Consider the following 144,179-nt stretch of genomic DNA (forward strand, 5'->3'; position numbering starts at 1 on the left):
TTTGTGAATAAGGAATGCATTATTTACAGATATCAACTGTAACAGTGGAGCACACAAACAGGATAGTATTCAAAGAGTTGAAGACTCAACCTTGTATGACATCCCAACAGTTGAGTGGTCTTTAACTTCTTGTTTCTAACTGGAAGTGAATTAGTATAATAATTAAAGCACATTCCTGATTTTAACCCTTTGTATCACCATTATTTTGGCCTTGTGTAGAATTCTTGAGCAAAGAAATTTAGTGCTATGATGGGATCTCTTGCATGTTTTATATATATATATATATATATATATATATATATATATATATATATATATATATATACACACACACACACACACACACACACACACACACACACACACACACACATACACACACACACACACACACACACACACACACACACACACACACACACACACACACACACACATACTGGGGGGTTCTCCCCACACAAGGGTGAGTAGGGCAAACTTTCATTACTGTTAACTGAAAGCTTTCACTGAATATTTCTCAAGCCTTTGTCAGTCAGGTAAATATCATTTGGCAAATTATTATGAATCCAATCTGTTTAACTTTACTGTCTATGAAGCATATAATGGCAGTTTCAAAATGCTTTTTCTTTTATTCCTTTATTGTTGTTTTTCTATTTTGCATAGTACTTATATATTGTGCATACTGGGTGTATGAATCCCACACAGAGTTTAACAACACATATAGCCTAAAGGACATCTTTTTAAAGTAATCAGTCAGCATTACAGCTAATCCATCCCAGAAAATTATCTGATTTTTTTTTATTTAATAAAGTCTGAAGTTGCACACCTTCTTCACTATTCAGTACTAACGGCCAAATCAATGCCATGCATTTGCTCTTGTCTAGTCTCTCTTTTTTATCCCTCCTAAACTCACTCAATCTCTTCTGTTGAGCAGGACAATTCAGTAATTCTCTATTACCACACATAATACTTCCTAAGCATTTTTCTACAGTCTATAGCATATAAATGTTCACTGACTCAAAGTCAAATAACAGAATGTAAAAAAAAAAAAAAAAAAATTAGACCACACCAGCTGACTCAATAAGGCTGTACCCACAAAACTGAAAGTGTTTTCTATTTATCACTTTTGGACCCCATATCTCATTCCACTGTAAGTTTCTTTTTAAACACTCTCCAACCCAAGTGAAATAACTGAAGGTATGTCATCTTGAGTACATGTTGCAGTTCCTAACCATTTCTGCAACAAATAACATCATGATCAACAAAAAACAAAAATTAAAAATAAGGGTATTGTCTACAGCACATAAAAGTGTTTGGACATAACTGATGTCTTAATAACTGAACATCTGGTTAAATCTAAAGCTTTATCAGAATTCTCATTTTTTAAAATGATGTCAACCACAAAATGCTATAAAAATGTCCCTTTACAGAGTATATGGGCATTTATTAGTTGTAGTACGGTGCATAAGAATTTGTGTATGATGTTGCACAGCTGCTAAAATTAATCCTTTAAGCTGATTTAAGAAAGTTTTATTGTGTTTATATTTTGTAGTGGTGGTAGAGAAAAGAAAAGATCAATACTTTTAGAGCTCATGAAAAAAAAACATATTTCCAGATATATGATAATTGAAGGAATACATAGAAAGACTTAAGCTTATAAAATACTTCAGTTTTCTGTTTACTGAAGATCTGACAGAAAAAAAAACAGAAAGAAAGAAAGAAATGAGTCCTATGCAGAAAGATTGCTATGCTGTAAATGCACTTTGCAGCAGAGTAAAGCAATAACGGCTTGGATGGTTTGCAGGTATGGAACACTTCAATGTGCATGTATTTAGCACATATTTTTCCACATCTTATGGCATCTGCTCTGTATATTTTTTGTACAAGCATTAGTTAAAAGAAGCCCTTGGCTAAGGAAACTCTAAAGCAAGTTAGTTACAATATCCCTTGCCTATTACACTTTCTGATGAATTACTATTTTTTTTTTTACAAATTTATATAATGAACTTATTTATTTATTTGATTCAGAGACTGTCTGTAGAAACAGTCTTTGATTGCAGAGAAGAGCCTTAAAGTTATTGATAAAAACATGAGACTAGAATACTCTGAGTGATAATTAGGAGAAAGAAAAGACAAGATGCCTTCATTTATGGGGATTAGTTTCAGTTAACCTTTTCCCAGCGTGTTAAGAACAGTTATTGTAGGTACGTAGAACACTTGGGAAAATGTTGAAGATAGATTTTAATAAAACACACTATGTGTAAAGAGTTAGACATTGGTATAACTATTTCAAGAAACATGAGTCACAAGTTCAGATGTTAATGATGTTGACTCCAAAATACAAAATACCACCATCAGGCAGGATCACTACAAAAATACACAAGGCACCTCCCTCCCCCATGCTGCCCTATTCATTGCAAACAATACAATAAGCCAGGATAGTAAAGTCAAGGAAGCACCTCTGCAGCTGTTTAGGATTACATCTTCCTTCAGTTTTGACTCTTACAGGTGCACTTTTTAATGTCCTGAGACTGTTTCAGTAATGCTCTACTGCCCACAGCAGAGAATTCTACAGAAGAATCTAAAGTTATTTTGGACCTTATGTATAATAGCTGAAGTAAATGAGTTACCATCATGTAAATAAATACTATCACAAGACAAGCATTAATATTTTTGTGTTTAGTTTTAGGATAAGGGGTTTTGTATTCCATTGCTGTCAGAATACCAGCTATATACTACCTTCAAAGTTCTACTAAAGACATCTGTAGATAAATCTGAATCTTTCCAAGAGAACTCATTTCTGTATAATTAATTTATCTGAATAAGTATATATATAAGAATAAACAAAAGGGCAAGACAATAAACTTCTGATACATTAAAATATAATATTTTCAGTGATAGCAAGCATACTTTTAAAATTACACATCAAATTATAAAGTTACACAACTGTTTCATTTTAGTCTTGATAAAGGAAATCAGATTTCAAACTGCATTACATTTAAAGCAGCTTTATTCATAACCAATACAAATATTTATACAAAGATCACTTCTGGGACAGAATTATGTGGAACTTTGGCATACAATATCATGAATGTTATGATGTGTGGTATTCTTTCTTAGGTGACTTGAAAGTTAGGATTGCTGACTGGGGGTGGCACAAGTGTCACTTTCTAGGTATAAGGTCAAGAAAGATTTGGAAAATAAACTGATAAAATTTATGAAATAATTACATTTTACTCATTAAATTGTTGTGCTCTCAACACTGTTATTTTGTAATATTATGTCATTTGTACAGAGGTATTTAATTATCTGCAATGGCTCTGTTCTTAACTTCGTATTTTTCTTATCTTGTATGACATATACATAATTTGAGTGTCTACAATTTCTTTTTATTGTAAAAACTGTATTCCACTTATTTTATGTGATTGCATTCAGCCAGAGATTAGTGTACTACGATGGTAAACAAACAAGCCTAACTAACTAAATGAATGAATGAATACATACATACATAAATACATGCATACATACATAAAAGGATAAATAAGCAAATAAATAAATAAATGTAGTGGCTGTATGAGGTAAGAAGGATCTGTCAGATCAGTTTTAGATCTTACCTTCTAAAATATTGGCATTTGGGTTAATGGGACCATAAAGCTGAAGTAAGACAGTGATTACCTGGCAGTCTGCTTTTAGCAAAAAAAGTTAGAAAGACAGATGAAGACAACCAGTGAGGAAAAGGTCCAGCAGCAAGCCACTGATGTAGATGGAATTTGGAGAACTTATAATTTCCAGAAGAAGTTAGAAAACTGTAGGCTGAAGAAATGACTGTAATGTTGGGATACTGACTTACAGTGAGCTCTGGACGACCAGGAGAAGATGAAAGATAAAATATATGAACTAGGAGATTTCTTCAGTATTAAGTGGGTCACAGAGTCTATCGGATATGATTGTTTCTTTCAGCATCTGAGTGTAAAATTATGTATTACGTATTAGTATTGACAAAGGGTTCTACCCGAAAGCTTTGCTCTATAAAGTGGATTTCTCAACCAAGTGTTTTTCTCTTTTGTGCTCTGCAGCTAGTGTTTTTCATGTAAAATTATGTTAAACATGGCTTTAAGGACATTTCACAGGAGTTACAACTGGTCTCTAGATAAGAGTCTGAGGATTTGGTACAAGTCTTTAGTCAAAATCCACAAAAGAGGCTTAGAAGAACTCTTTAGTGAAATGGAATTTGCATTACAGAACAGCAATTCTAAAATGTGTTTTGCCCTGGCTAATACAGGTGAAATGCATTTTTTAACTAATTCACCCAATAGAATTTCTCAAGAAAATGGAAATAAATATTTTGAGACAATTTATTTCAAACTAGAAGACCTAAAATGTGGTTTAGCGCCATTCTTTTAATTAAGAATTGCAAGAACATAGCACTATAACCAAAATTTGATAAAATGGCTGTGATGATATGCTGGTAGAGGTTTATAAAGCATAAGACAAAGACTGGGCACATATTTGGCATGGTTTTATAACCTCCAGGAAAAAAAAAGTTTCTAGAAACGTGGCTTGGGTGAATGAGGTATCAGTCTTATAACACACAGGCAGATCACCTTTTGGTGGTGTGAGAAACATTTTACTATTTAATACTGTCCCTATTTGATCTCTCAGCTGCATTGGATGTGGTAGATCATGCAACCTTAATAACATTACATGCCCATTCTTTTTGTCTTCCATAGGCCTAAGATGATTTGCTTCCTATCTCTGTATAAATTACTTCCTTTGGAAATACAATATTATGTGTAAAACTGTGTTTTTATCATAAGTTTTTTTGCTATGCAGTAGGACCTTAGATTAGAGTCATGTGATCATAGGTTACTACTAGGCTAACTGCCCTTGCGAGCCATTGTAATCCTAGCTAGTTATCCCTTGTGAGACTCAAACACTGCACCTTGTGTTTGTAAAGCAAACACCTTAACCATTAGGCCACCCTCACCACCTGTTTTGTTATATAAAATGGAAATTTCACTTCATTGTTTTATCATTCTGATAAAGTCTTATATTTTGAAGATGAAAATGCTTAATGTAAATTTGGATTAAACCCTTTTATTTGGAGTTTTTGAGTCTGGTTTCTACAGAGAATTTATTTGTTATGTGTTTGATTATCTATGTTGTCATTTCAGTTTTTGGATCTGTTTCTGTCCACCAAAGCCATTTGGATTAACATGCATTATTAAGGTATTGCAGGAGGGACTCGCTTCCTTTGCTACCTTAATAATACATGCTAACTATAACCCTGCCACTGACACTGACCATACACCTTACCTTAAAAATTGTCCCATAATACTACCACTACACAAGACAAATTCAGACATACAAACATGCACCAACACGAACTGCTAAAATGACATCTATCTCCTTACCTAACCCTGACCCACCCCTAAAATACATACACACACACAAACACTTAACATCTATCCCCTTACCTAACCATAACCTAACCCTAAAATACACTCAGTCATGTAGATCATTGTGTACACTGAACCAAATCAGCCACTGTAGCTAGACAGCAAGTGCATTTAAGTTACTGAGCACACGTGGGATCAGTACCATTTTGTGTAGTCAGCTAGTATGAATGTAAGCTTGAATGGAGATGCACATGTGAGTGTGTTAGAAGTAATGAGTCAGTTAGTAAGCACATGAAGTATAAGTACAAGTTACAGCTCCTGAAGTATGTTTGTATAATAAACGACTTGAACACATCCTGTGCCTCAGTGTTTCATTTGAATACACGAGACATGAGACCTGGTGTCAGAATGGAATCCAAAGTTGAAGCAGCTCACAAACCATGAGGCATGCAGTTAAAAGTGGAGTAATATCCAGGAGGGAACTCACAAGGAAGTCAGTGGTTATTTGAAATTCAAAATTCATTTCAAATGATTTTCAGTCTCCAAACATGTGGCATAGCATTCAGAGTGTTCAAAATAATTACTGAGATATTTGAAATGTCCAAAATAGAAACATAATGATTAAAGTGTTTGAAGTAATCTCCAAAGTGTTTAAAATGTTTGAAAAGGCTAAAATATCTAAATTGTTTCACAATGTATGACTTTTTCACAGTAACTAAGACTTTTTGAAGTGTCCAAAAGTGTCCGGAGTATTTGAGATATTGCAGTGGTAAAATAAGCAGTTTTGGAGAGATTGTTGTGCAATTGAGCAAAATTACAAGTACCAGATCTATACTTATGTTTAAAGCAGTTTGTTGTTATGGAAGAGGGATTTTGTAGACCTGAACCGCTGGTGTTTGATAATAATATTGCTGAGAATTGGCGAGTATTTGAGCAAGAATATGATATTTTCATACAGGCTGCATTTTCTGATAAAGACACAAGCATTTATACTTCTTAATTTAGCTGGCTCAGAAGCTATTGAGCAAAAATGTTTTTTTGTGTATGCACCTACTTTGTATGCAAGGGGGGGAGAACCACCATATTGTGATACAGGTTGAAATGCTAGAAGACCCTGAGAGCTTAAAATGTAAATTTAGAGAAATGTATAACCGTCAAATGAATACTGCAATGGAAAGGCACATATTTTACACAATAAATCAAAAGCAGCATGAAACTTTTGCAGCATATATTATTGACTTAAATAAAGCAAAAACATGCAGATATGGTGATCTAAGAGATGAGCTGATAAAGGGCAGTCTTGTATGGGTTTTAATAATGATGCAGTGAGAAAGATTTTGCTTCAAGATAGTGAATTAACATTGAGCAAAGGCATTGAGATTTGCCAAATATATGAGATTACAGAAAACCATATGAATGTGCTTATGAATGAGAAAAGCATGTTTGTAGTATCTGCTAGTGTGAATGTTGATAGTGTACAGAAGACAGTTAAGATGAAAAAGACATATAAACTGAAGGGTGTGCCAGCCAGCCTCATTGTTAACTGCCGCAATTGTGGAGGCAGTCATACACCTAAATGGGAAAAATGCTTAGCTTTTGTAGTACTTGAACTCAGGACCCTGTACACTATAGTCAGAGCAGTTAACCACTAAACCATCACAGATATAATAATCGCCCCACCAAGTCTTAAACCCAGGGCCCTGTACACCATATTCAGAGCAATGTACCACTACACCATTTGAGCTGTTTTGGTCAGCAATGTCACAAATGTAAAAAGTGGAATCATTTCAAAAGGTTTTGCAAGTCTAAAGTGTCACAGACTTATGTTAAAGGAGAGTATGCAAAGAAACAAATAGATCAGATAGAGACTGTAGCAAACTCTGAGAGCTATGAGCAAACGTTCTGTGTTGATTGTGTCTCTGTGATCGATGAAGCAATTGATACAGTACACTATCAGTTGTCAGCAATGAGTGAAATATTTTGAACTGTACAAATGAATGGGAAACCTGTGGAGCTTAAAGTAGACGCTGGATCTAAGTGCAATGTTATGTCAGCACAAATGTTTTCTAGAGTAAAAGCTGGTGGGAAACGTGATTCAGCAAAGTGTGCAAAACTAGTTGCTTATGGTGGTGAAGAGATTCAAAGTCCTTGCATGCCATTCTGCTGGAAACAGCTATGACTTGCAGTTTTACATAGGCAAAAGACACATGCAGTCACCGTTAGGCCTCAAAGACAGTCTGATAATAGAACTGATTTCATTTAATAAAGAGGATCTCCATGTAAGTATGAGCAACAACAATAGTTTTACACAGAATATTTTTAGTGAATATGCTGATATTTTCAAGGAGGAGCTCGGTAAACTTCCAGTCACATATTCCATGAAGTTAAACCATGAAGTAAGTCCAGTTTTCAGTCCAGCATGAAAGATTCCAGTAGCAATGCAGAGTAAAGTAAAAGCAGAACTAGACAAAATGGTGAATTTAGGTGTCCTTACTCGAGTACAAGAACCAACTGAATGGGTATCTTCCACAGTCATAGCTCATAAGAAAAGCTCAGATGATATTTGAATATGTATTGATCCAAGACACATGAACAAAGCACTCAAGCTTCCTCATCATCCAATGCATACAGTAGAAGAGGTAGCTGTTCTCATGCAAAATTCTACTGTTTTTTCAGTCTTAGATGCAAAAAGCTCCTTTTGGCAAATTTTCCTGGATCGCAGATCTTCATTGTTAACTACATTCAGTACACCATTTGATAGATACAGATTTTTGAAAGTGCCATTTGGAATCAGTTCTGCTTTTGAAGTCTTTCAACTGCCATGGAACAATTTTTTCTGGTTGTCCATGTGCTATTATAGTAGACAACATTATTGCTGGAGGCAGTGGTGAAGACAAACACGATAGAAATCTCAGGAAAGTTCCAGACCATGCATGTGAAGTAAATCTCAAACTTAATTCTCAGAAATGTAAATTCAAACTGCAAGAAGTTAGTTATGTGGGACATTTGTTCATCAGTTCTGGCTTACAACCAGATCCATTTAAGCAAACAGCAGTTGTAGAAATCTTAGTTCCAGAGAATGTCACATCTTTACAACATTTTGTAGATATGGTCAACTATTTAGGAAAGTTCATCCTAGATTTGTGTAAGCTTTCTGCACTGTTACATGAGATGACATACAAAAATGTACAGTGGTCCTGGTTGGGACAACACCAAAAAGTATTTCATATTTTGAAGCAAAAAATTGCCAGTCCATCCACTTTGAGATATTATGATGTTCATAAACCTGTAATTCTTTCTGTGATGCTTCAAAGAACGGCCTTGGTGCAGCTTGTCTTCAAGAAGGCATACCAGTAGTTTATACATCAAGAACTTTAACTCAAACAGAAATGCATTATGCACAAATAGAGAAAGAACTGTTGGCAGTAGTGTTGTCATACTCAAAGTTCTGTAATTATATTTATGGCAGACCTATCCAAATAGAGATTGATCACCAACCACTAGTGACAACTTTGAAACAGCCAATACATACAGCCCCAGCTCAATTGCAATGCATGATGTTAAAATTGCAAACACTTGTATGTTGCTGATGCTTTGTCATGCACACCCAGACAAAAATGACAGAGCAGCATGAAGATAAAACAGCAGACTTCGAAGTCATAGAAGTCATAAATTTTTTGTCATTACAACTTGATGAACTAAGAAATCACACAGCTTCAGACCCAGTTCTCCAGAAGCTAAAAAACTTTTTCAGTCAAGGATGGCCAACATGACAAGCCAGTTTACCACTAGACATTCAGCAGTATTTTCCTTACAAAGACGAGCTTATCGTGATGGAAGATGAAATCATCATGAAAGGTCCAAAAGTAGGAATTCCTAAAGCATTACAACAGGAATATATCACAATCTTGCATCATGGTAACCCACGTACTGATTCAACCAAAAGAAGAGCAAGAGGCATACTATTTTTGCCTTCTATGTCCAAATATATAAAGAAGGAAACTCTAGCATGTTCAATTTGCAACCGCACCAAACCACATCAACAAAAAGAATTGCTTCAGCTACACAAATTCCTAAATTTCCATGGTTGATGGTTGCCACAGATATTTTCGAATGGAATGATTGACATTACTTGGTTTTAGTAGACTCTTACTCAAACTGGTTTTGAATTTTTACCTACTTCCTAACTTTACATCCAGCACAATAATTACAAAATTAAAGAGACATTTTTCTGTCCATGGTAGTTTGCGCAAAGTCATGTCTGACAGTACTAGTCAGCAGTTCAAGAGGTTTTCTGAGACATGGGACTTTGTTCATGTTACCAGTAGTCCTGAGTATCTACAAGCCAATGCTTTAGCTGAACATGCAGTTCCGAGTGCAAAGCCTTGTTTGGAGAAATCCAAGAGAGATGGTAAAAATGTTTTCTTTAACTTAATTAATCTCTGAAACCTTCCTCGGCTGAACTTGCTGGTTCACCTACTCAGATATTGATGTCCAGACAGACACGAGCAACTCAGAACAACACAGAGGTCAATGCTCAACTTTCAAGAAAACACCAGTCACAAAAGTTGTACTATGATAAGGCCAGTAACCCCCCCTTAGATCAATCTGAAGGGATGGATTTCAGAAGGAATCGTAGACATGTGTTACCTGTCTCCGAACCAGTGATACAGCAAATAGCCTGTGCTGATGACTCTAATTCCCAGAATGACTCGTCAACTGTTCAAATTCAAAAGGACAATGTGCTTTCTTCAAACAACTTTGATATAAATCCTGATGTTCCAGTTCTGAAAGAAACCAGAGACTGTCCCTGTTACTAAACCCAGTCAAAATTTCTATGTAACTAGATCGGGTAGAATTTGCAAACAGAATACTAAATACACAGAGACTTGGTCTTGAAGTCAGTTTTGTTTTGTTGAAATGTTGACAATAATGTCTAGTTCTTAAATATGTTTTTGTTCTCATATTTGCAATGTCGAAGAAAATTAAAGAGGGAGGATGTAGATCAGTGTGTATATTGAACCTAGTCAGCCACTGTAGCAAGATAACACATGCATATAAGTTAATGAGCATGTGTGGGATCAGTGACATTTTGTATAGTCAGCCAGTGTGAAAGTAAGCTTGAATGGAAATGCACATGTGAGTGTGTTAGAAATAATGAGTCAGTCAGTAAGCATATGAAATTCGAAGTATATGTACAAGTTACAGCTCCAGATGTGTGTTTGTATAATATGTATAATAAATGACTTGAATGCATTCCATGTCTCAGTGTCTCATCAAATCACACGCAAACACATAACATCTATTCCCTTACCTAATCCTGACCCTAGCCCTAACACTCAGACATATGCATATATTTTTGTCTTAAATATGGCTAATAACATTTTCAGATAATATTTCTTTCTTTTGTAACTTTGTCTTACAGTTTTGCTGCCAAGGATTTCAATGAGCATAATATATAAAGCATTTACTTCGGCCACGTTGTTAAAGGACACAAATTCCAAACCAAATTTTAGACACAAAAACCACAGATAGAAATGTTTTATGCTATTAGATCCTCAGTAAAGAATGCTTTCTGTAGATGGAAGTTTTTATATTTCAAAAAATACCCATATCTGAGTTGGCAGGTAAAGATGCAAAAACAACCAATGGTTTATAACCAAAGTCATTGATGAATACAGATAAATTCCACAGCATACTGTAAATTGTTTAGGGAATTATATTTTTATTTAAGCAATTGGTTATGTCAAGGCTATGCTTATGGTATAGTAAGGTATGTAATTGTTGTATTTTTCATTGAAATCGTGTTATTTCCTTATCTGACATTTTTAGATTTGATCAAAACATCTGCCTCATCACATACAGAGGAAGGAAATGTGTTTACTGTAGACTGAAGATAATCATCTAGCATATAAACCAAAAGTTCATGAAATGATTCAGTGACTAAGATAACAACCCAAAATAATTATATGTATTTTATGTTGAAATAAAGACAGCTGAAAAAAGTGGTTATTTGTTAAAAGTGAGTTTCCCCTCAGTATCAGATAGCAAACCATACTTAAGGCATGGTCTAGAAAATTTCTATAGCTCTTAATGAAATTTTGTGTTGTTTGTAATTAGAAAAAAGAATGTTATCTATAAGCATGTCTGAATATTTAAAAATCAATATACCTTCACCCAAAATAACTGTTTCTACCATAATTGATTCTGTACAATTATTTAGTTTCACATTATTACTCATTTACCTGTTTGTCCAGCAATTCGTATATCCTTAAACCAAGCATAACAAATGTGCAGCAATGAAATAGTCCTAAATATTTCAGGAGAAAGTTTAGTTCTAGAGAATACACAAGGATGAGGGTGTAAGCTCGGAAGCTCAGTTCTGTAAGGATTGGGAGCAGTATATGGGTGAAGGCAACATATGAGTGCTTTGGATAGTACACTATATATGTGTATGTATGTATGCATATAACAGCAGGAATAACAGTTCATAGGAGAACCACATAATAAAGGATAAAGCACAGAACTAGGGTATGCCATGCAGACAGTGCAACCACAGGACCAGACCAATTGTTTTCAGTTATTGGTGCCAGTGTTTGGACATATAGCCATACGGGTCCCATTCTAAAGACCGAAACGCCGATTCCCCAATGCGGAAATCACCGACGCCAGATGACCGACAGGTACGTATACCGACAGGGTGATTCACCGACAGTGGAAAGACCAACAAGGGTAATGTGTGATCGCGACCCGGTAAGTGTGCGACAGTGACAGAGGTAGGAGTGGTCAGGTAAGTGAGTTAGGGTTAGGGTGCAGGTAGGTGATGTGTGCGTTAGTGTCGGAGCTTGGGCTAGGGGTGTGTAAGTGAGTTAGGGTTAGGGTACAGGTAGGTGATGTGTGCGTTAGTGTCAGAGCTTGGGCTAGGGGTGTGTAAGTGAGTTAGGGTTAGGGTGCAGGTAGGTGATGTGTGCGTTAGTGTCGGAGCTTGGGCTAGGGGTGTGTAAGTGAGTTAGGGTTAGGGTGCAGGTAGGTGAAGTGTGCGATAGTGTCGGACCTTAGGGTTAGGGTTTGGGTCAGGGCTAGTGTGTATAATATGTAGTGTCGCGTGTTGTTTACGTTCCGTGTGTCGGTGTTTTGATGTTCGGTGGTTTGCGTTGTCGGGTTTGTGTCGGGTTTGTGTGTTGTCGGTTATTTGGCGTCGGTGAGTTTTGTGTCGGGGAATCGTCGTGTCGGTGTTTAGAAGTAGACCCAGCCATACACATTATGGCCACAGAATTCTAATAAGAGTAGCAAGCTTTCCCACTGGCATTTCAATGTAATCATCCATACAAGAATTTAGCAATCTGAGGATCTGGTTTGTTTAGAAGGAAACAAAAAAAAGAAAGAAAGGAAGAAGTTCTCAACAAATAACAAGGAAGAAAAAGAAACTGACTAATGACTGTAAAGGAAAGAGAATACGTAGTAGAAAGGACACCGCTTTGTTATGTACCACACAGGTTACATTGGATGATGACATTTTTCTATCAGAAAACCTTCAGTCTACAGAAAAACACACCATTGTTCCAAAAGAGAAGGTAGAAAAAAGAGGCAAGGGCAGTTGAAAAGGAAGAAATCAAAATTGAATGTGAAAGGATTGAGGAATATTACCGTAAGAAAAAAGAAGAGAAAGGCAGATATTGACTACATGGCTCAAACTGTGGAATTCCAATACCAGCTGGATGAGAATTTAATATACATTGAAAAGAGTGGGATTAATAAGACTAATGGTGCTGAAGATCTATCCTTTATAACAATTGATAGAGCAGATATTACTGTATTACAAGCTAACGATTCTGCAGAGCTGGCCAGCAAAGGTATTCTTGTAATTAGAGATTCAATTATTAGAGGAATTAGAGGAACTGATACATATGGGGCGGCCATGGTGGTGCAGCGGTTAGCATTGCCACCTCACAGCTGAGGTGCCTTCTGTGTGGAGTCTGCATGTCCTCTCTGTGGTCATGTGAGTTTCCTCTGGGTGCTCTGGTTTCCTCCCACATTCCAAAGACATGCTGTAGGTGGATTGGACACTCCAAGTTGGCCCTAGGTGTGAATGGGTCCATGTGTGTGCCGTGTGTGCCTTCTGTGGAAGGTTGGGTGCCAAGCTGGCAACTCAACACTAAAAAACTCCACTGCCAATCATGAGCAGACAGGAGATCCACTGTGGCAACCCCTAACCAGGAAAAGATGAAGAGGAACTGATACTTATATTTGCAGAGAAGATAATGAACATTGAATAGTGTTATGCTTGCCAAGAGAAAAAATAGAAGATGTGAGACAAGCCTTGGAATGCCTTAATGGAAGGAAGTACGGATCCGTTTTCATTCATGTCAGTACAAATTATGTCATCTGCAAGGATTCTCTAACTGTTAGTAGGGAACTGACAGCCCTCTTAGATAGCATAGATTGTACTGGTGTTAGGACATATTTTTCATAAATCACCTATACAAAGGATAGTCAGATCACTGTGAATGAAAATATTTTTTTGGGTAAATACCTACATGGAAAAAATGTCCTGTTTTAAAAAATGGAAATGTGTAGGGCATCCAATCCTAGTTTGGGCACACGTGTTCAGACAGGAATGGCGAGCATTTATTAACACCAGGGATGACAATTTTTGCAGCAGATATTTTGCAATATTTGTCAAACAATAGGCAGTTTTTTTGCCAGGTCGAAAATTTTGCATTTCACTGATAGCAACATTTGATGCATCTCTGATGGTTGTTAATGCTAAGAAGCATTAATAATAAAGTTTATTTCTTGGAAAATGTGCTATGTTCCCCCAAGATCGATGTTGTTATTGTTTGTGAAACATGGTTAAAGAACAATGACTGGAAACCAGTTCTGTCAGGGTATATATTTTTTTACTGTAACAGACATTCTAACAAAAAACAGGTGGAGGTGTTATGATAGGGATTAAATATAGTTATGAGACCTGTGATTAGTACATGTTCAGTGATAACACCAATACTATAGACTATGTAACTGTGACAATAAAGACAACCTTGGGACATATAACAATTATTGGAGTGTATAGACCACCAAAGTCAAGTGCAGTTGACCTAGAGGAATTCATACATTTCTTGTATGAAACACACAAGGGAAGAATACTATTAGCTGGGGACTTAAATTTACTAGGAACAGACTGGAATGATATTGATTCAACAATAGTAATGAAATTATTCACAACATATATTATGGAACAACAGTTGCCAGGGGATGGAACATACTAGGCATTGTTTGTGTTCATAAAGAAATTACTGTTACTTCAAGTCAAGTTTTACCACCGTTGATGTACAGTGATCATTGGGTTATAAAGGTTAATTTGTTGCTAGATAATTCTGCCAAATTGAAATCTAAACCAATGCACAGAAGTTTAATTACAGATTGTATGGAAGCAAAACAGTCACTATGTAAAACTAACTGGAGTGAGGTGTTCAGTGGAAAAACTGCAGATGGAATGTTGAAAGTTTTGAAAGAGAAATTGTTTGAGTGCAAAAAAAAATGTTTAACATCAGGATCTAGGCATACAACATCAGGGGGATATAGATATCTGATTAAGGTAAGAGACAAAAAATATAAGAAATGGAAGGGAGGTCGAACTACAACTTTGAAAACTGAAATAAACAAGATGGACAAATAGATTAAGCATAGAGTAAGACAAGATCAAGAAACATTTGAAGAAAATTTATATAAAGATATTGAGTATAATAGGAAACATTTTTATAGATGCATAAGATGTGGAAGGAGTAAAGACACAGAAACTGATAAACTGTGTGCAGATTCTAAAATTTATTCTCAGACACAACAAATTATAGATATATTTACAAAATCTTATGCAAAACAGTTTGGCTCCACAAAAGGGGTGATACGTTGTCCTAGAGACATCCAAGTAACCCCAGATACAGGAATTAAATTAGATTATATTGAAAATGAAGTGTGCAAAATGGACCCAAACAAAGCACAGGGAGGAGATGGAATTAATAACAATGACCTGAGAATACTTCAGCAAGAACTTGTGGTGCCATTATATCTATTATTCACTACTTCATATAAATATGGGGAGATTCCCCAAGATTGGACACATGCACTTATTAAACCTGTCTTTAATGGAAAGGGGAGTAGGACAAACTCAGAGTCATATAGACCCTTAAGTCTACTTTCATGTTGTAGAAAAATAATGGAGAAAGTAGTATTGGGTAAGTTATTGTCATAACTGGATAAGCTGGGACTTGAAACCATATATCAGCATGCATATGTTGAAAACAGATCTATTACCACCTGTAACATGACGTTCTATAACAATATAATAATAGCTATAAATGACAGTTTGTGCTATGATTTCATTTATTTAGATTTAACTTCAGCATTTGACAGTCATACACAAAACACTGATCAATAAATTAGTACAACTAGGTATTGATGTACTCTTGATAGGATGGATAGCTGCATGGCTTACAAATAGGAAATGGCAAGTATCATACAGCAACTGGACAGGTGAAATACTTGGTTACAGTCAGGGTGTCCCACATGGCTCTGTCCTTGGGCCTTACTTGTTTAGACTGTATCTTTCAGACCTAACATTTTCATCTGAGGAGTTCTACAGTCTATACGCAGATTACCTTAAATTGGGTAAACTGATTACGTGTGTTACAGGTAAGGCATGTCTACAAAAAAACTTGACTAAATTGGCCATTTGAGCACCAGAGAATACTATGATGATAAATACATCAAAAATTAAGTATATGAGATTTGGGACACATAAATTGAAAGGTGAGTATTTAACAAGGCACACAGTGATTGAAACTGTAGACCCATTTAAGGTCCTGGGAATATGGGTGGCTTTTGTTATGGAGACTCCAAATCCGACTTCAGACCAGTGACAAGTGGAGTACCACAGTTTTCAGTCCTGGGTCCTCTCCTGTTTGGTATCTACTTCTCTGAAGTACAGGCTAACACAGAAGGTCTTTGGCTAACGAAGTTCGCAGATGACTGCAAACTAGGAGCCATAATTGAAACTCCTAACGATGTGGACATCCTACAAAAGGTCAAAGCCATGGCCTCAAGCTCAATGCCAAAAAGTGCATTGTCATCCCCTTTGGTAAAAACTCTGTACCCATGAACTACAACATAGGCGATAGTATACTTAACACTGAAAGTGTGATACGAGGCCTTGGGACACAGGTGGACAGTAGTCTCTCCTTTGATAATCAAGTCACCACAGTAGTCAGGAAATCCTTCTACGTGGCACACCTCATCACAAAAGGTTTCTCATCCAGAAAAAAAGAGGTCATTGTTCCCCTCTACTCATCACTCATTAGACACATAATAGAGTACAAAGCCTCTTTTGGTATGTACCTCACAAGGCATCTACAACAACTGGAAAGGCTGCAGAAATACCTCACAAAGAGGATTACCGACATCAAACAGATGCCCTATGCAGACCATCTCAAAAAACTCCAGCTTTACTCCGTCGCATATCGCCTGCTCAGAGGTGATCTCTGCCTAACATACAAAGCAATGTCAAACCCAGAGCTGTTGGACATGCTCCACATAAATAAATCCCAATCCCTCTGAGCTACACACTCTAGGACCTAAACCTTGTCATCACAGTAAACAGAACATGTCGGAGGGATAGATTCCTGTCCCAGAGACTTCCCATACTCTGGAATAAACTACCTATCTATAGCAAACAAAGCTCCTCATTAGCACTCTTCAAGAAAAATCTTGATGATTGGATGGGAAATAGGAAATTCACCCCGGGGATCACCTCTGTGGCTCTGCTTGACAGTGGCACAGGAAAATAATTTTCTTGGGTGGCAAAAGCCAGGGTACCTTTTTGGCTGGGCTTGTATAGGCCCCAGGGCCAATAGCCTAGTACCTACCTATGAACCTATGATTTTTCTAATCATTTCAATCAATTAGTTAATGATAGTTATAGAATTATAGGTTGTATAAAAAGATTTATAAAGTCTAGGAAATCAAAAATGATGAAGTTATTGTTAGTTACATTAGACCCAAACTTGAGTATGAAATAACAATATGAAAACCCCATAAGAAAATAAGCATGAGTAAACTGGAAAGAGTGCAAAGGAATATACCAAGAGCATCCAGGGATGTGGAAATTTAAGTTATTATTATAGACTAAAATATCTGAACATGTACAGTGCCTCTTATAGATATCGAAAAGGAGATCCTATTTAGGTATATAGGGCATTTAGAGACAACTACCTCTGGGAATGCCTAGGGTTATCAAAGAGTACTAGAGAATCATCAGATAACCTATGTAAAGATTCTATAGGAATGAGAAGTGTACTAATTGTCTCTCTGACAGAGTAGCTGATGCATGGAACAGACCACAAAATTACATTAAAGCGAGTTCTCGTTTAGATATTTTTAAGAACAGCCTGGACACTTACTGTCGGAACAAATGTTTGGTATATTAGCAAGATAGAAGGACATTAATGCCTGTGCTTGAAATATGTATGCATGTATGTATGTATCCATATACATCGTTTCTATTTCCTTAACGATTTGTTGGCACTCACATGGTGGAAAGCATACACTATTACATACATCACCCAGAAATGTACTTGGGCACAGACTTATAACATTAAAGATGATTTCAGATATTAGAATGGAGTGAGAGCTCTATTAAATATTTCTGATGGACTGTATAATGTGCAGTATGTAATTATGTAACATTGTGAACATGGAGGATTAGAGACACAATCTGGTATGACAATATGACGTATCTCCACTGAAAGAAGAACCAGGGGAGCCCATACACATTGAAGATGTAAACAATCTAATGTCTGTAGTGCAATATTACAGCTGTATTACAGCACAAACACATACATAGGCACATAATAGATCATCCAGAGATATGTAAACCATGCAGTACAGAAGCATAACTATGGCAAAAACTTTACCTGACTACAATGATTCAGTGCTGTCATAACACAAACAACATTGTGAATCAGAGATGCTATATGAAATAACTGCTATGCTATGTTATTTTAAACCTCAAAGACATATCTAGGAAAAAGACATGCTCACATGTGAATGCATGCACAGGCAAACAGCCAGGCAGACAGACAGACCCACACACAGACTCACGCACACACACATACACACACATGCATACAGACAGACAGATACAGGCACACAAACACACACACACACACACACACACACACACACACACACACACACACACACACACACACACGCGCACACACACACACACACACACACACACACACACACACACACACACACACACACGCACACACACACACACACACACACACACACACACACACACACACACACACACACACACACACACACACACACACACAGTCATTCTTGTGAGGGATATGAGGGATTGGCCAGACCAATAAAGTATGCAGTCAATGTCTGTGCCAGCATATGATGCATCATATCCAAATTGCAGTCCTGATGTGCAGTGGTCCCAATGTGCAGTGGTACGGTCTGATAGAAATGGCCTATCACACACAGTACAAAATTAATGGTGCAGGTACTTATGCTCAGACTAGCTGTGTCCCAGCACCTGGTATACTGAAACAAACACAAATGTTTGAAGTTCATTTGCTTTGGAAGCTAGGAAAAAGGAAAAAAGTGAAATCAGGGAAAACTAAGATATTTTAATACAGGAAATAACTAGTGGAATTAAGGAAAAATGAGAGATGTTTCAATAGATATGACAGGGAAAGGAGAGTGAGACAGACATTTATTATTGCTGAAGGTTAGGTGACATAAAGAGATGGAAACCATATGCATTTCAAGTAAGTTATTTGCTTCCATTATCACGAGGAAAGAGAAATCAATGCTTTTATGGGAAGGGAAGAGGGAAAGAAAGGGTAGAATTTGATAGATATGGAAACAGACTGATTCACACTAGAAAAGAAAAAGCTCTTAGCAAATAAGGGGGTATAAATCCATTCACAGAATGGATTATTCCTATATCTTCAAAATGGCTGATGTGAACATTAACACCTGATGTCACAGAGCTGTTCAACAAGGACCAAGCTGAAGACAAGACATCCACTGACTGAAACTGTTTCACTTTTATAAAACTTTACAAGCAAGAGCAGGAAATAACCCTGAGAATTTCAGACCCATATGTCTGGGCTCTGTCACAGAAAATGATCATGAAAAAGATAACAAGGGAAAGGCTAGAAAAAATTTTGGTGAAGCAATCAATACATCAGCCAACATGTATTTATAGGCAAAATATTCTGCCAGGTGACCTTAATACAATCTTACAAATGGGTAACTGAGGACGTGTCAAGAAAGAATAGGTTAGTGTTACATAACTAGATGTTAATAAAGCCTTTGATGCTGTACCACGTGCGAGGCTCCTAGGTAAACCAAAAGGTAAAGAGGAAATTAGGCAAAAGTGATAACACAGGTTGATGAATGGTTAGAGGAAAGATCTCAGTGAGTTATTACTGGTGAGTCACTGATCTCAGTGAGTTATTACTTTAGATTTATTAGTCTCAGTGAGTTACTGCTTGAGAGTTACAGCCACAGAAGGGCTAAAGGACAGGTCTCACTGAGTTACTACTGGAGAGTTGCTAGTCTCACTTAGTTATTACTGGTGAGTCATTGATCTCAGTGAGTTACTACTGATGAGTTACAGCTAGAGAAAGGCTAAAGAACAGGTCTCACCAAGTTACTGCTGGAGAGTTATTGTTACAAAATGGCTAGGGGGACAGGACTCAGTAAGAATGGATGGACTGCAGATCTCAATAGGTTACTACTGGAAAATTACTGTCACAGAATGGATGGAGTACAGATCTCATTTAATTTTATTTTTTTATTTTTATTTTACATTTGTTGACCGGGATAGTCCGACTGGATGCATGTCCATTTTCAGTGGAGGCCCGGGGAGAAAGGGTAAGCAGATACAGCATTACATAATACCAGCATTACATATTACAAACAGAATATTTACAGAGATTACATAAGTAAGCAAGTTAAACAAGTTCCACAGGTTAAAGTTAGTCCTGAGCACAAGTCAGGATTAAATTAAATTACACAGTAAACTGGTTAACAGATTTTTACACATTCAAGTTAGCGAGGCTTGATACATTGACATAGCCAGTTAAGTGACAAATGTTGTTTGAGTCTAGTTTTAAATTGACCTAAGGGGAAAAGTAAGGTAATATCAGCTGGAAGTGAGTTCCAGGATCTACTTACAGAGTTTGCAAAGAGAGAATCACTGGCTGTGTTATTAATTTTGCTAGTCTGAATTAGTAGTTTGCTAGAGGATCGAAGCGGTCTAGGATTGTTATAGGGGGTGATAATATTTTTAAGTGCAGGAGTATTGTCCGGATTATAGAGGATTTTATAGGCCATAATCAGTTGGTTATACTGGATTAGGCTAGGTAGTTCAAGCCAACCAAGCTGATTTAGATTGATGCAATGATGTGTCCTAAAAGGCAGCCCAGTGGCAAACCTGGCAATGTGGTTGTAGCAAATTGAGAGTTTGTTAAGGACAGTCTTGTTCAAATTCGAGAGTAGAGGGGATGCATACAGAAGGGTTGAAAGAAGGTGAGAGCGAGCTATGGCAATTTTAGCTGGAGGGGTTAGGAAGGCTTTTATTCTGTAAAGTGACCCTAGTTTTTTATTGATGGTTTTGATAGTTTGGTTAACATGCAGGTCAAATTTGAGATTATTGTCTATGATGACACCTAATAGTTTTGTAGATGGGTCAGGGGAGATTATTGTGCCATAATTTGATTTTATGGTAAAGGTGAAAGCGGTAGACCTATGTGCTGGTGAAAATAACAGCATTTTAGCTTTTTTGGGATTTAGGATCAGACAATGTTCAGAAGGCCAGTTTTCTATTGTATTAAAGGTGGTCTGGGTAGCTGACCATAACTCTACTGGAGATATGGCTGAGCAAATCAGAGTAGAGTCATCAGCATATTGGATACAGCTGACTTTTGGGATGACAGTATAAAGGTTGTTAATGAAGATGGAGAACAGCAAGGGCCCTAGTATAGAGCCTTGTGGTACTCCGAGGGTGTTAGGTAGAAGGTTAGAGAGTTTGTTCTGCCAGAGGACAGCCAGCTGTCGACCATTCAGGTAGGATTGAAACCATTAGAGGGCTCCAGTATCTAGACAGAATGTTTGCAGGGTGTGGATTAAAAGTTGGTGATCAACCATATCGAATGCCTTGGAAAGATAAAAAAAGAGGGCTGAGGATATATAATTATTGTTGCGATTATGGTTTATGGTGTTAGTAAAGGCTAGGAGGGCTGAAGTAGTGCTGTGATGAGGACGGAAGCCATGCTGAGTGTCTGCCATAAGGCGATTTTGGATTAGGTGGTGCATGAATTGTCTATGAATACATTTTTCCATAATCTTTGCAAGTGGAGAGAGTATAGCTATTGGCCTATAATTGGAGAATTCAGTAGAGCTGCCTCCTTTGTGAAGTGGGATTACATAGGATATTTTCCAGATGGTGGGAATTTTAGCTTCTACTATGGTTCGATTGATTAGTATTGAGACGGGGTAAGCAATAGCATCAGCTGATTTTTGTAGGTACTCGGCAGGGAGTTGATCAGCAGAAAGTGCAGTGGGTTTTAATTTTTTGATCAAGGTACGGATAAGTGAAGTGGCGACTGGTTGGAAGCTGAACGCAAGTAGGTTCTTAGTGGTGCTACTTTCAGGACCAGGGGAGCTAGGAGGTAGTTGGCTAGCTAGGGCTTGAATTGTCTCAGTAAAGAATTGGTTAAAACTATCAGAAACATCTTCAGGGGTTTTATCAGTAGTAGCAGCAGGGACTGGGGTTGAAGTTTGTCCAGGATGTAGTAGATTATTTAAACCTGCCCAAAACTTCTGAGGGTTTACCGGAGATGTACTGTCTCAGAATTCTAGAGGATAGGTGTCACTGAGTTACTACTAGGGAGGTACTGTTGCAGAATGGCTAGATGAGAGGTCTCAATGAGTTACTTTTGGAGAGTTACTTGTATCAACGATTGACTACTAGAGAGTTACTACCGCAGAATGGCTCGAGGATGTATCAATGTGAGTTAATTACTGGAGAGTTATTGTCAAAGAATGACTACAGGACAGGACTCATTGAGAGCTATTGTCAAACAGTGGCTACAGAACAGGTCTCAGTGAGAGTTACTGTCAACGAATGACTACAGGACAGGTCTCAGTGAGAGTTATTGTCAACGAATAGCTACAGGACAGGTTTTAGTGAGAGTTATTGTCAAACAATGGCTACAGGACAGGTCTCAGTGGGAGTTATTGTCAAACAATGGCTACAGAACAGGTCTCAGTTCATAGGTTCATAGGTTCATAGGTAGGTACTAGGCTATCGGCCCAAGGGCCTACACAAGCCTAGCCAACAAGGTTCCCTGGCTTACGCCACCCAAGAAAGTTATTTTCCTGTGCCACTGACAAGCAGAGACACAGAAGTGATCCCAAGGGTGTATTTCCTATTTCCCATCCACTCATCAAGATTTTTCTTGAAAAGTGATAATGAAGAACTTTGCTTGACATAGATGGGTAGCCTGTTTCAGAGTATGGGAAGTCTCTGGGATAGGAATCTATCCCTCCAGCATGTCCTGTTTATTGTGGTGACAAGGTTTAGGTCCCTAGAGTGTGTAGCTCGGAGGATTGGGATTTCTTTAGGTGTAGCATGTCCAACAGCTCTGGGTTTGACATAGCTTTATATGTTAGGCAGAGATCACCTCTGAGTAGGTGATATGCTATGGAGTAAAGCTGGAGTTTTTTGAAGCGGTCAGTGTAGAGCATTTGTTTGAGTCCAGTAATCCTCTTTGTGAGGTACTTCTGTGGCATTTCCAGCTGCTGCAGATGTCTTGAGAGATACATTCCAAAAGGGGCGTTATACTCTATAAGGGGTCTAATGAGTGATGAGTAGAGGGTAATGATGACCTCTTTTTTCCTGGATGAGAACCCTTTTATGATGAGGTGTGCCACGTAGAAGGACTTCCTGACTACTGTGGTGATGTGACTATCAAAGGAGAGACTACTGTCCACCTGGGTCCCAAGGTCTCTTATCATGCATTCAGTGTTAAGTAGATTGCTGCCTATGTGGTAATTCATGGGTACAGAGTTTTTACCAAAGGGGATGACACTGCACTTTTTGGCATTGAGCTTGAGGCCATGGCTGTGACACCAGGCATCTGTCTCAGAGAGGCCCTTCTGTAGGATGTTCACATCATTTGGGGACTTGACTATGGCTCCTAGTTTGCAGTCATCTGCGAACTTCATTAGCCAGAGGCCTTCTGTGTTAGCCTGTACTTCAGAGAAGTAGATACCAAACAGGAGCGGTCCCAGGACGGAACCCTATGGTACTCCACTTGTCACTGGTTTGAGGTCAGATTTGGAGTCTGCAACTTTTACAGTGTGGGTTCTGTCAGTGAGCCAGTTGGCAACCCATCTTGTGATGTAGTGATTTATGCCTAGTTTATTGAGTTTAGCTAAAATTCCAGAATGGGGGATGGTGTGGGGGATGGTGTTGAAAGCCTTGGAGAGGTCAAGATAGGCTGTGTGAACCACTTTACCCTCATCTATGGCTTTGGTGACTGCCTCAAAGAAGTTGGTCAGGTTCAGGAGGCATGATCTAACTTTCACAAACCCGAACTGGGTGGGATCCAGAGTTTGGAGGTTACCAATGTCTTTGTTTATGAGTTCCATGACGATACGTTCCATGGCTTTGCAGACCAGGCTAGTCAGGCTAATAGGTCTATAGTTCCCCGGATCAGTGGTGGCTCCCCCTTTGTGGAGTGGGATAACTGTTGCTGTGTGCCATTCAGTGGGAACAAAGCCTGATGCGAGGCTATTATTGAACATAGTGCTTAAGTGGGGAGCCAGTTCATTCTGAAGTTCGTGTAAAACGCAGCCTGGGATGTTGTCCGGTCCCATGGATGCTGTGTTTTTGGCTTTAGAGAGTGCAGCTTTCACCTGCGTAGTTGTGATTACAAGGACTCTGCATTCTTCCTGTATAGATATGGGCCCTTTAGGGGGTGAGGGGGGGTAAAGTTAGCACTGAACCTATCTTCCAGGATGTTGGCAATGTCAGTTGGTTCTGTAATTTTCATGCCGTTGTGCTGTAACTCAGAGCAGATCTGGGTGTTGCCATTGAGATTCTTGACATAGCTATAGAATGCTTTGTGGTTGTCTTTGGAATTAGTGGCAATTTTATTTTCGTAGCTAGCTTTGGAGGATCGTATAAGGGATCTCAGCTTCTTACTGAGGCTGACCAGGGAGCTCCTCCACTCATGGGATTTTACTCTCTTTTGCAACAGTTTCTTCCCTCTGTTGTACAGTTTGTTTATGGCAGGGGACCACCAGATTGGCTTCCTTTTTTTGGAGGATAGTGTCTTGGATCTGTTTGGGATAGCACGATCCATGCACTCATGTAGGTGCTTATAGAGCGCATTTGTGTAGGATTCAGCAGTTGTACCTGTATTGTACATCTACATGGGTGTCAAGAAGTTCACAACTTCTGTCTTAAGAAGCATGAAGTTGGCTTTAGAGAAATTTCTTACTGTGGTTTCCTTAATGGGGGGTGGGGGTGGGATGTCGATATCAAGGGTGATTAGCTTATGGTCGGATCGGACCAACGAGGAGTTGACTTCAGGTGTGGAACACCAGTCACTCATATTGGTAATGACTTGGTCTAGGATATTGTTGCCCCTGGTGGGGGTGTGGATAAGTTGATCTAGGGCATTGGAATATATGAATTCCAGAAAACGTTGTGCTAAGGAGTTAGTACATGAGTAGTTTTCCCAGTTAATGGTGGGGTAGTTGAAGTCACCCATTATTAGGGTGTTTGGTTGAACCCTAATATTTTCCAGTACATCAAGAAAAGAGGAGTGGGAATCCTGGGGCATGGTGGGGGATCTGTAACAAGCTACAATTTGGACTGCAGTTTTGCCAAGAGTTAGTTGCACTTGGATAACCTCGGATGCATTATGCTGAGCAACTAGCCAGGAGGTGTGGATATCCTTAATGAATATGGACACACCCCCACCTTTGGTGTTTCAGTCCAGGTTAGATGGCTGAAAAGTGTGGTATGAGTTATAGCCTGGTAGTGCAGGGGTGCTCTCTGGAGCCTTGAACCAGGTCTCAGTCACTGCACATATATCGATGTTCTCCATTTTAAGGAGTGCCTCAAGTGAGTGCATTTTGAAATTTAGACTTCTAGCATTGAGTAGCATTACCCTCAGTTTTTGCTTACCTGTTCCTGTTATGGTGAGAGCTATTGTCAAACAATGGCTACAGAACAGGTCTCAGTGAGAGTTACTGTTAACAAATGACTACAGGACAGGTCTCAGTGAAAGTTATTGTCAATGAATAGCTACAGGACAGGTTTCAGTGGGAGTTATTGTCAAACAATGGCTACAGGACAGTTCTCAATGAGGGTTATTGTCAAACAATGGCTAAAGGAGAGGTCTCAGTGAGAGTTATTGTCAAACAATGGCTACAGGACAGGTTTCAGTGAGAGTTATTGTCAAACAATGGCTACAGGACAGGTCTTACTGACAGTTATTGTCAAACAATGGCTACAGAACAGGTCTCAGTGAGAGTTACTGTCAACGAATGACTACAGGACAGGTCTCAGTGAGAGTCATTATCAAACAATGGCTACAGAACAGGTCTCAGTGAGAGTTATTGTCAAACAATGGCTACAGAACAGGTCTCAGTGAGAGTTACTGTCAACAAATGACTACAGGACAGGTCTCAGTGAGAGTCATTGTCAAACAATGGCTACAGAACAGGTCTCAGTGAGCTGGAGAGTTACCAACATGTTAAAAGCACCAAGAAAGGAAGTGCTGTAGGTATCAGTCCTCTGTCTGGTGCTCTTCACTGCATACATATCAGACACAACACATGAGCTTGATTAACCACTTCATATATGACACCAGGGTAGGGGCAATGAGTGATGAGGGAGCAAGCCTAATGAGGCACATGAAAAGTAAAGCAATATGGGCCAATAGATTATAACTGTCATTGACACTTAGAAATACAAGGTTATGCACCTGGGATAAAACAACCCAGGAGTGCTGTGTAATTCTGGGGGATATTGCTCACTTTAAAACATGTACAATAAAAAAAAATAAGTTTTGGTGATCAGCTCCAGTAGGATCAATTGCCAAGGACAGAGTAAGAAAGCAGAAGACAAGGCTGAGACAATGCCAGACTGTACCTCGAGGGGCATTTACTCAAAGGACAAAAAGGTAATCACAGCTACATAAAATAAAGCATCATCCAGAGTATTGTATTCATTTCTGTAGGCCATATAGGGAGACAGAAACAAAATTATTAGATGAAAAAGATAAAGACCAGTAGGATGACCAAAAGAATGAAAGAGAAAATGTCTGAAGGGATATTGGATCAGCTGGTGCTGTGGTATGAGTTCTCAAAGCAATTTGAAGAGCCTTTGAATGAAATTGAAAAGGAAGTAGAAAGTAGACAGGAGATGCTACAAATTCAAAACTGAGGTATTGAATTCAGAGGGTGGTGGCTACAGGAACTAGAATAAGAGACAAGGACATGATGATCATTATCATTAACATCAACCCATTTTTTCCCATTTTTTGCTACTTTGAGCCAGGGTGTTGGGTCAACTGCTGCCACTTCTCTTGATTCAGTACTGCTCTCCTACCTTATTTGACAGTCATACCTGCCTGTTGCAGTTCTTATCTTAAGCAATCCATGCATCTCTTGGCTGGAAGTCCTTGTTTCTCCACTAAATCTTCTTCACCATATTGTGTTCTGCTTTCCTGCACATGTGACTAAACTACCACAGTCTGCTCTTTTTGACCTCTGCAATTGGAGCTGCTCTGATATTGTAATTTCTTCATCTGTCCTACAATGTGCATCCTACCACCCTTCTCAGACACCTTATCTCCATCACCTCAGGCTTCCTCAACTGCTTTTCCATCACCTCCCAGGTTTCTGTAGCATACAGAAAAACTGGCTACATCACTGTTTTGCACACCTCACTTTTCTGCTTCTTTGGCATTCTGTATTACACACTTGCTCTGGCACTCTGTGTTAGTTGGCTACAGCCCCTCTGATTCTAGCTTTGACCTCCTCATTCAGACTTCTCTTCAACTCGCCTCCCAGTTACTTGAAGCTGTTAACCTGCATAACTATTTCATCTTCTATTTCAATTATCAGTTTCTTATCAATTGAATTAAGTTAATGACTGACTTCTTTTGATGGGAAGTAGGGAGCCTCTTTCATAATATTGGAAGATATTGTGTAATGCAAGTGCATTACATTTTTTATTATTAATATTTATTGCTTATAATTATGTTTCTGTTCTCCATTTTTGTATGTGCATTCCAAGCACATAATTTTATACAGAACTCAGTCATGCATTGCCTTGTATACCAGGCAAATGCTGCAGTAATTAAACAATAAAAACAAACACCGAGATTCATGAAGCTTGCGCCATGCGCCAGAGTAGCGTCGACGATCTAGCACCAAATATGGCGGTCGAGCGATTCAGGTAAGAGCTGTTTCCACATGCACTACCAGCATATGCCAGAGCTGCATAGCTCCCGGCACATGTATGCTAATTACCCCATGTGCAGCAGTGTAACATGTAAATGAAGGTATATAGCGATTCATGAAGTTGTGCAGGTGTAGTGTAAGCATGTACAAATTAAACCAAAAAAAAAAAAACGGCTTACAGTTTGTCAAATATAAAATCGGAGCCATGAAAGCAGACCAAACTTACGTATTATAATGTTAATATGCCAATGGCATAAAAAACATGCACAACATATAAAAAATAACATTTAATGTCATGGCCACACCAACGCAAAGTAAAACCGCAGTGCATCGGTGTGCAAATGGGATCACAAGGAGAATATATTTAGATGTCATAAAACTGTAATGTAACGCAATTCATGATATCCCCATAATAGTCAATGGCATGCATGCTACACCACAACCATGGCGCAAGGGTTGCTAAGGGTCTGTGACAGTGTTCAGTGCGGTAACTAGGAATTAGCAGTCAATGCCATGCAAATGAGTCAAGTAATATTGAATCACAAATGCTCCACCAGTGTAAGGATGTACCACACGGCATAGCGTTACAACACCGAGGAGTGGCCTGGAGGTAAACATGACATCAAGAGAGGGGCGCGCCACCATAGCTGTAAGCACATTGGATCATTGCTAATCCATGTTGCATGTTGCTAAGCAAAGTCACAGGATAGGGGTGTGGAAGTAGCCATAGCTTTGCTTAGCTGAGAGCACACAAGATAACCGAAAGTTAATGTGAACGTGGATGAAAACGCGCACAAAACCCGGTAAACGGTTGTGTGCGGCACGCACCACACCTGAAACAGGATTGATACGGGAAGACAATAAGGAAATGCTGCAGCATGGTAATTGGAGTACAAATGAGTAATTAACACCTAGAAACTCACAGTGAGCCATAGACAACAGCTAACAAGGCTGCTAGCAGCTACCTGCAGAACAGGAAAGGGGAGGTGTTGTACAGCAAAGAAAAGAGAACCATCACAGCGGAACAAAGCAAACTTGCAGTAGATCAGCTACATAACACATTTCCTGACACAATCCTGGGTTGTGGAAGCACAAAACAAGAAAGGCGGCATCTGGATGCATGCCTGACAATGGGAGATGAATCGGGTTGAAAATAGAAGTAAAGGGCAATAGATGAATCACGGCAGACAAGTGTAAGTCAACACCAAAGGCCCCACAATAGCAGTACCTGCTGTAAAACCAATAATTAAGATACCCTGCAGCTGGAATAGCACAAAAACACCCAATTACACCAGCATCATCCATTGCACAATAGTATAAGGTGTGAAAGCCCCACACACACACTTGTGTATTCCCAGACACACTGCACCATTGGTGTATACAGATGGGGAATTTTTAATATGTATATGTTAGGGGCTGCCATAGCTTTGATTCACCAGCATGTGTTGGAGACTGACGGTGGTGTGGAGGATGATGCTGACAACCATCTCAGGCACCAGAGGAGGAGATGAGTGTTCAGACCCAGGGTAACCTACCAGGGGCTACATGATCTGGATATAGTAGAGTGTTACAGGGTGGACAGGGACATCATACAGCAACTTGTTGAGCTGTACTGGCCATGCCTCAGAGCCAGAAGTAACAGAGGGGAACCCATCCCAGTGGACACGAAGGTATGTGTAAGCTTGAGAATACTAGCCACAGGTACCTTCCAAAGGCCAACTGGGGATATCATGGGGATCTCACAGGCATCAGCATCCAGGGTACTCCAGCAGTTCCTGAATGCTATGTTACCACATGCCAATGAGCACATATACTTCCCCTGAATGCAGTAGGAGTTGGCCAGCAATGTGAGTCTCTTCCACCATGTGGCAGACTACCTGGAGGTACTGGGTGCAATAGACTGCATGCACATACACATCAAGTCACCACCCGGTGAGCAGGGTAAGCACTACATAAACCACAAGGGATTCCCCTCCATCAACTGTCAGGTCATGTGCAATGCCCAGGGCATTATCATGGATGTATGTGCTGGCAGCCCTGGAAGCTATCACAACTCCCACATCTGGCATGCCTCACAGCTGTATCATGTATTTGACAGGGGGGACATTCCATATGGCTACCTGGTGGGGGATGCTGGCTATGCACTGGAACCGTGGATGATGATTCCCATCAGAAATGCACACACAGCCATGCAAGAATGCCATAATGAGGCACACGCAGAAACCAGAATCATCATAGAGCACATGTTTGGGATGCTGAAATCACAGTTCCGTTGCTTGGACATATCTGGTGGAGTCTTGCAGTACTCTACAGGAACATGTGCCCACATCTTCATAGTATGTGCCATGCTACTCAATATGATCCGGCGGAAACAGCTGCAGTAGAGGGAAGAATTTTGAAGGCTCTCACAGCCCACCACCATTGCCAAGGGACCCACAGGCACAGGGGGACTCAGACCATGAACACACTGTGCTAGCCCCAGTAGGCAGATGGAGAGGTGCCCAGTATGCCGATGCCTTGGCAAAGAGGGAAGATATAGCACACACACTCTGACAGTGTAGGCACTCAGGAACTGACACCCTTCTCCACCTGCACACACAGCAAACATGGATGGCACACACACATGACCACCTGTAAATTGTCATGTATAGGTGGTCTACTGTGTGCATCCTACATAGTTAGCCCTCAGTTATTGTACACACAACCGCCATTGGCACAAGGTAAGTCAATACCTGAACAGTAAATTAAGCTATCAGCATGTGTCCATGCTCTATGTACAGGTTCATAGATACATACGTAGGTACATGCCCAACCGCCAAGGCTACTCATAAGCATAGGCAAAACATGTCTACTGTTGCCACCTCATCGATCAACTAACTGTCCCTCTGTGGAGCAAAGCCACTTGTGGGATTCCTGGGGTGTAGCTACAGTTCACCACACACATTGCAAGGATTCCCCGGAGTATCAGTGAGGGGTTTTGTATAATGTAATCAGGGATGTAGTTTCAAATAATCGGGAGTATCCCTGACAGGAATCTTCACAGATGTGTACATGTTACATAGTATACCTTAAACACAGCTTGCATATATAGGTAGTTCTCCACAGAATAATAAACATGTGGAACTCACAACCGCTGAAATGTGTGTTAATCATCCTTGCACTACTAGTGCCTGCTCTGAGAGCTAAGATATCACTGCCTGGATTAGAACACGCAACCATGTACACATTCATCACAATAACATACCACTAAGCGACCTGAAATGTACCAATGGCAGTTGTGTATACTGACAGGATAAAACACAAAAGGTAGGAAGGTGTTGAAATAGGAAAAACCGGCATGTACCCAATGAAAGGTGTATGTTTTATATATATATATATATATATATATATATAAAAAAAAAATATATATATATATATATATATATATATATATATATATATATATATATATGTATATATATATATGTAGATATATAGATAGGTTAACAACATCTACATAACCATGGAGGTACATATAAATGGGATACCTACCACATACCGACTGCTTTACATACTGACTCACGTAATTCCAAGGCTTAAGGTCCGAAAGAACACAGTACCGAAACACCAGATGTGCGAGGTGTAATCTCACGATGTTAATGGACAGTTAGTCAGTGCCTCTCGTGTTGCAGTTTGGGTAGGTTACTGTGTGTACGTGTGTTTCGTAGGGCTGCAGTGTGTGTAAGTGTGTGTTCTGTGTGTGGTGTGTGTTCTTGGGGGACTGTAATGTGTGGTTGTGGGTTAGCTTTGTGCGTCTGTTTGTGCGACCTAGGATGTAGAATATTAAAGTAGGGGGTGGTGTGGGGGGCGCAGACACCTACATGGGGGGTGTAGGGGGGCTTGGCCACCTGCTCATATGTAGTGTAGGATGATTTGCTTGGATGAGTTGGGTAGCAGTGTGTCTGTGTGTGCATGTGTGTGTTCCATGTTCGTGTTACCTTCGTGAGTTACTGTCGATGTCGGTAATGTGGGGTATGGGAGACTGGTCCCGATACTGTGTGCATCAGAACACTGTGGTTTCGGGATTCCGTAGGTCTCCCATATACAGCAGTTGAAGTGTTCATATATGTGTATAACATAGACCATAGCAATCACACATTCCGCCACTACCAACCTTTATGAACAAAGGATATGGAGAGTATATGCCTATACATTATTACAAATATGTGCTATGGACATGAGCCAATCCAGGGACGTCGGGAGGCATACGCACTGTACTGATTTCAGTACAACTTATTTAGAAGGGGGGTAGCTTTTTAAATGTTTGTTTTTCGTGCTTTACTGCACGATGACGTCAGCCAATCGGAATGGAGCTCACCGCGCATGTATTTCCGGCCGTTACACGAGCGGGAGAGGATTCAAGTGTTTTGGATGTAGGATTCAAGCGTTATGGACTATTTAGCCGTTACACGAGTGGGTTGGTGAGTTTTGGATGTAGGATTCAAGTGTTATGTTTTGGATGTAGGATTCACGCATTATGGAAGACCCGAGAGGGGGTTGGTGAGTAATATAGTGTGTGTGTGTGTGTGTGTGTGTGTGTGTGTGTGTGTGTGTGTGTGTGTGTGTGTGTGTGTGTTAATTTAACAAAATTCCAGAATTTCTTAAGTTGGGATTAGAGTAAGAATAAGCTGAATGTTTGACCTGCATTACACTGAAACACGCTGCACCTTTTGCACCCATGTATTTAAGACGTTACACATTTTGTTCATAATTTCATTATCATATTGCATTTTGGAATTATAAAGTTTATCTGGTACTAAGCATATTTTGTAATCCTTCAGAATGTGTATCACTAGTTTAAGTAGTATTAGTCATGCGATCTGTATAACGGCAAGTAATCATTCACTTCTGGCTGGACACAGTCAACTGCAAGACATTTGGCATGAGGGGCAGATGTTACATTTGACAGAGGTGAAGGCTATTTGTCTAAAAGTCAAATGGCTGGCAATAGCTGTGCTTGGGTGTGCTGACACCATTCAGCCCTGAGAAACAAGCAACACTTATTGAATTAAAAAGACAAGCAATATATTTTTGTATAACAAAATTAATTGGTCTGTGTTAAATGTATGTAAATACAAGTAATGATACAGTATTTCCTCTGAACTGTTGGTCAGCTGCATGCTCATTAAAGATAACAATGTAATAAGGATTTACTGAGTCCCCTATTTGTATAATAACCATTCTACAGTAACATTCCTTTCTAAAGACATATCTGGTACATATTTCATATTAACAGCTATTGGCTGTAATGCACACTATATAAACCTTCATCAACAGATAAAAGAGGTAGCATATGTTCCATAGTGTTGGCAAATGTAGGAAATAAAAGCAGACAAAGAACGTTAATACAATTATGAATGCATGTGGAATATAAAGACAGATGGATTATGTAGACTTCTGGGAGACGGAAATAATGACAACTGGTCTTGTTATTCTAAAAGAAATCAAAATAATCCTTGAATCACTGCTGTTAAGCTAAGGGAGGGATGGGCCAAGAAAATCAGAAGACACATGTTTGGCAACCAGGAATCTACTCCCGGGTATGTTCCAAGGGAAGTACGCCACATAGAGCCCACTGGGAAAAGGCCTGGGCACAGACTAAGGACATGCATATCTCAGGTTGCCTTGGAACGTCTGGGGATGATATGAAAACCTGCTCTACTGTACTCATCTTTCTACCACCACGATTTTCACTAGGACAGACAGTTTAGAAAAATGGATGGATGAGGCTTTAGATTGTTTTTCTGGTATTACATAGTTAACATATTTTCACTTAAGATTTTTATTTCCTTTTAAACTTGACAGCTTATTGTTTAGTATTTGTCTTTTTGAAAGGAACATAGAGCACTAGATTTACTGTCAAAACAAGCATATAGTATGTCCTTTATTTCTGCCTTATACGGACAAAAAATTTATAAATTGCATTATATTTAAGTCTTGGATCTTGGAGGGGAAGCAGCAGCATCCTTGAATATTTAGTGCAACAATTAGGATGTTTAGTTTTCTCTTGCACTACAATATGTCACAAAAAATAAATCTGGTTGATCCACCACTCGGCCACTAATCAACAACTTAGCCAATATCAACTGCCGGCCTAATCCATCATATAAAGATGGATCACATCATCACTTTCTGACTCAGGGTATTTGTAGTTAAAACATTTTCTTGATTTGGGGTCCTTGGCCATGATTGTGTTTAGTTCTGATCATTAATACTGAGATAAAAATTGAGAAACTAAGGTATTACATGAAAAAGTAATCACCATAGAACTGAAGAAGTAATAGTAAACGCATTTACTTATTGTAGAAGTACTATGGAAGCATAAAACTACTGTCCAGATGTAAAGACAAGTCAAGGATTACTCAAAATAGTAAAGTATCCCAGAATAACTGGGCAGACAGGCACAGAAAAGAGCTAAACAAATTAAGGATATAGTTTGTTTGTTTATTAATTTCTTTCATTTTATAACTGATTCAGTGCAGTAGGTTCACGGGACCTGGTGTCATAAACAAATATATATGTGTGTGTGTGTAAATGCCCCAGGTGGGATGTACTGGTGATTAGTCATGGTGGTGTGGTAGGGAATACCTCAGGCTTGAACTGTACCTGGTATGCAGGTGTTAAATACCTGAATTCCCTACCCACCACCATTTGTAAAAAAATTGCAGATTTTTGCCTCATATTTGATCTGATCAATATCTGTATCGTATCTGTGGTTTTTAAATATTGCAATGCTTGAAATTTGATGGTGCAGTGGTAGCAACGTAGCATTGATGTCTCACAGCTGTAGGTTCTTGGGTTTGGTTCTTGGCTGAGGTGCCTTCTTTGTGGGGGGGGTCTGTATCTTCTCCCTGTGTTTGTGTGGGTTTGCTTTTGTGTCCTCCCATGTTACAAAGACATGTCTGCATTATTTTTTCCTGGGCCTCTGCTGAGAATTGTTTTTTTTTTTTTTTGTTCCAAGTCAGACTGTCCTGATTAACAAATTGACAGGCATTTAAATTTCAGACTTCAGGTTTCTGAATGTTTACTTCCTTACATATTTGATGGTGCAGTGGCAGTATTGTTGTCTCACAGCTATAGGTTTTCTGGTTTGATTCTTGGCTGGGGTGCCTTCTGTGTTTGTGACATAGTAAAACAATGTTTTATTCTAGCAATAAATATATACTAACACAACCTTTTTTATAGCAATTTTTTTAAGTTTATGACTATTTGAAATGTGTCCTTATTTTTGGGACTGTAATACCCTATTATTGGCTTTGTCCAGGTTTTTTGTGCTAAGGTTGACAGCTATGGCAAGAACTGAATTCACTGAATATGTTTGAGGGCTGTATTCCCTCATTACTGGGTTTGTCCAGGTGTTTTGTGCTAAGAGGTTGACCGCTATCTATGGTGAGAACTGAATTCATTAAATGATAGCCATTTAAGTTTCAGTCTTCCTCTCTTTCACAAAGCAGGTGATTTGGCATAGTGGTATGTTGTTCTGACTATTTTGCACAGTGACCTTGGCAGTAAAATGTATGATGGTAACACAGTATTTTATTCTAGAAGCTTTCCAAGATTATACAAGCAATGTTTAATGTGTTCCAGTTTTTTGCCCTTTTGACCCACCCCAATAAATTTGGCTTTTTCCAGACTTCTTGTGCTGCGAAGTTGAGATGTAGTTGAGTATTGCGTAGATTTTACAAGGAGCTGAGAGCTGCAGGGGAAGAGAAGTTTAGTGCTGATTATGCTAAGTCGGCTCACATTGCTAGTAGCACAAAATGTTGTGTACTTGCTTTTAATGCAGAAGGTTGTTGGTTCTACTCCCATAAGGGGTGAATGCTGCTGTACTGAAAGTTAAGACACTAACTATGAGCCTGTTGTCAGTTTGCCATCCATTTCCTATTGCAATATTACTAGCTTATTATTAATGTAATTTAGGCAATTTATTCCTCAGGGGCATCAGACACTTTATTTTTCGGTGAAGTCATGAAATATAAAGGTGATTGCTAGCAGCAACCTCTTCATTAGTTAGATTTATTTAACGTGGAATTATTTAGATGACTTTTTACTACTTCAGAGATTGTGCATATTATTTACTGATAATGGTGGACTGTAAAAGTTTGACTAGACTTTTATGATGGAAATGTTCTGAATTGGGCAGTTTTGTTTCATTGTTTACTGGAAAAATGTTCAAAGCAATAGGAAGGTATATCAAAGAGCACATGTATGTTTCATATGCAAAGGGCCTATGATTTAAAAGCAGCCCAGAATTAATTTTTATCTGCCACGGGTAAAATGTATTTTTCTTTGAATGTGGGTTTTAATGTTGTTTCAATGAATGTGAGTTTCAAGGGCAGAGAAGTTTTAATGCCAAGTTTGTTTAGCAGATGTCTTAGTGTTTGTGCTGTAAAATGCAAAATAAAACTTTCAAATGAAGTTCAAATCATCATAGAAGTAAATCAGTATGCACATTAGTGTTTATGGTAAATGGAGTGAAATAGCAAAGTAATGGATCATTGGAATGGCTGCAGGGAGGCTCCATTCGACCATGGTTTTGTGAGGGGGAAGGGTAGCAAACTTAGACAGCCCCAGCTGAACTATACCTCCCAACTGTCCAGATTTTCAAAGAATGAATAGATTTTTTGCTTCTTATTTTTGGTTTGTTCCTCAATTTGTGGTTTTCTGGCAAATGATTTAGGAATTAAGTCACTAAATAATGACACACTAGTTTCAGACTTTATAACCTTCAGAAAAATGCATGCTAAAATAAGACCTGTTCTATCAACTGTCCCAGTTTATACAAGAGCAATTTTAGTACTGTTTATATGTTCCCTCAATATATTTGGCCTTGTCCAGATTTATTGCATTAACAGGTTGAGAGGTACATGCAAATAAATTGCTTTATAGAATTAGGCATAGCCAAACCTCAACTGTCCCTGATTTTGGCTCAAAATGTTGCTCTTCCCCTAATGATCCCTCCACAAAATAGCAATTTTGGAAGAAAACATAGAGGGTTTACTTTACTTTTATAAATAACTGTAATGATCAGAGTTATACATTACTTTTATTTCAGAAATGCATGTAGATTCTCTAATTTTGTCAGCTGCTCTAAGTTAACTGTGCTCATATTAAAATGGTGTCCCTCCTTTGACAGGTTCCCAGCTGTATTGTCTGGCAATTTTATATTTTTGCATCACATTTTTGGTCTGTTTTTCATAAAATTGCAGTTTTCTGGCAAATTAGTGGCACATTGTTAAAGACTGAAGTTAGAAAATAATGCAGACATTTCAGTTTCCGATTTCATACCTTTCAGAAATTTCGTACTGATGCAAGACCTACTACTATTCTATTATCTTTCTAAGTTTATAAGAGCAATATTTAAAAAAAATGTCCTTATTTTTGGGCCTTTGCCTCAGTTTTATTTATGAGTTTGTTGCTGTAAGAGGTTGAGAGGTGTTGTGTGTGTGTGTGTGTGTGTGTGTGTGTGTGTGTGTGTGTGTGTGTGTGTGTGTGTGTGTGTGTGGTAGGTAGCATACCTCTCAACTGTCCACATTTTGCAGAATGTCCAGATTTTTGCCCCATATTTTTTGTCTGTTCCTCATAAATTTTGTGATTTTCTAGAAAATCATTGAAGGCTGAAGTTGCTAAATAATGACAGACATTTGAGCTTCAGACTTCATGTCCTTTAGAAAAATTCATACTAGCACAGATCCTGTTATTCTAGCAACTTTCTAAGTTCACGAGAACATTATTTAATATCTGTCCCTGTTTATTTTAGGCTTTGTCCATATTTCTTGCACTAAGAGGTAGGTAGGGGTGTGTGTGTGAATGAAACATCCTAGTTAGTGGTAGCAGGTTGTTAGTAATTTACTCAAGCTCAAAACCTGTACCTTAGTTACAGAAAACAAAAGCATAAAGTCTCTACCCCAACTACCATGCTGCATTTTTCAAAGAACTGACATTTCAGGTTAATTTTCAATTCAAGGAACCGAGTTTGAGTGAATTTATATTATATTACTGAGTGAATTTATATTATATTACTGAAGAGGCATTACAGCGAATGCCTCTTCATCGGCACTAAAAGAGCGAACCGTGAATTACGAGAATGGCCGTAGTTTGGCTGGGGAGGGGGGTAGCAGTTTGAGAGCTGTCAGTACAAATTTGAAAATCCTAGCTACACCCCTGAGTGTTACCACCTGTCCCACTTTGTGAGGGACACTCCCTCTTTGGGCGGTTGTGTCCTGACCAAATATATTAAGCGTGGCAAATGTCCTGGGATTGTAGGACATAATTATATCCCATATGTACTGTAATAGTTGCCTACAATAGTTATTTCTGTATCTAAAATACCTACATGTTACAGGAAACAGGATAAGCAACTAAACTGCTACAAGAATAAGCTTATAATTAGGCAAGAAAGAAAGTTCTATCCCTTGTACTGACCGTGGGTTTGTGTCAGCCTACAAAATCAGATGTGTGTCCCAAAAAGGTCCCACTATGGCCATATGAAAAGGTGGCAACCCTAGCCAAAGAGGGTCAGTCATCAACACAGCTAAGATGACTGCAAATACCTATGAGAGAAATACATAGCTATCATGTAGCAACACGTTATTACATTCAGATGTATTACCGAAGGGATTCAAGGACTAACATCACCTGCATGCTATACAGGAACCACATAACAGTGCCTTAATGAATCATCCTGCAATTACCATTGTATTAGTCCACAAAAGGATAGGTGTTCAAATAGGGAAGGAACCCTCACGCACATAGCGATTATTTGTAAAAGCAGTTCCTACACACCTGCATCTGCTAAGCACACCAGCCAACATCACCCCCACACCCAAACATATTACAATACAAACTGTAATAACATCACAAATCATTCACACACTGTACGACATCTGCAGAAGCCTTAACATACCTTGTCAGAGACACACTAACATGGCCATATGTGAAATAGTTGCTGTTATACAATGGAACAGTTGCTGATGTAATAGGGATTGTTTGCACTAATCCCATTTCAGAGAGTTGTGCATACACTGGGATGTGTTAGCAATTAGTGAGTAACAGCAAAGTATGCTACACTTGTACACCAAATCAAGGATGTCTGGTGAGCACACTGTACACCACATAACAGTTCATGCATAGCCATATGGCCTTGAGCTGGCCAAACATCCTTGCCAGACTTAAACATCTGCAGAAGTATCAGGTACAAACAAACCCTGCATAAGTAGCACTGTTCCGAAATATAACAGCTGTACTCATGTGTAGAACTAAATCAATTAGCCATTACACACAGTCCACAGGAGTCATGAAGCTAATATATCTCTGTGTGTCTCCATATAGCTGTTGAAATATATTACAATAACACATCTAGGCAGTATCCCTCGACAGTAAGGAAAATGGACAACACCCAAAAGGAGTACTCACTTATACACCACTGTTGCCATGGTATCGGCTAATGGAGTAGCTGCACAGCTGATGTGCATCCAATTAACTACTTTGGAACAGCAATTGGTGGACAGGATACCACATGTTACCGATATGTAACTAGAAAAGGATGTGTTATCACACATTCAAACCATCCGTATAAACCAGCGGAACGTTACAAAGAACATTGAAACACAAACCGAAAAGGATTGAATCAACAGTTAACAAAACCTTGGGTTACTAATAAGCTATGTAGAACAGTCAGTATGTCTGTGTATGTAGTACTATTCTGTAATATTTAAAGTGCACGCAATCCATATAGTGGAAACAGTTATTTTGTAGTGATGTATTGTTGAGCATAGTAACGCTTGTAGTATTTGTGTGTACTGCTGTAGGTCACAAGGCAAACACCAAATACACCACAAGGGATGCTATATAAGGGCTTTGAACAGAAAAACTCCTCCTGGTCCAACAAGTATGTGCTATAACAGGGATAGTATATGTTGATATACTATAACTGTAGCCATATGTATGAGTGTATTACAGAGAATAACATGTGGAAGGTTGGGCCACTGTGCAAGTATGATTTGCATTGTGGGATACTGTGCTAATAACTGTGAAATGTACAGTATTGTAGGCAGATATGTATTACAAGCTACATAGCATTACTGTAATGTTAGGCAAACATTAGTTATATCAATTGGCATTTACAATACACAATAACAGGATACATATGTCTTTTAGTGAGCCGACAGTTTATCAGCATGATAGCAAAGTAAAATGGAAGAGCTATTTAACTATCCATGCACATAAGACATCTAATATGTGCAAAGGTAGGTACTAGGCTGTCTTGCCAAGGGTATCTGTAAGCCTAGCTAGCATGTGTTGGTTTCGCCACCCCCATAGGTTGGTTTCCTGTGCCTCTGAACGGCAGAGCCAATAGTTCCTTGTGCCTCTGTCCAGCAGAGCCACTGCAGTGATCCCCGGGGTACATGTCTGTCTCCCATCCACATGTCATGGTTTCCCTTGAAGAGTGCTCATGAGGGGCCCTGCCTGATGTACATTGGAATCATGTTCCAAAGCATAGGGAGTATCCGGGTCAGGAATCTATCCGTCCAGCACGTCCTACTAATCATTGTGTTTAGGTGTATATCCCTAGAGCATGTGGCTCTCAGGGGCTTCTGTTTAGGTGGAGCATATCCAGCATACAGGGTTGGACATGGGCCTTGTATGTCAAGCAGAGATCACCTGTGAGTATGTGGTATGCAACTGAGTACAGCTGGAGTTTCGTAGGTTGGGCTGCATAGGTCATCTGTTTGAGGTCAGTAATCCTCTTGGTGTGGTACTGGTGTGGTCTTCCAAGCTGTTGCAGTTGTCTTGTAAGGTATATCCCAAATGGGGTGCTATATCCTTTAATGGGTCTAATATGACATGTGTAGAGTCACAATGGTCCCCCTGATCTGGATGCGAACCCATTAGAGATTGGGGGGGCCAAGTAGAAGGATATTTTAACCACCTTGTCATTATGGCTATCGAAGGAGAGATTGCTATCTACTGGGGTTCCCGGATCCCATATTACCTTTTCTGTATGTAGGGGACTAGCACCTATGTGGTAGTCCGCGGGTAATTAGTTACATCCAAAGGGGATGACTATGCACTTTTAGGCATTCAGCTTGACGCCATGATATTAACACCAGGTATCTGTCTCAGTGTGACCCTTCCAGAGGGTGTCTGTAACAGCTGGGGAAACAATTATGTCCCCTAGTTTGCAGTCGTCTGCAAACCTTTTCAGCCAAAGCCCTCCTGTGCTTGTCTGTATGTCAGAGACGTATATACTGAACATGAGGGGTCCTAGGTCTGTGGCCTGGGGGATGCCAGTTGTAACTGGTATCCAGTCGGACCTAGGGTATGCAACTCTCAATGTGTGGGTTCTGTCCGTGAGCCACTTTGCAAACCATCACATGACGTAGGGGTTAATGTTCAGGTGGATGGGTATGTTGATAATACCAGAAGGAGGAATGGTGTTGAAAGCCTATGAGAGATCTAGGTAGGCTGTGTGGACCTCCTTACCCTCATCTAATGCCTTGGTAACTGTCTCTAAGAAGTCCACCAGGTTTAGGAGGCATGGTCCGGCCTTAACAATGCCAAACAGGGAGGGGTCAAAGGTTGGGAGGTACCCAATGTCTCTGTGACAGTGATCCATGATGTGCACCATAGCCTTGCAGACCAGGCTAGTCAGACCTATAGGGAAATAGGTCCCATGGTCCATTGTGGTGCCACCTTTGTGGAGTGGGATAACTGTTGCTGTGTGCCATTCAGGGGGCACTATGCCCAATGTGAGGCTATTATTGAACATGGTGCGTAGATGGGGAGACAGTACGATCTGAAGTTCATGTAAAACACAGCCTGGGATGTTGTTTGGTCCCATGCTTGCTGTAATATTGCCTTTAGAGTGTGCAGCTTTGAGAGGGATCTGGCAGGATGTGACCAATATCAATTCTTTCTGTAATGTTCATGCCTTTGTGCTGTAACTCAGAGCAAATCTGGTTGTTGACATCGAGATATGTGACATAGCTATAGAATGCTTTGTGGTTGTTGTTGGTATTAACACAGTAGAAAAGAATAAACTCCAACAAAGGAATCCACAAAAGAATTGAAATACCACCAGGTCCACCACAGAAAGAGGGTGACAATAAGGCAAAGACCACGAACAGATGTAAAGGAAGCTGTTTAATCCACACAAGCGTTGTTGGTATTAGTTGCGTTATAGTTTTTGTAGCTAGCTTTGGAGGATCATATAAGGGATCTCACCTTCTTACTGAGGCTGGCCAGGGATCTCCTCCATGCATGTTATTGTACTCTCGTTTGCAACAGTGTCTTCCTCCTGTAGTACAATATGTTTATGGCAGGGGACCACCTGATTGGTTTAGTTAATTAGGAGTATAGCATCCTGGTTCTGTTTGGGATAGCACAAGCCATGCACTCCTGTAAGTGCTTATAGAGTGCATTTGTGTAGGATTCAGCAGTTGCAACAGTACTGTCCATCTGCATGGGTGTCATGATGTCCACCACATCTGTCTTAAGAAGCATGTAGTTGGCCTTGTAGACATATTATACTGTGGTTCCCTTAATGGGGGGTAGGTGCAGGATGTGGATATCAATGGTGTTCAGCACATCGTCTGATCGGACCAACGAGGAGTTGGCTTCACGTGTGGAGCACCAGTCACTCATGTTGGTAATGACTAGGTCTAGGATATTGTTGCCCCTGGTGGGTGTGTGGATATGTTGAGTCAGGGCATTGGTGTTTATGAATTCCAGAAACCATTTAGCTAATGTGTTGGTACACAAGTAGTTTTCTCAGTTAATGGTGGGGTAGATTCAGTGAGACTTATGTGATGAGTGTGGTGTTGTGCGACTGTGTACCTTCTCCACCTGGCAGTCAGGTTCAGGCTTGGTTGGAGAGACCTTTACCTCCAGTTTGGCTAGATGAGTGCATCTCCCACAGGTTGTAGTGTTGGGTGGTAGGCAGAGAGGCTTGTCTGTGTACATGAGGCAATGTGTACATTGCCTCAAGATGTCCAGATTCATCAGATCGACAGGTGAGAACACTGGCAGGTGACTCTTGGACATGCCTGAATATAGAACTACATTCACCTAGATAAGTAAGGAAAGTGAGTACAAGAGCTACATTACTCTACGCAAGTGAGAAAAGTATGTACAAAACCTGCTCACGCTTACCTGTAGGTGATGGGGAAGACTGAGTGCTATAGTAATTATTAGCTTACTTAGTGTTTACAAGTCCTGAACAAGTGCTGAGCATGAATAAGCAATCCAGATAGGGTCTTGGATAATATAAACACATGGCCCCCTCCCCCCAACAGGTACACAAGCATATATCCATGTATACCACAGGGCCCCTGTACTCACAACTATGCAGGTACAAGCTGCACTCAGTCTGCATGGGACCAGCCCACATCATAGGTTGTATCATACACATATGGCAAAACAAGATGCTCTCCACGTACACATCATGTAAAACATAGCTCCATGTCAGGTTGTGTACACACTGAATGGTGCACACCAACAGGTATCACAACCCACAAAGGGGGAGACACCACTGATAATAGGAAGTACTTTACTACTACCCTGCTGAGTCTGGTCTGGAAGGCCATGAACCTTGATCACTTAAGTGATGTCAGCAGTACAGATGTAGATGACAGTATGGTTGATGTCACACTGCATATCATAACCTTGCCAGGTCCTAGGACATCATCACGCATGCTGTGTACCACCTACACTCGGTATACTAGATGTACATTCCTATGTCACAGGAGTGTTTTGCAACAGGACTGCTGGCAGAACCAACATTACAGAAGGTGTCTGAATAATATGTGATCATCACACCAGTGGCAGCTACAGTATGTCAGAGTTAATGAATTTTATTCCCCCTCATTGTAGTTCATACCTCACAGACAAACAGAAGGCATCTGCCTATTGAAGTATGCTAGTGACTATGACCTAGGAGAAATAGCTGTCTCGCATTGTCACCCCTATGTTAATAACCCTGTACCCATGAACTACCACCTAGGCAGCAATCAGCATAATGGACACTTGTGTGTGAGGGATGCAGCTGGGCAGTTGTCTTTCCTGTGATGGCTACGTCACCACACCTGTCAGTAGTCATGTGTGGCAACCCTAATAATGATAGGGTGCCATTCATGAATAGAGAGATCATTGTCCAGCCATACAGAACACTCAAGTGACCCATATCAGATCACATATTTCCTTTAAGGGTATTGGCCATGTGCAGATGGCCTACACCAGCCTTCCCATTCCCCATCTCCACTATGTAGCATGATGCATACCCTGAATTAATCCATGTCCAGCCCAGTGATGTTGGACATGCTACACGTACTCATCCTGATCTCGAACACATACTTCATGGACATCCACCTACCACATGCTGGACAGATCCTTGTCCCAAACACTTGACATACTCCTGCCATACTATGCATTCCTGTCCGTCAAAGTTGCACATCGCTCCCCTCTCAGACATGGTGTCATGACTGCATGGTAACACATGGTATATGTATCATTAACCCTGTGGATCAGTAATGTGGCACTACTACACCTGGCCCCACAGACCTGCCTGTTGGCTACTGCCAGGTAACCTTTCATCCTAGATTCATACATGGCCCATGGCATATAGCCCACTAGTTGACTTTGACTGTACATGCTATAGTTGATATCCATCCCTGCAAATAACATCTGGCTAGCCAGTGTCCCATGTGTATCACATGTGCAATACAGGTGATACATGGCAGGATGTTGAATCGCTGTACAGTGCCATGTATATGTATATGGCAGAACACATACATTCAAAACCTTATGTGAGTATGTCTGCAGGGTCACAGGTCATATATGTTAAGGCAGTGTAAGTCCTTATATGTGACATATACACTGCATCAAGGTCGACTGCATTAATGTGGACACATCCAGCCATGTGCTGATAGGTAGGAACACCAGTACAGGCAAACAGACATGCACACATTAAGACAGCAACCACATGGAGTATGAGCAATGTAATCAGGTGACACACACACATATATGGTGATAATATCCACTCAACATTGAGAGTCACATGTGTGTGACACAGACATGTCAGTGTCATGTAGGTTTGCAAATACAACTATTTAAACTGAATTAATGTGGTACACATGTATGTTCAGCTGTAGCTTTGTATGTCTCCATGAGTTACTGTGACCTGTCTCCATCATTATGTCTTCCAGGTATGCCACGTGCAAGGCTTCCCCATTTTACATGCTTGGAGGATGAGGCCCTCATCCCATACCTACTCAACAATCACAATATCCTGTTCAGCCATGTGCCACAGGATGCACAGCAGCAGGATGCCCTGTGGATGGAACTTCGTAGAAGGGTTAATGATATGGGTGACCACAACTGCACATACCAGCAGGTGCACAGACACTGTACAGACCTCATTAGATGGGCAAAACAGCATGCGAATGCAATTGCCAGGGAGCAAGATGCAACAGGTGGTGGACCACCAACCCAGCTCCCACTTACACGTACCGAGGAGCTACTGGCCAACCTGGGGACACCTGCAGAACCACATCCACAAGCCTTAGCCGATATTGTGGAGGTGGATGTCTCTCAACCACTGAGACTGGAGTTGCCTGGTAAGTCAGTTAATCTTCTTTCAGCTGTTCCCATTAGGGGTCACCACAGCGGATCACCTGTTTCCATTTCTTCCTGTCCTCTGCATCTTGCACTGTCACACCAACCACCTGCATGTCCTCTCTCACCACATCCATAAACCTTATCTTAGGCCTTCTTCTTTTCCTGTTACCTGGTAGCTTCATCCTTAGCATCTTTTTCCCAATATACTCAGCATCCCTCCTCAGCACATGTCAAAACCAATGTAATCTTGCCTCTCTGGCTTTGTCTCCAAACCTTCCAACCTGAGCTGACCCTCTAATATACTTATTCCTAATCCTGTCCAGCCTCGTCACACCCAGTGCAAATCTTAACATATTTAACTCTGCCACATCCAGCTCAAACTCCTGCCTTTTTGTCAATGCCACTGTCTACAACCCATATAACATAGCTGGTCTCACTACCCTCTTGTAGACCTTCCCTTTCACTCTTACTGGTACTTGTCTGCCACAAATCACTCCTGACACTCTTCTCCACCCACTCCATCCTGCCTGTACTCTCTTCTTCACCTCTCTTACACACTCACGTTACTCTGAACTTTTGACCCCAAGTATTTAAACTCATCCACCTTTGCCACCTCTACTCCTTGCATCCTCACCATTCTTCTATCCTCCCTCTCATTCACACACATATATTCTGTCTTAGTCCTGCTGACCTTCATTCCTCTTCTCTCTAGAGCATATCTCCATCTCTCCAGGGTCTCATCCACCTGTTCCCTACTCTCACTACAGATCACAATGTCATCTGCAAACATCATAGTCCACGGGGACTCCTGTCTGATCTTGTCTGTCAACCTGTCCATCACCATTGCAAATAAGAAAGGGCTCAGAGATGATCCTTGATGTAACCCCACCTCCACTTTAAACGCATCCATCACTCCCACCGCAGACCTCACTGCTGTCACACTACCCTCGTACATATCCTGTACCACTCTTACATACTTTTCTGACATTCCTGACTTCCTCATACAATACCACAACTCCTCTCTAGGCACCCTCTCATATGCTTTCTCTAAGTCTACAAAAACACAATGCAACTCCTTCTGACATTCTCTGTACTTCTCCATCAACACTCTCAGAGCAAACATCGCATCTGTAGTGCTCTTTCCTGACATGAAACCATACTGCTGATCACTAATCTTCACGTCCCTTCTTAACCTAGCTTCCACTACTCTTTCCCATAACTTCATGCTGTGACTGATCAATTTAATCCCTCTGTAGTTACTACAGCTCTGCACATCACCCTTATTCTTAAAAAATCGGTGCCAAAACACTTTTTCTCCATTCCTCAGGCATCCTCTCACTTTCCAAGATTTCAACCTGGTTAAAACCTCCACTGCCATTTCACCTAAACACCTCCATGCTTCCACAGGTATGTCATCTGGACCAACAACCTTTCCATTCTTTATTCTCTTCATAGCTATCCTTACTTCCTCCTTGCTAATCCATTGTACTTCATGATTCACTATCCCTACATCATCCAGCCTTATCGCCCTCTCATTCTCTTCATTCATCAAATCCTCAAAGTACTCTTTCCATCTCCTCAACACACCCTCCTTGCTTGTGAGTATGTTTCCCTCATTATCCCTTTATCACCTTTACCTGCTGCACATCTTTCCTAGCTTGGTCCCTCTGTCTAGCCAATCTGTACAGGTCCATTTCTCCCTCCTTAATGTCCAACCTTTCATACAACTCTTCATATGCCTTATCCTTAGCCTTTGCCACCTCTCTCTTTGCCATGCACCTCATCTCCCTATACTCCTGTCTACTTTCTTCATCTCTCTGACAATCCCACTTCTTCTTTGCCATCCTCTTTGTCTGTATACTCTCCTGTACTTCCTCATTCCAGCACCATGTCTCCTTGTTGTCCTTCCTCTGTCCAGATGTGATACCAAGCACCTTTCTAGCCATCTCTCTTACTAGCTCTGCTGTAGTTACTCAGCTATTTGGTAACTCTTCACTGCCACCCAGTGCCTGTCTTAACTCATCCCTGAACTCCACCTCACAATTACCCTATTTCAATTTCCACCATTTGATCCTTGATGCTGCCCTCACACTCCTCCTCCTCTTCTTGATCACCAACGTCATCCTACAAACCACCATCCTATGCTGCCTAACTACACTTTCTCCGGTCACCACTTTACAGTCTCCAATCTCCTTCAAACTGGCCCTCTAGATAAGATATAATCCACCTGTGTGCATCTTCCTCCACTCTTGTATGTCACCCTATGTTCCTCCCTCTTGTTAAAATATGTATTCACCAATGGCATGTCCTTCCTTTTTGCAAAATCCACTACCATCTGACCTTCTGCATGCCTTTGTTTAACACCATATCTACCCATCACTTCCTCATCCCCTCTGTTCCCTTCACCAACATGCCCATTGAAATCTGCTCCAATCACCACTCTCTCACCCTTGGGTACAGTCATCACCACTTCATCCAATTCACTCCAAAATTTTTCTTTCTCATCCATTGCACACCCAACTTGTGGAGCATATGCACAAACAGCATTCATCATTACAACGTCAATTTCCAGCTTCATAAACATCACTCTATCCGACACTCTTTTCACCTCCAAAACACTCTTAGCATACTGTTCCTTCAGAATAACTCCTACACCATTTCTCCTCCCATCTACACCATGATAAAACAATTTGAACCCACCTTCGATACACCTAGCCTTACTTCCCTTCCATCTGGTCTCTTGCACACACAATATACCAACCTTCCTTCTGTCCATCATATCAGTTATCTCTCTCCTTATACCAGTCATACTGCCAACATTCAAAGTTCTGACCCTCACTACCACAATCCTAGCCTTTCTCCTCTCTTCCTGCCTTCGGCCATGCCTTCCGCCTCTTCTCCTCCTTCGGCCAACAGTAGCCCAATTTCCACCAGCACCCTTGCCTGGTAAGTCAGTACTGCACCTATAACAACTATATTCCATATAGTTACATGTGTCAATGTACAATATGTAATGTAACATCATATGCAAAACATGTATACACACATGCCGCATACTATAGTATGCTACTCTGTGTATACACACGTGCATACACCATAGTATAGTCTAATGTACTGGTGTATGTGTTATGCACTTTTCTCCCTATAGCCTTTATATAGGGGTGGATTATGCTCATACTGCAGTGTTACTCCTATTTAGGTACCTCTGGCATTCCGCTGCGACAGCAGCCTGTTGCAGGTGAGAGTGTTATTATTTATCAGGAACCGTAATGCACAAATCTATCTGACATGTGGCCATTCACAACATGTACACATAATGTATGGTCCTGTCACAATATGCAGGTCGGACCTGCAATGCATCACAATGACTACCCATGTGCAACACTTGCAAACTATGTGAATCATCTAACTGACATGAATCCTCACAAACTTTATTGCCAGATGTGTTGACAGCTGTGCATACAATGGTGGAGGTGCTGTTCACTTTAGGGATGTACAACAGATCTGATCTATACATGTGGTGAATACAAACAGTACTACACAGTGGGCTGGAGTATGGCCAGCACACAGTTTTCACAGGTGTGGATCATAGCCCTGCTATGAAAGTCACACAATGTGATGTGCTATCTTGACATGTCCATGACATCTATTGGCCTGGCTGCTACACTGCCCACCTAAATTGAAAACATATCCCACAACCCACCCTTTATCTGCATAACCCTGTTGTCAGTGGAGCATACATGTCATATGGGACAACACAGACATGTGAAATAGATGCCCATCACAATAATTTGGACAACACATGTACACACATGGCCATGGAGGATGGCCAGAGACATGGAACAACACACACAGTAGATGTGTTGTGCTTGTGTGTACACCCTGTCGTACAATGGCTACACATGGTTCAACCATGGCCTTTGTGTAATGGTCATAATGTAAATGTGGAACACTAGACATCCTACAGGCCTGTGCACATCTTGTGTAGGCATAACATCAATCCACCACATAAGATGTGTTGAACATCTTGAGGGTGTTGCAACATGACAGCAGTCACCTGTACAGTATCCACATCAGGCCACAGATACATTAAATTCCCGTTGCTGGTGTTGGACATCAATGCCATACTAGTGCCTTGTGTGTGTGTGTGTGTGTGTGTGTGTGTGTGTGTGTGTGTGTGTGTGTGTGTGTGTGTGTGTGTTATACAGATGTCATGTGGGACATGGTGTACCGACGTGTTTGCCATGTCTGGCCATAGTTGCCAGGCTGCAGTAATATGGTTGCAGATGTGCAGGGGTGTCATCCGTATACCCATCAGTGACCTATGTCACAACTTCCACATCATGGTTTAGAGTTTATACACCTCAGTGATGTGGGTCACATTCCACAGTATATATGTATTATGTCTGAACACAGTCATGGCTATAAACCCTGTCTGTAACTCACACTGTATAGCACTAGAGATGCCTCATGATTCCCTGCAATGGCCATGCACATCAGCTAAATTTGCAGTATATCTGTAGGGCAGACAGACAACATTGAATTGGTACGCCATTGCCCCACTGTATATTTGACAGGACACCATTGTGTTAAACATGTATGCATGTCATTGCACACGTCAGCAGATCACATGTCATACTACATGTAATTATCAAGGTCATATGCCACACATCAGGCAGGTGTACTGTTAACCTGTGCTGGTCCACATGGTGTAACACAGGGATGTATGCTATCCACTATTATGATTGTGTAATCTGCATGCTATCTGCTATGACACAAGCATGCTGTTGTCTGCAACCTAGGGATGTATGATAACTACCACTATTATTGTCTGCGCTGCATGCCATCTGCTGTATCACATGCATGTTGCATGCCTTCTGTCATATCACATGCATGTGTGTGTGTCTATTGTATAGATTGTAATGTACAGTTATTGCTGCCCTCACAGGTGATGTAGGTGCATTGCTCTCCTGCAGTACATCAGATGTTAGTGTTCCCACAGACTCTAGCAGTGATGATGAATGTATGATTGGGACACAGGCAGAGTTGTCAGGGGCTGAAACTATGCCATTGTTTGCCATTCCATCTATATCCACCTCATCCGCACACACAGATCCCATACCTGCACATACCCAATCACCAGTGGCCATAGAGGAAGGACAGTTGGCACATGGTAGCTTGGAACAGGAAAGTGTGGAGGCTATGGAAGGTGTGCCTGCACACCAAGGTGTCAGCCAAACTGCTGGTGGTGCCCCACACAGGCACGTGGCCAGTGCTGCTCATAGGTGGACCTCTGGTCAACATGCGCATGCATGATAGAGCACAGCAGCTGGTGTCACCAGACACATGTTTCAGGCTGTAATGGAGGCACAGGCACATGCTGAATGGTGAAACAGAGAAGATCAGAGTCTACAAAGGGCTGCTGTCCATTCTTTAAACAACAGCATCCAGGCAATCATAAATGCTTAGCAGCAGATTGCTGACGCTTTGGATAGATGGTTGGGTAACATGGTTGGAGTCCTTGACCATGGCATGACAATCCACGAGTGTGAGCTGTCTGTGTTGGAACATCTGGTAGGAGTGAGGCATCTGGCACGTGGACGTAGGCCTGCTACATCACCTGTGTCAGGTCTACTTGTACGAGCATAGTGGTGGTAGCAGCAGCAGTGCATCTGGTGCTGTCCTGTTCACATCACAACACAGCAGGCCACATGCACATGGCCTGGGACAGTCCCAACAGGGACACAGTTCCAGTGGACAAGTGACATCAGACAGTACCCAATCTGCACCTCTGCCTGGTAGTGCCCGTGCAACCCCTGTCAGGCACAGGTCACATGTGAACTGTAAAACCTCACCTGTACAGTCTGCAGCTGTCAATAATACCCCTGTGTAGGCCAGACACATGGGAGAACTGTGTGCATACATACACGCACACACTGGACACATATGTAGGGCACCGAAACACACACATGCATAACATCCACACACGCCCAGTTAGATCAAAGGTCCAAACCACACACACAATGTCATCCAGTGGTGCAGCCTAGGCCTCTGGCAAACATTAACACCCTGTGCGTATGATGATGTCTGTGCCGCATCCCTGACATCCACACCATCAGTGCAGGGACATGCTTATATGGTCTGATGCACAGGGTGAACAGACTAGGATGATATGTGTAGTTTACAAATGTTGAGAACTGTTGACAGACAGCAGACATACCATGTAGTACAGGTGTACAATACTGTTAACAGTATGTGTCTTGTGTAACAACAGTAAATGCATGTTGGTCATGATGTTCTGCTGTCCTTCTTCAGGTCTAATTGCACATACTGGTGGATGTCAGTGTTTGCAGTTAAGTGTCCCATATGTCAATGTGGACTACTCACAGGTATGTATGAATATACCAGCATGCACCGTGTAGCTGCCACATACCAGTGAGAATGTCCCACGTTACAAACATGTCTACCATTCCAAGAGCAGGATAGTTGTGTATTAAGCTACTGTGGCCACAGACATGACATCCATAAAGGGTGACATCACAGGTACAGTTACATGGAGTGGTGAGGTAAGAGAGTGGTCTAGCTGATTACAAGGGTAGAGGCCAGTGGGAAGTGTGATGCCTCAATGGGAATCAGTAATACACATTCCCATGACAGGATGCCAACACACAACTGCACCCACACACTCAGGTATTGACACACATGTATTCAGTGACACTGTAACACACACACACACACACACACACACACACACACACACACGGCTTCGACATAGTAACACACACTCGCACACAGTTGCTACTGGTGGGATGAAGACCCCTGCCTATGTGCAAATCATCATTACAGTACTGTGCACCTACATGATGCGCCACAGAGAATACACATGTAGTCAGTACGGCCTACGATCGGGGACATCAACACAGATAGTAGAATGCATCACTTGGATGGTGGGAGGGGTCTTATCAGTTCAGTATGGTAACATACATACTCACCCCAGGGACCAATCAGCCCTACATACACACACTGTGGCATTCAGTAATTAATACACCTATGTCATGCACATACAGATACTTCACATGTATGAGATACACGTCCCTGCCTATGTCCTGCTTTCTACATTGCAGTCTGTACAGATGTGTACACTAGCGTACAGGAGAGTGAGTAACAATTGAGATGTATTCCCCACAATACTTGACATATATGGACACACACGCAACCACACATGCCAGTACTGTGAATCTCAGACTTGCCTAGCTCATGTTATGTATGTCAGACATACAGCAGTATTGCACACGTTACAAACTGTACTGATGCTTCCTGTGCCAACAGTGCTAATATATGCACTAGGGACATCATATCTATTAACAGGTGTCAAGTGATTTACCTTCGCTATCACCCTGACCACTGTCTAAGTTGTGTGTTATGTCCTTCAATTAACAAAACCATTGCTTACCGGTTACACAGGGTATTGTAGGACCACTTGTGACACACCTGTGAGCTGTCCACAGCAAACATCCATCTGCAAAGATGCCCCACCACTTAGTTATTTCAACACATCTGTCCATACCTGTGGTACATCTTTCTGTACATTCAGCATATCACCATATACAGTTGGCAATGTTGAGGCTGCATTGCAGCTGCATGATGTACTAGGATACATGCCACCTGCATACATCAGCAACTGCACACACATGTTATCTGAATGTATAACACCATGTGTACAGCTGTGTAGGTCCTACAATCCTGACATTTGGTCATGTTTGTAGTCATTGCAATTGGTGGATATGTGTAATGACATACATGACACATGGACTGTTGTATGATATGATGGGTGACCAGTACAGAGGGGATGTTACCTCTGTCAACACTGATATCACAACTTATGTACTGTTAGCATTCAACAGCCATGGAACTACATTCCATGTGCATGTGTGTAATGGCTGTAGCCACATGTTTGCACAAAGGACTGCAACAGCTATGCTATTTACAGGTATGTTGTGTGTGTGGCATGTACATACCCAGAACAGGTACATGTATGTCATATCCATACATGAGGGTGTGTGTACTGGTGTACAGCAACAGACATCTGCTAATGGTAGAAAGTACAGAGGGCCCCTGGTATGTGTACAGCTGACCTGGTCACAGACAGTGGTATCATTGCATTGCATAACACATGATGCAACTGTGTCAGTACATGTGTACTGTCTACAGTTGATGTAGAGCTTAGACAGTGCACAGGTCAAGGGTCACATGGTGGTGTACTTGTCTATGTCATACAACATGTATGGTTGCATGTTGGTGGTCCGAGGGCATAGTGGTGTCTGCTGTTTACATCCTAGAATGCAGCATGTGACACTGGGTCCTGCATATGGCTCATCTGTGATGCCTTTCATGGGGGGACCAGTCAGTACATGTGAGTGGCCTTTATGTATGTAGGTACACCACCTGGAGTGGTCCGTACCTGTGTTATGGCCCACATGTCTGGTTCTGAGGTATATGGTGGTAGCGCTAGGTTCTTACGTATATAGTGGTAGTGCTATTGTGCACTACAGAGACATCAGCCAGGTGCTCCTCACTGCACAGATGTCAGTACTCCCCATTGTTGGATCTACAGTGACCAGCTGTGAATATGGACACTACACATGTAGCACTGGTTAGCATAAGAAAACAATGCAGTTGTCCTGTAGTTGTATGGGAGTTAACCTGTGTTTAGGATATTTGCCTTGGAAAGGCACTGTGTGGGCGGATGCTACTTGGGTAACATCCACACTCCCTTGTATCATGGATGCATGTGATATGTGACAAAGGCCTGCCTACTGTTGGCCATGTCATCCCAGAATGACAGATGATGTTGTGTAAAAGGCTGGTGTCAAATATATGTAAAGCAGTGTTCCCACTAACAATGACAACTACTAACACCAGAGCCCATTACAATGTGTTCTTTATGTCTACCCATAATAGCATGGCCACTGTGGCTCTCCATGTTTAGCATCAGAGTGCATCTCAGTCAGCCCTATGCTACTAGGAGTATGAGCATGCCCAGTATATCCTTGTGTAGATGGACACATAGTGCATTCTGAACAGTCCTGTGCTACTAAGTGTGTGAGCATGCCCAGTGACACCTTGTGTCGGTTATGTGCCTCTGTGTATGGGCATGGCCATTGTAACCCTGTATAGTGGTAGTAGTCATCTATTCCACAGATGGGCATACTCCAAGTCAGGATGGATTCCTACTTTAAACACACAGGTTCACAGGTATGTACATCTTAACTGCCAGCATCCCTGTTGATGTCCGCCTTCCCATACGGTCATAATGACAACCTTGACATGTGTAGTCTGTGTGGCATGATTTGTAAGTATGTAGTATTGTAATAGTAATCTGTAAATAGGCAGGTGTTCCGTACCTACCACTGGCGTGTGTGTGTGTGTGTGTGTGTGTGTGTGTGTGTGTGTGTGTGTGTGTGTGTGTGTGTGTGTGTGTGTGTGTGTGTGTATGTCTGTCTGTCCCTGTTTGCCGGTGGAGTCTAAATTGCTTTTAGACTGCCCACACTCCATACATTTCTTATACCCATCGTTAGCAAGGCCGATGATGTCACCCATCTACAAATACACCTCCGGGGGGGGGGCTGTGTCCCAGTAATCTTGGTAGTGTGTTCTGTAACTGTGTAATGCTGTAGTATAATAAAGTAGTTAGGTCAGTGTTCTAGTCCCACAGTTGCCATGTGTGTGTGTGTGTGTGTGTGTGTGTGTGTCCATTTGCCTGAGGACTGAGTAATACCTTTATACTGCTCACACTCCATACATTTCTTATACCCACCGTTAGCAAGGCTGATGATGTCACCCATCTACAAATACACCTCTGGTAATAATATGTCCCAGTAATCTCAGTAGCGCATTCTGCAACTGCGTAATGCTGTAGTGTAATAAAGTAGTTAGGTCGGTGTTCTAGTCCCACACTTGCCGTGTGTGTCCCCGTTTGCCTGAGGACTGAGTAATACCTTTATACTGCTCACACTCCATACATTTCTTATACCCACCGTTAGCAAAGTCGATGATGTCACCCATCTACAAATACACCTCTGGGAGTGCTGTGTCCCAGTAATCTCAGTAGCGTGTTCTGTAACTGCATAATGCTGTAGTGTAATAAAGTAGTTAGGTTGGTGTTCTAGCCCCACACTTGCCATGTGTGTGTGTGTGTGTGTGTGTGTGTGTGTGTGTGTGTGTGTGTGCATGTCCCCATTTGCCTGAGGACTGAGTAATGCTTTTATATCGCTCATGCTCCATACATTTCTTATACCCACCGTTATCAAAGCCGATGATGTCACCCATCTACAAATACACCTCTGGGAGTGCTGTGTCCCAGTAAGCTCTGTAGCATGTTCTATAACTGTGTAATGCTGTAGTGTAATAAAGTAGTTAGGTCGGTGTTCTAGTCCCACACTTGCCATGTGTGTGTGTGTCCCCATTTGCCTGAAGACTGAGTAATGCTTTTATACTGCTCACGCTCCATACATTTCTTATACCCACCATTATCAAGGCCGATGATGTCCCCCATCTACAAATACACCTCTGGGAGTGCTGTGTCCCAGTAATCTCAGTAGCATGTTCTGTAACTATGCAATGCTGTAGTGTAATAAAGTAGTCAGGTCGGTGTTCTAATCCCAGACATACCAACTGTGTGTGTGCGTGTGTGTGCGTGTGTGTGTGTGTGTGTGTGTGTGTGTGTCTGCCTGAATGAGACAAGGTACAGTGCTTTGTAGTATTCGCTGTAGCCCGTGCCCTAAACACATGTTGCTGCAGTGTGATACAGTGGGGGTTTGTATACAGGACATGGCAAGTGTGTGTTTGTCTGTCAGAGCCTTTGTAGAGGTGGCTGTGATTGTCTTACCATTGGACATGTTTGGGAGCAGGTTTTGTAGTTTTCCTATATAGTATCCGTCTTATGACACATTGGCCACCTCACGAGGAGTACAGCTGTCAGTCACGTCACTGTGTTTGCAAGCCATACCCATACATCTGGCAAAAGGGCTGGTGAACTAAGTATGCAGCCCTACTAGTACCCGGTATATGTCCCGCACCCATGTGCCATGCACATACAACCTTGCCTAGGATATCCCACAATGTTGCTAGTAACATGCACATTAAGGACAGATAGTAGGCATGCTGTGACCGCAGTGGCCTGCAGAAGACATGGCACCCTGTACAGCAGTACAATAGGCACATATATGCAGACATTGTGCCTTCACTATGTTCCACACTGAATGGCTGCAACATATGTGGTGCCATCATATGTGATCCACTAAGGCCAGACAATGCTGTACACATGTGCCCTGTATGGACCCATGACACTGACACCACAGAATACCTGTCCATTCTATCCATGCAGGTGCAGGGCCAACCTGCTCACTATAAGCATGTTTCGCCACACCAGGCCAGTATTGGCATATCAGGGTATAACAGGCTGTGTACACTACATGTGTCTGCCAAACCAGGTACACCTGTACATGTCACTGTACAGTATTGTGGGACATGCACATCTCAGGCAGTGTCCATGTGAAGGACTATCAAACACAGACATGGCATGCATTGCAAAGCTATGGCCCTACACATTGGTAACCAGGATGTCAGGCCAGATAATGCAGTACCAATCTGTGTGGGACATTGCAGACACTACACCCCTGCACTACACACCATTGTCAGGTGACACAATGGCAAGGATTACCCCTCACCCAGCCTTGTACAGCCATCTTGCATAGCCAAACACTACACACCCATGGAGCAATGCATACCTGCATGACAGTATTGGCACCCTGTGTCTGCATGTAGGTTGTGATGCTCCCAACCACAGTCACTCCCAGTATAAACCTCGTTGGCATACCAACAGTTGTCAAGCACTTTCACATGTCCTAGCCCATAGAACCTCCAGATATCCCATGTGGTGCATGTGGTCCTGTGCATTACTGTGGTGTGGCAAACTAAGTAGTTACATTGTGTATTTGCCACCTTGGCAAAGGTGTCAATGCATGTCCATTAGAGTGTGGTTGTGGTGACAATGGCATCCATTCACGTGGACTGACATATGTGCCACACCTAATGTATGTCTACTATATCTGTTGCAGATGGCACTCACCTCCACACATGTTCTTACAGCACTACAACATGCCGCCTCTGTGGCACATGTAGTAATGTCATGCACATGTAATAGTAATGAGTAGCCAGGGGTTTTCCCCTGCACTATTCAGCGTGTGGCAGATGATGCTTATGGTTAAGTCTCCAAGCCCTTCCCTGGTGTACATTGCCTGTCCCGCACACACACTCTCTGGTGGATGTGAAGGTGTACACCTGCACAACAGCAGCATGAGTATTGTAACAGATGGAAATGGTCAGGTGATGGCATATGCACATATTGCAGGCCTCCTCTAGCTGATTGTATGTGGTACAGCTATGATGGTGTTCCCATAGCCATCTGCATGATAAACACAGTAGACTAGCTAGTGAAACATGTTATTATCTGGCCATGACAGTCACTGTGAGTGGTACCTGGATGTGGTGTTCTGACACAGCATCGCAGATGATATCTGGATGTACCTCAATCATTTTCCACAGTGGGAAATAGTCTAATGACAGGAGGGTGTTCTGCCACACAACTACAGCATGTAAGTGTAGCTATGCTGCATTGAGACTACTGCCTGTTTAACATGTGTGTGGTAATGGCTATTCTGCATGTTAAAATACAGACATGACAGTACTCTGTTCATGAGGGAACCCCATCTGTAGGGCCATCTGTGAACAGGTCAGTGTGTGCAACCATTTGTTTCCTGTGTTACACACTGAACACACTTCTGTGCACAGCTGAAGCATGGTGTGGGGATTGCAGACAGTACATGATGATAGGGATGTGTTACTGCCATCGCATCCCTGACTGGACATGTGTCACATGAGACAGTGGTATGACTGTCACTGTGTGGGATTCCCAGTGATATGCCAATGATGGGCAGATGTTCATAGCTGCGGTCACACGTCTACTACACATTGTACAGTTGCCATGCGGTATATATGCATGCGTTGTGCTCCCTCTGCAAATGTATACCATCTGTTGTGTTGGGTTGCTGATGATATCTATGCATACTGTCGTAGGTAATCCTGTATGCTGTTGTCTATCACTAAGCCATATGTGGGTTTAAAATGCAATCAGCTGGCCATGGCACCAAGCACTAGCACATCTGGGGCCCAGCCATTAACATCACCCTCTGTTGGCTCTGCACCACCTTTTGGTGGTACCACCACTGAGGATGGAGCATGTCCGCCTTGGGAATGGGACCAGACAGGTACATATCTGCTGCCATGCGGTCCCGGACATGTTGTGCAGGTGGCTCCCTAAGGAGTTATGAAGCCAGATGTGCCAGTTCAAGGGCAAAGTGTTATATTTACAGGGTGATGCTGCCCCTCCTGGACAGCCCCCAGCACTGCCTCCTCTGCAGCTGTGTAGGTGCAGTGGCAGTTGCCCATGGCTGGAGATCTCCATCCCACTGTTCCCATGGGCTTTTGAATGCCGAAGTCCCATCCTCATCCAGGGTGCATCCCCCCCACATGTGTCATATACCCACCATGTATGCTGTCATTTCTGTGCTCCTACCTATCCTCCACGGCCATACCTACACTCCTTCCCCAACATCTGACCCTCACCTATGGACACATAAGGCCATTTGGCACCTAGGACACCATCTGCCCTATACATAGCTGCCCATTACACACACGTGCCCACTGGATACATGAAACCCTTGTAATATGCATCATAACATACTACTATTATCCTCACCACTGTCCCTCGGGTGCATGGTCCTGGTATGCACATCACTCCTTCATGGTCCAGGTACATGTGAGAAGCATGACCCCATTGTACACAAAACACTACCAGTCCCTCTATGGTTACCCCATTTACCTTTATCATGATGATGATGTTACACACAGCACATTGTAGGAGTACTGTTCACACATGATGATTGGACAGGTACTGTAGTATTAATGTACATTACATGCACAGAGTGATGTATACGGCCAATGTACAACTATTTGCATGTATGACTGACACATGTCTGTCTGAGGGAGTCTTGTGATCACATAGAACAACACCACTACATAATATAGGCTTCGCTGGTGTTTCCCGTTTCATTCGTTTGTAATGCTTTGTTGCCACATGGTATATCCCTGATACATCTCTATATATGTATGTACCTGTATGCTGGACATAAACACTCACATGTACATCTACATGATGGGGTACATTCCTATACTGTTGAATGACTGCGCTGTATGATATCCTCTGGTTACAGCCTCTTACACTTGATTAGCCTCTACATTGCTTAACCAATGCAATACTCGCATACTGGTAGCCAAACACGCTTACACCCACTCGATCCCGCACTTGCTAATGCACAGGCATTGGTGCTTGCATCTGTCCCTCACACCCCTGGGTGTGAGCGAGGACCACAATATTACCTTGTGATGCCTATTACATCGTACTACATGACTCCAGTATTGAGATTGGCCACCCATTAGGTGACGGCATCGCGTCTGACTGTACGGAATCAGCGGCCTGTCCAATGACACAATCATATTTGTGTGTACCTCATACAATGTGCTCCCACCTTGTGATGCCTATTACATCAGAATACATGAATACAGTATCGGAAACTGCTGCCTATTAGGAGACGGCATGGCGTTTGACTGCACGGAATCAGCAGCCTGTTTGGAGAATCATTCATAGTCGTGTGTTCCTCTTAGGCATACCTTGTGATGTCTATCACATCGGACTACAGGAATACAGTCATAGCCGGCCTTAGGCATAGGCCAACTAAGTGGCCGCCTAGGGCACCGCTTTAGTGGGAGCATTTTACCAGTATTTATTTAGTGTAGGTAGACCAGGATGGGGGCACTGGGTGGTGTGGTGGGGGTGCCGTTGTGCCCTCTGCCTAGGGCAACAATTGACCTAAGGCCACTCCTGACTACAGTATCGGGAATGGCTGCCCATTAGGCGACCGCATGGCGTTCGACTGCACAGAATCAGCGGCCTGTCTGGTGAATCATTCATAATTGTGTGTTCCTCTTACAATCTGCTCCCACCTTGTAATGCCTATCACATCGGACTACATGACCACAGTATAGGGAATGGCTGCCCATTAGGTGACAGCATGGCATTCGACTGTACGGAATCAGTGGCCTGTCCAGTGAATTAATCATATTTGTGTGTTCCACATACACTCTGCTTCTGTCTGGCTGATACATGGGAACCGAGACCCTGCATTACAAACGAGTAGTTGGGTTGTCGTAGCCACATCTGTCGGACGGGTCATGTTACCGCATACCTATAATAGGTCTGCCACCTTCTCAATTGGCCAAGGTAGGACTTTAGGGTTACCACCTGTATCACTTTGTGAGGGACAGTGCAAAAATAATGAAGACATAGCACATGTCCAGATTACAGGACATTATTATATTCTACATTTCATTAATAATTGCATACAACAGTTATTTTATATATGACACTTCTATATGTTATGTAAAGTAGCATACGCAATTCAAATGCAACTAGATTAAGCTTTTATTTGTGCAAATAAGTGTAATCCTGTACTATGCATGGCTGCAGGTATGTTTATTCCTGGAATAAACCATTAGGTCATTTTGGGAGGGTGGCCTAATGGTTAAGGTGTTTGCCTTACAAACACAAAGTACGGGGTTTGAGTCTCACAAGTGACTAGGCTTAAAATGGCTCGCAAGGGCAGTTAGCTTAGTACTAACTTATGAACCTATGAACCTATGAATGTCTGACATTTCTACAGAACATGTCCCGCTCTGGCCATTTGGAAAGGTGGCAACCCTATAGGACCTGTATGTAGAGACATTAGACTTTGCAGGGCAACACACCCACAGCCAGTAGAAAGGGGTGTACTTCATTGTTTTGCCTAAATAAAAGGTAACTCTTGTAGCATTATAGTTGCTTATACTGTTACCTATAACATTCAGGTGTTTCAGAGGAACATAATTGTTTTATGCTACTACTACAGACAATATAGGTAGTGTTTGCCCTAAATCACAGGACATTTGGCTTAATTATAGTTATTATGCAGGACACAACTGCCCACAGGGGAGTGTCCCTCGCAAAGGTGGACAGGTGGTAAACCCAAACCTATTATTCTATCAACTTTCTAAGGTAGTCGGCGGAACGTGCGCTTTCTCTCAATATCAGACCTCTCATACGAATGTGGAAGAATAAAACAAATGGGGAAGAATAAACACTGAATCAGGGACACTGCATAATGACCTCAGGGACACATTTAGAAGGTTGGTGATATTAACCTGACACAGTGATGGACACAGAGCACGTATGTATTCATACACATTGTCTGAGGTGCATGCAGTTTATGACTCATGTTGTCATTATTCATTACATGTATTCTGCCACCTTTTCACCTAATATCACTAGTTCTAGGATGGTTTAGTTGGGACTGTGTTAAGATTCTGATTTATAATCATGGACGTCCCTGGTAATCTGTGTATTCCCCCAATGGTTTACGGACTGTCCAGTAGATGTGCTCTTACAGTTTGGGAGGTATGGGTGTCTGCTATACCCACATCGGATTATTATTTACACCCACGGGGCGGTCCTAATACATGTCTGCCAGCCAACACCTGCACGCCTAGCCCCATAATCGCATACCCATAGTTCTCCCGCCTGCCACTACTCTACAGCACTCATCCTTACTGTGGACGCAGGTGGATGAAGGTGGGATAAGAACACACCCCTACACACTGCCCACTCTCCCTGTGTCGGGACACATGTCGTACGTTGTGTCAATCCATGTGTTATCAGGCTTGCACAACCTACTGTTCCATGTACAGCTACATCCTGGTCATAACTATGTTACTCCCATTGGCTGAAGGCACCAAATTTTTGATGTCCTGCAAGGAACTTCGCTGTCCATGTTTAAAGTGTAGACATTGTAGATCTCTCCCACTGGTAGTTTCCTGCTGGTGGTCTGGGAAAGCAGTGTTGTATTTACCTTAATTGCGTGTCTGTATGTCTCACCGGCCTAGCTGGGGGTGGTGGTGGTAAGTAGACGTTTGTTGAGTGGACCTCCCACCAACATATGCCTGGTCTAAACATGTTACCCGTAACTGCTATAACATAACCTAGGTATATATATGTGTATATTTACTGTAACATATATATATCTATTTACATTAATATATACAGACATATCTGCATATGTATTCATGCATGTCTATTCATATCTTGCTGCTATATATATATATATATATATATATATATATATATATATATATATGTACATAAGTGTGTCAATACATTCCCCGCTCATACGCACTTACACATGCATAATGGTGTTTATATGCTTCACCAGCATACTAGTGCCTTATTCATTATAACACCGACACACTCCAGTTATCTTGTAATCGGTATGTAGCACGTTATACAGTGGACAGATGTCACTATATGTTCATGTATGGATTACCGATGGTAATTGGAATGTGATGGTGTGATTTGAACCGTCCCTCTTCTGCACAGCCTATTATTCCATGTACTGTCGATGTTTGTATGGGCACATTCCTATTATTTATGTCAACAAATGGAATGCATGTGTTACAGAATTTGTACTTCAACATATATTGTTGTGTGCATGTGAGTATGCATGTATACCTATTATGACCTAGCTGACCTCCACGGGGCGGTCCATTAGAACTGGCCTATCCAACCCTGGCACGCCTGTATCCATAATTGCATACCCATAGTTCCTCCACCCCACCCATGTTAAATTTACACACGTAACATCCATTATCCACTTGTTATCGCAGCCATGACACACCTTTACACATTTCCCTGTCCAGAGCTTTTGGGGCCCTACATACATTCTATCCCACCTCATGTATTCACAGGGTCTCCCGCCATGTATATTTGCACATACGTGCCTTTCCTGAGGTTATGGAATACGGCCATTTGCACTTTCCAGCATGGGACTACATTCCGTCTGTGTGTAAAGTAGACCTAGCATTTCAATGATGTTACTCTCACTGGTAATACTCTACCTGTGGTGTGAGTAGCAGTGCTCTGCTCACTCCTGGGCAGCTTTTTATGACATACGCTGAAAGCACTTTATAATACCAACAATGCTCTTGATTCCCTTTACATCCCTTGTGTATGCTTTACTGTTACAACGTCCATTCTTTATATATATATATATATATATATATATATATATATATATATATATATATTTCTCATGTATGTAGATATATATCTATACACACATATATATGTGTGTGTGTGTGTGTGTGTGTGAGTGTGTGTGTGTGTGTGTGTGTGTGTGTGTGTGTGTGTGTGTATGTCTGTGTGTGTGTATATATCTATATATATCTATATATATATATATATATATATATATATATATATATATATATACATATATATATTTATATATATATATATATATATGTGTGTGTGTGTGTATATATATATATATATATATATATATATATATATATATATAACATCTGTACATACAAACATACATTTCCTACGCTGGGAGCTGCTTACACCCGCGCAGACGCACTCGCCTACGCTTACTGTGCGTTACAAATGTTTACTGTCACTTATTTGTGCCTTATACATTATGACAGTACCACTTTGATTGAAAGGATCTGGTTAATAGTCCCATGCGATACACACATTCACCTTTACATGTTTAAATGTCGGCTTTACAGCAGAGCAACATTCATTCCACAAGGAAAATGATATGTGCTATTGTCGACCTTTAACCGTGAATGCCTTTTCGTTAGGCGGATGCTCTAACCACTACACTATTGGTGTTCTGCCTCATTTATATGTATACCCATGGTGCATAGCTACCCGAACACATGCCTCATTGCTTCACTTACACAGCAGGCATCCATTTACCTCTTGGGAAAAACGCACTGCTACATATGCGCCATTCCCAATTCCCTACTGCTCTGGACTTGTGCCCATGTTGACTCACTCCGAGGATATTCAGACCTTCGCAGCCTATAGTCCTGGCACATATGTGTGTTCGATTGTCAGGGTGTTCATATGGTCTTCTGGGTTTAGGCTTGTCAGACTGGGGACTGAGACTACCCCATAACTAGTTGAAAGTCAGACTTAGCAAGGGGAGATCATTCTTTCCACTTTTAGTGTCCTACCTGTGATTGGGGATGCAGAGGTGTGCTCACCCTATGGCCATCCTGATATATAACATCACTAACTATTACGGGGATTTCCTATATTGTGACCATGTTAATTCTTCATATCTACATATATTTATATATATATATATATATATATATATATATATGTGTGTGTGTGTGTGTGTGTGTGTGTGTGTGTGTGTGTGTGTGTGTGTATCGGTCTGTACATACACATGCATATCCACCTACATGCTCATTTACATTTCCCATACCGTTGAATCACCGCCGCCTACCATCATGCATACATGCTTGCATACTCGCTTACGTCTCGGGTTGCCACTTTTCATATGGCCAAAGCGGGACATTTTCAGGACACACATCAGATTTTACAGGCCAACACATACCCACGGTCAGTACAAAGGTTAGAACTTTACTTATTTGCCTAAATGAATGCTTATTCTTGTAGCAGTTTGTTTGCTTCATCTGTTTCTTGTAACTTTGAGTATTTTACATAAATAACTGTTTTATGCAACTGTTACATGAAATATGGGACATATTTCCTACAATCACAGGACATTTGCCATTGTATTATATTTGGTCTGGGCACAACTGCCCAAAACGGGACTGTCCCTCACAAGGTGGGGCAGGTGGTAACCCTACTTACGTTTGCTTTACAGCGCCTTAAGCACCCTATATCCAACTGCCACTTTGCAAATGTGTAAGGTAAATATTCCCAATAATGCACGTGGGGAGACGTGCATCACAGTCAGGTGTTTAATCCCTCGTAAGGTGGGGCAGGTGGTAACAGACATATGAACATACACCACTGTAGTTATTGTATCGGTAATTCAAATTTTGAGGTTTCCTCTTTTTTACAGACCTTTAAACTTGTAAAACATAATTTCTTTTTTTCTAATACTAACTGATTTGTTTTTTTGAAAGTACATGGTATTAGCAGCATTTTTCACCAATATCATAATTCAAACACTCAATTTTATTCCTGTTGTGTATCATCCTTGTCATCCTTTTGCATCTGTATGATGCTGTTGTAAATACAAATGCTTGTCCGAGCTGAATTTTCATATAGTAAGGTACATCTCTGCTCTTGAACACTTGTCTTGGTCCTTTGACAGTTATGACAAGAGCAATTTATCACTGAAATTTGTGCTTGTTTATCCCACAGTTATTTGCCTAAGCTAGATGAAAGTGTCTACTATTTTTATTTCCTTTCACTCTAGAACTACTGGTTGGCTAACAAAGAAACTAAGAAAGAAGTTGCAATAGCAAAGAATAGGGCACGGGAGGCACTTTACCAACTTCTGGAAAGTGACTCAGTAAGGGGCACAAAGAAATTATATCAGGTTGCAAGGCAAATACAGAAAGATAAAGAAGATAGTCAGACACACTTCATAAGGGATGCCATATAAATTAAGCAGTTATGAGGACACTATGCAGCCTCATGATACACCATTACCAATTCTAAATCATCCTGCTTCTCATTGTTCTGATTAAACTGTCCATGAGAACTTCCAGGTGTTCTGGTCCATGTGTCTTGGTGTGGCCTAGATTTTTCCATGATTTACACAGCTGTGCTGATGTTTCTTGTTCCTCACTTGTTTCTGAATACAGATTGCACTTCTGGTTATTTTCTTGGTCCTCAACCCACTTATCACCGGTAACTACCCATGCCCAATTTTGGCAACATTAGTAACATGATCAAATCACCTGGAGCCATATTTTACACCTTCAAGTGGCTAACCCTGCCACAGCGTGCAGTCTGTGATCTGTGTTCTCCTATCTTAAGGATACTGCGCACCACAGTAGATGCCCAAAGTGGTTGGTCTGTACAACTCTTCCCCCTATAACTCCATTCATTGGTGAGTTTGAGATGGAAACACTCAGCATGTTTTTTGGACATGGAGACACAGGGAGAACATGCAAATTCCAAACAGGCATTGGTCAAAGTTCAGGATCGAACCTTAACCACTAAGCCATCTGGTCTCTCTCAATCTATATATATATATATATATATATATATATATATATATATATATATATATATGTGAAGGTCTACTTTGTTTAAACCAAAGTAAGTTTAAATGAATCTGACTTACCCCAGCTGATTTCTCCAAAACGGCATTTCAATGAATGCATGGACTGCCAAATGCTTTTCCCCTGTGAAAGGTACCACTTGGCCACCATGGTGGACGGTGCCCTCTTTTCCATTTAGTGCGAACTCGGAGTTGGTATATTTAAGTAGGGTGTGTGTGGGGAGCACAGCCCCCCACTTTGGTGGGCTTACTTTTGCTCCATTTTGGTTACTTACCATGGTGGCCAAGTGGTTCCTTTGACAGGGAAAGGAATTCGGCAGTCCATGCATTTGCTGAAATGCCATTTTGTAGAAATCCGCTCGGGTAAGTCAGAGTTGTTTAAACGTGTGTATATATATATATATATATATATATATATATATATCTACATACATATTTACTTTGGAAGCTTGAACTGTCAAAACACTTCATATGGTTGAGACCATAACATCGAAGTTTGGAAAGTTCGAAACTTCAATAAAAAAATATATTTTTTTATGTTTATGTCAGAGGCAAGCCCCCCTGCACCCCTCCACAACCTCCACACCCCCTGCTAATTAAATATACCAACTCCGAGATCGCATTACAGTGAAGAGAATGGTAAATTTCCCATTCTGATCTGTATGGCGATCTCCAATTAAACTCTTCGAAGTTTCAAAACTTTGATCTTATGGTCTCTTATGGTTGTGAAACTTCAAGCTTTCAAAGTATATATATATATATATATATATATATATATATATATATATATATATATATATATACATACATATATATATATATATATATATATATATATATATATATATATAGATAGATAGATGGATAGATAGATATTTATTTTTGGGCCAGAACAATTGACCTTCTAGCCTCATCCTAGGCACACTACATACTTATTTATTCCTTTATGGGCACAGTCCCTATGGATGATTTGCTCCCTTTGATGTGCCAGGAGTGGTGCCATGATTTGTGGTGGTTTAGGATATTTGTGTTAAACCTTCAGCCACTGCTCATAGACCATAGGTGTTTCCAAAGGAGATGTTTGATGGGCATAGCATTGGACTGTCAGTCACACAAAGAGTGTAAGGCTGCAGACATTCTTCCTCCCTTAGACCAAGTGCCACGCATAAGATTCTGGTGTCTCTTCTAGAGGAATTGCTATATACTGCATGCCTCACCCAGATATGCACCTTCACCTTCCTCCTGGCAAATGTAAATAGGCACAGCCCCTTTGCTCCTTCCCCACACTGGTCAGCTCCACCACTACCAGGGCCACTAATCAAACCTTAGTTGCCTGAGTTGTAGCAGTGTGTCCTCTCTCTCTCTCTCTTTCTCTATTGCTATACCATGCAGTCAGTTTCAATATATAGAAAAATAAATTACATGGATGCATAATGCATAAAACTGATATTTGAATTATTATACCGAAAATGTATATAAGTATGCTATACAAGTCAAACAATATAAGACTTAATGATATTTCATTTTTTCTGCAATGGCATAATGAATATTCACATGTTAAGCACTACATGTTGTAAGAAAAGATCTGGTATCTGTAGGGTATTCATTCCCTTTCAAACTTATTAATACATAAGAGGTGGTATATGGAGTGATACACAGAACTGCAGTTATTAAATGCTTTATAAATGCATATATTTTTCACTTCGTCTTGGCTAAATTTACATCTTCACTGAAGTTAATAAATAAAACTGTGTACCTGAAATGAAATAAATGTTTCAATCTGTCAGTAGCAGTGGCTAATGCAATCTTACTATTGCTAGCAGCCTACAAGACAGACAATACTTCCTACCATTGTTACCATCTCATTAGGGAAGAGCGGGACCCAGATAGCTGTCCTCAATGGCCAGGACTGGTGACATTCAACCACTGCCCATACATATGGCAGAAACAGCAGCCCCACTGATAACAATGTTACCAGTAGTACTAATTGCTATCGGTTGTCTTATTTAACAAATGCTGATGACAAACAAACCATATGTGAAAAACAGATAACCACAGCTCTGGAAGATAGCACTAGGATCTCATCTCATTGGGATTTGCCAGGAGACTATTGCAATCTGAATACACACACACACACACACACACACACACACACACACACACACACACACACACACACACACACACACACACACACACACACACACACACACTCACATACATACATCCATAGTTCTGGGAAAATGTTAGTACGCCAAAAGTTAAGAAAATAAACTTAAAATATTTTAACAGTTCAGTTTATTGTTGTTTGACTGCATTTGTATTAAACATTCATTAAAACAGCATGAGTAAACACATGTGCAGTCCCAGAATGGTGTACTCCACCATGAGCTAACAATATTTTAAGTGAATTAATGTAGATTACTGTGACATACCTCTCAAGTGTACCTCATTATGAGGAATGTACCTCATTTGGGGTCTTAAAAAGTTCATGTTCCTTGAAGTTCCTTGAGTTCCACATTGAAAGACTCTGTCACACATTCAGTGTTAGGAATTTTTTTTAAGTGAAATCCATTGTAAATAGAAATTAATCATATTAATTCATTAAAAGATCTTCTTTATAAGTAAAACCAGAATATTTTAACCATCCCATGACCTTCCTAGTTGAAGTTGTTAGTAAGCCATTATTTTGCCCATTTGTTCCACATTATGAGGACTTGTTGTGTCTTTCGGCTTTTCCCGGTTAGGGGTCGCCACAGCGGAACTCCGTTCCGCTAATGATTGGTAGTTGATTTTTATGTGACGAGTTACCAGCCCTGACGCACAACCTTCAACGAAGGTACGCCCATTCACGCATGTCTCCAAGCAGAAGACGCTCTAGCTGAGAATCGAACCGGACAGCGTCTTACTGTGAGGCGACAACGCTACATATTATGAGGACTAGTGTTCCTAATTTTGGAGATGGAAGGTTGAGAGCTATGTACTGTGAACATAATAAAGTGTAAGTATTACCAGAAATTGACAATTGCAGTCTCTTCTCTACATCCCCCACTCACTCACAGGATTTCCCTTTATCATTCCCTTTATAATCCAGGATAACTATACCTGTCTGAACATAAAAATTTCCCACAAGAGCTTCAGCTCTCTTCGACATCTTCTATCTTTTATATTCTTCACCTACTCTAAGAGGTGGAAACTATTCTTTTTTTATTCTGTCACCTGATCCCTACCGTATAAAAAGTTAGAGCTTCATCCAGACCAGAGAGATTTATTTATTTATTTTACTTTATTTACTTTATTTAAATGTGTTAACTTGTGTAGAACACTGGTCTCTGTAGACTGTTTATAGATTGAGCATGGGAGCTATAAAATACACATTTGTATTGCATTAAAAACAAAAGCAATGAAGAAGCAAAATATATGTAATAAAAATGAAATATAAGAGTTAGATGACACTATACAGTGTATTCAAAAAATAATCAAATGTAAGAGTTTATGACACTATACAAAGTGCTAAGAAACCAGCAGAGACATAGCATGCATCTAATATAAATGAAATAAAACAGAAGTAATAATCATATAAAACTGAAATAGTTGTATGTACGGAGATGATTTTTAAGGAAAAGTAAATAGGTAAGGAGGTCAACAGAACTGTCACCACAAGGGAGAGAGGGGTAGCAATGGGGGGATTAGTTAAGTAAAGAGAAAAGATGTAAGTAAAACAAGGGGGAGTAATACTTTGGATATGTCTATGTTCATTGTATCTTAAGCAATAGTTAAGTGAGTCAGATAATGGTAGGTGTCTGTCAAACACTGGTGACTTTGCGTAAGTAGGATATAATATTACAGAAAAGATGGGGGGGTATTAGAGGAGTGCACCAGCTGATAAATATGTGCAATAAGCATCAATGAAGAGGAGGAGTTTGAGTTCACTTGTACATTTTGCAAGGGAAGAGTGCTTTTTAGGAGAAGGTGGAGAGATCTCCAGACTTTGTGGACCTAGGCTAGAGAAGATGTGGTGTGAGCAGTGTAGTTTTATTGTGGGTTTTTAAAGGGGGATTATGATGGGGAGGAAGGTATCTAAGACTGTAATCAGATGTGGGTGGGAATAAATGGTCAGGAATGAAAGAGAAAGGACAGAAGGTTAATAAGTTTGAAAAGAAGAGACCCTAGTAGGTGTTTTATTCTGTGTGAAACAGGGAGCCAGTGAACTTTGGTTAGGACTTCCCACTGATGCTGTGTCTTTTGTGTGAGTGCAATGAATCTGCAGATGTAGTCTGCAGAAGTGTGTAAACAGAAGAGTTGTTTTTTTCTTGAAGCACAAGGGGCAAATTGTATTTGAACTGAGCAAAGGAGCTCTCTTTTATCAAAAGACATCCTATCTTTAGGGAAGTGAAACTGGATTTTTGTTGTTCAGAAGGTATGTATGCTTATTTATGCTTTGGTTTTAAGTACATGCTGTCAGAAGTTAAGGTGCTGATTTAGCCAGATTCCTACACAGCAGAACCATTTGGTGGTTTAAAGGTGGGATAGGTTATTGAGAGATATCTGCCAGTTTTTTGGGAACCTTGGAGCGGTTGGCTTTAGTAACAAATATCATGAGATGAGTGGAGTTCCATCAAGATAGCTACTAGATTTAGGAGCTTCCACCTAATTCAAGAGGAAGACAAACAAGTTGTAGAAAAATCCCTGAAATGGCAACATAAAACAAAGGATTCAAAAGGTGCTAGGAACACCATGGGAGAGAGACTGGAGAGAATATAACTGTTGAAATGGGGAGGATACTGTTGGTAAAGGTTTTAGAAAACACAGAATTATTAAAGGAAACATTTTTATTTTTTAAATGCTTTTTATTTAATGTTATTCAAGCCTATACAAGCAGAATTTGCATCAAAACATGCAGACGATTAAACCACAACATGCCATTTCTATATGAGCATACAATGAAAAAAATAAAAAATAAGATGTAGCAGAAACCACAAAAACTATGAATATAAACAAATACAATTAAATGCTCCCACCCCACCCCACCTGAAAGTAGAGCAGACCCAAACATTTTAGTTTAATTAATTTCACCAATCTCACTGCTGCTCAGCCTTGTCCCAGTGGCTTGAATTGCACAACTTATTACACTGTGCCCACCTGAAAACTGTACACAAGATGCTATAACAACAATAAGATCATTACCATGTGTAGTTCCAAAACACATCTCATATCTCAAGACCTACATCTGATCTGTACAGTCAAAGTCAATAGTCACCATAAAATCTCAGTGTGTTTGCTGTAAATCCAGCCAAGTTATGGAAGTCTGTTTCTTTATGAATTAGAACTGAAAGCAATGCAATTATTTTTAATCAAAAATTAAAAATGCTACTCAGGTCATTGTTTAATACTGTCTGAAGATCTGCAGCCTATACTAATAGAGAACCCTCCTCCCATCTCCCACTAATATATCATTAACTCTTATCTACACCTGTCCTAATAAAGCTAAATGTCCTGCTAATGCTTGCATTAAGTACATAGTGTTTCACTAATACATAACAAAACAATATTTTAAGGAAACTGTACCATGTACCCAGCTGTCTACTTTTACATGCTGAGATAGTCATAAATGAATAAACAAGCAAATAAGTAAATAGATAGATAATAAATAAGTAAAATAGAAAACAAAGAATGTGAAAGTTGCAATTTAACAGCAGAAAAACAAAAAGGTAACATTTATGAAAGAGATCTTTAAACTGAAAGATTACTTGCATTCTCAAGAAAATGGGTCTCAGAGAGGGTAACTGTAGATTAGAGGCACTCCAGAATATCTACAGGATTGTGAGTTAAAAGACATTTTAGGAGATGTACTGTGGGTCTCTAACATCCATCTGAAACTTTGAACATGGAGCTGGACTGAATACACAGAACTAAGAGAAGGAACAAAACAGAAATCATCAAACTATGGATTATAACAAAAGCCAGGAACAAAATACTTACAGAGCTTGACAGCAGAATAATACAAATCTGCCTAAATTACTCTACAGCCTTGTTAGCCAGAAAAAAAGGATTTTGATGGAATTATGGAGGTTTTCAGAAGACTTAGAATTTCCATAAAACTAACCTATTCTGTGTGAATGAATGCACCCATTGGTAAATTGTGAGGGACATGGAATCCTTCTGACTCGTCAAAGATAGTCTCAGTGATGATAAAAACTTAGAAAACTTCCCACAGAAATTCCTTCAGTGAATATAAGAAAATAAAATAAATCATTTTTTTTTTTTGCAGAGGGGAAACCGTCCTGCACCTCTCATGTGTGGAACATTCCCACACCACTTGAACTTATATATATAAACCAACCCCAAGGTTGCACAACAATATAGGAAATAACAAACTCCACTATTGGCAAAGTTAGTTTTGGTGAACATCTTTACCACATTTTATGTTAGCCAGAGTGACACAGATGGCAGAGAAGGGCTACAAAAGGAGAGAAAAGGAATGACCAAAGGACAAATTTCCTCTAAGCAGCAATTGAGGTAAGACTCACTACCAGGAAAAGACAAGGTGCAATGTGGTCAGGAATGGACAACATACAGGATTATGTCTGGGTCTCTGATCATAACTGCATTATTATGTGTTCCAGACATAGATGACAAGAAATTCATCTCAAGACAAAGCTTGAGATGCAAATCTTGGCATCCATGTCAAGAACACATAACTAAAGGTTACAAATTGAATATGATCATAATTCTTTGTAGTACATAGAGATTTATTTGCAGAAAAAAAACATACACACAAAGAGTTTTACAGCACTGGCTGTACTTAGTGTGTAGCATGAGATGATATTAATAGCACTTAGAAAGGTGCTTAATTGTTAAGAGCCTTTCTAATCACTGTTAATGTCGGGTCTCATGCTAGAGTAGCACTTAACTAGGCTAGGGTATCTTTTATCTGATACTCAACCATAATCATGATGCTCCATGCATTACAAAGTGATCCTTCTCAGGTCACTCACAACAGTGAATTAAAGTAACAAGTGGCAGCAAAGGTAACAGAGAACAGAAAAAAAAAGACAGATTGGTCCAAATGGGCATACATACCCAGTAAGTAAGTTGGGGACCAGCACGTAAACAAGGATTGAAAGAGTAGCCATGGATTCATAATGACTTTAGCCACAAATTCATAACGATATTCCAAAGACTATTAATGAAGTTCTGAACATTTAAAATTGATTAATTACTTGTGCAGTGATTTTACAGAAAAGTGATTTAGGAGGGGAACAGTATTGTGCAGACCTAAGAGGAAGAAAATTGTCTGCAGCAATGTTAAATGTGTGTGCAGCATTAATTTATTAAAAAGCATTAAAGGGCAGCAGTATTCTAGTTGTGAAATGTTTAAAGTGCTGAATAATATTATGTGAGCCAGTGGGGAAAAATAATTAATACACTACTGAGACAAATGTCTGCCTGCATGTTTGTGTGTGTGTGTGTGTGTGTGTGTGTGTGTGTGTGTGTGTGTGTTCGTGTGTGCGTGTGTGTGTGTGTGTGTGTGTGTGTGTGTGTGTAAGGGTGAAGTTATGTGTATGTTTGCAAATGCATGGTTACACAATATCAACAAAATGGGGAATTCAGAATATAAAGAACAGCAGGGGAGGTGATAAGGATGCCCTAAAGTGTAATATGAATAATAGAAAAGCAGAGGAAAAAGGGGAGTGAAGTTAAACACAGAAGAACCCACTAGAAGAAAGGCTTGTCTGTAATACAGGGAAAGAAAAGGAGAGCTGTATTACTGTCAAGAAATGTAAGATATGGTGAAAGGAGCACAACACCTAATGAGCTCTAGGAAGAGTAGTTAGCACAGGGGTAAAAAGAACGTTGGGTCACAGAACTAGCGAGAAAAACATACAGAAAAGTAAGGGGTTTGATTCCGGTGATTCATGAGGGGTGGAAGAGAGGTGCACATGGCTCACAAGAGGAACCAGGCAACTCATTCTAAACAAGAGATAAAACTGGCAAAGCGTGGTCTACTGAACAAACAACACAAAAGAGGCAATATTTTAAAAAGCTTAGGAAACTTTCTAAACAAATATTCAGATCAGACAAAACTTAATACTTTTCCAGTCTCCAAAACAGCCACCAACAGCACCTTAAGCTTTTCTGAAATGCAACCAAATGACTTCTACACCCAGGACAAACTACAACTCCTTCACCGGCTACCAACAACTCAGGCTCTATAGCTACCAAATTCAATATACATTTCATACACTCTGTGTTCTCCCTACTTAACAACAAGTCACCACCATCCTCATTATCTCAAACAGTACTAATCACCTCCAAAATCCTTTTTTCCGTCAACCAGTATTGACCTCTTCTATTAAAAAACACCTCAAAAAACTAAGGCATTCCATACCAGCTGCTGCAGCCTGTCACCAGAATATCTCAGAATCACTGTAGATGTTATGGCATACCTTGCATCTATATTCATGAACTGACCAATTACAGAAAGCTGCATCCCTGCCATCTGAAAATAAATCCCATATCATACCTCTGTATAAAGGGGGAATATCCAACAACCTCTCTAATTACTGACCTATAGCCATTCTACATCCACTCTCTAAAATATTAGAAAAAATGCATTCTTTCCCAACTGCTTTCCCAACTTCACAATAACAATCTTCTCTCAAATACTCAACATGGCTTCCATCCTCACGACAGCACTACTTCTGTTTTGTTCAGTATTACTGAAATCATAAACACTAATAACAACACAGGCAACCTGGCATCCTTCATCTTCTTAGACATGTCAAATGCATTTGACACAGTCTCACACCAATGCCTGCTGCATGAACTCTTCTCCTTAGGACTCTCCCATTCATCCCTTAGCTGGTTCCACAGTTAACTCACCAACAGACTCCAGGCTGTACAATGGAAATAAGATCTCTCCCTTTCTGTCTGTCTCTGTTGGCATATCTCAGAGATATATTCTAGGCCCTTTACTATCCAACATATTCACTGATAATCTTCACAGAGCTACCAAAGAAGCCCCTATAGTACAAAACACAGATGATGCTGCGCTCATATGCTCTGTATCAAGACTACTTATACTCCATATGATGACCCAGGACTCCTTTTCCTCAGTTGCGGCCTAGCTAAATAACTAGCAACTACTTTTAACTTTTAACAACTTATATGTATATCCAAACCCAGCAAAAGGGCTGGACAAAACTTGTACTCCCACTCCATAGCAAAATTATGGAATAACCTACCCTCTCCATTACACTACTTGATTTTATAAAAACCTTCAAAACTGCCATAAAAAGTCACTTTCTTGACAATCAAAATTTCCTTTTGTGGCCAAATATACCACCATAGAACTAAACTTAGGACCCTGCTGAATAATCTGAATCTTTTGTTCTTAACTGACAAATTATCTATGTTCATTTACTTCTCGACATAACTAATTTGTCTTTCTTTCACTGTCTTATCTCTTACAATCAATAGTTTAAATTACTAACCTCTCTTCTATCAAAGTGCTTAAATGAACAGATTGCTAGCAATTGGTATTCTTCCTGCATACAATATTGTCATTAAAATACTGTATATGTAATACCATTAAAATACTATATATGTAATACCAACACTTTACCTGACTGTATAAAATAGTCTACTTTGCTTATTTCTAATTACTAAAAATTGTAAAAAATTTTTTCACTGTTCTATTATTGTAATAGTATGCCTTTGTAATAATCTTTGTACTGTAACTGGAACTTTTCTCCCCAGGCCTCCAATGAAAATGGGTTTCTGACCCAGTGGACTTTCTTGGTCAACAGATGTCAATAAATAAATAATACATTTTAAATGTTAAAAAAAAATAATTATGTTTTTGCACAAATGACTGTCAGCACAGTCCTTTAACATCACATCAGCAATAATACCTCAATTTAAACCGTTTTCAGTACAAAGCTTATTGGTGTCTTAATTGATGATAATTTAAAATATTATCAACACATTACTCAAGCCATCAAGAAAACTCACCAAAAGTTGGGTTTCCTCTACAGAAAGAAACCCTTTCTCACTAACTATTCTAGGAATTCTTTAGCAACATCTTATCTTCTCCTTTCACTTCTCTATGCAGCAACCACCCTAACTTTCACTCCAACTTAAAAAAATAAACTAGAGGTTTGCTACAGTAAAATACTTATGTTTGCATTCAACTTACCAAACTGTTTACACCACTGCCTAGCACTGAAGCACCTACCCTAACTCAGACTACCTAATTACCTTACCTACTCCCAACTGCTTAGTGCCCACAAAATAATACATAAACCCAACACCTCCCCTTCACTACAAAACATCATAAAGCACTACTTCCCTGCTCGGAATCTCCACTCACACAGCAAGTATCTCCTGACCCGGATCAAGTCCCATAACAGTGCAGACAACTCCCTTTACTCAACATATGTTGCTAAGCAATGGAACTCCATCCCACCCAGCATAGAACAAGACAATATTACCACACATTTCAAACACAATCTAAAACAACATCTACCTTCCTCAGGGCTATGCACACGCTCTCATCCTGACTAAACCCACCTTTCTTTCTGTTTCTTTTCCATTGTCAGTCTTTCATCAATCATCCTGACTTTTTCACATTTCTTAGTCATGTCTCTTTCTCTTTCATCCTCATTACTGCTTGTCCAACCAACCTATATCCTTAGTCCTCTCATACTAATAGCCCCCTTACCCACCTCATCATCTTACCTATCCACTGTGATCTAAACCTCTCCACTGTTAGAACTTTCTATACTGATGTTTTTCTTGATTATTTCTGCTTATACTTTTCTTCATCCTCTGTTTTCTTCTCCTGCTCTAGTGACATCCTACCTCACTAATGTTAGTATATATATATATATATATATATATATATATATATATATATATATATATATGTGTGTGTGTGTGTGTATGTATGTATAGGGGGATAATCAGAAGGTCGAAGTGAGTTTGGTTGAACCCACTTCAGTCAACATCTGGAGGCCAAACGGCGACAATGTCAAACCCAACATTGACAAAGTATGAATCTGGCCCCCATCTCGAACCATGTTAAAGCCCGTTCTGAGGTTTACTGCAAGTCGAATTTCGACAATGTCGGAATTCGACATTGTCGGTTTTGCAGAAGTGGGTCGATGATCCCATCATTCAATGGGGTCAGGTTCGACCTTCTGATGGTAAACCTATGTGTGTGTGTGTAAATATATATATATATATATATATATATATATATATATATATATATATATATATATGTGTGTGTATGTATATATACACACATGAGTCTACTTCACAAGATCGAATGGGTCTACTTCACAAGATCAAAGACCCATATAATTGACTTTCATAAGAACAAGACCACATCAGCGAAACTCTAGATAACCGAAAGCTTACAACCACAAAACCCAAAACATTGAACTCTACAAGTGAGCAAACGTCTGACCATCACTTAAAGGCACAGTTCTACAATGAAACACTGCCTACAGCAAATAACTATCACCAGTTTTGCAGGGGGGGTAATCCCCCCTGCACCCCCCCATGTGCTGTCCTCTCCTACTAATAGCCCCCTTACCCACCTCATCATCTTACCTATCCACTGTGATCTAAACCTCCCCACTATTAGAACTTTCTATACTGATGTTTTTCTTGATTATTTCTGCTTATACCTTTCCTCATCCTCTGTTTTCTTCACCTGCTCTAGTGACATCCGACCTCACTAATGTCAGTATATATATATATATATATATATATATATATATATATATATATGTGTGTGTGTGTGTGTGTGTGATATATATATATATGTGTGTGTATGTGTGTGTGTGTGTGTGTGTGTGTGTGTGTGTGTGTGTGTGTGTGTGTGTGTGTTTGTATGTATATATATATATATATATATATATATATATATATATATATCTATATATATATATATATATATATATATATATATATATATATATATATATATATATATATATATATATATTTTTTTTTTTTCTATATATACACACACACACACACACACACACACACACACACACACACACACACACACACACACACACACACACACACATGGGTCTACTTCACAAGATCGCATAACTCTAGATAACCGAAAGCTTGCAACCATGAAACCCAGAACATCGAACTTTACAAGTGAGCAGAAGTCAATCTTCACTTAAAGGCACAGTTCTACAATGAAACACTGCCTACAGCAAATAACTATCACCTTTTTTGCAGGGGGTAAGCCCCCCTGCTTCCCCCTGATCCTCACTGTGCAGCGATCTCCATTTCAAACCGGTGATTGTTATTTACTGGATCTTTGATCTTGTGAAGTAGACCCATACACACACACACACACACACACACACATATATATATATATATATATATATATATATATATATATATATAGATGATAGACCCCGGGATTCATGAACCTTGCGCCAGGCGCACGCATAGCGTAGGCGTTACAATGCCAGATATGGCCGCCGAGCGATTCAGGTACGATCCAAATCCACGTGCACTACCGGCGTGCGCCGGATTTGCGCCGCCTCCGGCGTAGGTATGTTAAACACCCCATGTGCGGTGTTGCACCATGCAAATGAAGGCATATAGTGATCCACGAAGTGGCGCAGGCGTAGCATAAGGGCACGGCAATGTAAACCAAAAAAAAAACGGTTTACATTTACCCAAACATGACATAGGAGTAATGGAATGCTGTCAACGTCAGGTATCACACAGTTGCCACATGCCAATGGCGAAAGACACAGAGAATGTCCAAAGAAAACATGCACAACACGTAAACAATGACATAAATGGTATGTCCACAGAAACACACAGCAGAACCCCAGGACATGTCCGCGGAAGGTGCGAAACAATGACATAATATGACAATGTCATAAAAGAGCAGTCTAATACACATCAGCTTCAAAGACACAATACACCATGGTATGCATGGAAAGCCACATCCACGGTGCAAGGGTTGCCAAGGAGTCGCGGCAGTGTTCGGCACGGTAAATATGAATTAGTAGTCAATGCCATGCAAATGAGGCAGATGATACTGAATCGCAAAACCCCCGCCGGCGTAAGGCTGGACCAAATGGCGCAGCGGTAATACACCGAGGAGTGGCTCAGAGGGAATATATGTCAATCGCAGAGGATTGTGCCACTGTAGGAGGAAGTACATTGGAGCCCAGCAAACATGGGCTGTACATCGCACATCACAGCATCAGGACCGGCGTGTGGGGAAATAGTTGAGCTGAGAGCACACAATGCGCGCAGAGATGCACATGCACGAGGATGACTACGTTCCCTTAACCCAGTCATGTGACGCCCGCCCCGTCAACAATAACGGATACAGGAAGGTGATGCTGATAATATGAGGAAATGTGGAAGCAGTGAAATTGGAGTAGTAATGAGCAATCAACACCAATCAACCCACGAAGGCCAATTGGCGGCAGCTGACAACTCTGCATGCAGAAACCTGCAAAACGGGATAGGGGAGGCATATGAATGTAAAGAAAGTAGGGTAGGTAGCAGAGTGCAAAGAGTGAATAACCGATACAGCAGAGCCAAGTAGACAGGCAGCATAACGGTGGCGGCAGACAAAACGCACGATATGCCGTGTCCCAGAAACCACAGATGACAGGGCTCTGCAGGATGCAAGCCAGGAAATAGTAGGCGCAATGTGCAGAAACAGTAAGGTAAGGTCGAAAGCTAATACAATGCAGGCAAGAGTAATGCAACACCAAAGGCAACAGCGATGCAGTGCCAACGGTAAAACACGGAAGATAATCCACAGATACGGCCACACAGGCACACCCTATGACATCACCGGGTGTACAGCACAACAATATAAAGTGTGAATGCACACAACACACGGCCGTGTATTCCCAAACGCCGCACTCTAGGGTGTAAACACATGGGGAACTTTTAAAATGTACATGTTGGGTGCCGCCATGGCCGTGATCCATCAGCATGTGTTAGAGACAGACGGAGATGTGGAGGAGGGTGCCGACAACTACCGTAGGCCTCAGAGGAGAAGGAGAGTGTTCAGACCAAGGGTTACCTACCAGGGGCTACAAGACCTGGAGATAGTAGAGCGTTACAGGGTGGATAGGGACACTCTACAGCAAATAGCGGAGCTGTGCCGGCCACGCCTGAGAACAAGAAACAACAGAGGGGAGCCCATCCCAGTGGACACAAAGGTATGTGTAAGCTTGCGAATAATGGCCACAGGTACCTTTCAAAGGCCAACTGGGGATATAATGGGTATCTCACAGGCATCAGCATCCAGGGTACTACACAAGTTTCTGGATGCCATGTTACCACATGCCAATGAGCATATATACTTCCCCAGATCTCAGGAGGAGTTGGCTAGCACCGTGTGGCACAATACCCGGAGGTACTGGGTGCGATAGACTGTATGCACATACAAATCAAGTCACCACCTGGGGAGCAGGGTAGACGCTACATAAACCGCAAGGGATTCCCCTCCATCAATTGCCAGGTCGTGTGCAATGCGCAGGGCATTATCATGGATGTGTGTGCTGGCAGCCCTGGAAGCTACCACGACTCCCATATCTGGCATGCCTCACAGCTGTATCAGGTATTCGCCAGTGGGGACATCACACAAGGCCACCTTGTGGGGGATGCTGGCTATGCACTGGAGCCGTGGATGATAACTCCCATCAGAAATGCACACACACACATGCAAGAACGCCATAATGAGGCACACGCACAAACCAGAATAATCATAGAGCGTGTGTTTGGGATGCTGAAATCATGGTTCTGGTGCTTGGATACATCCGGTGGAGCCCTGCAGTACTCTCCAGGCACATGTGCCCACATATTCATAGTATGTGCCATGCTACATAATATGATCCTCGGAAGCAGCTGCTGCAGGGACATAATGGTGAAGGGCCACAAAGCCCACCACAACTGCCAAGGCCAGTACAGGCACAGAGGGTTCAGGACCATGAACACACTGTGCCAGTCCCAGTAGGCAGACGGAGGCGTACCCAATATGCCTATGCCCTGGCAAAGAGGGAACGTATAGCACATACTCTGACAGCGTAGGCCCCATGGACTGACACCTCCCTACCTGCACACACAGTGAAATGGACGGCACACAAACATGGCCACCCGTAAAGTGTACCGTATGGGTGGCCCCATGTGTGACTCCAACATAGGCAACACCCAAACACTGCACACCCAACAGCTAGCGGAGCATGGAACGCCAACACCTGAACCGTACGTGGGTCCTACAGCAGACGGCGTTGCTGTATGCTGCCATGTTCACTGCAAGGTGTATACATATAGACATGTACATATGTGCAGATACAGATATGGAGATAGATATAACCACACACATAGAAATATATGTACACATATACATATAAAGTACAACAGGTAAGACAGGGAATGAGAGGGATGCAAGGTGACAGAGAAGTAACACGCGATATCTGTACATAGTAAACATAGTGAACTACAACCCGAGCATCCGGGAGGTTTAACAGAACAGGAAACCGCCAGCCATGGAAAGCTCAACATATCGAAATGCATAACCACGAGTCGGGATGAACGCCAGGCCACAGTACAGTAACAGTACATGTGCGGGTAATACTATGATGATATGAGGGTGGAGGTAGACACTTCCGCCGGTGATGCGGGCCACGCAGGTACTGTGTGCAACCATCCCTGTGACTGCCGCAGTATGTGCACGTGTGCGGTGATGGTGCTGTGTGTTCCGCTGTGCGAGTGTAATGCGTGTGCCACTGTAAAATGTGTATGTTGGTGCCATGTGACAGGCGGAGTGGAACAACATGTGTAGGCATACAGTATAGGAACCACAGGCGTATGTACACCAGTACTCCCAAAGTAGTACTGAGAGCCTCTCCCTGGCTAGGCGTGTGGCGACGTATAACGATGCAAAGTGAAAATGTCCCAGAATGTACCACAGGAATATAGCCAACGTGAAATGGAAATGACGTATGTAGAAAACCTGACCGTATGTATGACACCGATATGCTAATTGCAAAACGATACATCAGCAAAGTCACACAGCAATGGCTATGTACCGCGGAAATACGATTATGCTACCCCGGTACTGATCGTGGCCACGTATCGGCCCGTAAACACCGCTGTGTGTTCCACAAGTGTCAAACAAGCAATCGCCACCTGAAGAGGTGGCAACCACTAGCAAATAGGCCGTACAAAGTACAGGACCACAATGACTGTAAATATCCGGGACAGAATGACAATGGATAGTCGTCACGTACAAACAACCGCAGATATACCACCAATGTGACGGAGGAATACATGCAGGAAGCACACATGCAGGCGATACCAACACCACATGACAACAACACTACCTACACTCCCAGAACAACAGACAAGTAACTGCCAACTTCCCAGGCAGGGATGGAGCACACAGACAAGCATACCGTGTATGTTGAGATGCAAGGCCCACAACCCGTATCCATCACCTACAACCTCCGATATTCCCCATCGCACATATCAAAGGGATACAAGCCATAATAGCAGCACAAACATACAGGCGGTCAGTGACAGCTGCATAACCGCAACACCTCGCGTGGGAAACACTATCAACAGCGGATGCATACTTGCATCCGTTGTTTAAAGGAATACAACAGCTATGTTACACATCCGAATGCAAGACGCCATCAACATACGCCGTCAGGACAGGGACACCCACATGTCAAACAGAATACCATACCCAACACACACAATCCACGGCTAACACCAGTGCGAAATGTACCCGACGCCACACATAGTGGCTGCAGTTACACATAACATAACACAATACAGACCATCCCCACGAAGGTAGGGAAATAACCAACGCCCAGGTGAGGAATGCAACCATGCCCTAGTTACGACGCGTAATGTACGAATGGAGTAGATGCACAGGTGATATGCAGAAGTACACACTGAGGAACAGCCATTGGTGTGATGAACCCACATGTTGCAGGTAACGACGGATATAAGGATGACTCCCGGGATATTCAAACCGTATGCTCATACCGAACTACAACCTACAAACGGATATAGTGAGAAAACGCAATAGCGAGACAAGTAACGAAAACGGAAGGAAACACAGAAAGGTATGTAGAACCCACGATATGTACGGGTGTGTAACGCATGATGTGTATGACGAAGCTGCACTGTATGTGAACGGTGTTTGTAAGTAAGGATACTTGTACATAATGCAGAGAGTGGTGAAAGGTGGTTATGTAGTGCTATCCTGCTGAGCATACCAATGACTGTGGACACCGTGTGCACAGCAGTGGGACATCATGTACACAGCTGGGATAACACAAAGGCTGCCACAGGGGGGCAGAACACAGAACAATGCCACACCACACGCCGATGCTGGCAGTGGATGCCCAACAAGGACGTGCCATAGCAGGGGATAGGACATGTATGTATACTGTCACAGCACACATGTGTATGGGCATATACCGTCGATGTCATATGTAATGTGCGCACGACGTGCACATATGCCTTGCAGTAGGGGATACCATGTCAACTATGTGTAATGTAAAGCTGTCATGGTGGATATGACAGACATCATACACAGTATCACAGGCATATCATGCATAATGGAGTTATGGCCTATTGGTATGTACAATAACAGGATATGTATGGCCTGTACATATGGGACAGAGTAGTAGCATAATAGCCATCCGAAATGGAAGGAACACCAAGTAACCATGGATAAACGATCTGTAGCAGGTGCAATGTGGGCAACAATGAAGTCCGGCAGGTCCATGTGTAAACACATGTGCAGTGGACACAGTAGTGTCACCTCCCCATGGTAGTGTCCAGTGAACAGAAGAGGTGGGTGTCAACTGCATGTCTACACAGTACTGCTGCTGTGGTGGTACCATGACTACGTGTCACTCAAATAGCAAGGGAGCTATCACATGAACAGTGCCACTGTGTGTCCCTGTGGGATGTGCACAGGATCTATGTTCCTCAGCACGGTGTGTGTCGTGTCTGCGTAAGTAGCACAGAAGCCCAGCCCATGCAATGTGGCATGTGTGCACATATCCATGACTGGTGCATTCACACTGCCCACTGCAATTGCCATGTATGAGTACTACATGCATCAGTAATGTGGAGGACATGGTCCATGTCAGAGCAGAAGACACCCCTGTGTATGTGGTATGCAGATGTGTACAGATGTGTTACCCGTCAGTCAGCCGCATATGTAAACTGTCTGAGCCTGGCACACATCATGGCATGATAATGCTGTGCCATGTAAAGTCGTTGCCGTCATGGAAGGTACACCACGAATGTGGTATTGTAACCCTGCCCATGTGTAGATGTGTGTATGCCACAGGTACAATGGCTACCTATGTACCAGCAACATACACAGTACAGATAGGTGTGGCCCTGCAGATGTGTACCCATGCTACAGTGGAATATGGCAACCACAGCATCATGTGGGGCATGTGTGTGTACAGCAACCATGTACAATCTTATATGCATGTACGGGGACAGTATCCATGTGATACTCAGTGGATGAATGTTGCCATGCAAAGGTGATGTGTATGCACCATGTGTCATGCATCCTGATGCCATGACATCCACAATGTCTGCATAGCCTTCGGGAATGGGCCACCTTAGAGATGTGTACACGATGCCCATCACACACAAATGTCCATGACCCAGTCAAACATGGCCATGGGTGATACCCACAGGCATGTTTCCACACAGTACATCTGCAGTGGGTAGTCATCTTTGCACCCTGTCCACACATAGTGCGATCATAGCTGTAGTGGACCCCCTGTACATCTGATGTGGTACACCAGACAAACGAAATGCCTGTCTGCAGCCACTGGAGGTGCCACCAATGTCTACCATATACATGCTGTGGAACAGCATGACTGTGTTGCAGACATGGCAATGCAATGCGTCCATGTTACGCATCGCACAGAAACATACCTGTGTCTTGCTGCCATGCAGTGGCACAGTGCCCGTACTCCCCACTGTACAGCTATGTACACAGCTCACACCAACCACACCTGCACAGACATCCTTGTTACACATGCATTCTATCTGTAGCCTGTACACATAACACTGCACTGTGACATCCAGTTTGATGTGGTGCATGTGGTGGGACACCATTGTCACATATCCAGATGTTATCGCACATGTTTGTGGTGTACATGACAAAGTGACGCCAGCCATGTGTAGTGTTAACCCACCTGTGGCCACACGGTGTATCACGGTGATGCATGCAAACTACCATGAATGTGTGTACTGCAAGCCTACTGTAATGACACCTGCTTGATGTAGTGTGCACCCCAGGGCAGTATGCATACTACCACTATTAATGTCTGGCCTGCATTCACTGAGCTGTGGTGTGGGAATGCTGCATGCCACCTGCAATATCACATGCATGATGTGCCTGCATGTGTGTGTGTCTGCGTGTGTGTGCCAGCGTGTGTGTGTCTCTGCATATGTGTGTGTGTGTGTGTGTGTGTGTGTCTGTGTGTGTGTCTGCGTGTGTGTGTGTCTGCGTGTGTGTCTGCGTGTGTGTAATGTATCTTTCAGTATGTCTTTGTATCCACAGGTGCTGTAGGTGCGTTCCCCTCCTGCGGTCCATCTGATGCTAGTGTCCCCACAGATACTAGCGGTGATGACCATATGCATGAGGCACAGGCAGGGTCATCACGGGCAGAAGCTGCGCCATTGGTTAACATCCCACCTATGTCCCCTTCATCTCCGCACACGGTTCAGATGCCGACACATACCACATCACCGTTGCCCATAGAGGAAGGACAGTCAACGTCTGTTGGCACTGAGCAGGACTGTGTGGTGGCTGGAGAAGGTGCGGGTACACACCATGTTGCCAGTGTAATGACTGGTGATGTGCCACACAGACATGTGGCTGGTGCTGCTCGTAGGAGGAGCTCTGGTAGACATGCACCTGCCGTACAGGGTGCAGCAGCTGGTATCACCAGATGCATGTTTCAGACTGTAATGGTGGCACAGGCACGTGCCGAATGGCAGAACCAAGAAGGGCAGAGGCTGCAGAGGGCCGCAATCTGTTCCTTAAATGAGAACATCCAGTCATTGGCGAATGCTCAACAGCAGCTTGCCGATGTTCTGGATAGGAGATTAGGTGAGATGGTTGGCATCCTCGACCGAGGCATGTCAATCCGCGAGCGTGAGCTGTCTGTGCTGGAACACCTGGTATGGGTGAGGCATAGGACATGTGGCCGTAGGCCAGCAACACCACCTAGTGCAGGTCGACGTGTGCGTGCCACCTCTCATGCCCACTCACACAGTGCTGGTAGCAGCAGTAGTGCAGCTGGTGCTACACCAACCACACCAGGACACAGCAGGCCACGTGGATGTGGCCCTGGCCGGTCCCAGCGTGGACACGGTTCCAGCGGACATGTGTCATCGGAGAGTGGCCACTCCATACCTCCACCCGGTAGTGCCCGTATGACCCCAGGCAGGCATGGGTCACGTGGCCACAGGCGGACACAGTGAGCCATACAACCTGCACTGTACAGTCTGGGGCTGCCAAGTATACCCCGTGTAGGCATCACAGATGGCTGAACTGTGTACACACATACCCACACACAGCAGATACAACTGTAGGGCTCCACCACATCCACATGCATACTGCACAGTCATGCCCAGTATATGCACCGGCCCTTACACACACACATGATGTCATCCATTGGTACAGCCTATGCCCCTGGCACACATATCACCCTGTGCATATGATGAAGCCTCTGCCGCAGCACCGTGTTCCACACCATCGGTGCACGGTTATGCAAACATATTCTGATGCACAGGGTGGACAAGATAGTGAGAGGTGTATGTGATACCTGTGTCCGCATAGTGCGATGTGTATGTTGCAGTGGTTGTGTATGACAGGTGACAGGTGCGTATGTAACGTGGGTTGTGTACCGACATCATGCAGCAGACATACCATGTAGTGCAGGTGCAGCATACATTGATCTGTGTACACGGTATGCGTGGTGGTTACATGTGTAGCACCATGTTGGTTCTGTTAACCTGTATGCCAAATATGGTGTACTTGCATGTGCCTACTGGGAGCACTGTTATCAGTCCCCCACGTGTAGCTGTGGGTTACCCACAGGCACATCTGGCAATATCAGCATACCACAGGTACCCGCAACCTGCATGGACCCCTACATAGGTACATAGGCGCATAGGTACATACCAGCCTATGTGCCCTACGGCATGTGTAAGCCTAGCCAGAGTGTGTGTGGCTGTCACCAACCCTTAGGATGAGGATACTACATCCATCGGTTCACTGTCCCTCTGTCCAGCAGTGATACAGAGATGATGCCTGGCGCATACCTACGATCACACATCCACACGTCAGGATTACTCTTGGACAAAGTCAGTCAGTGGCTCTGCTTCACATGGGCTGGGAATCCTTTCCATGTTGTAGGGGGTCTCTGGGCGATGACCCTGTCCCCCCAGCACGTCCTACTGATGTCCGTGTTGAGGTGTCTGTCAGTTGCATCTGTGTGCGTGTTTGCTTGGAGCCTAGGAGGTGGAACATGTCCATGTCACCCAGGTCGGACATGGCCGTGTATGACAGGCACAGATCACCTCAGAGCAGACGGGCTGAGAAGGTATACAGCCGGAGTCCCCTCGGTCGGGCAGCGTGTGACACATGTCTCTACACCTTCATCCCTGTGTTGTGGAATGTTTGTGGGCCTTCCGAGTGCTGCAGGTGTCAGGTTAGGTACATCCCAGATGTGGCGTTGTATGCAATCATTGGTCTGATGTGTGAAGAGTACAGGGGTACAATGAACTCCCCTGATGTGGATGTGAATCCCTTCCTGAACAGGTGGCCACAGTGGAATGTCTTCACAACCATATTGGCAATGTGAGTGTCGACAGAGGTTACCGACAGGTGTGGTACCCATGTCCCTGATCACGTCCACCATGTCTAATGGATCACCACATATATGGTAAGTCGGGGTGAACATGTCTTTCACACTGGGTAGGTCAACACCTTCCCTGGCATGTAGCATCAGGCCATGGCTCTGGCACCAGTTATCCATTTCTATGAGACCCCAGGTGGATGTCCGTGTCTGATGGAGTGTTGAGTATGGTGGCCAATGTGCAGTCATCTGCATACCTTGTATGCCACAATCCCCCTATGTTTGCATGCACATTGGAAGGTTGAATGCTGAACAGGAGGTGGCCCAAGACTGAGCCCTGTGGGCCACCAGTCGAGACCAGCTTGGCGTCTGACATGGCACCAGGAGCACAAACCCTGTGTGGTGTGACCTCCATCCAGTTGGCAAACCATCATGTGACATATGTCTCCACATGTACGCTAGTGAGCCTTCCCATGCTGCCCACATGGAGTGTTGTTTGAACGCACCCGCCAGGTCATGGTAGTCTGTGCAAACCAACGTACCCCCATCAATGGCCTTAGTGACCCCTCCAGACAGGTCGAGCAGGTTTGGGAGGCAGGATCTGCCCTTGACTAAGTCGATGTGGGTATGTTCCGGTATTGGCTGTACGCCACTGTCTGTATTTATGGGCTCCAGTATGGACCTCCCCACAGCTTTGCAGACAAGGCTTGTCAAGCTGATAGGGCAGGGATGTCTACAGTCTATAAGAGCACTACCCTGGTGTAGTGGGACCACAGTTGCCGTATGCCATCCAGCGGGGACCTAGCCCGTAGTAAGCCTAAGATGACACAGCGGCCTTATGTGTGGGGCGAGGGCCTCAATGAGGTTGTGTAGCACACAGCCAGGGACACCATCTGGTCCCATTGGTGCTGTGTTCACCGCTTAACAGATATCAGATCTCTCCTGGGCATACGCGATGTTTGGGAGGCTAGACTCTGGTGGGATGGATACGTCCCCTCTTGGGGGGGGGGTAGATGTATGCATGGAACATGTCCGCTGGTTTGTTGACAATGTCTGTGGGTTTAGTGACCATTGTACCATTTTGGAGTAATTCCGGGCATGACTGTGTGCTCCCACCCATGTCCCTACCACAGCTAAGGAAGGCCCTATGGTTGTCTTATGTGTCCTCTGCAGTACCACTCCCACAAGCGGCCTTGGATGATTGTATGTGTGATCGTATGTTAACGCCGGTATTAATCAGTGATGCTTTCCCTGGTACTGATATTGCTCTGTCATGTATTAGCTCCAACTGTTGTTGTACAGTTTGTCAATGGCTGACGTCCACCAGACCATGTGCCTGCCTTCGGTGGACAAGGTCCTGATGTTATCAGGATCGCTTGGTGCAGACATCCCTGGGGGTGCTCATAGAAGGCATTTGTAAGGGTTTCAGCAGTGTGGCCTGTGTTTACCACTGGCATGGAGGCCTTGTAGGGTACCACACCGGTCGTATGATGTGTGTTGTTCGCTGTGGAGAGGTCGTCACTTTGGTCTCCCATGCCGGTGTTGGGTGCAGGATGCGGATCACCAGTGGATTCACTATACGGTCTGACATCACCATTGAGGGATGTACATCCTGTGTGGAGCATACCCTCCCCATGTGTGATGATCAGAACTGGTATACGTCCCCCCCTTGTGGGTATGGTGCATGGGTGTTCCACAGCAGTCAGGTGTATGAACACCTGGGACCTTTGGCGTAGGGTGTTGTGTCCTGGGTAATGTTCTCGGTCTATGTATGGGTGGTTGTTGTCACCCAATATGACGGTGTTGTGAGAGCATTCACACTCACCAGTGTCTTCAGGACGGCTGTGCAGGTATCCAGGGTTTGGGAGGGTGGTCTGTAGCATGCAACAAACTGTAGGGCAGTCCTAACCATGGTTAATTGCACCTGGATATTCCCCGCTGCTACGTGCATCTCTGGCAACATGGAGGTGTGTGTATCCATCATGGAAATGGAGACTCCCCCTCCTTCTGTGTTAGGTCCGGGTTATGGTCCTGAACGCGTGATATGGGGTATGACCCGATAGTGCTGGGGTGCTCTCAGCAGCCTTGACCAATGTTTCAGTCACAGCACTGACATCGATGTCCTCCATACTGAGGAGGGCATTTGAGAGTGTGCAGCTTGGCCGTAGACCACTGGCAGTGAGCAGTATTATCCTGTGTGTTCTCCAGGCCTGTAGTGTAGGGTGGTAGGTTTATCATTCCAGCCGCGCCTGCAGTGAGCACTGTGGGGGTGGCAGGTGCCTTCGCCAAACCCTTGAAGACTGGGGGCGACAGCTGCCAGCCATACCATGCGAAGGGGTGTGGCGTGCCAAGCATGTCATCCCAGGTATGAGGAATCCGGATCCCCTCAGACTGACACCGGTAACCAGGCACATTATAAAGGGTGACCACATTGAGCCAGTATAGTGGCATCATACTTGATGAGGGTGGGATACTGCCCAGGGTCAGGGACATGCCGGCCTGGGCTACACAATCTGAGTGGCCCTCTATGTCTCCTGTAATGTATCCCAGGGTGGTATGCCACCAGTCGTTGACACCAGCATGGGCAATGACCGCGTCATGCCTGCACATGCTGCGGAGTGACCTGAGTGCGTGTGGTATGTGGCGATTCCAGCGCCCGGCAGCATACTGTGATCATTCCCTTGTTCAGTGTGGTGGGTGGGACGTCGGTGTGTCTGGCAGTGGCGTCACCCATTACAGGTGTGTCTGGCATTGTGTGTGTCGCCTTTGGGGTTCGACAGTTTAGCACACAGACGTTGAGAAGTATGTGTTGCATGTCCTATGTCTTGTGGAGGCAGTAGCTTGTGTGTCTGCTTCACAGTGCTCGTTAAGTTCGTGACATGTCTTACAGTGCCTCCAGGTATGTCTTAGTGTGTTCATGTGTTTGATTGGCATTTGCGATATTCACATGTGACACTGGGTATGTGGTGAGCATGGTGTCCTTCCCCTCCCACGTGGTCTTGCCGGTCATGGTTTGAGAGAGCACAGCCCCCTGTCCAGCTATATAGTTGCGTCTGTCACATGTATTATGTTCATTGGGGGAGGTGCGGCTTGTCCGTGTCCATGAGGCACCTGTAACAGTGGCCAGGATGCCCAGATTCACCATTTGAACAGGAGAGGTCGCTAGCAATTGACCCTTCGACATGCCAGTGAATGTGAATGCATCTGCTGTGTAACCAGTTCAGAAGGCACCTATAGGGAAGTGGGCACACAAGGGGATTCTAGGCCAGTGTAGTTCTCCATTTAGTATACATGTACTTTATCTATGTAGGAATAGTATGGGAGCAGGTGCAGAGCTTTTGTGATATAGAGAACAGACAGTCGGGATTGCAAGAAGAGAGGTCATACACATAAACCTGCGGAGCACGGAGCCGGATACAGTGTAACGTTGCTTACACGGTACATGACGCACATGTCCACACATATACTGCACCTGACGCCTGTGGTCGGTGCCACAGGCTACGGTGGACAGAGACATCACATGCATGGCATGACACAGTACAGGTATGGTGACATTCTGCAGGTGTCGTACGCAGTGTGCTGGCTACTGTCTGCAGGTGTCACCTGTCAGCTGTGGTGCACAGTGTTCGACAGTCGGATGCTGTACCGGTACAGGAATATTCCCATATTCGCGGGGCGTACACCTCTATGGCACACACACCATTGTGTGCAGATGGGGACACCTGTCTGTGTGGTCGGCACCCTCACAAGACAATGCACCGACGTGCCATGTCACAGGGGGTGGTCTTGCACAAGTGGCCAGTAAGGCTCACAGGTATGGCAATGATAGGGCTGTACAATGCAGCACCACTACGGGATGGTCACCCTGTGTGGTCAGTGTCCAGTCACAACACGATATCTGCATACACCCTCTCAACAGGCAGCAGACATACACACATGTTGACACACTGACATGGTGGTGGCCACACATGTCTACACGGAGGGTTGACGTGTTGCATGTACTACACCATCCACATCGATGCACCCCACACTGAGGTAGGTACAGATCTCTACCATGGTGTACAGTGATGTGTGGCACGTGGCATATAGTCCCCCTGATCTGTGGCATACATGGGCACACATTCCTGCACACATGTTGGTGCTAGGAATGCCACACCCGCTACATGGGATTTGTGCAGGTGTGCAGCGGTATGTGGTGCGTCCTGCGTACTACCACTGTATCTAGCAGCTGTGCCAATATCTGCACGTGGGAGGTGGTAGGGGTTACAGTGGCAATGTGACATATGGTCGATCCCGCATGGCCGATGGGTATGCATCATGGCAGTGCTGTCATGTAAAGGCGACATAGCAGACTGTATGCACATGGCAGGGTAGGATGGTGTGTGACACACGTGTGACCAGCACCTGCACACATGCATGTGGACAGGTGTTTAAACAAATGGTGTACACACAGACTGCCATGCGTGCTGTTACTATGCCACCATATGACGGCCCCCATGATGGGTATGCATGTGGGAGGGGGTTGCAACTGTGTTACGGACACCAGACACCGCCCTGCGGCTGCACAGTACACGTGTCACATGTATCCTCTGTTGCCATGTGTGTATGCATTGCTAAGTTGTGACATGTGTGTCAACATACATGGATCATGGACTGTGGTTTGGTATCACAGCTGTCACAGGCAAACTGTACAAGGGTATGTGTCCCTGTGAACACCGCTACACCCTGTAGGGGGTGCATACCACAGACATGTATCTGCCTTCCCTTCATGTGTGTATTACCGCGTACGCCTGTGTCATGCATGTGGTACATCACAGGCTTCGTGTGTGTCCTGCGTGCAGTCCATGCACACAGCCAGGAAATCACATATGTCACATATCCGGACATTGTTTCACTGTGGTACAGCTGCAGTCATGTGTCATACCTGTGTCAGGCCCGTGGTATTTGTGGAGCACGCCTGTCCATGTGTACCGGTATGGGTGGACTACATCACACCTGTGGGATCATTGATAGTACATGTGTACTCTGCACGACGGACGACGCCACATAGTCTTCTGGACATATGTCACATGCAGTTTCTGGACCGTGAGGCATACTGCTGCACCGATGACATGGTGCTGGCATAGCAGCTACGGTGTACACTACGGTGTGTACATGTTCAGCCTGCACTCGTGACGCCTGTGCTGTCATCTGTGTGTGCAGTGACTGCATGTGTGTCCACCCTGCACGTGTGTACGGGTTTACCTGGACGTGACTTGTGGTGTGTGCACTCTGTCTGCATGCCAGACGGCGCGTAGCACATACTACATGTGTGAGCATGGCCGGGTCGCTGTTGTGTGGGTGGACACACACGACGGTCCACATTCTGCCTCCCATGCCGTCGCCCCATGTGTATGCCTGTCTGCACTGTGCCGATTCTAAGTGTCTGAGCATGCCCAGTTAGCAGCTGTGTAGATGGACACACAGTACAGTGCACACCGTGCCCGTCTGCATTGATACCCTGGGTGCATGCCTGTTTCCCCTCCGCAACTGCCACGTCTGTGGCATGGCCGGGTTGCTGTTGTGTGGCTGGACAGACACGATGGTCCACATTCTGCCTCCCATGCCGTCGCCCCATATGTATGCCTGTCTGCACTGTGCCGATTCTAAGTGTCTGAGCATGCCCAGTTAGCAGCTGTGTAGATGGACACACAGTACAGTGCACACCGTGCCCGTCTGCATTGATACCCCGGGTGCATGCCTGTTTCCCCTCCGCAACTGCCACGTCTGTGGCATGGCTGGGTTGCTGTTGTGTGGCTGGACACACACGACGGTCCACATTCTGCCTCCCATGCCATCGCCCCATATGTATGCCTGTCTGCACTGTGCCGATTCTAAGTGTCTGAGCATGCCCAGTAAGCAGCTGTGTAGATGGACACACAGTACAGTGCACACCGCGGCCGACTGCGTTGATTCCCTGTGAGCATGTCTGTCTCCCCTTCGCAACTGCTGGGTGTGAGAGGCATGGCCAGTACACCAGTCGGGGGTACACACGACAGTCGGCACCGATGTCTGCTACTAGGCGTGTAGCCATGGCCATTGACATCCTGCATAGCCATGGTGACCATCCAGGTGACTCATATATGGCTGTCATGCCACATTGGCTGCTTACATCCTGCACACCGGATGCCCTCTCATAGGGTATACTGTAATGTGGTGCATCCCGTATTCATGTCGTGATGTACTGCTCCGTACTTAGTTGGTATTCCCGACTGCAGCACTACCGTGTTACTGTACGGCCACCTTGGGATGGTAACAGGCTGTGTGACTGCGCACTCTGTCTTCATTCCCTATTGGCCGCATTGCCTCTGCAGATGATACCACCCACCTAGGGGTATGCCTCCTGACAGTGCTGTGCTCAGTAATCTCGGTAGTGTGTTCTGTAAATGCATCATGCTGTAGTGAGTTCATGTAGGTAGGCGTAGGTTCAGCTCCCGGCCCGTGTGTGTGTGTGTGTGTGTGTGTGTGTGTTTCCAGCTGCCTCTGCAGATGAACATGCTTTTAGATGCTTCGCAACACATACCTTTGCTATTGCCGGCTATTCCCCTACGGGTGATGTCACCCGCCTAGAAGTATGCCTCTGACAGCGCTGTGCTCAGTAATCTCAGTAGCGCATTCTGTAAATGCTTCATGCTGTAGTGAGTTTATGTAGGTAGGCGTAGGTTCGACTCTCGGCCCTTCCCTGTGTGTGTGTGTGTTTCCAGCTGCCTCTGCAGATGAACATGCTTTTAGACGCTTCGCAACACATACCTTTGCTATTGCCGGCTATTCCCCTATGGGTGATGTCACCCGCCTAGAAGTATGCCTCTGACAGCGCTGTGCTAAGTAATCTCGGTAGCGCATTCTGTAAATGCTTCATGCTGTAGTGAGTTCATGTAGGTAGGCGTAGGTTCAACTCTCGGCCCTTCCCTGTGTGTGTGTGTGTGTGTGGGTGTGTGTGGGTTTCCAGCTGCCCCTGCAGATGAACATGCTTTTAGACGCTTCGCAACACATACCTTTGCTATTGCCGGCTATTCCCCTACGGGTGATGTCACCCGCCTAGAAGTATGCCTCTGACAGCGCTGTGCTCAGTAATCTCGGTAGCGTGTTCTGTAAATGCTTCATGCTGTAGTGAGTTCATGTAAGTAGGCGTAGGTTCGACTCTCGGCCCTACCCTGTGTGTGTGTGTGTGTTTCCAGCTGCCTCTGCAAATAAACATGCTTTTAGATGCTTCGCAACACATACCTTTGCTATTGCCGGCTATTCCCCTACGGGTGATGTCACCCGCCTAGAAGTATGCCTCTGACAGCGCTGTGCTCAGTAATCTTGGTAGCGCGTTCTGTAAATGTTTCATGCTGTAGTGAGTTCATGTAAGTAGGCGTAGGTTCAATTCTCAGCCCTTCCCTGTGTGTGTGTGTGTGTGTGTGTTTCCAGCTGCCTCTGCAGATGAACATGCTTTTAGACGCTTCGCAACACATACCTTTGCTATTGCCGGCTATTCCCCTATGGGTGATGTCACCCGCCTAGAAGTATGCCTCTGACAGCACTGTGCTCAGTAATCTCGGTAGCGCGTTCTGTAAATGCTTCATGCTGTAGTGAGTTCATGTAGGTAGGCGTAGGTTCGACTCTCGGCCCTTCCCTGTGTGTGTGTTTCCAGCTGCCTCTGCAGATGAACATGCTTTTAGACGCTTCGCAACACATACCTTTGCTATTACTGGCTATTCCCCTACGGGTAATGTCACCCGCCTAGAAGTATGCCTCTGACAGCGCTGTGCTCAGTAATCTCAGTAGCGCATTCTGTAAATGCTTCATACTGTAGTGAGTTCATGTAGGTAGGCGTAGGTTCGACTCTCGGCCCTTCCCTGTGTGTGTGTGTGTGTGTGTGTGTGTGTGTGTGTGTGTTTCCAGCTGCCTCTGCAGATGAACATGCTTTTAGACGCTTCGCAACACATACCTTTGCTATTGCCGGCTATTCCCCTACGGGTGATGTCACCCACCTAGACGTATGCCTCTGACAGCACTGTGCTCAGTAATCTCGGTAGCGCGTTCTGTAAATGCTTCATGCTGTAGTGAGTTCATGTAGGTAGGCGTAGGTTCGACTCTCGGCCCTTCCCTGTGTGTGTGTGTGTGTGTGTGTGTGGGTTTTTCCAGCTGCCTCTGCAGATGAACATGCTTTTAGACGCTTCGCAACACATACCTTTGCTATTGCCGGCTATTCCCCTACGGGTGATGTCACCCGCCTAGAAGTATGCCTCTGACAGCACTGTGCTCAGTAATCTCGGTAGCGCGTTCTGTAAATGCTTCATGCTGTAGTGAGTTCATGTAGGTAGGCGTAGGTTCGACTCTCAGCCCTTCCCTGTGTGTGTGTGTTTCCAGCTGCCTCTGCAGATGAACATGCTTTTAGATGCTTCGCAACACATACCTTTGCTATTGCCGGCTATTCCCCTACGGGTGATGTCACCCACCTAGAAGTATGCCTCTGACAGCGCTGTGCTCAGTAATTTCGGTAGCGCATTCTGTAAATGCTTCATGCTGTAGTGAGTTCATGTAGGTAGGCGTAGGTTTGACTCTCGGCCCTTCCCTGTGTGTGTGTGTGTTTCCAGCTGCCTCTGCAGATGAACATGCTTTTAGATGCTTCGCAACACATACCTTTGCTATTGCCGGCTATTCCCCTATGGGTGATGTCACCCGCCTAGAAGTAGGCCTCTGACAGCACTGTGCTCAGTAATCTCAGTAGCGCATTCTGTAAATGCTTCATGCTGTAGTCAGTTCATGTAGGTAGGTGTAGGTTCGACTCTCGGCCCTTCCCTGTGTGTGTGTGGTGTGTGTGTTCACAGCTTCCCTAGTAGAGTGGAGTTATTTTAGACGCTTGGCAACACATACCTTGGCTATCGGCGGCCATTCCTTTACGGATGTTGTCACCCACCTGTACATGTGCCTCTGACGATGGTGTGTTCGGTGGTCCACGTAGCGTGTTCCATACCTGTGTCATACTGTTGTGCGGTTGGGTATGTGGGGGTGTGGTCAATCACCATGCCTGCCACATGTGTGTGTGTCCATGCTCCCAGCTGCATGGGTTCATAGGGTATGGCTTTGAGGTTTCCGCAGAACACTCATATCCTGGCGCCATCCCTGTGTTTGTGGATGGTGAGACACAGCTCGTGGACTGCTTGTGTGCCTGCTGTGGTTGGCGACCTCCGTAGCGTGTTCTCCACGTGCACCCTGCTATGGTGTGGTGGGGTGATGCTGTGTACGTTACACGCACGGGCTTGCCACATGTGTCCGTCTGTATCTCTGTCATTGTATATGTATGTACCTATGTTGTGCCCGTAGTGCTGCTCTTGCATGGACAGCTGTCTGTCCCATGTATCGCATATTTGCACGGCTGACACATAGAACTGTGGTACGATGCATATCCACTCATTGTCCATGCACCGTCCATATTCCAGAACACCCTAGAGACATCTGCTGGATATCGTGGCGAACAGCTATCCTTGCTGTACTGACACAGTACCCGTACACGCCATAAGCCTTGTGTGTAATTGCCTATTTATGGTGTGTGTATGTCTAACTGTGCTGTATGCATGGTCGTGTGTGTGTCCCGCTATAGCCATCTGTACAGGTGTCGCCACTATGGGTACCCCTTGTGGACCGCTGTTTCATGTGCACTTCTGCACATACCTGCAGACCGTACTACCCCTCCTACGGCAGCGGCCTTAGATCGACTGCTGCCCTAGGCTGTAGGGCTCCATGGCGCACACCACCACAACACATGGTGCCCCCATCCTGGTATACCTACATGACACACCTACTAGACAGGTGGCCCTACTAGTGCAGCGCCCTGGGCAGCCGCAGGACTGGTGTATGCCTACGGCCGGCTATGAGCACATCACAAGGCATACGTCTACATTCAGTGTTTTACGATGGCTAGGTTATAATACCAGAGGGGGAACCTCATCAACTATGCTTTAGAATGCGGATTTAGATGGATTGTTAGGTGGAGGGTTGACCACACACCAGGGCTGACCGGTGAAACACTGCTGAAGCCTCTTTTGAGAAGCAGGGGGCTTAAACCCCCATGACAGGGATGTAGTTTAGGTACAGATATACAGTTAACACACATTAGTCCACTCTTTCAGTTGTGTACCACTGTATTAAAATTGATATGATATGCATATCTTCTATATATATTGTTAGATCTTTGATTGATGAGTATTAGGCATAGTACAATATCATATAATACATGTGTTACTAGGATGTTTTCTGAGATGTTAATATATGTGTGTGTAGTTAACATTGCGTCTGTGCTTTCTATGCTGTGGTTACATGTTCATTGTTTGCTGAGAAATTAACCAATGAAAGTGTAAGGGGGGATATTTAAAGCCTGGATGCTTCTATGTCATGTGTAAGTCTGACGGAGCCTACGGGTGAAAGCGCTTACATGTCCATGAAGTAACCTTTGTATACCATTTGTGACCTGTCGTGGACAATGTCTACGTTGACTGTGTCATCTACCTATGTGTTTTGGATTGTGTGCCATAAGGTGCCAGCGGTTCTTTGTTGTTGATTAGGTGTATTCCATGGTCAATTGGCATTAATCCTATTAATTCACTGAAGGATGTTCTCCATAAGTGGGAACGCCATAGTGTGACCATCCTATGACCTTCCTAGCTGACGTTGTTTTTGTGCCATTGGTATGTGTTCCACAGGTCACCCATTTCTTCCGCGGTATGGAAGCGAGTGATCCCCATTATGGTGCTGACAGATTGAGTGCTGTGTACGCCGGTATTCGCACGGCGGTCTGGCTTTGTATGGGGTGTGTCTACTGTAGTCCCTATCTGTATTTCCTGTGTTATGCCTCACTGCAGCTGTGTGATTCCACCAGGTTTGCAGTTATGGGTGCCATCTTGGTCCTACGCTTGTCCATCCATGGCGATTGCCTACTGGACACTGGTATAGAGCAGTACACATTTCACACCTGCATTTAGCATTATCCGGTGGATGCTTTGCACAATTAGTGGGGAGTAAGGCATGTGCTACTCCCACATCCCTCCCACAGTGCGGGACAACGTATTATCTGCCAGACAACACCGAGCCCCGTTCCTGCATACCCAGGATCCCATGGCTGCAACCCTCGACGGTACCCATTACACATCCGTCATGTGTGCGGGAATGGGATGTGGACGCACCTCTATGGACTCTACAATCTGGGAATTTCTGTTCATATGTCCTGCATTTCTTGGACAGTTGTCATCAACCTTGAACATGCTGGAGGTGCATATGTCTGGCTGTCCCGTAGTCACGGCTGTCAGTTCTTCTGGGTCTCTCGATCGTAGCTGGTTGACATTGCGTACGGATGAATCTTTGGGGTCCTACTATGAACACCAATGTGCATATGTAACGTGTAGAACTTGTTGGACTGTGTCCATCTGGCCAGTGGGTTTGACTGCTGCTGTATGTTCCCCAATCGCGGATGTCTGCTTGCTACCCATATTATGTAGTGCTACGTTAACCAGGTTATTCCAAACTGAACCCAGATGGTGTAAATCCAATGATGCAGGCTAGGAAATGCTTTAACTAATCCTCAGATGTCCCATTAGGGAATTTCCACCACTGTATTGTCAAAATAACACAACCAAAACATGTAGATGCTATTATTTCATTGAAGGATGTTCTGTATAAGCGTGAACGCCATAGTTCAGAGATCCTATGACCTTCCTAGTTGACGTTGCTGGTTTGCCATTAGTATGTGTTCCGCAGGTCGCACATTTGTTCCGCAGTATGGTAGCGAGTGATCCCCATTTTCTTGCTGGCAGATTGAGTGCTGTGTACTCCGGTATTCATACGCCGGTCTGACTTTGTATGGGGGGTGTGTACTGTGGTCCCTATCTGTATTTCCTGTGTTATGCCTTACTGCAGCTGTGGAATTACACTGGGTTTGCAGTTATGGGTGCCATCTTGGTCGTACATTTGTCCGTCCATGGGAATTGCCTACTGGACTCTGGTATAGGGCTGTACACATTTCACAGCTGCATTTAGCATTCTCCGGTGGATGATTTGCATTATTAGTGGGGAGTAACGCATGTGCTATACCCACATCCCTCCCACGGGGCGGGACAACGGATTATCTGCCAATCAACACCGAGCCCCATTTCTGCATACCCACCATCCCAAGGCTGCAACCCTCGACGGTACCCATTGCACATCCTTCATGTGTGCGGGAATGGGATGTGGACGCACGTCTATGGACTCTGCAATCTGGGGATTTCTATTCATATGTCCTGCATTTCATGGACACTTGTCATCAACCTTGAACATGCTGGTGGTGCATATATCTAGCTGTGCTGTAGTCACGGCTGTCAGTTCTTCTGGGTCTTTCGATCGCAGCTGGTTGACATTGCCTACGGATAATTTTTGGGGTCCTACAATGGACACCAATGTGCATATGTAAAGTGTAGAGCTTGTTGGACTGTGTCCATCTGGCCAGTGGGTTTGACTGCTGCTGTATGTTCCCCAATCACGGATGTCTGTTTGACTACCCATATTATGTAGTGCTACGTAAACCGGGATTTTCTACACTGAACCCAACTGGTGTGAATCCAATGATGCAGGCTAACAATTGCTTTAACTGATCCGCAGATGTCCCATTAGGACATTCCCGCCTCTGTATTGTCAAAATAACACAACCAAAACATGTAGATCCTATTAATTCATTGAAGGTTGTTCTTCATAAGTGGGAACGCCATAGTTTAAACATCCTATGACCTTCCTAGTGGACATTGTTGGTGTGCCATTAGTATGTGTTCCGCAGGTCGGCCATGTGTTCCGCGGTATGGAAGCGAGTGATCCCCATTTTCCTGCTGGCAGATTGAGTGCTGTGTACGCCGGTATTCGCACGGTGCTCTGACCTTGTATGTGGAGTCTCTACTGTTGCCCTATCTGTATTCCCTGTGTTATGCCTTACTGCAGCTGTGTAATTCCACCGGGTTTGCAGTTCTGGGTGCCATCTTGGTCGTACGTTTGTCCATCCATTGGAATTGCCTACTGGACACTGGTATACGGCTGTACCCATTTCACAGCTGCATTTAGCATTCTCCGGTGGATGATTTGCATTATTGGGGGGGGTAAGGCATGTGCTATACCCGCATCCCTCCCACGGGGTGGGACAACGGATTATCTGCCAAACAACACCGAGCCCCATTTCTGCATACCCACGATCCCATGGCTGCAGCCCTCGACGGTACCCATTGCACACTATTCATGTGTGCGGGACTGGGATGTGGACGCACTTCTATGGACTCGGCCATATGGGTATTTCTGCTCATATGTCCTGCATTTCATGGACACCTGTCATCAACCTTAAACACGCTGGTGGTGCATATGTCTAACTGTGCCGTAGTCACGGCTGTTACGCCTTCAGTGTCGCTCCCTCCATCACGTTTCTATTGTATAGGGTTAAATTTTTGGGTCCTACAATGGACACCGATGTGCATATGTAAAGTGTAGAACTTGTTGGACTGTGTTCATCTGGCCAGTGCGTTTGACTGCTGCTGTATATTCCCCAATCACGGATGTCTGTTTGACTACCCATATTATGTAGTGCTACGTAAACCGGGGATTTTCTACACTGAACCCAACTGGTGTGAATCCAATGATGCAGGCTAACAATTGCTTTAACTGATCCGCAGATGTCCCATTAGGACATTCCCGCCTCTGTATTGTCAAAATAACACAACCAAAACATGTAGATCCTATTAATTCATTGAGGGTTGTTCTTCATAAGTGGGAACGCCATAGTTTAAACATCCTATGACCTTCCTAGTGGATGTTGTTGGTGTGCCATTAGTATGTGTTCCGCAGGTCGGCCATGTGTTCCGCGGTATGGAAGCGAGTGATCCCCATTTTCCTGCTGGCAGATTGAGTGCTGTGTACGCCGGTATTCGCACGGCGCTCTGACCTTGTATGTGGAGTCTCTACTGTTGTCCCTATCTGTATTCCCTGTGTTATGCCTTACTGCAGCTGTGTAATTCCACCGGGTTTGCAGTTCTGGGTGCCATCTTGGTCATACATTTGTCCATCCATGGGAATTGCCTACTGGACACTGGTATAGGGCTGTACACATTTCACAGCTGCATTTAGCATTCTCCGGTGGATGATTTGCATTATTAGTGTGGAGTAACGCATGTGCTATACCCACATCCCTCCCACGGGGCGGGACAACGGATCATCTGCCAATCAACACCGAGCCCCATTTATGCATACTCACGATCCCATGGCTGCAACCCTCGACGGTACCCATTGCACATCCTTCATGTGTGCGGAAATGGGATGTGGACGCACTTCTATGGACTCGACAATCTGGGGATTTCTGTTCATATGGCCTGCATTTCATGGACACTTGTCATCAACCTTGAACACGCTGGTGGTGCATATATCTAGCTGTGCCGTAGTCACGGCTGTCACCTCTTCTGGGTCTCTCGATCGCAGCCGGTTGACATTGCGTAGGGATAAATTTTTGGGGTCCTACAATGGACAACAATGTGCATATGTAAAGTGTAGAACATGTTGGACTGTGTCCATCTGGACAGTGGTTTTGACTGCTGCTGTATGTTCCCCAATCGCGGATGTCTGTTTGACTACCCATATTATGCAGTGCTACGAAACCCATGTCTTTCTACAATTAACCCAAATGGTGTTAATCTAATGCTGCAGGTTAGCAACTGCTTTAACTAATCCTCAGAAGTCCCATTATGAAACATCCGCCACTGTATTGTCAATATAACACAGCCGGAACATGTAGAACCTATTAATTCATTGAAGGATGTTCTTTATAAGTGGGAACGCCATAGTTTAAACATCCTATGACCTTCCTAGTTGACGTTGTTGGTATGCCATTAGTATGTGTTCCACAGGTCTCCCATTTTTTCCGCAGTATGGCAGCGAGTAATCCCCATGTTGTTGCTGGCAGATTGAGTGCTGTGTACGCCGGTATTCGCACGGCGGTCCGACTTTGTATGGGGAGTGTCTACTGTCGTTCCCATCTGTATTTCCTGTGTTATGCCTCACTGCAGCTGTGTAATTCCACCGGGCTTGCAGTTATGGGTGCCATCTTGGTCGTAGGCTTGTCCATCCATGGGAATTGCCTACTGGACACTGGTATGGGCTGTACACATTTCACACCTGCATTTAGCATTATCCGGTGGATGCTTTGCATTATTAGTGGGGAGTAGGTCATGTGCTACACCCACATCCCTCCCACGGGCGGACAACGGATTATCTGCCAAACAACACCGAGCCCCATTTCTGCATACCCAGGTTCCCATGGCTGCAACCCTCGACAGTACCCATTACACATCCTTCATGTGTGCGGGACTGGGATGTGGACGCACATCTATGGACACGTCGATCTGGGGATTTCTGTTCATATGTCCTGCATTTCATGGACACTTGTCATCAACCTTAAACACGCTGGTGGTGCATATGTCTCGCTGTGCCGTACTCACGGCTATCGCGTCATCTGGTGGACGGTAACGGCTGGATGGAATTCTGTTAAGGTAAATTTTTGGGTCCTACAATGGACACCAATGTGCATATGTAAAGTTAGATGTTGCTGGACTGTGTCCAACTGGCCAGTGGTTTTGACTGCTGCTGTATGTTCCCCAATCGCGGATGTCTGTTTGACTACCCATATTATGTGGTGCTACGTAAACCAGGTGTTTTAGAACTGAGAACAAATGGTGTACATCCAAAGATGCAGGTTAGCAACTGCTTTAAATAAACCTCAGACGTCCCAGTAAGACATATCCGTCACTGTATTGTCAACATAACACCACCAGAACATGTAGATCCCCTATGTATTCATTGAAGCATGTTTTCTTTATAAGTGGGAAGTTGGGAACGCCATAGTTTACATATCCTAGTTGACGTTGTTGGTGTGCCATTAGTATGTGTTCCACAGGTCGCCCATTTGTTCCGCGGTATGGCAGTGAGTGATCCCCATTTTGTTGCTGGCAGATTGAGTGCTGCGTACGCCGGTATTCGCACGGCGGTCTGACTTTGTATGGGGAGTGTCCACTGTAGTTCCCAACTGTATTTCCTGTGTTATGCCTTACTGCAACTGTGTATATCCACCGGGTTTGCAGTTATGGGTGCCATCTTGGTCGTACGCTTGTCCATCCATGAGAATTGCATACTGGACACTGGTATAGGGCTGTACACATTTCACACCTGCATTTAGCATTATCCGGTGGATGCTTTGCATTATTAGTGGGGAGTAAGGCAGGTGCTACACCCACATCCCTCCCACGGGGTGGGACAATGGATTATCTGCCAAACAACACCGAGGCCTGTTTCTGCATACCCAGGATCCCATGGCTGCAACACTCGACGGTACCCATTTCACATCCTTCATGTGTGTGGGACTGAGATGTGGACGCACTTCTATGGACTCGGAACTCTGGGGATTTCTGTCCATATGTCCTGCATTTCATGGACACTTGTCATCAACCTTAATAACGCTGGTGGTGCATGTGTCTAGCTGTGCCATAGTCACGGCTGTCGCTTCTTCTGGTTGAACGATAACAGCTGTATGATGTTCCATAGGTATCAATTTTTGGGTCCTACAATGGACACCTATGTGCATATGTAAAGTGTAGAACTTGTTGGACTGTGTCCATCTGGCGGGTGGTTTTGACTGAACTTCCTAGTTGATGTTGTTGGTGTGCCATTAGTATGTGTTCCACAGGTCGCCAATTTGTTCCGCAGCATGGCAGCGAGTAATCCCCATTTTGGTGCTGGCAGATTGAGTGCTGCGTACGCCGGTATTCGCACGGCGGTCTGACTTTGTATGGGGAGTGTCCACTGTAGTTCACAACTGTATTTCCTGTGTTATGCCTTACTGCAGCTATGTAATTCCACCGGGTTTGCAGTTATGGGTGCCATCTTGGTCGTACGCCTGTCCATCCATGTGAATTGCCTACTGGACACTGGTATAGGGCTGCACACATTTCACACCTGCATTTAGCATTATCCGGTGGATGCTTTGCATTATTAGTGGGAGTAAGGCAGGTGCTACACCCACATCCCTCCCACGGGGCGGGACAACGGATTATCTGCCAAACAACACCGAGCCCTGTTTCTGCATACCCAGGATCCCATGGCTGCAACACTCGACGGTACCCATTCCACATCCTTCATGTGTGCGGGACTGGGATGTGGACGCACTTCTATGGACTCGGAACTCTGGGGATTTCTGTCCATATCTCCTGCATTTCATGGACACTTGTCATCAACCTTAGTAATGCTGGTGGTGCATATGTCTAGCTGTGCCGTAGTCACGGCTGTCGCTTTTCTTCTGGTTGAACGATTACAGCTGTATGATGTTCCATAAGTATCAATTTTTGGGACCTACAATGGACACCAATGTGCATATGTAAAGTGTAGAACTTGTTGGACTGTGTCCATCTAGCGGGTGGTTGTGAATGAACTTCCTAGTTGACGTTGTTGGTGTGCCATTAGTATGTGTTCCACAGGTCGCCCATTTGTTCAGCAGCATGTCAACGAGTAATCCCCATTTTGGTGCTGGCAGATTGGGTGCTGCATACGTCGGTATTCGCACGGCGGTCTGACTTTGTATGGGGAGTGTCCACTGTAGTTCCCAACTGTATTTCCTGTGTTCTGCCTTACTGCAGCTGTGTAATTCCACCGGGTTTGCAGTTATGGGTGCCATCTTGGCCGTACGTTTGTCCGTCCATGGGAATTGCCTACTGGACACTGGTATAGGGCTGTACACATTTCACAGCTGCATTTAGCATTCTCCGGTGGATGTTTTGCATTATTAGTGGGGGGTAAGGCATGTGCTATACCCACATCCCTCCCACGGGGCAGGATCACGGATTATCTGCCATACAACACCGAGCCCCATTTCTGCATACCCAGGATCCCATGGCTGCAACACTCGACAGTACCCATTACACATCCTTCATGTGTGCGGGACTGGGATGTGGTCACATGTGTATGGACTCGACAATCTGTGGATTTCTGTTCATATGTCCTGCATTTCATGGACACTTGTCATCAACCTTAAACACGCTGGTGATGCATATGTCTAGCTGTGCCGTAGTCATGGCTGTCGCTTCTTCTCGGTAGAATGGCAGCAGCTGGATGATATAGCGTACGGAACAATATTTGGGGTCCTACAATGGACACCAATGTGCATATGTAAAGTGTAGAACTTGTTGTACTGTGTCCATCTGGACAGTGGTTTTGACTGCAGCTGTATGTTCCCCGATCGGGGTTGTCTGTTTGACTACCCATATTATGTAGTGCTACGGAAACCAGGTGTTTCATAACTGAATACAAATGGTGTCCATCCATGGATGCAGGTTAGCGACTGCTTTCAATAAACCTCAGAAGGCCCAATAGGAAATATCCACCACTATATTGTTATAATAACAACAGCAAAACATGTAGATCCCTGTTTATTCATTGACAAATGTTCTTTATCAGTGTGAACGCCATTGTTTAACCATCTTATGACCTTCATAGTTGACGTTGTTGGTGTGCCATTAATATGTGTTCCTCAGGTCGCCCATTTGTTCCGCAGTTTGGTAGCAAGTGATCCCCATTCTCCTGCTGGCAGATTGAGTGCTGTGTACGACGGTAGTCGCACGGCGGTCTGGATTTCTATGGGGTGTGTCTACTGTAGTCCCTATCTGTATTTCCTGTGTTATGCCTTACTGCAGCTGTGTACTTCCACCAGGTTTGCAGTTATGGGTGCCATCTTGCTCGTACGCTTGTCCATCCATGGGAAATGCCTACTGGACACTGGTATAGGGCTGTACACATTTCACACCTGCATTTAGCAATATCCGGTGGATGCTTTGCATTATTAGTGGGGAGTGGGGCATGTGCTACATCCACATCCTTCCCACGGGGCGGGACAACGGATTATCTGCCAAACAACACCGAGCCCCATTTCTGCATACCCACGATCCCATGGCTGAAACCCTCGACAGTACCCATTACACATCCTTCATGTGTGCGGGACTGGGATGTGGACGAACTTCTATGGACTCGACAGTCTGGGGTTTTCTGTTCATATGTCCTACATTTCATGGACACTTGTCATCAACATTAAACACGCTGGTGGTGCATATGTCTAGCTGTGCTGTGGTCATGACTGTCGCTTCTCCTGGTTGGACAATGAAGGCTGGATGGTATTCCGTACTGGACAATTTTTGGGTCCTACAATGGACACCAATGTGCATATGTAAAGTGTAGAACTTGTAGGACTGTGTCCATGTGGCCAGTGGTTTTGACTGCTGCTGTATGTTCCCCATTCGCGGATGTCTGCTTGACTACCCATAGTGTGTAGTGCTACGTAAACCAGGTTTTCCAAAACCGAGACCAAATGGTGTACATCCAATGATGCAGGTAAACAACTGCTTTAAATAATCACCAGAGGTCCCAGTAGAGAAGTATCGCCACTTTCTTGTCAGAATGACACCACCATAACAGGTAGATCACGAGCACTTTGGCCCGGTCTTACCGGGCATTTGCGAATGTAATTAGCAGAAACATATCACTAAATGAATAATAATCATATTTTAATAATGAAGTTTGATCTTATGTTATTTGGACAATAGATTCTGCTATTGACATACGATGCTGTGGGTGGTGCCGGTTACCATACACATGGCTTTCTCAAAGGCCAAATTCACAATTCTGAACACTACTGTGGTCTCCTGTAAGGACCCTTAGCCAGTGGTCGACATTACTCAAGCCACTGCATCACTTACATATGCCTTCTACTGGCACCTACAGGAATGCATGGATCAGGCATTCCCTTACCCAACTGTGGTTCTTTGTACCAATGCCAAGCATCCAGTGTGGTGTACCCCAGCCATACCCAAGCTGTACAATGAGAGGAAGTGGCTACTACAAGACAGAGCAGACTCCTTGTGAGGTATGACACCCTTGCTCATTATATGTGAAGAGCTACAAGCTCTCATGACATAATCCGGGGCAGGTTCCACAGATATATCTCCAAGGACTCGACAGACAATCATACGGCCATCATTAGCTATGCTGGACACCTGGGAGGTAACTCCCAGATATGCTCTGACTGGGTTCACAATGATGTGAAGTGTACTGACCATACACACATTGCCAACATACTGGCTGACAGGTTCGGGGAAGACATCTCCACCCCTCCCCCCCACATGGAGAGATGTCTGTACCAGCGGATTGTGGCCCCCGAATGTTCTGTAACGCACAGGTGGGACATGCTCTCTCCAAGGTAGTGAACACAGCATCCATGGGACCAGCTGGTGTCCCAACTGTGTACAGTTAGGACAGCTGTTTGATCTTAGCTTCACCTCGGATAACGTACCCAAGTTGTGGCGCACGGCGACTGTAGTCCCACTTCACAGGGGCAGTGCCTCCACTGACCCTGGTTATTACCATCCCATTAGCATGAGATTCCTTATCTGGAAAGACATGGGGAAGGATCATACTGCAGCCCATAGATGACGACTTAGGGTACCTACATACTTTGCATCCAACCCAGTTTGGCTTGGTCATGGGCAGATCATGCATTTAAAACCTGGTTGACGATTTAGGGACAGTCTCCGAGGCCATTGATGAGGGTCATGCAGTCCATACAGCCTACCTCGACCTGGCAAAGGCCTTCAACACAATACCCCCCTCAGGTATCATTGATAAAATCATCGGCTTGGATGTGAACACGTACATCGCGGGATGGGTTGCAAACTGGCTAGGTGACACAACCCACGCGGTCATAGTTGCTGGCAGCATGTCAGACTTACTGCCTGTCACAGGCGGTGTCCCACGGGGCTCTGCCCTGGGTCCACTCTTTTTTTACATCTACATTTCCAAAGTACAGGCACACACAGGGGGGTTAGGGCTGACATTGTTTGTAGATGACTGCGAACCGGGTGCCATAGTGGGACGGACATCTGACACAGATATCCTTCAAAGGGGCCTCACAGATATGGATATCTGCTGTCAGGGACATGGCCTACAGCTAAATGCCAGGTTATGCATAGTCATACCCATCAGGAAGAACAAGGTCACCCCTGTCCGCCATATGGGTGGCAGTCCACTGATCACGGGGGGAATTACCAGGGATCTGGGGACCCAGGTTGTCAGTCACCATTCGTTCGACACACATGTTGCTATCGTGGTTTGGTAGGACTTCTACATTGCCCACCTGATCATGCAGGGATTCACATCTAGATCAGGGTAGGTCATCGTCTCCTTGTACTCATTACTCATTAGACCTATGATTGAGTACATTGCCCAGTTCAGAAGGTATCTGACCCGACACCTACAGCAGCTGGGAAGGCCCCATAGGTTCATCGTCAGACAGATGCAGGGTGTCAGGGATTTGTGTTGTACTGCCCCACTGTAAGGACTCCTGCTCCATTCAGTCACATACCACTTGTTCAGTGGTGACCTGTGCCTGACATATGAGGCCATGTCGACCCATATTTGATGACTATGCTTCACCTACTGGATCTACATCCCTCAGAACCACAATGGCAGGTGACGTGAACCTTGACACGGTCATTAATAGCATGTGTTGGAGTGACACATACATCACCCAGACACTCACTATGCTGTGGAACAACATCACAGTACATGTGAGGCAGAGAACCTTGCTAGCCTTGTTCGAGGGGGATATTGTCCATTGGATGGGGGATTGCACATATACCCCAGGGATTACATCATTGTCACTACTTGACAGAGGTACAGCAATATAATAGGCATTTTATCTCCGGACTGGAGGGTTGGCAAAGGTAACATAACTGTGGCCTAGGGTTGTGGCTGCCCTTGGGTAGATAGCCTACTCTGTACCTATGGACCTATGAACCTATGTTCATAGTTTGTCCCATTCACACTTGTCTATCCCCTATCCTCATTCTTGTGTGTATATTTCAGTGGCACATGATTGAACTATGTATTACCTGCAGGTATGCTGTCTACAGTGCACATACGTCACAGTTGATTACAGTGTATCTGTGTACCTACCTCTGTGATACTGAGGACTACCACACATCCTTCACAGCATTACATGCATATGTCCATTCTATTTTTCTTTGGCCTGAGGGGGGGGGTGTTAAGGCAACGGTCCCACGTGTTCCTGTTTGTGGACGTGTCATGGTGGTCTTTGACCAGCCTCCGTTGCTGTCGTGGGATGGACGGTAGTGTTGGTGTGTGTTTGGCATGTGTTTTCACTGCCGGTACATCTGTGGGAGGTGGGGTTGGCACATGTTCCTCTTTGCAGGGGGCCCCATCCTGGACATTTGTGTCATGCATCTACACTTGGCACGTGCCATATGTCCTGTGCTATTCCCACAGTCGTGTATGCCTTCCTGCATTACTACTGCGTGTTACTGGCTGTTTGTATCTGGTACGCATGGCTATTATGGTGGATAGCTTGGCCTATTCCCATGCTATGACATACCCATCCATCCAGGCATATACATGTTATTCCGTCCTTTGCGTTGGCCGTGGGTGTTTGCCCGTCCGGCGACGCTACTCTCCACGTGTGATGTCCCACCTTCCCCTTCTGTGCCTGTGGCACCCTGTTGGGGCGTCCTGCTTGGTGGGCAGATGTTCCGCCCTATGTGTTGTGTTTGACATGTCTGCATAGCTAATCATCGGTACGGTGGCTGAACATACCGCCTTGTCCAGATGTGTACAGTTATGGGCACCGTGGCGTGTGCACGCCTATGGGGTTTCGACAGGTCCATACCACATGTGGGATGTACACATTCTGCCGACACATTCACATGCAGCCATTTGGATATCTGTACCTGTGGTGGGATGTTAACATGTGGGGTACATATTTGCCTGCGTGGCACTGCCTTGGACAATACTTCTTACTACATTTCAGGTATGCCCATTGTGTGTAGGTGTGTAGCTGCGCAAGTCTGCTAGCTGGGTTGGGGGCACGGTCATACATGGGTGCGGGTTACATGCTATGACGGGGCTGTTGTGTATTACACTTGCATGCATGATTTCCACTTCTGGATATTATGCTTAGTCATACGCCGTCCTATGTGTATGCGACGAGCACGTTGCTGGGTGTGGTACATGTTGCTATACACATGTTTGCTTGTGTTTAGGGTATCTTGTTTCCTTCTTGTTGTTATATCAACACGGCTACCCGGCTGTGTACTCTCACTACTGCTGGTGACCATGCCCATGCCGCTACTTCTATGTGGTTGCTGCGCGCTGACATGCTGCGGTACACCTTCACTGGGTATGCCCACTGACAGTGCATTGCGGGACGGACACGGTATTATGCATATCCTTTGTTCCTTGGACAGGTACACTTTGGACTTCGTGGGTTAATGTTTGGTTCTCCGTTTTGTGTGAACGGGTACTATGTTGCATAGTCTGCGTACGTTTCATTATCCACGGGCCCTGGCTGGTGCGGTTACTATTGCAGGCGGCCTGTGGCAGTCAGCACTTTAGGTTGCTCATCGCCTGCCGGCTTGGCCACGCCTCCGGACGCATCCTACTTGGGCTCGCTCACGTGCCCTCCGCACGTGTCTGTGGATGCGGCGCACACTCATTACTATGCATATGGCGCTGCTACGCAGATTATTCACTGCACTGCCGGCGCAAGCCTTACACCGGCCTTGCGCCGAGCTTCATGAATCCCGGGGATAGATATATAGATATATATTGAACTTATGTGCATTATCATTGCTCCTGTAGCTCCAGCTATTATGTATTAACATTTCTTTGACTTATATAAAATAATATAACTTCTAATGTATATGATAAAACTCTTTGCTATTTGTCTCAGTACTACAGGCATATGAATGCTGAAAATGTTTAATTTTTATTGTTGTTCATTGTAAATATGTACTTTTATGTGACACTTTTCTCCCTTGGCCTCTGCTGAAAATAGGACTTGCTCCCAGCTGGACTTTCCTGGTAAATAAAAGACAAAAAATAAAGTGCCAGATGAGTCCAGAGGTATAGGTTTCTACACAAAGGGCAGCACAGGTGGGAAAGTAAAGCCCAATCCCTTCATAGGAAGGTAGAGAAGTAAAGATGATACCTTGGGTCTGGGGTTACAAGACAGGACTGCAGATGGAAGCACTAATAAAAGAAACTCTGGAATGTGGGATAGTTGCCATGAAAAGGAGTGAAGGACATTGAAGGAGAATGGAGGGATACAGAAGGGTGAATATAGCACACAGTGTACTGTACCTGACATAGAAGGGCAATTGATGGGTGAACACAAAGAAGGACAGGGCAAGGAGGCCTAGAGTAGCAAAATGCAAAGGCAGGAGGTGGCAAAAAAGGAGATGGAATTAAGTAACAAATGAGGTGAAAGATCAAAACCCTTAACGACATAGGGCACGAGGAATGAAAGCCTGTTGGAGGGGAAGTAAGAAGAGGCTGGGACCAATTCAAGGATCAAGAGCCAGAGATGCAGGACAGAAAAAAAAATACACTTTCTGCATTGCCACTTAGCTAGGGTTAAACTATTCTCAGTGCTATAAAGTCTGCTCTTTAAATTTTCCCTTAAAACTAGCCAGTTTTTTAGTTTTAGCACTCAAATCTATTTCTTTGAGCTCAGCATGTGTTCAGAACTCATAAACACTAAATAGGCTACAAATTACTACAGCACTCAACTTTCCTCACTTGTCTAGTGGAAAACAGTTTTTAGTACTTAATAAATAAGCACCTATCCAGGCATGTCTAAGGGTCAGCTCTCGGTGTTTTCTCCTGTCTACCTGATGAATCTGGGCATCTTGGGGCAATGCAGCAATTGCCTCATGTACACAAACAACCCTCTCCTCCTACCACCCAACACTACAACCTGTGAGAGATGCACTTATATAGCCAAACTGGAAGCAAAGCTCTCTTCATCCAAGACTGGACTAGACAGTCAAGAGGAGAAGTTAAACACTTGCACCACACCACACTCATCAAAAAGTTCCTCAAAACCTACACCACCAAAACAGACACATAGAAACACAAAACACACACCTACATTTATGGACGGAGGCTCTCAATAAAAATCTGTTCAAGCAACAGAGCCCTCCAAAACAGAAACACACACAACCTCCACCACCCAACACAACCCAAATGACACATAGCCCACAAACTCAGTGTGCCACTCAACCACAACTCATAAGGCATAACAATGTACCCAACACTCTAGTCATAGGTGACTCTATAGTCAGGCATGCTGATGTTCCACTCACCAGGCTAAACAAGGAGAAAGTTACTGTCAGCTGCCTGTCGGGTGCCAGGATCTGCCACATAACACACGCACTCAGGTCACTCCACAACAAGTACAAATATGATTCTGTCTTTGTCCATGTTGGTGTGAATGACCTGAGATGTACCTCCCTGGACTACATGAAATGAGCCATGGAGGATCTGTCCAGTCTTGTAGCCCAGGCAGGTATGATCCTAGCCCTGTGTAGCATCCTGCCTTCACCCAGAATGATAGCACAGTACAAGGACAAAATGATTGACTTCAACAATTGGCTAAGCTTCTGGTGTCATTCTAAGGGGATCCAGTATCTGTCTGCCTGGGATGACATGATCGACAGACCATGATGCTTTGCCAGAGATGGTCTGCACTTGTCGCTCTTGGGATACCAGATACTGGCTAAGGCTCTTGCCACCCCTATATTGCCTTTTTAGGCAAGGTTCAAATGATAAATTCACCACCGTAACAGGTACACGCAAGCAAAATCTGAGGGTAATGCTACTCAATGCAAGAAGTCTAAACCTCAAAATACATTCACTCGAGGCACTCCTTGAAATGGAGAACATTGACATCTGTGCAGTGACAGAGACCTGGTTCAAGGCTCCAGAGAGCAACCCTGCATTACCAGGCTATAATTCATACCACACCTTTTGGCCACCTAACCTGGACCAAAACACTAAAAGCAGAGGTGTGTCCATATTCATTAAGGATATCCACACCTCCAGGCTAGTTGCTCAGCATAATGCATCCGAGATTATCCATGTGCAACTAACTCTGGGCAAGACCGCAATCCAAACTGTAACTTGCTACAGATCCCCCATCATGCCCCAGGATTCTCACTCCTCTTTTCTTGATACACTGGAAAATATTAGGGTACAACCCAACACCCTAATAATGGGCAATTTCAACTACCCCACCATTAACTGGGAAAACTACTGATGTACCAACTCTTGTGCTCAACATTTTCTTTAATTCATAAATTCCAACGCCTTGGATCAACTTATCCACACCCCCACCAGGGGCAGCAATATCTTAGACCTGGTCATACCAACATGGGCGACCGGTGTTCCACACTAGAGGTCAATTCCTCATTGGTCAGATCCGACCACAAGCTAATCATGCTAGACATAAACATCCCACCCCCAACACCCATTAGGGAAAACACCGTAAAGAAATTTCTCCAAAGCCAACTTCATGCTTCTTAAGACAGAAGTGGCAAACTTCATGACACCCAAGCAGACTGACAATAGAGGTATGACTGCTGAATCCTATACAAATGCACTTTATAAACACTTACACGAGTTCATGGATCGTGCTATCCCTAACAGAACCAAGATGCTATCCTCCAAAAAAAGGAAGCCAATCTGGTGGTCCCCTGCCATAAACAAACTCTACAACAGAAGAACGAAACTGTTGCAAAAAAAAAAAAAAAAAGAGTAAAATCCCATGACTGGAGGAACTCCCTGGTCAGCCTCAGTAAGAAGCTGAGATCCCTCATAAAATCCTCCAAAGCTGGTTACAAAAACAAAATCACCACTGATTCTAAAGACAACCACAAAGCATTCTATAGCTATGTCAAGAATCTCAATGACAACACTCAGATCTGCTCTGAGTTACACCACAGTGGCACTAAATATACAGAGCCAAATGATATTGCCAACATCCTAGTAGTTAGGTTCAGTGCTAACTTTACCCCCTCTCTCACCTCCTAAAGGGCCCATCTCTATACTGGAAGAATGCAAAGTTCCTGTAATCGTGGCTGCACAGGTAAAAAACACACTCTCCAAAGCCAAGAACACAGCATCCATGGGACCTGACAACATCCCAGGCTCCATTCTACATGAACTACAGAATGAACTGGCACCCCACCTAAGCACCATGTTCAATTATAGCCTCACCTCAGGCTTTGTACCCACTGAATGGTGCACAGCGACAGTTATCCCAGTCCACAAAGGGGGAGTCACCACTGACCCCAGAAACTACTGCCCCATTAGCCTAACAAGCCTGGTCTGCAAGGCCATGGACTGTATCATCATGGAACTTATAAACAAAGACATTGGTAATCTCCAAACTCTAGACCCCACCCAGTTCAGGTTTGTAAAAGGCAGATCATGTCTCCTAAACCTGACAGACTTCTTTGAAGCAGTCACCAGAGCCATAGACTAGGGTAAGGTGGTTCACACAGCCTATCTAGATCTCGCCAAGGCTTTTGACACCATCCACCACTCTGGAATTATAGATAAACTCACTAAACTAGGTATAAATCCCTATGTCAAAAGATGGGTTGCCAACTGTCTCACTGACAGAACCCACACTGTGAAAGTAGCAGACTTCAAATCCGACTTCAGATCAGTGACAAGTGGAGTACCACAGGGTTCAGTCCTGGGTCCTTTCCTGTTTGGTATCTACTTTTCTAAAGTACAGGACACAGAACACAGAAGATCTTTGGCTAACGAAGTTCACAGATGACTGCAAACTAGTTGCCATAATTGAAACTTTTAAAGATGTGGACATCCTACAAAAGGGCCTCACTGAGACAGATGCCTGGTGTCAAAGCCATTTATTTTATTTTATTTTATTTTACATTTGTTAACCGGGGGTGTCTGACTGAGCTGAAAAGGCCCTTTTTCAGCAGAGGCCCGGGGAGAAAAGCTCCACAAAGAAAAATTACAGACACATTTAGTTATTTAGACATGATCAGTATACACACAAATTACAAGAGACATGTTTTTACAGTGGTATGCGGCACAAACAGTTACAGTGGAGAGAACAATCAAAAAATATTAATTTTAAAAATAAAGGTAAGTAATAGATTTGTGGTGTACAGCTGAACTTTGGAACATAGGTAGAATACATACATAGTACACAGGTACAGTACATACATTGTAGATTAGCCAGTGTTTGTGAGTAAGATTGAAAAAACTATTATCAATTGCTCTAGATTTAGTATGTATATGTTATCCGCTTTCACTAGCCTGGGGAGCAATCATGGCACTGCCAACTTTGCTTGAGATGTTGCCTGATGAGGTCTTTAAAGGAGGCTTTGGATGATGTGTTTTGAATGCTAGTAGGGACAGAGTTCCATTTTTTAGCCACCAAACTACTATATAGTGCATCTCCAAAGCTATTGTAGCTGTTGGTGACTTCTAGTAATAGCTTGCTTGATGATCTAAGAGGCCTTTTGGCTGAGTGATGTTGTACTAGGTTTTTGAGGGCAGGACACTTATTGGGGAGGTAATAGATAGAATGACAGAGGCAGAGCTGATTTTAGGTTAGGAGGTTGGGCAGTTCAAGCCAGTGGAGCTGTCTCAAAGCAGTACAGTGATGAGTTCTATATGAGCAATTTGCAGCAAAGCGGGCAATTCTGTTATAGCAAGCTTCCATTTTGCTTAGTTCAGTTTTGTTGATGTTAGTCAGAATGGGAGATGCATAGAGTAGGGTGGATAGAAGTTGGGAGCGAGCAATGGCTGATCTTGTGTTGTTGGTAAGAAATGGTTTGATATGGTAGAGTGACCCCAGTTTAGCATGTACTTTTTTAATAGTTAAGTTCAAATGACTATCAAATTTTAGGTGGGAGTCTATGTTTATTCCCAATAGATTAGCCTGTGTCACTGGAGCAATTGGAGTAGCATTTGTGGAGTAGATAGTGAATTGACTGTTAGTGTTTTTGTTAGAACTGGTTATAATCATAAGCTGAGTTTTCTTTGGATTGAGGATACGTTGGGCTTTGGTAAGGTAGTTTTCAACGTCAGATAATGCTAGTTGAGTTGTTTGCAGGAGGGTGGGAATGTTTTGTGCAGCACAGATTAAGGTAGTGTCATCTGCATACTGAATTATAGATGCATGCTGTGTGGAGGTGTGAAGGTCATTTGTGAAAACTGTGAATAGTAGTGGTCCTAAGATAGAACCCTGTGGGACTCCTATAGTTATGGGCTGCTGAGGAGAGAGAGAATTTTCCCATTTCACAGCTTGGTACCTGTCAGTTAAGTAGCTTTGGAACCAAGTAAGAGTGGAATTAGATAGATGATATTGGTTTAGTTTGTTTAGCAGGATTTGGTGTGAGACTGTGCCAAATGCTTTGGACATATCCAAAAATGAGTTGACACTTGTAGACCTTCATTTTTGAGACTGTTTACTGTGTCTGTGAAGCAGAGGAGAGCTGTAGTGGTACTATGGGCAGGTCTCAAACCATGCTGAGTAGGTGACAGGATGTTGCAGTCTAGGAGATAGTTTAGCATCTGGGTATGGATGCATTTTTCTAGGATTTTGGCCAGGGGGGAGAGTAAAGCAATGGGTCTATAGTTATTAAGTTCAGTGGAGGTCCCGCCTTTACGTATGGGTGTAACATAGGATATTTTCCAGAGTTTGGGCACATAGTTTTCAACAACTGATCTGTTTTTGAGAGTGGAGACTAGGATAGCAATAGCATCTGCTGTGAATTTCAAGAAATAGCTGGGGAGTAGGTTGGCTGCTGTTGATGAGGTTTTTAGTTTGGAGAGCATGCTTTTAATTGAAGTGGTGGAAACTCTTTTGAGGGTAAAGCTTGTATTAGTGTTATTTGTGTTGGGGGGGATAGTGAGGAAGGAACTGTCCTGTGATACTAAGGACAGAATTGAGTTCACAAAGTGGGAGTTGAATTGTGTTTCGATGGGAACTTTAGTGTCAGGGGTGGTTGGTTTGGGGGTAGCCTTTTGGGTGGATTTTAGTAGCTGGTTTACATTTTTCCAAAATTTTTGCGGGTTGTGTTGGTATTTAGTTTGTAATGTTGTGTAGTAGGATTTTCTGTCCAGCCTAATGCATTTTTTTGCATGGTTGCGCAGTTCTTGGTACTTAGTTAGGCTTTGTGTTTCTTTGTTTTTTTGATAGTAATGCCAGGCAGTGTCTCTGGACTTGAGGATTTGTTTGGTTTCTTTACTAAGCCAGGGGTTTGTAGAGGTTCTAACCTTGATTTTGCGCAATGGAGCGATAGTGTCTAGGTGTTGTAGAAATGTTTTGTTGAAATATGCTACAGCCTGGTCAAGTGGGAGGGTTTTTAGGGGGGTCCAGTCACAGTTACACAGTAAAGTGTTAAGGACCTCAGGAGAGAATTTGTTTGTGTTTCTAGTGGATATATAGTTAGTGGTTTTGCATATGCTTGTTCTACTACATATAAAGTATATTATGTTGTGGTCACTTAAGGTGTCTGGGAGACTGCCTGTGTGAGGGTACAATGTGGGGTTGCTAGTTAGGACCCAGTCAAGGATGGATTCCCTTTTAGATTTTTTATCACACCTAGTTGGAATTTGGACTAGCTGCTGGTAGCCATGGAGATTTATTAGATTACTTGGTGGTTCTGATATACAGGTGGACCAATCTAAGTTGAAGTCCCCCAGAATAAGGGTTTCTTGTGAGTATGTGGAAGAACACCAGGATAAGAAGTCTTCAAGGCTAGCAGGTATATTACCAGGTGGAATATAGATCACAATTGTGGTGATGACCTTTTTAGGGTGAAGTTGAAGTTGTGAGATAAGTATGTCCCAATTATTGGGGGAGGAGTAGGAGTTTGGTAATTGATGGACAGTTAAGTTGGACTTGTTGAGTAAGGCAGTTCCACCCCCTTTACGAAGTGGTCTGTCTTGTCTAATGATATTGTAGCCGGTAGGGAGAACGTCTGAGTTAGCTATGTTTTTATTTAGCCAGGTTTCTGTTAAAGCAACTATGTCTGGGGAGTAGTGTGCTATTGTGGCCTGGAGTTCAGGTATTTTATTTTTGATACTTCTAATATTAATATTTAGCATTAAAAGATGGTTGGTTTTGCTGCTATTGTTGATTTGCCCAGGGATGAAGAAAGTGGGGGTGTTATGTTCTGACATTTGTGTTGGAGCAGTTTATGTTGGACAGGATGGATTTGGGCCTGGGTTGGGGTGGATATCCCCACTTATGGTGAGCCTGGAGTTAAAATGGTTATACAGATGTTGGAGTTTGGTGAGGAGTGTGAGAAAGTATTGTGTTTTTTTGGAGTAGGAATGAGAGCATATGTGTTTAGTTCTGAATTGGTCTGTTATGTAGTTCTTGAATAAGTGTGGGCAGATATTATTATAATGTGTATGAGAGTGCATAATGCAGTGTTGTGCTACTAAGTTTAGGGATATTGCTAGAGTGATAACTTGTGGTGTTGCACAGAATTATGAGAAGACAGACTAGATTTAGTTGTGTGATAGTCATGGTTATAAAGTTTATGTTGTTTCTAGGTGGGGGGTCCGAATAGGAATTATAGGGTTGCACTATATGTGGATTGGGAAGTAGTGTGGGTGATGCAAAAAATGCCTAGTGGGAATGAGAGTGATTGGGAGTATTTTGTGTGGAGCAAGTTGGTGTGGTTTAATATGATATGACTTGAGGAGCTGTGATTGGTGGAGGTGATGTGAGGGTGAGCTGTGGGTGTGGCTATGATTACTATAAATGTAGAGGTAGTGGGGGTAGGAGGGAATAGGGGGCAGGGCAGGGGAGCAGAGAGGGCCCGAGCATTAGTGAGGGTGAACGGAGCGGGGCAGAGCCAGAGCCAACCAAGGCAAGAGAAAAAAGTAAGTATTACTTTACAAATCTGAACACGTTTAAAACAAATTCCTGAGGTCTAATGGCTTACCGGCTAGCAGAATGTAATTGCTGAAGAGCACTTGTGTCCTGGTGGGAGACTAGAAATTTAAAGATGGCTCCATGCTCAGCAGGATTCTAATATAGACTTTGTATTGGGGGAGGGAGATAGCACAAGGGGTGTAAACCAGGTGGAATGCAAAGAAACCAGAGAGACAATCAGTGGAAATCAGTGAAGGCCTCAGAGGGGTAAGTAATAATTCAAACTACCTGTAAAGTGAAGGAGAGAAGAGACAGCAAAGTTTATTAAGGTTGGGAGTGTGTCTTTACATTGACTTGCTGATTAGTAACCAGTTTGTGCACAGATTTGAGTAGGGAGATACATTAGCAATGATAGAGATGCAAATAAACAGGTGATCCTCCAAGTGATACAAACTAAGGCAGAAAGAACTGAGAGGGCTGCTTGAATGGTTAATTTAATTTAGTCACAGGGATGTGAATTAAATCTACATTGTCTATTGGACAGTTAGGATTACTGTACTATCAGGGGGGGGGGGCACAAGGCTACAACAGTCAGTTTTATTAGCAAGCTGAGAACTACTAAGAAACACTGCTAATGTAATAGCTTCACTCTCATAAAATATACAAGTAGAATGCCTGGGTGGACTGACCCTGCTCTTGAGGCTCAAAATGTATATCCTTGTTTAGTTTGCAGTACTGATTCCTTCTGCTACTGTATGGGTGGGGTGGTAGCCGCAGACTGCAGAGTTGCTTGAGTGTGCTCGGAAGAGAGAGAGAGAGAGAAAAAAAAGAGAGGATGAAGCTAGTAGAAGGAGACAAAGACAGGTGAAAGGAAGTAATGAGGAGATAGGAGGGTGTAGAAGATACAAGTCTGAGGATAGTGTGGATAAAGCAGGAGAATAGATGCTACTGCTACAGTTTGAGAGTGCTTCAACAGTAACTACATCACAGTGCCATAACTTAATTTGGAAACAGGTTAATAAATCATACACAATACATTTATCAGCCAATTATCCTGTGCATACAAGAAAAAGGAAAATGAACACAACAGCACAGCTGAAGCAGTAGCAGATACAACTGGCCTCAAGCTCAATGCCAAAAAGTGCATTATCATCCCCTTTGGTAAAAACTCTGTACCCATGAGCTACCACATAGGTAGTAGTCTACTTAACACTGAAAGTGTGATAAGAGGCCTTGGGACACAGGTGGACAGTAGTCTCTCTTTTGATAATCACATCGCCACAGTAGTCAGGAAATCCTTCTACATGGCACACCTCGTCACAAAAGGTTTCTCATCCAGGAAAAAAGAGGTAATTGTTCCCCTCTACTCATCACTCATTAGACCCATTATAGAGTACAATGCCCCTTTTGGTATGTACCTCACAAGACATCTGCAACAGCTGGAAAGGCCACAGAAATAACTCACAAAGAGGATTACCAGCCTCAAACAGATGCCCTATGCAGACCGTCTCAAAAAACTCCAGCTTTACTCCGTCACATATCGTCGATTCAGAGGTGATCTCTGCCTAACATACAAATCTATGTCAAACCCAGGGCTGTTGGACATGCTCCACTTAAAGAAATCCCAATCCCTCTAAACTACATGCTCTAGGGACCTAAATCTTGTCACCACAATAAACAGAACATGCTGGAGGGATAGATTCCTGTCCCAGAGACTTCCCATACTCTATAAGAAACTACCTATCTATATCTAACAAAGCTCCTCATTAGCATTCTTCAAGAAAAATCTTGATGATTGGATGGGAAATAGGAAATTCACCCCGGGGATCACCTCTGGGGCTCTGCTCGACAGGGGCACAGGAAAATAATTTTCCTGGGTGGCGAAAGTCAGGATACCTTTTTGGCTAGGCTTATTTAGGCCCTAGGGCCAATAGCCTAGTACCTACCTATGAACCTATAAGATGCACAAGCTTATGATGAAATATAAGAGGAGGCCTGACAAGAAAAGAGGAAACATGTAGAGAAGGAAACAACAAAGGAAATAAAAAGACCAGGCAGGGGCAAAATGAGAAGTGAAGGAAGGTTTGGCTGGAGGGGAGAAAAGAAGACCATGATGGGGGTTGTGCAGAAAGTCTTAAATCCATTTGAAAGGGAATAGACAGTTAAATGTTTTGTCAGGGAATAGGCAGAAATGGGACTATTAAAGGAGACAAAATTGATAATAAGAGAAACAAATAATATGGTGAAAAGGGACTGCAGTATAGGTTAAGCAGAGCATGTAGACAGGTGGCCATCAAGGAGTAATAATTATGTTTAGGAAAGGGTTAAATCCATAGAAACTGACAGGAAGAACTGAAGACAGTACATGTGCCATTTGGCTGGCACCAAGACAGCAGAAAGATGGGGAAAAGGTAAAGTATACTAAATAAACATGAGCAGCGTGCTTATGGATGCTTCTTATATTTTTATACTTTCATTAGCTTTTACTTTATGGCCAAGGAGAACATCAGGAAGCTCAGCCACATCACCCAGGACTGGAAGAAGACTAACAAAGTCCCCCATTAAGAAGATTTTCCTCACATATCTGAGGTGAAAATTTGTGACCACCCATCCAGCCATCCAGACTGGCTTTGAAGGCTGTTAGGGACTTTGCTCTATATGTAAGGGTAATCTATTCAAAGAACAGGGAACATGTTGGCTTAGGCAGCAGTTGCTCCATCTGGCAGTATTGATGTGATAATATAGGTTTAGTTCTCTAGAGTGGATGTTTGCTTTACTGCCAGTTCTGTTTAAGTGAAGGAGTTCATAAAGTGGCTGGGTCATTTGTAGAAGAGAAGGCTAAGCAGAGATCAACCCTCAGGAGTCTGTATGAGACTTGGTAGAAGGAAAGGTTTGTACTCTATGAAAGTAATTAAGGGTATTGAAACCTGAAATCTTTTTTGGTGAGGAAACATTGAGATCTCTTGACACTGGTATAAATGGTAAGTGAGGTGCATGCTAAAAACGGCATCACATTCAATGATGGCCTTAAAAAGGGAAGAATAATCAGGGACTCTAACTTCTCTGAACATGAAGACGCTACCATAAAGGATAAATCATGCAAGGTAAGAAGGATTTTATAACCACCCCAAAAACATGATAGTCAAAGAACATTCTGTTATCATAACAATTACCCAAGTCCTTTATGACTGTGTCTTACTTAAGTGGACATTATCGGTAAGGTAAGTAGTAGTGATGTGGGAAGTGGTTGTTGTATTACAGTTACCAAAGGAAACTATACAGAATTTCTTTGGTATAACTTTTACTGGATATTCTGAGTATCTGTGTGAAATCTGACAACCTTTTCCTGTCCGCAATCATCAGTAAACTTGGTTAGCTATAGTTAGCCGATACCAGCTTTCATGCCAAACAACTATGAACCAGAGATGAGAAGGCCCAAACAGCCCTGTGGGACACCACTTGTGACACAAAAAATGTAGTTAGGGTGAGGCAAAGTGGGCAGCCTTCCCAGGCACAAGGTGTTAGAGGGTACAATTAGTAAAATTTTTTTTTTCTCCCACAGCATGTCCTCTATGTGACAGTACAGCTTGAGGGATTTTGGACCAGGCATTCCTTTGTAGGGAAGGGAGGAGCACCAGATCAGAGAAAGAATATTTTTTTCTTTTTGCTCTCATGTAGAGCATGAAAGGGTAGAGCATTAGGTGAAGTTATGGCTTTAAGATCAAACTGGAAGTTTTTTTTTTTTTCTTTTTTTTTTGGCTCCTCAACTTAATGTTGATTGGCTTTTCTAAGCGCTGTTAATATCATGTTTCATGGTAGGGACTGAGTTTTTCCAGTACTTTCTTAAGGGCTTTCTGACTTTCTCAGCCAGTAAGACTTTGCACTTTTTTCTGTAATCAGTAGTAGTAACAATGGGCACCAAATGAGCCAGCTATGATCTTGCCCCCAACCTTAACTCTATGGGATCAGCTACATAGCCAACTGCCAATCTAGTGAACTATATGTGGCTCATTGTTTTTGGGGGAGTTTGCCATTAATTTTACCATGGGAGAAAAGTGTTGAAGACTTTATTGAGGACCAGATAGGTAGTGTGAATTTTATGACCCTTAGACATGGTCTCAGTTACCCTTTCAAAGAATTCATCCAGATTGAGCACCCATCATCTCTCATTTTACAAAACTAAAGGTAGGAGTTTACCTATATCATTTATTAATTCAGTTATAATAATTTCTAAAGTCTTGTTAATAATATTTGTGAGACAAACAGAACTGTAATTCACAAGCTCAGTATAAGGAACACCTTTTTGCAAGGACAGCATGACTGTTATCCACACCCTGGGGGTGTAAGTAGTAGAGTGATCCAGGATGAAGAGTGATTCAGGATGAAGATTTGACTGAGTTGTTTTGCTAGATGGGACTCCGCAATTAATATATACCCAATGATATTGTCAGGAAGATGGAACTGGTGTTTGTAATGCTGGAAGTGGAAAAAGGGCTTGTCTCAAAGTGAATATTGACAGGGAGGATTGAGAAAGAATGGTGGGTGGAGTGAAGCTGGAAGAGAAATTAGCAACAAGAATATTATAGCAATGTCCATGGTATGAGGGAGGGAGATATCATTAGAGAGAAGTTCTGTAAATAATTTAGTTTACTTATCAGCTTCCTTATACAGCTGAATAAGGTATTTTGTTGTCTTTTGACTTAGTTGCTGGTCTTGCATTCCCTAATGGTAAGCTTGAGAGACTTGCTTACATTTTAAATCCCCTTTATAATAATGAGCAAGACATCTTTTGGAGATGACCAGGAGATTTTTCTTTTTTTAGTCAGTTTGTTGATATGGTAGTTCCACCCTATGGTTTAGGGTTAAACTTGCAGTTATGCCTACACTAGACTTGTACAGGTGCTTCTGTGCAAGAGGGAGTAAAATTCAAAGTCATGGACAGTAGCTTCAGGTACAATTTTTGCTGGGAAGCTATAACATCTGTAATAAACATTAAGATCAGTAAATTGTAATTAATTAATTTTGGAGTAATCTCTGAATGTAAATGAGTTATTAGGGTTCACAACCCAGGTATTCAGAGGAAAGGTCACAGTGAAATGATGAGACTTGACTAGAATTGGAGTATCAAGTAGGGTGGTACAACTGGGGAAACATTTGTAGGACAAGATTCAAAGTACTGACATTTCTGATAGGCAGCAGGATGATTTAAACAAGTGTACTGGCATCTATGAAGTCCAGAAATTTCAGGACATATTAGTTATTGGTGGTATATATTTTCCAGTTTACATGTGGATAGTTGAAGTTACCCATAAAAAGATATTTGGTTCAATGTTTAAAATTTTTGATTTTTTTAATATTTAACTTTATTAGCTAGTTAAGGTATTCTGCATGTTTTGAAGAGGTCATAGTTGCGATTCTATAATTGGGTATAATGTGATAGTTAATGTTTTTAAGTGTAACCAGCTCCTGATTAGTATCATTCAGAATCTGGTAAAAGAAAACAGGGTTAAGAGTAAATATGGATACTCATCAGCTGTTGCTTATGGATCTGAATGCGTGATAAGCTATCTACCATAGAACAGAGGAAGTGTTTTTATTACATTTGATCAACATTTCTTTAGTCATACAAATGCTGATATCATTGATGTAATCAAAGGCTCGACTAATGAGATTTTGTTCTTTATGCTATTCAGCAGAGCTACCTTGATATTATTTGTATTGGAATTTGTTATGATAGGACGTCCATCAGGGGAACTCTTCCTAAGGGAGTCATGGGGTAGCAAATATTTAGGCCAGTATTTGAAAACAGAGATGTGAAAGGTGCAAGTTATCCCCGGCAAATTGGTGGTGGTTGGGGGGAGCATTTCATCCTATGCAGACACATACTGTATGTTCTCTAGAATGACGCCAGTTTACTAGCCAGTTATTGAAACAATTATTTTATTCTTGAATTTAGGTATCAGTTTTGGCGATGGTAGAATTCTGTTTAATGCCAGGGCTTTGTCATTTTCAGTCAGGAGTGGAAAGCTTATCACTCTCTTTCTATATCTCCCCATAGGAGTAATGGCTTTCACCCTGTTGTGGGCAACTTCAAGGTCATAATCAGATTTGGGGTGGTGCAGGGTCCTTAGCACCCTAGTGGCATTTCTAAACTTACCAGATTTTAGCAGAGAAGGAGATGTCACCCATTCCTTTGCAAACCTGGTAAGTGTTGTGTCTGTATGTAAGTCTTCCAGTGGAGTCACCAATGACTAAGACATGAAATAAGTATCCTGTTATTAAAATAATTATTTTATTCATGTCTGGGATGTACTTCAAGTTCTTGGGACCATAAAGGTACAATGTTTCAGTACAGGTGACTTCCACTAGCAGAAGCTGTGGCATTACTATTTTATTTAATTTATGTATTTAACATTTATTAACCAGTAAAGTCCAACTTAGAACAAAATCAATTTTCAGCAGAGGCCCTGGGAGAAACACTCCAGATGCATGTTTTATGATGTGGGAAGAAACAGGAGCACCCAGAGGAAACCCACACAAATACAGGGAGGACATGAAGATTTCACACAAAAGGCACTCCAGCCAAGAATCTAACTAGAGCGCCACTTGCTGTGAGGTGACAATGCTACCGCTACACGACTGTGCTATCCACTGTATTGTTGGTCATTTCGCTGAGATAAGAGGTTAAGATGTTTATTAGGCCTAGAAGGCCTATGTATTTTATTGTTGCCTCAGCATGTGCAGTAGTGATGTTGTGAAACTGTGGTAATTTAGTGCAGCTCTTATTGTACTTTTTATTGACCATGATTGAGGCAGGGAGACTAACCTCCAGTTTACGTAAGTGCGTCTCTCACAGGTGGAATCTTTATATGCAAAGAGAAGTGAGTTGTCAGCAAAAATGATGGAGTTAACTATGTTATCTCAAAAAATCATAGGCTGCCTAAGGATGACGCAAAAGTATGCTGGGACTCCATGATAATAGGTAGTGTTTTTTTCAGGTTAGATGCCCACAGTTAAAAAAATGTACGCATAGTATAGATCTAAAATCTCTGCAAGGAGTTAGTCTGACTAAGATGTATTTCTTACCAGCCATGCTGAGGATATTCAGCTTTACCTTGCTGTCTCTGTCAACAGTCAGTACCTGACTTTATCACCTTTGGCAACTGCTTGGAGTCATTTCTTCAGTCATAAATAACAGAATCAGCTGAAGGTCTACCTGGCAAAGACTTGGATGAAATTGGTGCATGCCCTTAACCATCCATCACACCTTCATCTTCCTTCTCCTTTATAATATATGAGAGGAATAGAATGGAATTTGGATCCCATTACCCTAACTTGGGTGTGATTCATTATAATGTACTTTCCTTGCAGCCAGATGTCCACTTTTCTCATGATTATATTTTTATCTCAAGTATATTGCTTAGGTCTGGAGCGTTCTTCTATCACTGGTCATTGTGATATTTATCAGTGCACTGGTGTCATCTTGCCTAGACTATTACAAGGTCCTTTACCTTGGCTTTCAGCTGCAAAGAGTACAATTTCCATTACACAGACACAAGGGTGTCTGCAACACCCTTGGTTATTACCATGTCAGTGTAAATAAATTTTGTGTTCTTACATTCCAGGTAATGCAATGCATAGGCCAACTAGGTGGCCACCTAGGGCACCGCTCTAGCAGGGGCACTTTTCCAGTATTTATTTGGTGTAGGTAGACCAGGATGGGGGCACCAGGTGGTGTGAGGGGGGCACCATGGAGCCCTTTTGCCTAGGGCACCACTTGACCTAAAGCCGCTCCTTACATCTTGCTATTTGAAATGGCTTCTGGTACATTACATTTCGGCTAGGTCCATCATATCCTCAGGAGAGGGGCTATGGGCTGTTCTGAGATCCTGCTGAAAACTTAAGGGAGCTTATGCTTTAGTTATTCAGCTATAGTTTGTTGGAATCAGTGACCTTCTGATATTCTGATGTTCATCTCCAAAACTCCCCTTCAGAAAGTCTATTAAATTTCATTACTTTGGGACACTCTACCTAAATCCATCTGACGTTTTTCTACAAGAAACCTTTACTTAGACAGATAGTAAGCATACCTACATCATTCTGCATAATATGCGTGCCATTTTCACGACTATTAATTGCCTAGTGAATTTGTTTTTGGAAGAAGGAATATCCACTCAAAACGTATGTGTACAATTGGCAGAGTTGTCGAATCGTCAGCTCTAAAGTCATGGATAAGTCCAAAAATAATTAAAGACAATGGTACAAAATCAGGAATATTTTTTTAAGCAGTAATACTTTTTTCTTAGATGAGCATCTTAAGAAAAACACAAAGTGCCTTGTTTAGTACCATTAACTCAAATAGTTTTGTCCAAACATTACAGCTTTCACGAGGTGATAGAGACAAAGTTTAAAGAAAATAGGGGTGGTAGGGTTAAAAGAAGTGCACCAAGGTTTGCGGGGTGAATACTTGCGGCACGTCCTCCCCTGGTTCACAATGGGTTTCAAGTGATTCTTCTCTGACACTCCATAAAACACAATGTAGCTTATTAAAGTTTTGCCCCCTAAAGAGTATTAGATTGCAGGTAAATGGTAGGTCATTTTAAGTTTGTGTGTTTTACAAGTCTGTACTGAACCGGTAAAACTCCGTGTCAGTGGTTTGAGGAAGCACCAGGAAATACCTTACTCAGAAATGACTTGGAAATTTAAGTTTCGAAATGACATCAGTAAAACGTGAGGTAAGCTTATACTGACCTGTTTTCCACCAGTGTTATCTGCTCTATAAAAGATGCTGCCTGCACACTTTAAAAGTACTTCTAAGACAAAGGTAAGATGTATTTGTAATCCCTCATCTGTTTTCTTACTTTTATCATTGCATTTGTCTTGTCATTCAGCATATTGTAATTGTCTGTTTCTTTTTATATTTGTAGACATTACAGGTGCAAACAGACATGGCACGACAAATACGTTTAGCTCTCCTGGTAGCTGTATTGCATTTCTTGCATTTAGTTTTGGCCGCCCCTTTGCTGAAGCAGCATAAGAGACCTCCGACCTGTGTTATCAATGGGCATTTCTTAGATGGATCTCACATAAGAAAGACCATATACTCCTTGGCACAAGAAGTAAGTGATATTTAATTTAATCTGCATTTACAATTATCAGCAAGTGGGGACTCCTTGCTCTTCTGGGAATGACTCTCCAGGCAGTACCTGAGTGAGATGCTGCTCTGCGTACTTTTGCGCCCTCGATTGGTACCTCGAACCTTTCCACAAGGGAACCGAACAGAAACGTTATTTTATCTCAGTATGGCTCTGCACTTGTTTCTTAACAGGTGACAAAGCCAAAAACAATGTGGGGGGTGGCTAAGTGAGGGGCAATTTTAAATATTGCTGTAGTTTACGTAAAAAGTTAATAGAAAAGAGCTTTTCAGCACCCATTTATTGAACAAAAAGACGTATGGAACTCTGATTTCCTGCATTACTGACTGACTGTAATCTTCAGTGATTTACCCCCCAAAAAATAAAAAAATAAACACATACTAATGGCGGTAAAATATCGTGGAAGTCTGCATCTTGCATCTCTGATTTGTGCTTGAAGGTACAGGAGCTCACAGCATGCAAACTGTCATTGTCTAAACTAATTGTCCTTTACCCTGCAGGCAAGAACACAAGATGAGGACACAGACACAAGACTTATTGGAAAAGAATTGTATTTGAATTTACGGGTTAGTAGCAAAATATAATCTTAAACAATACTGATGTTACTTTGATGTGCGCAGCTGATTTACACATGTGCTCTATTTGATATGGTAGGAGAAGGAAGATAAATGCTACCTGTTAAAAGAAGTCACCAACTACTTCGTCCAGGACATTCTAGCGGTAGAATTGGAGGACAGGTATCCCCACATCAGAACCGCTGAGCAGTTCTTTGCAATAGTCACTGAACAGTTATCTGGCTGTGTAAGTTTTCCATCTATAATCATTATTTTGTGTGGCTGAAACGTAGTGAACAATTACTTTGTAAGAAATTATTGTCGGAGATATAATTACTTTGTTGATACATGCATACTTAATTTAGTATTAAGCCTAGCATCATGTAATTTATGTTTAAGAAAAAATATCGTCTTTATTTTCTTAACTCGGTGAAAGAATGCGAAACAAATATACCGAATCACGTTTGTTTCTTTTTCCCATGTAGAAACCAACGGAGAACAAAGTTTCTTTCCACAGAAATCTCGAAGTATTAAAACGAAAAACAAACGGGGTAATTATCTAATTTTGATTGTGCAGATTTCTGAGATTTCATATTGCTGAAGATTTCTTCTTCTAGTATTTAGTAGAGTATTTCATTCAATACATTGTAAGGTAGAAATAGCACATTTTTTATTAAAACGTATGTGGGCTAGGCTAGTTGGCAATTAGAAGACTGAGAGTGGCGATTTCAATTTCCTTAAAAAAGTATTAAAGGAGCGTGTTTTAATTAACATTAACCATAACCTTAAAGAAAATAGTGTGAACTATCATTACAAAGGGAGTACAGATGACACATATTAACTGCTCACTGTACCATTCATTTGTACTGTGGGGTATTATGCCCCCCACACTGTTATATATGGAAACACGTGTATATGTGTTTGTTTGTAAATATATATATATATAGAGAGAGAGAGAGAGTGACTCACAGAAACAATGCTATCAACTCTATTAAGATATAAATCAAGACAGATCCTTAAATCACTCCAGTCTGAAATTAATGGCACTTTCAAGTATTACTTTCATCAAGCATTGCTAGAAAGCATAGCTGTGCTACACTGGTGCAGAAATATCTGAGAGATCACTTCCAGTGGTTTAGAGCACCTCTTTGACCCTGTAGCTGTGGGGTAGAAACATTAACTAGTGAATCACTGTTCTTGGAAATTATGCAAATTGTCTGTAATATTGTGACAGTCATTGGTTAATTCAATGGGTGGAAAAATAAGGGGAACCCCTACTGGACAATGTTTGTTTTCAGAGAGGAGTCAGGCTGTAATCATAAAATAGAATGACAAATGGTTAGCAAAAGAAATATTATGCATTAAACATCAAAATACAACTAATGTTAGAAAGCAACTTATGCAAACATTGGCAAACACAATTATAATTACATTCATGTAGAGCGATAATTAAAGAGAAGAGATGGGGGAAACTGGAAGAGAGAAAGGGGTAAGCGTTGTAGTATTGTATGTAAGGAGAGAGAGAAAGCATTAAAAAAGTAATAGCAGAGAAGGGAAAAGTTAGCTATGCATAGGTGATATACTACTGTCATAAATGCATATGAAGAGAAGCTATTTTTTTAGTCTATCACAAATGTTGTGGATAGATACCCACTTTACGGTTACAGTAAACGATCTGGAGAATTCCACTTTGTCATAGACATTCATTATTACTACTATAGCAGTGATAGATAATTATTTCTGGTTAATAGAATTAATCTGTACTTCTTTTGTGCAGGTACACAGGTATAGTTATGCAACAAAATAACTATGATAAAAACTGATATATAGGATAAACAATAATTCATGATCATCTGACAATCCTACACTGTGAGCATCATCAGCTTAATAAATGAATTTAAACGTTTTCTGTTTATTGCAAAAACATGCATCTTATTCAAAGTCAAAAGGCTTGAGCACTAAACTGATCTGGGTATGATATAAACACTATATTAGTCACCATAGAATATCTACAAACAGACTTAATTCATAGATAGATTTTTTGGTGTTTGGAAAATGGAAAGGAGAGACATAAACATGCATGCATTAATTACTAAATTCAGTTAACTGGTTAAGAGTCAGCTGGTGAAATTGTCTTTATAGCCACAAACCTGCAAAAGATCAAAAAGACAAAAATAAACATCAGGTTTATAGTAGAGATCAAAAAGTTGGGGTGTCAAAAGAAGGGCAAAGTTTATTTCTTTTAACCTTGGAAGGTGCTTTTTGTTTACATTAATATTTGTGGTAAAGTAGTTCTTGGATGGATTGATTTCATATTTTAGGAAAACATTTTTTTTCACTTTTTTGTATTTTAGAATTTTTTGAATCAGTGCATGTAGCAACATTATTGTGGTATATGGGTTGTAAGGTGTGAACAATAATGTAGAAATGTTCTGGTAATAATATCTATAATAATTCATTTTATTTTTAACAGTTTAATTACAGAAATACTCAAAAATATAAGCTTATGTTTAACTCACAGTCTGTTTTAAGAAACACAAGAGACACTGTCAAGACAGGTTTCTCTCTCACTAGTAGGTTGAATTTAACTGTTTGAAATGTAAAATATGTTGCAGTACTATCTTATGTTTTATATATATTAACATATATTATATATATGTCAACACATGTACAATAGGACTAGCCACTTGTTATGAGAAAGCTTATTGCCATAAGAAAGTGATGTATTTTAAAACATCTCTTAATCTGTTATTCATCTTTGTAATTTCCAGAGGGCAGTTTAATATTATTTTGTTAATAGATTTTTCTGAAATAAGGTGAGTGGAAAACAAAATTACAATAGCTAGGATATCAGATCCCAGGTTATTTTGAGACAAGATGCTGCTTTGTTGAATTTCAGTTTAGAGTGCAGTGATTTTGGAGATTTGTTTTAGTTGTTTTAGTATTAGTTGTTCTAGGTTTTACCCTGGAATTTCAAAATTTGAACAGAAATGTGGTTGGATTGGTTTCAGCCTCCCAGACATTATATGCAAGTCACTCCAGAGAAAAATTATACTATTTTAAAATTGATGTGATTTTGAAGGTGCTACAGTGATGCAGTTATTAGATTTGCTTCTTCACAGTGATTTTACTTTAACTGATTTGTCAGGTTGTGTGTCTTCCTTGCAGAGGTTAGATGTTCCCCCTGTGTTCCCAGTATGTGTATCTTTTCAAGGTCACTGAATTCATTCCACATCTCCAAAATACATAATAGATGGGAAATTAAGATTACAAATAGCCCCTAGGTATGCACATGTTGTGTGTGTGTGTGTGTGTGTGTGTGTGTGTGTGTGTGTGTGTGTGTGTGTGTGTGTGTGAGGGTGGCATCACAATAAGTTTAAAACATGTCAGAATATTTTCCCATTCCTTGTAACTCTGAAGTGGGTAAGAATGTTCTGAAAATAAATGAATGAACATGAACTTTTTTTTATAATGTCTGCTACTGTTCCTATAACTAGTGACATGAACCCCTTAAAGTATTTCTTCATTGCAGTGGTGATTCCAAGAATCTTTTTACAACTCAAGTAAAGTTAACAGACTAGGAATTTTAGGATTTTGTTTAATATGTACTTTTGAAGAGAATTCACATCAAATATCATGAAATTTTCAAGCATCTCACTATCATATTCTGATTTAATAAAAGCTAATCTGTGTTGTCACTGGCCCTTCCCTTAATTATTTTAAATATTTGTGTTAAATCCTATTTGGTCATTTTACTTTATTTTTAATTTAGTTTCATCAGAACATTTATTTTGCAAAATGGCTATGACTGAGTTCACTTCTCTCTTCTTCATTTGCAAACGCTAGTCAAAAACTTTGCATTCACTAATGATGTATTTATGTATTCATGTATATGCTTTCCTCCTTTGTTTTGCTAACGCTGCCTTATTTAGTATCCCTCACTTTATCCGTTATTGTTCTGTAGTTTATTTAAAATGGCTTGGTTGGTTATAATTCTCTAACTTTAACTAAGGTCACTGCATCTAGTCTGTTCTTTAGCTGTGTTAAGCTTTCCTTCTTTCCCTGCCTTCTCTGTTACTCTTCCTCCATTTGTCCAATAGCCTCATGAATGCCTCCAAGTTTATCCTTGTTTAGAGACAGACACATGCTTATTTTTGTCAATGGTCATATTTTTTCTCCTCTACCCCAGGCACCTTTCTGGTGGCTTTGCTCTGGACTCCTTCTAGAAGCCTGATGTATAGTCACTAGAAATGCACACAGTATTCATGATACAGCCAGACTGGAGTCCATAGAGCAGAAGTATTACATGATTAACTTCTGGAGTTTAGGCTGCAAGGTATGCACCCCAGCATTCTGTAGGCTGTTGTCACTCACCTTTCACTTTGTCCTCAGATTTATTTTCTCACATTGTTGCCAGGGTTGCTGTGCCTTATATATAATATTGTGTGGCTGCTCATACTGAACCTTTAGCTGCCATTTTTTAACCACTCGGTTAGCCTATCAAAAACCCTGCTTAAAATCTTTCCTGTTCTCAACTTCTTTAGATATGTCAGAAATGATCACACACTATAGTGTTCTGAAACCAGGAATGACCCAAGTTATACTCTGTTTTGCACTTTCCTTATTTTAGACTTTGTCCCTTTCATTACAACTCCAGGGTATTATTGACTATTCAGAAATCCAGTACCACAGCCTCAATAGGACCCCGATCTTTCCACTTTACCCTGAAGTTGCCTGTGCAGGACTGAGTCAAAAGTCTTGGTAATATCCATTTTTTACCATGTCTCATTCATAAGTTCATATAAGCTTTCAGCCAAAGGAGACAAGCAAGAAGCTCAGCTGCATCATCTATTACTGCTGAGAAACTAGCAGTGCCTCTTGCCCCATTTTCTCCACATTTTGCAGGTGAACATTTGCAATCATCCATCCAGTTATCCAGACTGGTTTTAAAGGCTGATAGGGAAGTACTCTGCTTGATAGGAAACTCAGCCTATTCCAGAAATGAGGTATTCATTAGGTTAGGTATCTGCCATACCATCTGGTTTTGTTGATGTGTTGGTGTAGGTTTAGGTCTCTAGAATGAGTGTTTGCTCAGCTATATTATGTTCCAAAGCCTTGCAAATAATACTAGTCAGACTAATAAGCCTGCAATTACTAGGTCAGTAGTGAGACCACCTTTAAGTAAGGGCTCTACAACTGCCATTTTCTACCCTTTGGGGATATAACTGGTGGAGAGACTCAGTTTGAAGGGTTGCCGGAGGGTTTTGATAATTACTTTATAGTTTGCAGCAGGCATTCAGGAATATTGTCAGGACCAATGAAACTAGTGTTTTTAATTTAGGAAAGTGCCATAAGAGCTTGGTCCAAATTGATCACAGTGAGGACAGTGTGAGGGGTAAGGGGGTAGAAGGGGAGGGGTTGGGAGGAGAGGATAGGCCGGGGGAAGAGTAAAGTTGGCAGAGAAATTGACTAAAAGAATATTAGCAACATTTTCAGGGGTCAGAGAAGGAGATACCATTTGAGATAAGTTCAGTACAGAATTGTAGGTTACTTCTAATCTTCCTAACATAGCTGAAGAAGGCTTATGTTTACCTTTTGAATTTGTTACAATCCTAAGTTCATAGTTCATCTTACATTTCCTAACAGTAAATTTGAAAAACTTACCTACCAGTTTTAAATATCTTTTATAACACTGAAGTAGACATCTTTAAATGATGGCCAGGAGTTTTTTTTCTTTTTATTATAGAGTTTGTTAATGTGATTAAGAGTCTGCCATTAGACAAGTGCATATCTCTCACTTTCTCCTGCAAATTGTTATAAAACTGGATGAGATTTAACTGACAGCTTCCTCTGACCATGAATGCATATTATTTTTGTCTTGGGAATTGATGTTTTCCAGGAGAACAGTCTCAGACTTTACCTTAAGGTTATCTCCTACTAACTTATTTATTTCTGCTTTTAGTAACATGTTTTCTTGCTCTGTTTGTAGAGTATGCTTTTGCCTTTTGAAAATCTACCTATCTCTCTTTCACTTTGCCAATGCAGGCTTTCATGAACCATTGCATTTTATTTAAGGTTTAGTTTAATTACTTCTCATTTTTTGAATCTGTGATAACACTGGTAGTGACTTAAAATTTTCATATGATTTTCTCTATGAATTTCTCTTAGTTTCTATCATTTTATAAAGCACATTATTGCTTTAAAAAATGAGCCGTATTGGAGTCAATTGCCTTATATAAACGTATGCCCCTGCATGGGAGCACTGTTAATTTAAGTGACTTTTTACTCAGAGTCACACAGTCGGCAAATGGAGGCTGAGGGAATCAAACTCTGAACAACAGAAAGCAGCTCATTAGCAGCTTAGCCTTAGCCCAGTGCACTAACTGCTAGACAGGTAATAGTTATCATTATTATTGAGTTTATCATGAGCAATGTTTTTCTTGAATAGGATTCAAAATTCCTGTCTGAAGTTTGTCTCATGTAGGTTATTAGAAGGCATTATTGTATTGTATGGATATAGTCAAAGTATCTCATTGACAACCAATACATTCAAATACGACTACCACATTTTATGTTTCTTCCTTTTTATTATAATAATGCCCCTCACCATTTGATGTTCATCTTCTACCCCAAAGGCTATAATATGCATGTCTTTTTTGTAACCCATTGTGCTTTATCATCAGCATTTGTTCTCATCAGCTATGTTATGTGCTTTGTGAAACTGAATAGTTACATTAATTCATTGTACGATGGTGTTAGAATTAATTTTAGTATCTTACATGACTTAGAGCTGGATACTGGAAGAATATGTCAGCACATTTTTCCCCAAATAGTAACAACATAATGTCATGAGTTATATTTAGGTAATCAACTTCTTAACAATTCACATGTTCCAATTATCTGTGTAATGATTTGTTTATCTATCTGTCTAGCTATTTTTCTATCTACCTACCTGTCTATTAGTCTATCTAATCTAAGTTTTTAGGTACTTAGCAGCATAATGTATAATCTGCTGACTATGCATGTTCATTAAAATTAAATAATATTCTTTATATTTCATTTTCATTGTTTTTTATAACACACAAAACCACTTCCATCTTTTGTGCAGGTAAGCATGTACTGACATTTAAGAATGGCAGTTCAAACTGAAGGCTCGTACAAGTTTATTTTAAGTGGAAGAGTGTCTTAGCGGTTTGTCATGATTAACTCTTTTTAATATTTAATAAAAAGTGATTGTATCTGATCTGCTGATGATTGCTTGCAGGATTGCAAGTACAAGTCTTAGCTAGAATAGTTCAGATTTATTGTTTGTAACTCAGACTTAATTTGGAAATGTGATCAAGTCTAGCCAGAGGAATATCATGACAAGGATAATAATTCATATTTACAATTACAATGTCCCCCCCCCCTCTCTTTTTTCAGTTGGGAGAAAATGGAACAATCAAGGCCATTGGAGAACTAGACTTGCTGTATGATGCATTAGAACAGTTTTGTTTTAGAAGTCACAGAACAGAGGCTGAAATCACCAAGACAAAAAGACATTTATAAAACAGCAAAAGAAGAAATCTTCTACGTAAGTGGCTTGATTCTACAGCCTGCCTGGAAGATATCAGAATATTTTTAAGAAAGCAGTATATATGAGAAATAAGTGTTTGTGTAACAAAACAGACAGGGTAACATTCTATGATGTAATGTTTTATCTATGATGCCTTCTACTGTATTTAAATCCTGAAAGGAGGGGGAAAAACTAAAGCAGCATTTATGATAGGGTTACTAAAGAGGATTTTACATATAATGCCAGATTCTAAAGGACAACAAATGTACATATATATTATATAAGGCATCATGAAAATAAATGCAGATTTCCATGGTGTAATTTAGAAAAAGTCAACATAAGGCAGTCTTGCATAACACAAGACAACCTTCCATGTCCAGTGATGAATTGGTACTAATCATGCCTCATTTTCTTATATGCAAATGAATTGTATACAAAACAGAAACTGAAGTTTAACATTGCCCTGGTCAAAGATGATCCAATCTAAATTATTTCATGTGATCTACGCAGGTCTCCCATGGTGCCTTGTATTACAAGACGTGTAGATATTTTGTTCTTTATTCCATTTTTATTTACAAAGGGAAAACCACAAGAAGTAGAAGTATTTGGATAATGTTGTAAACTTTCTATTAATTGTATTTGAATTATATTTTTTTATTTTGTAATGGATGCTGTTCTACCCCAGTGATATAGGAAGCAATCAATTCTGAATTTGTAAACTGGCAGTGTAGATAACAAACAAGCAGTACCTAGTATAAGGAAAGGACCAGCATGAACTTACAGCTCAGACATATTATGCCCCTGTTTCACCATATACCTTACTATATGTCTGTATAGGTGTATCTGCATGAATTCAAGAAGCAAAGTGCACATTATATTACTGAGCCATGCATACGCTAGCTAAAAATATTTTAGCTGCAAGCATTTAATGAGAACATTTTATTTCATAAATTATCACACATTTACTTTCTGGCCAGCTAATAGAAGCATCTGTTTTAAATCAGTGCTATTTGACATATTTTCTGAAAAAAAACACTGCATCAATTTTATTATTTCAGCCTCAGAAGACATGTTCACTAGAAACAATGCTATTGTTTAATGAAGTGTTTTGTTTGTGAGGGATACATACAAGTGTTGATTGCAAAAAGTTTTCAAACGGTATCATCTGTATTATCTTTATGATGCATACAGCAACTTAAAAGTTATTTACTTTATTTGTAAGGAACATAGCCACAGTGATAAAATCAATGACAGAAAGTTAAACATTTGCCAGTTTGATTCAGTCCTTGATTCATTTGGCTAATGATCCTCAATTAACCATTCAAGTTCTCATATAATTATCTTATCTGTATGTTAAAACCATAAATATCATGTTTTAGTTGCTTCTGTAAAATATATAAGTTATTTTGTGAGCATTGTCTGGGCATATATGGTTTCATCTATATTCATTTGTCATCTATACAAGGTCTGTCATTCTATGCTGTAATAGTAACTCACATCTTATGATGTATTTAGTCATCAGTATGTGTAATATAAAATATGTGCAGATGAAATTACAAACTACTATATGATATTTTAAAAGAAAATCAGAGGTTTATTTGTATGTTAGGAAGCATGCATGTCTTAGAAAATGTTTTAGTTTTCACATGATAAAATGATCTTTATTTTCATGATAAATACAGCAAATATATTTAAATTATTCATCATCAGTATTATATAGATATAATGATTTGTTAAATAATGTCTTTATTTAAGCAAAATATTTAATTATTTGTTTTTTCATATATTTATTGCCATTTTAAAATATCTTATTTAAGGTTAGTAAGTAATACATGTTGAAAATATTTATGTTTCTCGTGCTCTTACAAATTTTAATAACAGTTTTTTTAATATTTATAAATAAACACCTGTTTCTTTCCAACAATGGTGAGTTTGCATTTTGTTTAAATGTGACATGCACAACACAATGACGCATACCACAAGCATTATTCACACTTTTTCATTTCTCATTGTTGTCTTTCCATTCTGTTGAATTATTTCTAAAATGCTTACCTTCCCAATTTTCTACTTGTTTGGCAATTTACTCATATCTGTTCTGTGCCTGTCATCTCCATCCCTTACCTTTCTTCACCAAATGTTTATTAGAATACACCTTCTTACTATTTTCCAAATTTCCTTAAATAATTTTTGTTTTACTTTGAATGACTTTCCTACTCCTACTACTTATGTTCTTTGTGTTCTTCACCTTGTACCATGCTTATCATAAAATTATAAATTATTTCCACAAGAAATCCAATCACAATAGATGTATGTCCCGGATTATATGGATATGGAGCAGTTCATAAATAACACAGTATTATAAACAAAGGAATATTTCTTTCCAGCTAAGCTGGGACTGTATTTTAGATATTAGGATTCAGGGGGTATGTAGCAGTACATGGGGACATTTTTAATTAATCAGAGTAAATGTATTTATTTCCTTAATTGTGTTTTGGTGACCTATCCATGTTCTGTTTTAAGCATTTATTTGCAAGCACTTTCACAATGTGCTTGCATCTTTTTGCTATAATAGTATAAATCGTATTATAGGTTCATAGTTACCAGGTATTCAGTTCAGAAAATCATTAAAGAGCCTATCCTAAATTCATAAGTGCCTGAAAGCACTAGCTGGTTAAATGTCTTGCTCAGTGTCACACAGTAATCCTCTGTGCTAACTGCAGGTCTGTGTCACCTGTGCAAGCAAAATCCCTTTCATTGTTTTGCTTGCACAGAAAACACTGACTTCAATATCTGTGTGCAGTACAGAAAAAATAATGTGGGCTGAAAGGCTGCATGAGCCACGTTGCTTCATGTTCCGAAGTGGCTCAGTAGTGGAGGCATTGCATTCTTGAGATGGTATCCGTTGGATGACATGCTAAGTTGAGGTCTCCTCTATCTAGTTTGCTATACTATAGGTGGCTGTTAAACATTCGTGACACTTTTTCATGACAAGTAAGGGTAAAATGCATTAAAACATCTAACATGACCACAATGAAGAATAATGAAAATGATATGTTGACATCTGTGCATTGAGAACATTCATAATACATCTTGTATTCATTAATATATTATACCCAGCACAAGGTTAAATGTAAAAATAAAAAAAATGTGAGAAAAATAGCATCAACAAAATGCCGTAACCTTTTTAGCTTTTTACAGCTGTTAATGTGCCTGTCTTTTCTTCCCTTTTCTCACCTCAAGTAAAACCAGTGTAAAGTTTTGCATAATAATTTGTCTCTTAGCTGTAGTTCCTTCTTAATATAGCTTCTCAGTTTTGTCAAATGTCTAATTCAAGCTTATCAGTAAGCCATAAATAGAAATGAGGACAAACTATCTATGCTTTGTACTTTAAAACTGATATTACATTAAATAATATAGGTTTCCATAATGTTTTGTCAAGACAGTGATATTTCTTTCCAAACAGTTATTCAGACTTACATAAGTCCATTAGAAAATGTCCCTTCACATCCATGACTTGAGCATTGATTCCTCACATAGGATATATGGTATAAAAGATAAATAAATGAATAAAAAATGCAGGACCTTCTTTCCTGTTTGTGTAGGACTACTAAGCCATGGTTAATTTCTAACTCATCACTGCATTTTTAAACATTTAATCCACCCAGCCATTTAAAAATGTTTCATAGCTACACTAGGGTCATCTGAGTCTCCCTTATTGTTTACAGCTTATTTGGAACCATTGACACAATAGATTAGGCAATCAGATGTAGATGGATTGTTTTTATGGGGAAATAATTAAAGATATCATTATTTGCAGATAATACACTAATCAGTTAATCTAACCCACATAATAACTTTTAAAGACTTTTTGAGATGTTTGATGTTTTGAGGGTTGCAAAATGATTCAAACTGAAACTCGGTCAGTAGTTTTGAATGTAGCCCTAAAAGCTGGGTTAAAAGAAATATATTTATTTTTGAATAACTCAAGAAGGGTAAAATATTTCGGTATTTAGATTAGAAAGTAGCTAAAAGAAGATACATATAAAGTACCTGAAAACAAAGATCTGGATATTTAATATATGGAAGTCATTACTCCTAAACTATGACTGGAAACTTCAGTTCTTTCATATGCTTGCACTTCTATTGTTTTTTCAGTATTGGAGAATCTTTTCTTGAGCAGTCTCCAAAGGTTTTAACAGATAAAATGAAACTCTACATGCTGAAGTTTCTGTAGTTGGTAAAGGCTCTGTGAGTGGCCTGGGAAAAATTACTGCTGACCAAAAATTGGTTGTAGTGAGCTTATGAAATGCATTATACTTCACATATAAGTTCATAGGTTCATAGGTAGATACTAGGCTATTGGCCCAAGGGCCTACATAAGCCTAGCCAACAAGGTTCCCTGGCTTATGCCACCCAAGAAAGTTATTTTCCTGTGCCACTGTCGAGCAGAGACACAGAAGTGATCCCCGGGGTGTATTTCCTATTTCCCATCCACTCATCAAGATTTTTCTTGAAGAGTGCTAATGAAGAACTTTGCTTGACATAGATGGATGAAGATATATTGCTATATATCATATAACCTAAGCAACATTACATACATTATTCAATTCCTTCCCCTTTTTCCCTTTTTTAAACAAGAAACATCTTTATTAAACCATCATTTGTGAAGTAAGCAATCATACATTTATATAAATTAAAACAAACCATACCGGCACAATCCCAGCTGCAAGCATTATACATCACTTATAATCTACCCAATCATTTTCATTCAAACATTACATAGTTCATTTAAGTCCTGCCTTCTTTTAAATCTCATTCATCCCCTGTATATGTTGTTCACACGATTCCCATTTTTTTCCTGTGCAGATATAATTTTGACCAGTAACCAGAACCAAATCCATACCTATTATAGGTATGATCAATAAAGCCAGAAAAAGTGCTTGAATTTAATTTGACTAGTTTTACAAATGCAGCATAACTCTATTATCTCTGTGGCTCCCTTCCTTAGCACTGTAGTTCACTGCCTGACATACAATTTCATTATTTTAGTCATCATTTTGGTCAGGTAGACATTTGTGAATAAAGACGCAGCTAAAAATGAATTATCTGCGTTTTTAAATCTTCTTTTTTTTCATGTAGCAGTGTTTATTATTTTTACATACCATTAGAGAACCATTGCATATCAATTATCATCCCGTTGATGCTAGAGACATATAATTATAATGCCTTAAACACTGTATATAATATTTTAAATGATTAATCTTCCTTTATTTTTCACTCTTTAATACAATTCTTTATTCACCTCAGATCTCAATTAATTAGTCAGTATTTAAAATTAGCAGTCTTCCACATATACCACTAGATACTTTTACTATATTTCTTAAAGTATTTTTAAATCACTGTTCCTACATTTGAACCCTATTTAATGAGTGACCAGAAAATAACTCAAGCCAAGTCTGTGATTTTCTATGTCCTCACAATGTTACCTTATTTAACTGAATGAAGTTCCAACTTTATGATTTATACTCACTGACTTTTACCTTGCCAGTTGGCATTTGTTATTGAAAACAGTGCTGGTACTATTAATGTTAGAGCACCCACAGTGATATGACGCGTATGGCATTTTCTCCATTGCTGTGCAATTATAGTGCTAGTATATTAAGTAAGTATGTGAGGAGGTGAAGTCGTATCCTCAGGGGATGCACATGGCTTGTCTCCTTTAACAAATACTTTTAATTCATTTTGGTTTGGGTGCATCTTCAGCCATTTGTCTGTATCTGAAGCTCAGTGACATCAAGCAGAACGTCTCCTATTATATATCTTCATATGTTGCTGCACAATGATATCAACATGGCCAATCTCCATTGTTGAGTCAATATTTTAACAAAAACAGCACAGCCTGTAAGTGCTGCTATTTTCTATTTACCCACCTTTCTCAGTTTTTACCCCTTTTCGTTTCTTCACCTTAAAGCCAAGTTATTCTCTAACATATATTCATATTTGTCCAGAACTGAATTATCTTCACTGTTGAAAACCTCATATGCTTGTGGTTCAAATCAAAAGTGAGAGTCACATTTATTTTATTCTTATTCATAAACACATAAAACAAATATCACTTAACACAAAAACTGATAAATGTTTAAGACTAGTGGACTTAACAGGGCTAATTTTATACAGTTGGTTAAAAATAAAATGATTAATCCTCTTGAAGCTGCTTAACATTGAGAATTCTCAAA

Source organism: Protopterus annectens, chromosome 2.part1 (genome assembly GCF_019279795.1).
Source record: "Protopterus annectens isolate FY-2018-M chromosome 2.part1, PAN1.0, whole genome shotgun sequence".
NCBI classification, from domain to species: domain Eukaryota; kingdom Metazoa; phylum Chordata; order Ceratodontiformes; family Protopteridae; genus Protopterus; species Protopterus annectens.